The 144,179-nt window shown below is 47.0% G+C and overlaps 3 protein-coding genes across 5 annotated transcripts; 2 read left to right on the top strand and 1 right to left on the bottom strand.

The window, feature by feature from the left end:
* The first annotated feature begins 6,495 nt into the window (after positions 1-6,495).
* Positions 6,496-26,586, top strand: TSR2 (TSR2 ribosome maturation factor). Its single transcript, XM_040404950.1, has 5 exons — positions 6,496-6,631; positions 11,380-11,470; positions 11,911-12,002; positions 24,476-24,646; positions 25,792-26,586. Exons 1-5 carry the CDS (start codon positions 6,551-6,553, stop codon positions 25,927-25,929), a joined length of 573 nt encoding a protein of 190 aa, XP_040260884.1. The 5' UTR covers positions 6,496-6,550; the 3' UTR covers positions 25,930-26,586.
* An 8,193-nt stretch (positions 26,587-34,779) lies between these two features.
* On the bottom strand, positions 34,780-131,992 carry FGD1 (FYVE, RhoGEF and PH domain containing 1). Of its 3 annotated transcripts, XM_040404948.1 has the most exons (18): positions 131,285-131,983; positions 66,182-66,373; positions 65,120-65,297; positions 58,258-58,708; positions 52,370-52,459; positions 51,104-51,252; positions 50,667-50,823; positions 44,780-44,918; positions 43,259-43,317; positions 42,775-42,921; positions 42,540-42,632; positions 42,379-42,458; positions 41,792-41,822; positions 40,310-40,411; positions 40,100-40,225; positions 37,694-37,852; positions 35,967-36,110; positions 34,780-35,493 (listed from the first exon to the last, which is right to left on the bottom strand). In XM_040404948.1, the coding sequence occupies exons 1-18, from the start codon at positions 131,577-131,579 to the stop codon at positions 35,227-35,229; spliced, it is 2,859 nt and encodes a 952-aa protein (XP_040260882.1). In that variant the 5' UTR covers positions 131,580-131,983; the 3' UTR covers positions 34,780-35,226. The 3 variants fall into 3 exon arrangements, with proteins under 3 accessions (XP_040260882.1, XP_040260880.1, XP_040260883.1); XM_040404946.1 differs by having other exon boundaries at positions 40,100-40,411; positions 131,285-131,992; XM_040404949.1 differs by lacking the exon at positions 131,285-131,983 and adding an exon at positions 100,398-101,180 and having other exon boundaries at positions 40,100-40,411.
* LOC120977161 (integrin alpha-V-like) lies at positions 82,514-86,678 on the top strand. Its single transcript, XM_040404945.1, is given in 2 exon segments — positions 82,514-83,025; positions 83,027-86,678. Coding segments are annotated over 2 exon segments (3,123 nt in total). The 5' UTR covers positions 82,514-82,620; the 3' UTR covers positions 85,745-86,678.
* Positions 131,993-144,179: the final 12,187 nt, after the last annotated feature.

Below are 144,179 nucleotides of genomic sequence, written 5' to 3'. Positions count from 1 at the left end.
TTATGCCCTCCGGTATCTCCGCTCACTAAGTTATAGTAGGCGGAGATACCAGTCCCTAAGTTATGGTAGGCGGAGTCTGCCCTAGCGCTGGCCAATCGCAGCGCAGAGCTCACAGCCTGGGAGGTTATTTTCTCCCAGGCTGTGAGCTCTGCAATGCGATTGGCCAGCGCTAGGGCAGACTCCGCCTACCATAACTTAGGGAACGGAGATACCGGAGGGCATAGCAGGAGAACGGAGCGGCACCCGGGGATAATAGTAAGTGCAGAGAGATCCCCGGGCGCCGCTCCACATGTCTGTATACTTAGTTCATAGGGTAAGAATCGGTGAAAGGTCCTCTTTAAATGGATTCCTTATACTGATGCCATACAGTGGTATTCGTTCACCATAGAGTTCCACTGTAAAAAAAAAAAACGTATACTTTTTTTTACCATTATTATTATTATTTTTTTTACATGAAGTCGTTGAGTTGGGGACGCTGAGCCAGGGTCACCAGCATTATGACCAAGGAGCTAGCCAGACTACTGAGCAACAGACCCTGGGCCTGCAACCTTTGGCCAGGATACCAGCCTTCTGAGAGGGACAGCTAGCTCGGGCCTTTCCTCAGCATAAACCCTTCTACTGCCAGGGAGGAGACTGGAGAAGCTTAGTTAGTTAGTCTGTATTCTTTTGCACTTCAGTTCCTCCAGTAAAGAAGCACACCGGTTAACTACAGACCCTGACTCTCTGGACTTATTTTCCATTGTGGTGCACCATGCCTTACCATCTTTTACAGAGATCAGAAATGCGTGGTGCTCCTTGACATTGTACGGGGGACCAAATGTAGCCCTGGGGCCACCCCAAATCTGGCCACTGCACATAAGATGTCAGCCGAACCTGACAATTTCAGCAGGACAGACCAACCATCTAATGTATATGGAGGCCTCCTCGAGGGCAGGTATCAGGAGAGAAGGATCAGGGAGCTGTATTTCAACATACTGCTACTACAGGTGTCTGGGCGAGGCCTTCTCTCCCTACAGGACTCATACCATAGACCCTAGTAGCTGAAATGATCCTATGTTTTTTAATGGAATCCCATAAATACGTGTTACACCCTTGTGGACATTTGTTTACCCTCAGATAAGAAGTGTCGGATTGTCTGGCAGCCACTCATCTCCCCTTGCCTCGTAGAATTTACACATACCTTTCGATAATCAGTTATGGCATGTCTATGGCCAGCTTTATGAAGACTACGGACAGGAGAAGACTACGGACAGGAGAAGACTACGGACAGGAGAAGACTACAGACAGGAGAAGACTACAGACAGGAGAAGACTACGGACAGGAGAAGACTACAGACAGGAGAAGACTACGGACAGGAGAAGACTACAGACAGGAGAAGACTACAGGCAGGGGAAGACTACGGGCAGGGGAAGACTACGGGCAGGGGAAGACTACGGGCAGGGGAAGACTACAGGCAGGGGAAGACTACGGGCAGGGGAAGACTACGGACAGGAGAAGACTACGGACAGGAGAAGACTACGGACAGACCAACCATCTAATGTATATGGAGGCCTCCTCGAGGGCAGGTATCAGGAGAGAAGGATCAGGGAGCTGTATTTCAACATACTGCTACTACAGGTGTCTGGGCGAGGCCTTCTCTCCCTACAGGACTCATACCATAGACCCTAGTAGCTGAAATGATCCTATGTTTTTTAATGGAATCCCATAAATACGTGTTACACCCTTGTGGACATTTGTTTACCCTCAGATAAGAAGTGTCGGATTGTCTGGCAGCCACTCATCTCCCCTTGCCTCGTAGAATTTACACATACCTTTCGATAATCAGTTATGGCATGTCTATGGCCAGCTTTATGAAGACTACGGACAGGAGAAGACTACGGACAGGAGAAGACTACGGACAGGAGAAGACTACAGACAGGAGAAGACTACGGACAGGAGAAGACTACGGACAGGAGAAGACTACGGACAGGAGAAGACTACAGACAGGAGAAGACTACAGGCAGGGGAAGACTACGGGCAGGGGAAGACTACGGGCAGGGGAAGACTACGGGCAGGGGAAGACTACAGGCAGGGGAAGACTACGGGCAGGGGAAGACTACGGACAGGAGAAGACTACGGACAGGAGAAGACTACGGACAGACCAACCATCTAATGTATATGGAGGCCTCCTCGAGGGCAGGTATCAGGAGAGAAGGATCAGGGAGCTGTATTTCAACATACTGCTACTACAGGTGTCTGGGCGAGGCCTTCTCTCCCTACAGGACTCATACCATAGACCCTAGTAGCTGAAATGATCCTATGTTTTTTAATGGAATCCCATAATTACGTGTTACACCCTTGTGGACATTTGTTTACCCTCAGATAAGAAGTGTCGGATTGTCTGGCAGCCACTCATCTCCCCTTGCCTCGTAGAATTTACACATACCTTTCGATAATCAGTTATGGCATGTCTATGGCCAGCTTTATGAAGAGGCGGTAAGTTCCTTTATCCAGTGGGTACCTACCAAAGAGACAGATCATGCAAACGGGACCCTCACACTTGATCAGCTTGGCTGATCAGAGAGAGACTCCTGGGCCACCTCTTTGTTCCCAGAGACCACATCACTAGCACTATCTTGTACATTAACTTTAAAGGATCACTGAGCTGTCACAGGTCTTGATCGGTGGGGGTCTGAGCGCTGAGACCCCCACTGATGGCTAGAACAGGGAGAGAGAAGCACTCACATGTTGCACTCTCACCTTGCTGCAGGAGAAGACTGTGGGCAGAAGACTATAGGCAGGAGAAGTATATGGGCTTGAGAAGACTGTGGGCAGGAGATGGGACCACAGGCAGAAGAAGACTATGGGCAGGAGAAGACTGGGTAGGAGAAGTCTGTGGGCAGGAAAAGACTATGGGTAGGAGAAGTCTGTGGGCAGGAAAAGACTATGAGCAGGAGAAGACTATGGGCAGGAGAAGATTATGGGCAGGAGAAGATTATGGGCAGGAGAAGATTATGGGCAGGAGAAGTCTATGGGCAGGAGATGGACTACGGGCAGGAGAAGACTACGGACAGAAGAAGACTACGGACAGGAGAAGACTACGGACAGTAGAAGACTACGGACAGGAGAAGACTACGGACAGGAGAAGACTACAGACAGGAGAAGACTACGGACAGGAGAAGACTACAGACAGGAGAAGACTACGGACAGGAGAAGACTACAGACAGGAGAAGACTACAGGCAGGGGAAGACTACGGGCAGGGGAAGACTACGGGCAGGGGAAGACTACGGGCAGGGGAAGACTACGGACAGGAGAAGACTACGGACAGGAGAAGACTACGGACAGGAGAAGACTACAGACAGGAGAAGACTACGGACAGGAGAAGACTACAGACAGGAGAAGACTACGGACAGGAGAAGACTACAGACAGGAGAAGACTACGGGCAGGGGAAGACTACAGGCAGGGGAAGACTACGGGCAGGGGAAGACTACGGGCAGGGGAAGACTACGGGCAGGGGAAGACTACGGGCAGGGGAAGACTACGGGCAGGGGAAGACTATGGGCATGAGATGGACTACAGGCAGGAGAAGTCTATGGGCAGTAGAAAACTATGGGCAGGAGAAGACTATGGGTAGGGGAAGTCTCTGGGCAGGAAAAGACTATGGGCAGGAGAAGACTGTGGGCAGGAAAAGACTATGGGCAGGAGAAGTCTATGGGCAGGAGATGTACTATGGGAAGGAGAAGACTACGGGCAGGAGAAGACTACGGGCAGGAGGTAGACTACGGGCAGGAGAAGGCTACGGGCAGAGGAAAACTACGGGCAGGGGAAGACTACGGGCAGGAGAAAACTACAGGCAGAAGAAGTCTATGGGCAGGAAAAGACTATAGGCAGGAGATGGAGTATGGGCAGGAGAAGACTATGGGCAGGAGAAGGACTATGGGCAGGAGAAGACTACGTGCAGGAGAAAACTACGGGCAGGAAAAAACTACAGGCAGGAGAAGACTATGGGCAGGAGAAGACTACGGGCAGTAGAAGACTATGGTATGTCTTAAATCCATCTCCTGCAGCGAGGAGAGAGAGCACACTAGGTGGGCACTTCTCTCTCCCTGTTCTAGCTATCGGTGGGGCTCTCAGACCCCCACCAGTCAAAACATTTTGGTACAGTATGTCTCTGTGACATATCAAAAGAACTACATTATCATTTTTCCATAGGATAGGCTTGTGATGGCTAACCTCCGGCACTCCAGCTCTGGTAAAACTACGACTCCCAAGATGTACACTTGCTTGGCTGTTCTCAGAACTCCATGGAAATTAATGAAGCATGCTGGGAGTCATAGTTTCACCACAGCTGGAGTGCTGGAGGTTTAGGCGGTACATGTATGATCTCTTGGTCTGACCACTAGGATCCCAGGCCATCATGAGAATAGGGGTCCCCAGGTCCCCTCAGTTACTTCAATGGGATTGGAGAATTACCGAGCAAGGGAGCACAGTGTGCAGCACTATAAGGGGCAAAGTGTGCGGCACTATAAGGGGGCACAGTGTGCGGTACTATAAGGGAGCACAGTGTGCGGCACTATAAGGGAACACTGTCCGGCACTATAAGGGGGAATAGTATGCGGCACTATAAAGGGGCACAGTGTGCAGCACTATAAGAGGGAACACTGTCCGGCACTATAAGGGGAAATAGTATGCGGCACTATAAAGGGGCACAGTGTGCGGCACTATAAGGGGGAACAGTGTGCGGCACTATAAGGGGGAACAGTGTGCGGCACTCTAAGTGAGCACAGTGTAGAGTGCTATAAGGGGCACAGTGTGCAGCACTATAAAGGGGCACAGCATTTGGCACTATTAGGCCTCTTTCACACTGGCGTGTGCGGCCTGTTGCCGTATTGCGGCCCGCAAAATGCGGGCCGCAATACACAAGCACAGTCCGTGGGGCAGCCGCAGCGGATCGCAAAAAGATAGGACATGTTCTATCTTTTTGCGGAACGGAAGTACGGGACGAAACACCACGGAAGCACTCCGTAGTGCTACCGTAGGGTTCTGTTCCGCACCATTCCGCATCTCCGGATTTGCGGACCCATTCAAGTGAATGGGTCGCATCTGTAATGCGGAATGCCCACGGAATGGCACCCGTGTATTGCGGATCCGCAAATGCGGGCCGTAATACGGCAACGGGCCGCACACGCCAGTGTGAAAGAGGCCTTAAATAAGGGGGCACAGTGTGTGACATTATAAGGGGCACAGTGTGCGGCACTATAAGGAGGCACAGCATGTAGCACTATTAGGGGGCACAGTGTGTGGCATTATAAGAGGCAAGGCACATTGTGTGGCACTATAAGGGAACACAGTGTGCAGTATTATATGGGAGCACAGTTTGTGGTACTATAAAGAGACATAGCATGTGGCACTATAAGGAGCACAGTGTGCGGTACTGTAAGGAGGCACAGTGTGTGGCACTATTAGGGGGCACAGTGTGTGGCACTATAAGGGAGCACAGTATGTGGCACTATAAGGAATCACAGCATGTGGCACTATAAGGAGCACAGTGTGCGGTACTATAAGGGGGCACAGTGTGCAGAACTATAAGGGAGCACAGAGTGTGGCACTGGCACAATGTGTGGCACTATAAGGGGGCACAATGTATGGCACTATAAGGAGGCACAGGGTGTGACACAATAAGGGGGCACAGTGTGCGGCACTATAAGGGGGCACAATGTATGGCACTATAAGGAGGCACAGGGTGTGACACAATAAGGGGGCACAGTGTGCGGCACTATAAGGGGAACAGTGTGTGGCACTATAAGGGGGCATAGTGCGTGGCACTATAAGGGGGCGCAGTGTGCGGCACTATAATGGGGCGCAGTGTGTGACACTATAAGGGGGCGCAGTGTGTGACACTATAAGGGGGAACAGTGTGTGGCACTATAAGGGGGCACAGTGTGCGGCACTATAAGGGGGCACAGTGCGTGGCACTATAAGGGGGCACAGTGTGTGGCACTATAAGGGGGCGCAGTGTGTGGCACTATAAGGGGGCGCAGTGAGTGGTACTATAAGGGAGCACAGTGAGTGGCACTATTAGGAGGCACAATGTGTGGCACTAATAGGGGGCACAGTGTGCAGCACTATATGTGCCAGGGTGACTTTCTAGTCCCAGTCTGGCACCAGTAGCAGAGACACTAAGCAGGGCACACCTGGCAGAGGCACCTAGGGGGCCCTCTGTGGCTGGCACACACTGTTAGGGGCGGTTTAGTGCTGCAGAAATGAATCTGTCAGCGAGCAGCCATGATTCCTGTCCTCATGTACCAAGCTGTGGAAGGAGCCTTTTATTTTAGGAAAAGCTTCTTATTTTGCAAACCAAATGAGTAACTATATAAAAAAAAAAAAGTAGTCACGTTGTTTACTGGGGACGAGGAGACGGATTTGACTATTGGTGGCCGTGTCTCCATGGAAACAGCGCAGTCTACCGGCCACTCAGCCGATCGATGGGTCCGGCTTTCCACTGCGCGTCCTGTGCAGCCTCAGCCTGCGCTCGGCGATCTCCCTCGGTCACTGCGGCAGAAGGTGTCATGGCGGCGCGCAGCCTGGATTCACGTGGTGCATTTTACGAAGCGATCCAGGCGGTGCTGGGGAGCTGGCCGGTGCTACAGGTGACAACTCGAGAGCAAGTGACTCAGTGGTGAACGTTTAACCCTTAAAGTGCCCCTACACAGTCCTGTCAACCAGGGTCCAGTAAATACTCTGTACTAGTAGAGACCACCCCTAAATGTGTAGCCACACCTTGATACACTGATTCGTTGCAGCATTGGGCTGATTTTTATGATTATACTGGTCTATGCTGTTGCTAAAGGTAACCATGACTATTATTATTTGGGGTCCAGCAGGGGTAGGCAACCTCCAGCACTCCAGTTGTTGTGAAACTACAACTCCCAGCATGCATACCTGCTCTGCTCTAACCAGAACTCTCATAGAAATGAATGGAGCATGCTGGGAATTGTAGTTTCCCAACATCTGGAGTGCTGAAGGTTGCTGATCCCTGCAGACTGGACCGGATGAATGAATTGTAATAAGTTTCCGGTTGCGACCATCTGATGGGATGACAGCACGGTGACATCAGTGTTTTGTGCTCATTGCAAGGTCTTGATGTCTCCGATACAGAAACATTGAAGGTGCGATCATGATAATCCTGTAATTTTACTGGGACTCTTGGACATCTCCATGGAGATCAGTCATGCATTAAAGCAGGCATCCTCAAACTGCGGCCCTCCAGCTGTTGCAAAACTACAACTCCCAGCATGCCCGAACAGCCTACAGGTATCAGCCTACAGCAGGGCATTGTGGGAGTTGTAGTTTTACAACAGCTGGAGGGCCGCAGTTTGAGGATGCCTGCATTAAAGGGTTTGTCTCACTTCAGCAAATGGCATTTATCATGTAGGGTCTTGGAAATGTGGCCATAACACAGGCTGCTTTTCACGGGCCCCCTGTGAATGTGAAAAACATTAAATGGGTTATCCCCAAAAATATGCCCCACAATGCCTGGACCTCTCATATAGATTATACTTACCCCACTCCCCGGCACCTGCGTCATTCATGATCCGCGCTCAGCCGCCGCTGCATTTTCCCGGCGCACGGATCAAAACATCCGGCGACGGCGGGAGCAGCCAATAGCGGGCTGCGACAGGGACGAGCCTCCCTAGTGTCACCTGCGATGCTAGGAAGGCTCGTCCCCGTCCTTCCTATTCAAGTGTTTACTACAGAGCTGTCCCATAGAAGTGAATGGGACGGCTTGTAATTACACTGCTGCGATGTCGATGGCATGAAGCACGGCCTTCTCTTCAACCAGCTGATCAGTGGGGTGCAGGGTGTCGGTCGGACCCCCGCCGATCTGATATTGATGACCTATCATGAGGACAAATCATCAATATTTAAATCATGGAAAACCCCTTTAATGCAAAACACTTACTAATGTATTGTTATTATCCATATTGCCTCCTTTGCTTGCTGGATTCATTTTTCCATCACATTATACATTGCTCGTTTCCATGGTTACAGACCACCCTGCAATCCATCAGTGGTGGTCGCACTTGCATACTATAGGAAAAGGTGCCGGGACCTCGTATCTGTGCTGCAACGGTGATCATAACCCCAGGAAACGAGCAGTGTGTTATATGATGGGAAAACGAATCTAGCCGGCAAAGGAAGCAATATGGACAATCACGATACATTAGTAAGTGGCTTGTATTAACTTTGTCTACATCATAAATGGCACTAGCTGAAGTGACACCGCCTATTTAACGTTTTTCAAGCCTGTTCGGCTGCATTCGCACGCGGCCCGTGAAATGCAGTCTGTGTGATGGCCACATTTTCAGGATCGACTGCGGCTCCTTTGAGCCAAACTCGATGCATCCTAGTGATCTAGCCCGACTGTGGGTCCATTGTCCAGTATTCAAATGAAGCGGTGAGTACAGGACATTAGACCCATACTCACCGGAGTTGCAATAGGACCTGGAAATGTAGCCAGTACACAGACAGGGTGCAGCCTTAGGCTACTTTCACACTTGCGGCAGGACGGATCCGACAGGCTGTTCACCCTGTCAGATCCGCTATTTCGCCGGACCGCCGCTCCGTCTCCGTTGACTATAATGGGGACGGGGGTGGAGCTCCGGCGCAGCACGGCAGTGCACGGCGAAAGGCCGCCGGACTAAAAGTCCTGCATGTCCGACTTTTTAGTGCGACGGCCTCTCACCGCGAACTGCCGTACTGTGCCGGAGCTCCGCCCCCGTCCCCATTATAGTCAATGGGGACGGAGCGGCGGCACGGCGAAATAGCGGCAGGACGGATCCGACAGGGTGAACAGCATAAATGGCAGCAGACACTCGGTCGGGATCCTGATGCTGTCGCTTGCCTGAGCCCTTAGGCCTCTTTAACATGTCAGTGAATCACAGATGTGTTCTGTCCATGGTCTCCACAGACAGCACACGTATCCATTGACGTTAATGTGTGCATTCAAACATTGGTGGTTTTCGGTCATGAAGCGTGCAATATATTGGATTATGGACGAGACACGGGCCAAACACGGATACAGATCCCTCACTGATGAACCACTGACCATTCACCGTGGTGTGTGAAAGAGGCCTTAGGAGTAAATGGAAGGTTCTCACCATATGCTGGTGTCGAAGAGTTCTGATGCTTAGGACTTCCCATAGATTGGGGCAGCAGTGCCTGTATTCTAGCGTCTGTACTGCCCTGATATTCTAAAGTAGTTCAGGTAAAGCAGGTTATAATGTGAGCCCCAAACCTCATCTGGGGGTGGGGGGGGGGGGGGTCAGTAGGAAATTCAGATCATATTGCGCATGAACCAGCAGAATGGGTGGACCACCTGAGACCTGGTGCATCTTCTGCTCTATTGTAGTCAGGAGGCGGTAGACGCCAAAAATACCGAAATATAGAAACATTTGCAGTGTCAAAATACTGTGCATTAGTGTATATCACCCAGCCTCTGTGGACCACTTGCCATATGTATGCCCCTTTAGATCTGTGGGGATCCTACTGCTGGGACCCCCACCGATCACAAGGATGGGGACCAGCGTTGCCTGCGGCAGGTTGGGCATGTGCACTGCCGCTCCATTTATCTCTATCTGAGCGCTGTACTCCGCTATCTCTGAAGATGATAGGAGTGGCAGTGCGCATGCCTGACCTACCGCTCTTTAATTTCAGGGGGTCCTGAAGGGTACAGGGTCCCCGTCTTCGTGATTGGTGGGAGACTCAGCAGTGATCTAATAGATATTCCCTATCCTGTGGATAGGCGATCATTTGTCACAACTGGAATACCTCTTTAAAGGTTTTCCGGGCTCTCCTCAGGACAGGTCATCAGTATCTGAGCAGCAGGGGTCCGGGACCCCCGCCAATCAGCTGTATGAGGAGACTGCGCACGTGCCATCTCCCTTCTCTGATCCTGTCCGCTGTCGCATAGACATACAGCGGAGAGAACGTGCGAGTCTCCACAGACAGCTGATCGGCGTGGGTGCCGGGTGTCAGACCCCCGCCGATCTGATATTGATGACCTATTTTTAGGATAGGTCATCAATATAGAAAAAGCCTAGACAACCCCTTGTTGGCCCATCTGGGACATTGATAGCATCTCGCTAGGGTATGCTGCAATGTCAGATAGCTGCCGGTCTCACCTCTAGGGGCCGTTCAATGAAGGGGAGCACACTTTGCAGGTGATCGACTATTTTTGGGGTAAATTGACGTGTTTTGTCTAGTCACCCTGTACAGTGTTCATTACTGTTCAGAATGACTGGTTGATGTATCTTCGGTCCCCTGGTAATGGGCGGGTGCGCAGTCCCGGGAATATTTTTAGCCGTATGCCCTTTACAGTCTGCGGTGGTGCTGGAGACCAGGACGTGAGGTTCCGGGTGAGTCAGAACAATTATCTCTTGTAAGGTTGCGGCCTATAATTTTCTACTGTCTGCTGCTGATGCACAGAAAACTGCTGAAACTAATAATAAAAAAAAGCTTATTCTCTCACGTGGCTTTTTTTTATCCTGAAACCGCCTGACTTTTAGTGCAGTATGTTCTTGCTTCCTGTGGTCTGCAGGGGGCACCGAACAAGCCTGTGTAGTTGTCACGTTCGGGTGTCGGACATAGGAGGAAAAGGGGTGAGGGAATAAGGCCTGGAAACTAGGGAAAGGAGATGGACACCTCCTAGTAAAACCCTAATCAAAGTCCTGACTAGCTACCAGTATAAACAGAACCCAGAGGTAGGTGAGTTCATACACAGGAATACCTGTCCTAACTCACCCTATAGGACCCTGGTACTAATGTCAGGACTGAGACAACCTGTTCCTCCAAAAGGAAGGACGAACAGGAGTCTCCCTCAGGCCTTAATACAAATGACAGGGAAATGCAACCCACAAAATAACCCAACCAAAATACAAAAGGGAAAGAGAACACTTAACTTTCAAGTGGCTACGGCAGCACCAGGAACTCAGCCGAGATCCACACACCAGCTATCCACAACTCCAACAGAAGCTATAAACCGCACAGCATTGTGGGAGAAACAACAATAAATAGAGAAGGTTAAATGACCCTAATAGCCACACCTGGGGGAAGAAGAGGCGGCGAGCACCAGAAACAACACGGACGTCATTTGATCCAAACAGAAAAGATGTCAGATCAAACCACGTGTCGCCAGTCTCGCCGATCTCCTGCTACCTGTCGCGGGAATGTCCGTGACAGTAGTATGGAGGGGCACTGTTCTGTATAGCAATTAGAACTTTCTGTGGCCACCTCCATGGTTGGGGATAGTGGTCACTCAGCACTTGTACAGCTGCAGGGACAGGATCCGTAGGTGGGCGGCTAAATATGACGGAGACTTGTGCTTTTATGTTGACAGATTGCTGTAGAGCATGGATTCGGAGGGCCCCATGTGCAGGAGAAGGCACAGTGGATGGTGGGCGTGGTGCACGAGTATTTTCTCACTAATGGTAAGTCTACTTGTATGTACAAAGTACGTGTATATATATATATATTTCCATAATGTTGCTTTTTTAAAGGGGCACACCCTCTGGCACCACTGGGACTCCCACTGATCCAGAGGATGGGGTCTCTTATTTCTTGCAAAAGGAGGGTAAAAGCAAAAACACGCTTCTATGGATACAGCCAAGAATTTTTTTTGACTGTGAACAGGGTAAAGGAAAGTGCTGCCATGGAAAACAGGTATCCGGGGCAACATTATGCTGTGTTTGGGGTACTCTGGGCAGAAAAAATAAAATTCCTTATGGGAACGGAGAACCCCTTTAAGGACATTGAGGAGTCTTTTTTATTTTATTTTTTGTAAGTAAATTTCCCCACATTTGCTAGTTTATTAGGTTGGAGTATCTCTTTGCGGAGCATCTATTGCATAATTGCACCGTCTTATTTGCAGCGGACTTGGAGCAGTACGAGGTGGAGGAGACCCTGCAAGGCATGATGAATGATGAGTTTGATACCATGGTGGAGGATGGAAGTTTACCTGCGGTAAGGACATTTTTCTTCTCATTCACTTACAGTCTCGTATACTTACAGTCCCATAGGCACAGGCCATTACTGACACATCACTGCTGTGGCCATTGATTGGTGGCAGTGACGTGCACGTGGCTCTTGGTGGGGACAGGTAGCGGAGGAGACTAGAGGACCTGAAGGCTCAGGCAAGGTGAATAGTGTTTTTTCTTTTTTCTTTTTTTCAGCCCAGTCACAGCTTTTTTAGGTCTCTGACAACCCCTTTAAGGGACTAAAGGCAAGGTGAAGCTTTAAGGGGGTTCAGGTTTTATCTGCAGTAAATAAAGCTTCATTTTTTAATATCAAGATCTCCAACTTTCTGATCTAGTTTATGGTTCTACCCTTAAAGGGATTGTTCACCCTAGGGACGTTTTCTACAGACCCTCTGCAGTGGTAATAATCATACTTACCTGATCCCCGCCGGCTGTGCAGGTCCTGGGTCTTTCTGCATGTTGCCGCAGGGAGACCTGAGACCTGCAGAGCCGGCGGGGCAGCGATAGAGCAGGAACCCTGCAGCGAGGATTAGGTAAGTATTATTACCAATGGCCGGCCACTCTGGGGGGAGAGGGGTCTGTAGAAAAGATCCCCAGGGGTCAACAGCCCCTTTAATAAGTTTAATCATTTTGTTTGCCATCCCTGCTGTCCCCTAGGGGCTGAAATTCCACTCTGATTATAACCAGCTGACACAGGTTGCTCATTACAAGACAGAACACTGATAGAGCTAGTCATTGACAGCAAGCAGAGTTCTTGAAAAAGTGAGAATGTGCACCACAAGTGGTTAATTACACAACTATATATATATATATATATTTTTTTTTAATGTATCAGAATTTTTCCAAAGTTCTCTGGGGCACAGAAAGGTTACTCCAGGCTCTGGTCAGACCGGTTTGGGAGGATCTGCAGTCTCATACCGCCGGAGTCTTTCTGTTTCTATATTCGGCAGGGGACACGCCCCATAATTTCTGTCACTTGATGTTTACGACCATTTGCCACACTTGGAGGTGAACCTGCCGGGAGGATACTCAGATTTACCCCCTGTGTGAATGGACGCGTGCGTAGAGGAGGATACATAGTCTGGTGGGGTGGGAGCTGCAGCGTAGGCCACGTCCGTTGTCACACCGCTTTCCTAGGAAAAGACGTAAGAAAGAGACAGATGAGTTCTCATTCGTTGGAGAGATGAGAACAACAGCTGCTTGTCGCTATCAGGACATGCTGGGTGTTGTAGTTATGCAACGGCTAGAAAGAGACAGGTTAAAGACCTCTACCTTAAAGGGGTTTTCCCATGATCAATGTAAAAAAATGAAAATCAGACATCATATAGGACATGACCATCTCTTTCTAAAAAATCTAGAACCAGCCCCGGACCTCACATTGATCCAGAGATGGACCCAGTCATTGCTTGGCTAGATGTATTTCAGGCTGGTAGCTCAGGGGTGTGTCAGTTCTGCAGCAGCTCACTCCCTATCAGAGCTCAGGGGGCGTGTCCTTTTTCCAGGGCAGGGGTGTGTGTGTGTCCTTTCTGCTGAGATGTCTCCCTGTAACTGCCACAGATCCTTACAGAAGATATGGCCGGTGGCAGTTGAAGATTTAACCTGAGCGCGTGCGACCACCTCAGTGAGGCGGACATAGAAATAAGGAAAAGGGGGCGTGGCCTACCGCTGAGCAGCCAAGACGTGCCTCAGAGTGCTCTCTGATAAAACCTGCTTTATCCTTGGCCATCAGCGCAGATTTAGCTCGGATCTGACCCAAACTTGGTGGATTCTGACCCAGCCACAGTGTATTCCACCCCTGGGCCTTTATTGCGGCCTCCCCCGGACTGAAACCACGTGACTCCAGCCGAGGCCTACAGAGACGCGGAGCTCGTGCCGCCATTCCGCCATCTTACCACCTGGGCTCTCTAAGAAGCTGCAGAAGTTCTGCGTGTTCTTCAGAACCGACCAGGACGGAGAATAGTGCCGGGAGACCCGGTAAGAACAAACCTCCCGTGCGAGCCCTAGCCGCGACCTCGTGGGGTTGAGCGCCGAGGCCCGTCCGTCTCTCTCTGAATCCCCGGAACATAGGCCTAAAGGAAGCCCATATGTAAACCATCCGGGTTATGGGCCAGCGGTCCACACAATCATCTGGACCTTAACACTGCGAACCAGTAGCCATGACATTCCAGGACCTGCAGAGGTATTATCTATTACAGCCTAAGGTAGGCTTACAGGCCCAAACGTCACACCATCATAAACTGTCAGGCGCCTCATATCCCTGCTCTCTAGTGCTACCAAGCACTTCTCTTCTGCTCGGCTACTCCCCAGGGAAATAATACCCCAATTTTTCAGGACCGTTGCTGGGTATACCCATCTGCAATACAATTTTTATAGTGTAAGGACCTTGTCCTAATTTTTAGGTGGTTGCACCCCTTTAACCACTAACTTCATCCGCTACCTTCAGTCTTCAACACACTCCAAGCTACAGTCTCTAATGTAATCAGCATACGACGCATAAGAGACCCAACTACTTAATCGAAAAAATTACCGCCATGGTCAAAATAGGAAATTCCAACCCCAAAGATCCCTGCGTCACTCAAAAATCCAATTCTGCCCGAGGAGAAATGGATAAATATATGACTAAAAAGAACTCCAACCTCGTCATCTCCAAGATTAAATCGCCATCCAAAGAATCTCTCCCCATGGCACAAGAGGACACTGGAGAAGAGACGGACAGTGACGCTGATACCTCTATTCAGACCGAATCTCTCCCAATCTCCCGCTCCTTTTTGCCAAAATTCTTAGATCAAGCTCTTGCCAAAGCTTTAAGCCCCCTTTCCAGAGATCTACATGACCTAAAACAAGATGTGAAACAAATAGGGTCACGTGTGGAGCAACTGGAAAATGCAGCCATTTGTGAATATAGCACAGCAGTCACAGAAAACGTGTCCTCATGTCAGAAATACCTTAATGCTGCCTTTGACGCAATCGAAGACCAAGAAAACAGAGGCCGCAGAAATAACCTGAGAATAAAAGGTCTTCCTGAATCTGTTTTACCCGCGTCTTCACACTCTACCATCCAGCGAATTTTTTCAATCCATCCTTGGAGACTCTATTTCAGAAGATGTCATTATTAAACGTGTTCATAGGGCCTTGAGGAGGAAACCAAGAGACAATAAACCACCATGAGAGGTAATATACCGCCTCCTAAACTATAAAGTTAAGGAGGAAATCCTACGTCTCACCAGGTCTTCAACCCACATAGAATATGAAGATCTCTCACCCCAAACACTCCAGAAGAGAAGAACCCTTAAACCGCTAACAGACGCTCTCAAAACCAAGGACATTCAGTATGGCAGGTTCCCATTTGGCCTAATGTTCTCATCAGGAGGGAAGTGACTTCTTCTGATCCGTTCAGTAACAGATCTCCCTGAAGTCTACATGGCGCTAGATCTACCTGACCTCCAAATTCCGGTTTGGGCAGTAGTGAAAGACTTGGATAATTCTACTTCCTGGGAAGAGGTCCACTACAACTGCAGTGCAAAGCAAAAGAAAAGCAGGACGACTGACTCCTAGGAATGTTATCTCAGACAATACCTGAATTCATCCTCTTGGTAACAAAGAGACTGAGTGTTATGTTCAGCCAACCTTGAGGAGGTCTAAACCTCCTCTTACTCTTTGATGTTCTTTCTCAGAATATGTTGAACATGATGTTCTGTCCCAATCCTTTGACACTGAGTGTTTATAGTTCTTCTACTCCTCCTTCTTTCCCTCGACTTTCTTATTTTTCCGCTACTCTCTTGTAGTACTTTTTATTCTCTCTTCACTATCCTTCTATCCCCTTCTCACCTTTTCCTTCCATCTCCATCCTATCATCAATTTACCTGATGGAGGTATCCTTCATCCACTAGGTTCCTCCAATCAAACAGTCGTCTTTAACTATTGCTTTCTTTATTCTATTAGGTAGACACTGTTCCCTACCTCCATGATATCTCTAATCCTTAACTATCTCTAAATTTCTCTACACTCTCGTAGTGCTTTATTTCATGCTTCACTATCCTCTTACATACTCCCTTCCTTTTCCTCCTTTTACACTCTTATACCACGACTATACACTAGTTGGGTCTCCCACATAATGATGCCACATACTATATTCCCGTCTAAGAGGCTTTCTAATGGCTTCTGCCGTTATCCTTCACCATCAACCGTTTTAGATGGGGTATACCGGATTACCCTATTTTATGTTATTATATGTTATACTACATGTTACAATTTGTAATACTTGTGTTCTGAGCCCTCTCCTCTCCTTTCCCTCTGCCTTCCCTTCCCTCACCTTCCCCATACTATGGCTGTCATGCTTTAACATACCTATTTATGTATCCACACAGATCCAAGAATGACCCCCCCTTAATATTGTCTCTTATAATGTGAGAGGCCTCAACTCCCCATCCAAGAGAGGTCAGGTGATTTACTTCCTTAAAAAAATAATAAGGTCGACATATGCTTATTACAAGAAACTAATTTTAAGAAAACAAACATCCCTTCCATGAATAGACAGTATTTTTCCACTTGGTACCATTCGGGCTCAGACAGCGGTGCGTCGAAAAGCGTCAGTATCGGGATTAGAAAAAATGTCGCCTTCTCCGAGATGGAGTAATGTGTGGACTCCGAGGGTCGCTACCTCTTTATAAAAGGCAAAATAGGAAACTCCATGTTTACGCTAGGTAACCTTATACGCTCCTAACAAAGATCAGATCCCCTGGCTTCTCGAGGCCCTTAAAAAGCTTTCCAAGTCTTCAGAGGGTACTCTAGTTCTGCGTGGGGACTTTAATGTGGCTATGAACCCATTAATTGAGACATCTACCGGTAGATCCGCCTTACGATTTCAAGCCCTGGCAAAACAAAAAACGTCTTCTCTGCTCATTACAACTGACTGACGTCTGGAGGGCCCTACACCCATCCGATAAAGATTACGCACACTACTCCACACCTCATAACTCATATCAGAGAATTGAATATTTGTCCCTATCTCCCATATATCATTGCCTCTCCTCCTCCATTAAATCCCAGGCTCTTTCTGACCATTCTCCAGTAGAATTTATATACACAATTCCCTCCTCCCCCTCTACCTCCAGATGTTGGAGATTAAACAATATACTACTGAAAATCACCCATAATGTTGAAAAACGTAAGAAGCGACTAACAGAGTTCTTTGAGACTAATGACAAAGGTGAGGTTTCCATGCAGACACTCTGGGAAGCCCATAAAGCTCAAGTCAGAGGGGATTAATATCCCTTGCAGCATATGCCCATAAAGAGAAAAATAAGAAAATTTCTGACCTTCAACAGAAAATCTCGCGCCTAGCGTGTCTACACAAGAGATCTCTACTAGCTTCTCATCTTGCGGAGCTGCCGACTCTCCGAGAAGAACTTAAAAACACCCTTAATCTTAGATCAGCAAAAGCCTACCTTTTCGCAAAATACAAACATGCACATGGAGATAAACCGAGTAGATTTATGCTGTCGCAGATAAAAAAACAGGAAAGCTAAGTCATTTATTATTGGGCTTAAGGACTCTGCTGGTAATTTGCTTCATACAACAGAAGACATAGCTAAAGAATTTAGCACCTTTTACACTCGACTATATAACCTACAATAACATATAACCCCCAGGCAGATTCTGATCCTCAGGGACACACAAACCTAACATTAGACTTCCTTTCTTCCCTCTCCCTCCCACAACTAACCCCTACCCAATCTCAGAAGCTCTGCTCACCTATCTCAGATCAGGAGATTAAAGAGGCAATAAAATCTTCGCCAAAAAATAAATGTCCAGGTCCTGATGGCCTGTCCTCTTCCCACTTGTTTAGAAACCTTACTCCCATACCTTGGCAAACTTTATAATTCAGCTTTATCTGGAACCCCATTCCATAGACAAACACTTGGGGCACAGATCTCCATTAGTCATAAAGAAGGCAAAGACCCAATGTACTGCGGTAACTACAGGCCCATCTCTTTATTAAATGTAGACCTCAAGTTTTTTGCAAAGATTTTAGCCCAAAAACTACAAAACATTCTTCCTTTCCTTATCTCTCCAGACCAAGTGGGATTTGTGCCTGGTAGGGAAGGGAAAGATAATGTATATAGAGTCATACAGCTTACCACCTATGCAAAATCCGCGGCTAAACCTTTAATATTAAGCACAGACGCCGAAAAGGCATTCGACCGAGTGAACTGGCGTTATCTTAAAGCCTCACTAGCGGCCTTCGGAGTCCCGCACATATTCATAGACGCTATCTTCACAATTTACACAGACCCCACCACTAGAGTAATGGTCAATGATATGCTGTTCCCCATCTCGAATGGTGTCCGCTATCCCCTCTACTTTTCGTGCTCACAACGGAAACATTGTTACAAAAAATTTGACTAGATAAACGTATACAGGGTTTTCACTGTGGCGGAAGGGAACACAAGGCTGCGGCATATGCAGACGACCTTCTGTTGATGTTGACCAACCCTTCTGTCTCTCTCCCCGTCATAGGAAAACTTTTTCAAGAAATCGTCCAGATCTCAAACTTCAAAGTGAATATGAGTAAATCGCAAGTTCTTAACATCTCCCCTACCCAAACATGTTAGCGCTACTCTTTCCTCTAATCCCCCCTTTGATTGGTCCCAACCCACAATAAAATTCTTAGGGATTAAAATCTCCTCGGACCCTGCCCATCTATATAAAAATAACTTCCCTCCACTCTTACAGGAAATCACCAAAATCCTACCCCGTATATTTCATGGTTCGGATGTAAAAACATAGCTAAATGCCTAACCCTAACCCTAAAATAACATATCTTACAAGCTCTCCCCGTACATATACCCAAAGTCTTCTACTCTACGCTGAATAAGATCTTCTCTAAATACATTTGGGACCACAAGAAATCAAACATTGAACGCTCCAACTTCCATCTAAATTTGGAGGAATCGATTTACCCGCTCCGCAGACGTTTGTTAGAGCAGTTCACCTACACAGAATTGTAGACTGGATTAGGCGCCCACCTCACAAGCTCTGGGTTCACATAGAAGAGGAACTGGCAGGATACCCGCTCAGATCCTTTGTGTTCTCTGACCACCCCAGCTTTGTAACTATTAAAACTCAAAACTGAGACTAGACGAATCTGGAATCTCTGTGAGGTTCGTTTAAAATGTTCCCCCTTCACTTCTCCGTTACTTCAAGTCAGAGACTTACTGTTTGGTTCTGACCGAACCCACAATAATACCATTCCGATTGAAATCAAAAATGACATCTCGACTATCGACTCCTTAATCTCAGCTGGACTAATCCCTTCCCTAGATACACTCTCTAAACTACTTAAATGCACAGCACTTTCACAGCTACTGTATAATAAGTTCATTCACTCCTTCAAACAGATACTTTCATCGAAAGACACCTAAGAAAGTGGTCTCGACTTTATGCAAACTGCTTCTCTCCCCATCCTGAAATTGAGCATACTTTCATTAAAGCCTGGGAACGTGATCTTGAGAAGACATTCTCAAAAGATGATATAAAAAAAATATTCCTCATACCCAGGCAGACCTCTAGATGCGTGAGGATGCAGGATAGCGGTTATAAAACTCACCCCAGTACTACTGCACAAATATAATCCTAATTATGACCCTATCTGCTGGAGATGCAAACAACATCCAGGCACTTACTTTCACCTATGGTGGACTTGTCCCAGCATTATCCCATATTGGAGGTCTGTTCTATCTCAGATCAATTTAGTCACTGGCCTACATCTGCCTCTGACCCCAGAGTTCTGCCTATTACATTTATTCCCGAACAAAATCCCCAAATGTAAGCTAAAGCTTAGCTAGACACCACCTAGAATAATGCCCTACACATTCTGGAAGTCGGACTCTCCACCTACACTTCCACAGTAGACAGAGAAAGTTGACTCCTTATATCGTCTAGAAGAACTGGCAGGTTGGGAATCATGATCCCATGCCCTCTTTCAGATTACTTGGTCCCCCTGGGCAAAATATAGACATTTTGAATCCTAGAAGCTTCGATTGTATACAGTCGTGGCCAAAAGTTTTGAGAATTAGATAAATATTGGAAATTGGAAAAGTTGCTGCTTAAGTTTTTATAATAGCAATTTGCATTTACTCCAGAATGTTATGAAGAGTGATCAGATGAATTGCATAGTCCTTCTTTGCCATGAAAATTAACTTAATCCCAAAAAAACCTTTCCACTGCATTTCATTGCTGTCATTAAAGGACCTGCTGAGATCATTTCAGTAATCGTCTTGTTAACTCAGGTGAGAATGTTGACGAGCACAAGGCTGAAGATCATTATGTCAGGCTGATTGGGTTAAAATGGCAGACTTGACATGTTAAAAGGAGGGTGATGCTTAAAATCATTGTTCTTCCATTGTTAACCATGGTGACCTGCAAAGAAACGCGTGCAGCCATCATTGTGTTGCATAAAAATGGCTTCACAGGCAAGGATATTGTGGCTACTAAGATTGCACCTCAATCAACAATTTATAGGATCATCAAGAACTTCAAGGAAAGAGGTTCAATTCTTGTTAAGAAGGCTTCAGGGCGTCCAAGAAAGTCCAGCAAGCGCCAGGATCGTCTCCTAAAGAGGATTCAGCTGCGGGATCGGAGTGCCACCAGTGCAGAGCTTGCTCAGGAATGGCAGCAGGCAGGTGTGAGCGCATCTGCACGCACAGTGAGGCGAAGGTTTTTGGAAGATGGCCTGGTGTCAAGAAGGGCAGCAAAGAAGCCACTTCTCTCCAACAAAAACATCAGGGACAGATTGATCTTCTGCAGAAAGTATGGTAAATGGACTGCTGAGGACTGGGGCAAAGTCATATTCTCCGATGAAGCCTCTTTCCGATTGTTTGGGGCATCTGGAAAAAGGCTTGTCCGGAGAAGAAAAGGTGAGCGCTACCATCAGTCCTGTGTCATGCCAACAGTAAAGCATCCTGAGACCATTCATGTGTGGGGTTGCTTCTCATCCAAGGGAGTGGGCTCACTCACAATTTTGCCTAAAAACACAGCCATGAATAAAGAATGGTACCAAAACACCCTCCAACAGCAACTTCGTCCAACAATCCAACAACAGTTTGGTGAAGAACAATGCATTTTCCAGCACGATGGAGCACCGTGCCATAAGGCAAAAGTGATAACTAAGTGGCTCGGGGACCAAAACGTTGACATTTTGGGTCCATGGCCTGGAAACTCCCCAGATCTTAATCCCATTGAGAACTTGTGGTCAATCCTCAAGAGGCGGGTGGACAAACAAAAACCTACTAATTCTGACAAACTCCAAGAAGTGATTATGAAAGAATGGGTTGCTATCAGTCAGGAATTGGCCCAGAAGTTGATTGAGAGCATGCCCAGTCGAATTGCAGAGGTCCTGAAAAAGGAGGGCCAACACTGCAAATACTGACTCTTTGCATAAATGTCATGTAATTGTCGATAAAAGCCTTTGAAACGTATGAAGTGCGTGTAATTATATTTCACTACATCACAGAAACAACTGAAACAAAGATCTAAAAGCAGTTTAGCAGCAAACTTTGTGAAAACTAATATTTGTCATTCTCAAAACTTTTGGCCACGACTGTACACTTATAGGCATATATATGGGGTCCCGTCTTCTCATTTTGTTTTAATGTTTTGGCCCTCTCACGCTTACCTCTTAACTCCTGGTCCTTTATTAGACTACAAATCTAGTATTACCATAAATATGCTGCTATATTGAGATACTGACATGCCATTCCCCCCTCACCTTTTTTCCTAACTTACCCTATCCCTCTCTCCTATTACTGGGTTATGGTTACCGTTACAAGCTAAGTAGGCTATTGTCATCCTATTGTTTTTACTAGACCTATGCCTCATCCACCTAACTGGTCTTACTTACCTGCTATGTTATACAACAATTGATTGTTCTCATTTGGTGAAGTTCACTGTTTCCTTGGCCTAACTGTTATATGGCTAATTTCTCCTCTGTAGCTGCATATCTAATTTTTGGTAACCTGTATCTACTCAAGTTGTTTAAAACGATAATAAAAAGAACTTTGAAAAGAAATAAGGAAAAGAACAAACAGCAGATGGCGCTAGACAGATACATTATATTGAATACTAACTTTTTTAATTACCTGCAATTACAAAAGTATTCAGATCTAGGTGCTGGCTTGAAAAATGTAGAATATTTTTTGTGGCACAACCCCCTTTAAAGGAATGGTTTTGGTAAAAGTACAGAACCCGAGGGGGCGGAGAATGACACATTTGTTGTTTGTTCCTGTGTGTCATGCTCCAAGGATTTAAAGAACAGAAAAATAGAATCTCTGGATCCATGTGAGGTCCAGGGCTGATTCTAAGCTTTGTTAGAAAGAGGTTGTCATGTGCTATATTATGTCTGATTTTCATTTTTTATGGGAAAACCCCTTTAAATAAGGCAAAAAAATGGCAGATTGCGGCGCTCACCTGGCTGATAGCAGTAGAAGGAAGCACGGAAGGCGCTGGGAACCTAGCGCAAGACAGATACCAAAAAATGGAGACAAAAATCCAGCTTCCAAAAAATCGTGACAGCCTTTATTTAAAGAGTGCAGTAAAATCCGACATACAGTCCATGTCTACGCGTTTCGGATCACATAGTATCGATCCTTACTCATGACAAAGAAGTTACACACTAACCTGAATTTAAATAATTAAAAGCTACGGTATCGGGTGGCCACAATCAACCCGAGCCACAACTCCATACAGGTTTTTAAGATAAGACATTGATTTAAAATAAAACAATGACAAAAATATATCCTAAAAACTGAGAGAATAAGTAAGAATCAATAGTGTAATATTAGATGGTGCTTGCGATTTAAGCCCTTTGGAAAACAAGAGCCCACCATACGAAAAATCCAAAAGGATTCCCTGTTGAGAAGTTTTCTCCTGTGGTCTCCACCCCGACTGGGGACCCTGAACCTAAAAAAAACCCCAAAGTGTCTCCTCCATGAACAGCCGCATAATGTAAACTCAGCGCTGAAACCTTTCTGGTGTTAACATGTGGAATATCAGAGAGATGTTTACGGATTGTGACCTTCAAGTTGTTAGTGGTGCATCCAACATATTGGAGATGACACAAGGAGCAGGTTCTACAATACACCGCAAAGCTGGTGTTAGAGTTGATAAATTGTTTTAATTCATAAGATTGTTGGTTCGAAGTGGAAAAAATGCGACCACCCATCTGTAAAAACCTGTCCGATGTCCACATTTGTAACTGCCATTGTGTCTTCACCATGTGTACTGACCGCGATTTGCTATCCGAAAACATACTCGGACTGATTTATTTATTTTTTGTCCAAGAGTAGGCGCAGAGGCGGGCAACGCATTTCACCCCGGAGCGAGCAATGTCTGTCCACTGCTCATCATAGCAAATATTCCAAACTGTAATTAGTAACGAAAATCGGAACTGACTTGTCTCTTCTCCCGCACGTACCTTTTATTTTGTATTAAATTGGTTTCAGGAAAGACCAGATCGGCCCGAGATTTCTTGAGCGCGCGCACCTCTTGGCTTGTTCTAAAGACCAACGGGGATATTTTCGCTAAGAAAGTCCAGCTGGCAACGACATCCATCTCCCTCAGGAAGGCCTGGCTCGGATGAGCTCACCTTTTATAGGTATATTATAAACCACATGAGTGGGGTGGCATGAAGTAGCCAAAAGGGGGGTGGTGTTGCCAGCAGTTTCCTTTACGAAAAGTGTGGGCGACAACTGCAAAAACGCTGGTGTCGCCCACAAGAGAAAGATCCAAAAATGAAACGGTGGAGGCATCCTAGCCAACAGAAAATTTGAGACGACAATTATGTCCATTGAGGAATTCCGCAAAGAGGGGCACACGGCCGACCATAAAAAAGGAGGTCGTCAATATAACGACCGCACCGCACCAGACGTGGTCCCCCATGGATTGCTCTGTGAAAATAAATAGCGATGCTCCCACCATGCCATATAGATATTATAAGCGTTGGTTGAACGTGAACACGTTATGTTTTAATAGAAACGACACTACTTGTCAAGAGAAAATTCTGCATGAAAAATTTTCAAAAACCATTTCAAAGAAACCATAGGAATGACCGTGTATAGAGATGCAACATCTGCAGTGATCCAAGTATATTCTGGCTGCCATGTAAAATAAAAAAAATATAATAATAATAAAATGTATTTGTATAGCGCCACCATATTCCGCAGCGCTTTACAAATTCATAGGGTTCATGTACGAAACAGTAGAAAGCCAGGAGTGGACTGGACCAATGGCTGTAATAGACCGTCTACCCAAGCAGACCAATGCCTGCCACAACCGGACTTTAAATAGCCGTGCTTCTTCTACTGCCTCCTATACCAATGATTCCAGACTGTCGGGCGATGCCGGATTATGAGATGGTATCATTGTATGACTCTTGTGATGTGACGTCTCTGCCCTTCCCAGGTTGCCCAGCAGCTTTGCACGTTCTACTCCCAGTGTCAGCGTGGAGACCTCTCCAGCGTGAAGGAGAAGATCGCTCAGCTGTCCCAGAAGAAGTATAACGTTAAGGCGAATGTGCAGGAAGTGAGAGCCGAGGAGGAGGAGGAGGAGGGCAGTGATGAGGAGGACGATGAGGTAGGAATGGGGCTCCTGCACAATAATGATCTCTCTATTTTGGGGGGTGGGGTGGGCGAGGCAGGATGAGCCAAAAACAGCAAGTCTAGCATTATATATATTTTTATATATTATATATTTTAGTTTTTTTTGTTATATTTTACAATGTCCACCAAGTGGATTAAAAAAATGTAATTCTGTTCTACGTCTGGTCACTACGGATGCAGCCATACTAAATATGTCTACTTTCTAAAATTCCTTTTTTTTTTTTTTTTTTATAATGCAAAGCAATTTTAATAGAAATAAATGGCATTTTGGCATTTTTCCTTTTTTTTTTTCTTCATATTTTTAACATTTTAATTGTTAACTTTTTCTAGTCCCACCTGGGGGCTTAAACTTCTATAATACACTGCAGTACTTCTGTATTGCAGCGTATTATGCCTGTCAGCATAACACTGACAGGTGTTCAATTAAAGTGGCATTCCGGTTGTAACAAGTTTCCCCTATCCACACTGTTCGTTCATTGGGGGCCACAGTTCACTGCACTCTGCTGGCCCCCCCCCCCCCCGTCAAAATGAACGGAGTGGCAGAGCAGATAGAAGGGTCACCTGAAGCTAATTACAGAATGTCCGGCACCTGGGGGTCTCCAATGATCACCCGGTAACAAGTTGTCAGTTACGCTGCAGCGCCACCACAGGACAAATGAAGCTTTACACATTCCCTGTTGAAATCAATAGGTTGTCTGTGTAATGCCTGTGCTGGGTCCCCTAATAGATGGGGACACCGAACGAGGGTCCCCTTTTATTAATTCTGAATTCTCAAGAGGGAAAATACGTTTTTTTTTTTCTAACCCAGGCAAACCTTTAGTGTCATATAATCGCTAGGACATGCCACCAATGCATGATAGGTGTGGATGCCACCTCTGGGACCTGCACCCATCTCTAAAATGGAACCCGCAAAGTTAAGGAGAGCGGGACCGCACATGGGTGGCCACCCTCCATTCATTTCTATGGGACTGCGAAAATAGCCGAGCACTTCCAGTTGATTTCTATGGGGCTTCCGAAAATAGCCGAGCAGTCCCACAGAGATGAATGGAGGGTTGGCTGCGCATGCGCAGATAGGTGTGGGTCCCAGCGGACTACCTCTTATTTCTTATTCTGTTACAGGCAATGGACTGTGAGACGAGTACAACTACTGCTTCTACAGCACCTGGTACATCAGCGTCTGGGGGGCACGGTCAGAAATCCGAGGATGGGGAACCAGAGGCCGACGGCTGGACAGTGGTGCGCAGGAAGAAGAAATGATTTGCACGGTTTCACCAGAGCTTCCATAATGGCACAGCTAGGTGGCGCCATGTTACCAAGCACATGAGCTCTGCTCAGACTCAGGACACGATGAACCATCTGGGCATAATCCACCAGATTATGAGTTGCCCGGGGGCACAGCCGATCGGTTTTTCATTCTAGATGGGCCATTTCCCATATATAAATTGTTACCCACTAATATTCGTGTACCTCCCAAACCCAGAAGGGGGCGCCAGTTACCTGGAAATGGCTTGTTAGTCACAGCTGTACCATGCATCTGTCCTATAAAGATGGAGCGCGTGTATGACCGATCTCAGCGGGTGGCAAGGCTCTGCTCACTTTATTCCAGTCTACTGGATTTGAGACACATTTATTACATTTTGTGCTGGAAATTCTTCAAATTCATGAATCCCCCCCCCCCCCCCCAAAAAAAAAGTCTTGGGATAATGTTAATGTATTTTTGCAAATTTTACCTCCCAGCGGCATTCTTATCTATGGGCTGTGTCTGATACTACAGCTCATCCCCAATTCTGGTGAATTGAGTGAAGACGCAATACCAAACATAGCCTGTGGACTGAGGTGGCGCTGTCTCAGGATGGAAATGAGACTGTTTTTACCTAATACTGGACAACGCCTTTAAATACAGAATTCCCTTAAGTGTTGTATTGATCTGCTTGCTTTGGATTTCCGGTTTCTAACGTATGTCTGTGCTATACGGGTTGTATTTTCAGTACATTGGAAGGCGTCACTGATACCAGTGCTTTGCTGTGATTTACTAGAGCAGGATGCTTAAAGGGGTTGTGCCAAGTTCTAATGTTATCTCCTGTCCATCCTGAAAGCTTTGACCCCCACCGATCGCGAGAAGCGAGGTCTGGTTCCCCTGAATGAATGGAACGGTCAGGTCACCCGCCGCTGCCACTCCATTCAGTCCCTATGGAGATTGCTTCGTACAGGCCTCTGATATCTCTGGATCTCCCATAGAGATGAATGGAGCGGCTGCGATCATGCACAACCTAGCGCTCCATTCATTCGGGGGCTAAGGGCTCATTTACATTGGCAGATTTATGCCTGGTAATGATTGGCGATATAGGATGTTGATCGGCGCTCGTTACACAGAGCAATGACTGTATATTACTGATCTAGACGGTTGCATTATGGTCGATGCATTTTGCTGCATTCGCTCATTTGTCGCCCCCGATCGGTGGTATGATTGCACGTGGATGGCCTTAGTACTACAGGAGGCCATGGACCCTGCCACCCCTTATTATAGATGCTGACGCAGGTCCAGCGCCTCCAGCAGACTGTGTGTAATTGAATGGCGGGCAGAGTCATCAATAATGGATGTATCCGCCGTCTGGAACTGCACTGAGGGATATGCCCTGTGATATTCTGCATGTGCACTGGAAGGCTTTAATCTGTCCTAATAAACTTGAACGACATCCCCTTTAAAGGGCTTCTGTCAACCCCCAAAAATCATTTTTTATTTTTGGGCTAATTAAAATCCTTATAGTGCGATTATTCAATATATAGGGCTCTTACCTTTTTCTGTGGCTTAGTTTCTTTAAAAACCGCACTTTTATAATATGTTAATTACCTCGCTACCAGCAAGTAGGGCGGTTGCTTGCTGGTAGCCGCCGCATCCTCCTTTCAAAAAACCGCCCCCTCCTCCTGTTTATTGACAGGGCCAGCGAGCGCTCTCCTCCTCCGGCTGACCCTGTCAGCAATTCAAATCCTGCGCCTTACGTGTCTTCATTCGGCACAGGCGCTCTGAAAGAACGACGCTCGCTTCCTCAGCACTCCCTCAGTGCGCCTGCGCCGATGACGTCTTCTCTTTCGGGATTAGAGGTGACGTCATCGGCGCAGACGCACTGAGGAAGTGCTGAGGAAGCGAGCGTCGTTCTCTCAGTGCGCAGGCGCGGGATTTGAATTGCTGACAGGGCCAGCCGGAGGAGGAGAGCGCTCGCTGGCCCTGTCAATCAACAGGAGGAGGGGGCGTTTTTTTGAAAGGAGGATGCGGCGGCTACCAGCAAGCAACCGCCCTACTTGCTGGTAGCGAGGTAATTAACATATTATAAAAGTGCGTTTTTTAAAGAAACGAAGCCACAGAAAAAGGTAAGAGCCATATATATTGAATAATCGCACTATAAGGATTTTAATTAGCCCGAAAATGAAAAATGACTTTTGGGGGGGGGGGGGGGCTGGTATGTGACGGAAGCCCTTTAAACCCCCAAAATGTCATTGGGTGAAGCATTGTTTTGATCTTTTAAGGGGGTACTCCCGCTTCAGACCGTTTTCCATTTAAATACCTATAGACGTCAGTGAAGATCGCTGCTCAGATGCACGGCCACCTGTACAATCATTCCTATGTGCAATCACCTTATAGAAATGGGGCGTTCAGCTGCATGTTGCAGCATCTTTCATATATATATATATATAATCCATGTGACATTATGGGTTTAGGTTACTGATCCCTGTTTTTGCAGGCTCCATTGATTTCTGTCGGGAGAACCCAGTCGGGATATGGCATTGAATAGAGGCACTATATAAAGATATAGCTGCTGTAGGGTAACGTTGGCATCTCGTTCTGGATTTATTCATTGGGGAAAGAAATTCACTCCAGAATTTTTAAAGGGGCTTTGTCACTTCAGCAAATAGCGTTTATCATGTAGAGAAAGCGAATACAAGGCACTTACTAATGTATTGTGATTCTCCATATTGCTTCCTTCGCTGGCTGGATTCATTTTTCAATCACATTATACACTGGTCGTTTCCAGGGGTTATGACCACCGCTGCGCGGTGCAGATACAAGAGCTGCTGCGCAAGTGTGCTCCCACGGTCCCGGCCACCAGAGAGGAAATCGCTTTTTCTATAGTGTACAAGCACGACCACCACTGCTGGATTGCAGGGTGGTCGTAACCCCTGGAAACGAGCGCAAACAATACCTTACACCTTAGAATTTAATCACCTAAATTGAAGACCGTGTGAGAGAAGTTTCGTATCGGGAAATAAGGAGTCATAAATAGGGATGAGTGAACTTGTGTTTTCAAGTTCGGCATAAGTTATGGTCCGTGGTAGCAGAATCCATAACGGAATTCTTAGATAACCCGAGCCTGAACGGGACCCCCGCACCTATCCTAGTGATATACCCCCCTTGTCTGAGTTTGGAAAAAAACCTTTAAAATGTATTGGCTCCGTGAAGCCAAAGTTCTTTTTGCCCGAGACTTCGGTTAGTTCCTACTGTGTATGGAAAAACAATTTAAAATGGGAATCCGAAGTGGGCTTTTGGTACTGGCTAGTACCTCAGTACCAAAGCCCAGTTCAGATTGCCATTTTTTTTTAGTTTATTTTAGCCAATACATTTTAATGCTCTAGGGAAACCGCATTAAAGTGTAACTGCCATTCTTTTTTTTCTTTTTTTAATGTGTAGGGGCAGTGATGCGGACCATTTTTGTAATATGCTTTAATTACTGAAATTGTACATTTCTATTCGAAAAATAGCTCTAAAGTGGCCCATTTTGAGCCTTAGCAACGCTCCTCTGTCTTCTGTTTACATAACTGTGGAGACGCGCTCGACACTGACTGCGTTATGTAAACAGAAGACAGAGGAGCGTTGCTAAGGCTCAAAATGGGCCACTTTGGAGCTATTTTTCTAATAGAAATGTACAATTTTAGTAATTAAAGCATATTACAAAAATAATCAGCATCACTGCCCCGATACATTATAAAAAAATAAATAAAAAAAATGACTGTTACACTTTAAAAATAAAAAGTATTTGAACAAATCTATTTCGTATCTATGATCCGAAGGTTAATTCACTCAAGCAGCTGAATGCAGAGCTTGTGGATGTGCAATCCATATTTTTTCGAATTTCAGGACTAGGACATGTCCTGTCTTTTGTGGAACGGACATACAGATTCGGACAGTATCTTTGAAATGAACGGGTCCGCATCCCCTCCGCAAAAAAAATATATACTGTCGTGTGTATGGGACCTTATAGAGACAGATGATGAAATGATCACAATTTTTTTTTATGTAAAGAACTACCGGCAATCTGAATGTGCACGTAAGATCGCAGCTCGCAAGAAATTCTGCGCATTGAACACCGCAGAAAACGCGTCCTTGACGCTCGGATAAACTTTATTGAGGATACTTAAATAATATGGACAGAAATAACACAAGCAGAGACCAGTTGCAGTAAACAGACTGTATTGAACAGATAGAACGTATTTCCAGCACTGGGGGGGGGGGGGAGGGGGGCACGTTTCATACAAACATCCCCAGTGGCCTGCCACCAAATGTCACATCTGCACCCAACAGCTGACATAGATTGGGAGCAGAGAGGGGCAGAGAGACGGCAATACTGCAGACATCACAGTACGGAGGGGCATTCACTACGGTATAAAATACACATGTACAGAACGGTATTGTATAGACATGTCAGTATGAACACCAGAAACAGATAGGTTTGCTACATATCTGCTTTTTTTTTTCCCCCCCGAAATGTCACCCTTAAGCTGAAATCCGCCCTGATCATGTGACGTCCATGTGTATTCAGGTGGCATTTGGCACAATTCACAGGCGTAAATGTTATATATATATTTTTTGGCACATATCATCCCGAGGGTTGCGTGCACGCGGTCACAGCTGGTTTAGGTTCTCAGCGGAGGGGCTGCTCGGTGGTCGTGGCTTTGGGTTCATTGAGAGGAACAAAAAAAACTACAATTTTTATGCTGTTTTAGGAGCATGCACGGACATGGAGAGAGGAATATTTTGCTGTTCTATTGCTACCATCTTCATGTTCCCTGCAGCATCCCCCCTACAATTCCAGCAGAGCTTTTGGGGGGGCAAAACCCCTAAAATGTGGCCATGTTAACACTGATAAGTTGCGGGTCAGACACAGCATGTACATTGAATGGATTATTCTTCTAGTGTCACAGACATCTTTTTCTTTCCATTGGGGGGAGGGGGGGGGGGGGGAAGTGGCCCTAGTGGTGACCAGTAGCCGCTTGTCTCCATCCATCCCTTATACAGTCCTGATCAAAAGTTTAAGACCACTTGAAAAATGGCAAAAAATCCTATTTTACATGGCTGGATCTTAACGAGGTTCCCAGTAGAGCTTCAACATGCAACAAGAAGAGATGGGAGTGAGACAAAACATTTTTTGAGCATTCAATTAATTGAAAATAACGATTAAACTGAAACAGGCTGTTTTTCAGCTGATCCAAAGTTTAGGACTACATGCCTTTTAAAAGGCCAAATCTGTGCAAAGATGTGGATTCATTGTCATTTTCGGTCAGGTAGTCACACGTTGTGATGGCAAAGGTAAAAAAAACTCTCTTTTTGAACGTGGTTGGGTTGTTGGGTCTCTCACAGCGCGCCATCCCTGCTGAGGTGGGACGCAGTAAGACAGTCATTTGGAATTTCTTAAATGATCCTGAGGGTTATGGAACAAAAAAGTCAAGTGGAAGACCCAAAAAATGTCACCACCACTGAGCCGGAGGATCCAATTGGCTGTCCGTCAAGACACTGGACGATCCTCGACCCAAATTAGGGCCCTTACTGGTGCTCACTGCAGCCCCATAACCATCAGACGGCATCTGAGACTGAAGGGCTTCAAAAACAAAAAACGTCTTCAAAGACCTCGTCTCCTTGAACGCCACAGAACTGCTCGTTTGGACTTTGCAAGAGAGCACCAAACATGGGACATTCAAAGGTGGAAGAAAGTTTTATTCTCTGATGAGAAAAAAATGTAACCTTGATGGTCCTGATGGTCTCCAACGTTACTGGCCTGACAAGCAGATCCCACATGAGATGTTTTCTACGGTCCACAGTGGAGGGGGCGCCATAATGGTCTGGGGGGCTTTTTCCTTCAGTGGAACAATGGAGCTTCAGGAAGTGCAGGGGCGTCAAACGGCCGCTGGCTATGTCCAGATGTTGCAGAGAGCATTCCTCATGACGGAGGGTCCTCGTCTGTGTGGTAACGACTGGGTTTTTCAACAGGACAACGCTACAGTACACAATGCCCGCAGGACAAGGGACTTCTTCCAGGAGGATAACATCACTCTTTTGGCCCATCCTGCGTGTTCCCCTGATCTAAATCCAATTGAGAACCTTTGGGGATGGATGGCAAGGGAAGTTTACAAAAATGGACACCAGTTCCAGACAGTAGATGGCCTTCGTGCGGCCGTCTTCACCACTTGGAGAAATGTTCCTACTCACCTCATGGAAACGCTTGCATCAAGCATGCCGAAACAATAACGGCGGAGCTTCTCATTACTGAGCTCATGCCTGGAAGTTGGATTTCTGTTTTGGGGGGGTTTAGTTTTTTTTTTGGAGGTGTGATCCTAAACTTTGGATCAACTGAAAAATAGCCTGTTTCAGTTTATTCGTTGTTTTCATTAAATTGAATGCTCAAAAAATGTTTTGTCTCACTCCCATTTCTTCTTGTTGCATGTTGAAGCTCTACTTGGAACCTTGTTAAGATCCAGCCATGCTAAATAGGATTGTTTTGCCATTTTTCAAGTGGTCTTAAACTTTTGATCAGGACTGTATAGGATTATTGGTGGAGCCCATGATATCTTTTTGTTCCCTATAACCCACACAGCAAGATCTTGACAACAGAAATCGGTTTCAATGTGGAAATGGTTCTTATCATAGCATGAAAAGGAGCGGCTTGGGCAGCAAAGGGTACAAACGATACTATGGGCTTATGGCAGTAATACTACACAGTGCAATGTGCTGGGAATCCCCTATTCTGATGGCAGGAGGCTTCATTTTAGGTTACGTGTCCCTTCTTCATGCAGCGGTAACAATTCCCGTTTTCCTCTACTTTTCTGTAAAGGGCGCTAAGATAGTTTTGTTCAATATTTGAGGATATTCTTGGATGGGTAAAGACATTGGGATGTCTACTGGTGGGAGAAAGGGATCTTGCCTCAGGGTATAAGGGGGGCATTCTCTGCAGAATTGCCGCAGTAACTTAAGCATCGCAAAGGCTGGAAATCTGCACCGTAAATTGACCAACGGAGTGGATGAGATTTGATCAAATCTCATCCGCTTGGCGGCCACTGTAATACGCTGCAGATTCTCCGCTCACAGATCCACAGCATATAAACATGCCCTTAGCGGGTGGTTACAGGAACGCTCTGGGAAAACCAATACTGTTAAAGGGGTGTCTCATTTGGGACAATGATGAAATATCTCTATGATAGGCCACCAATGTCAGATAGGTACGGGTCCCACCTCTCCAGAATGGGCCCCCTGAAAGTGAAGGAGAGCACACTGCGCATGTGTGGCGTGATTTCCATCCATTTCTATGGGATTTTCGAGAATAGCCAAGCGAGCGTGCTTGGCTGTTTTTGGAAGTCCTATAGAAAGGAATGGGGACCGGCTGCGCAAGCATTGCCCCCACTCCATTCGGATGTAGCCGAGCCAGCGCTCTGCTATTTTTGGCAGTCCCATATAAAAGAATGGAGGGTGTCTGCACATGCGTGACTGCTCTCTGATCACTTTGGAGGTTCTGTTCTGGAGATAGTTGGGACCTGCACCTATTTGACATTGGTGGCGTATCCTAGCGTCTCAGGTGAGACGACCCCTTCAGGGTTTGAGGAAGCGGAGCATGACAGAAGTTTAAAGAACACCAAAGTGAGCATACTTGTGTTACGTTCCTCCCACTTCAGATCTTAATCTATATAGAACACAGGATACGTTTTCCCTGGAGGGTTCCTTTAAGGCCTAGTTCACACGAACGTATGGCTTTTATAGTTTTTTGCGGCCCGTTTTTCACGGATCCGTTGTTCCGTTTTTGAGTTCCGTTGTGTTTTCGTTTTTCCGTATGCCATGTACAGTATACAGTAATTACATAGAAAAAATTGGGCTGGGCATAACATTTTCAATAGATGGTTCAGCAAAAACGGAACGGATACGGAAGACATACGGATGCATTTCCGTATGTGTTCCGTTTTTTTTGCGGACCCATTGACTTGAATGGAGCCACGGAATGTGATTTGTGGCCAAATATAGGACATGTTCTATCTTTGAACGGAACGGAAAAAATTAAATACAGATACGGAATGCTTACGGAACACATTCCGTTTTTTAATGCGGAACCATTGAAATGAATGGGACCGTATACGGAACACAAAAAAAACGGCCCGTACACTCGAAAAAAAAAGGTTCGTGTGAACTAGGCCTAAGATGCTGTGTTCATGGCTCCATGTACCGTCTATGAAAGCAATTTCCACCATTTTGTAAAGCCTGAATTGGATTGATGCCCCTCGCACATTTAGGACCCCCTCCTACAAAAACAAAAAAAATTGGCTGGTAAAATCCACATGGGGAAATAAATTATTTGGAATGACAGAATCCCTCATTGTTGCTGGCATTGATAGGGCCGTCTACTGGTGCAGTACCTGGACCTCCTGTGGTTCCATGGTGATCTAAATTGGGTTCAGCAGAACCAGTGAGGGTGCGGGATGCTAAAATTGGGACTCTGTTTGTGGAATCGGGAAGAACATTTCTTCTCCTCGTACTGCTGGACATATTTACAGGAACTGAGGGACGCTCCCTATGATGTGATCTGTACAGGCTGAACTTGAATAGGGGCATGCTGTGGAAGCACTCGGGACAGGAATGGTGGCTTATATGACACTGTACACACATCTGTGCTCCGTTTTATGGCACTTTATTAGAAATCCCACCGACGGGAATCTACTGGCTTCGTGACTCTGCCCCTATTCCTGACGCAGGCTTGCGGGGGCGTGGAGTTTGGAATGACAATGATAGAAACTTTAAAACCGGAAGGAACCCAAGGTCCCAGAACAAGCAAAAGAACAATGTAAAAAAAAGTGTTGCTAAATATTATTAAAATAATTATAAGAACATATTTTTAAAAAAATAATAAAAAATAAAAAGAGAAAGTGCCGGTGATGGGTTTGAGTAAAAATGAGTTCAGAAGTGCGGAAGCATCTGGTGACCTAGGAAGGAAGTGTTAACGGGTCGATCCAGCCCTCCGACTCCTTCCTATGCAGGTGATGATGGGTTGATCCAGCCCCATCCTGGCCCAGAAGAGGTTCAGTTTGTCAGTGATCCTCTGGGACAGCATTTACTCCTCCTAAGGGGTCCTTTGCAGAACATGGAAGTACTATGGGTGAGTCCAGCCCTCCCCATGTGAAGCCAAGACAAAACTAATCTAGCCCCACGCTCATAATATTCCCCTGTTGACGATGAACGGATAAGTCTTATTTCCAACCTTATGAATCTACAAGAGGGAAGGGGGGAGGTCGGGGTGGATCCGATCCTCAAGTGTCCCCAAAAGGGTCCCCAGTCCCATCATTCTCTTCTTCAGCCTCAAGAAGTAGCTCTTTGCTGCTGTAATCTTCCCCTCGGCCGGCTCGGGACAATGCGTTTACCCAGCGGCGTTGCAGCTCCTCGGTTTCCGGGCTGAAGTAGAAGCTGAGCTGGCTCTGACTGATCTTGAACACGTGCTTGCGGTCAGAGCGCTCACACTGTTCTGCGGGGGTCACTTCAAAGCCGATCAAAGGGATGCTTCGCTGAGCCTTGACGTCCTGGTAGACAGATAATAGACTGTCAGTAACTTAAAGGGGGTTACGATATGTGTGAGACTTGCACCTATTGCTAATGCAGGTCCTGAATGTACAGGAGAGTACACCGCGCATGTGGCGCATGCTCTCCATTCATTTCTATGGGAGTTCCCAAAAAAGAAGTCCCATAGAAGTGAATGGAGAGTGCACTGCGCAAGCGCGGCCACCGCTCCATTCACTTCTATGGGACTACCGGAAAAAGCTGAGCCAGCGCTTGGCTATTTTCAGAGCTCCCAAGGAAATGAATGGAGGGCGGCCATGCAGGCTTATTTTAGAGGTCCCGTTCTTGAGATAGATGCAGGCTCCACATCTGGGACCCGCATCTATCTCAAGAACGGGACCTCTAAAATATGCAATATGCCACCAGAGTCTGAGATGAGACAGCCCCTTTTAACCCTAAATATCCACAGACATTGTGTGTTCTGCAATATCCTCACCTGGGGTGCACCATAGATGTAGAGGACCAGGGGCTCATTCTGCGGGATGACAAACCAGCCCTTGTGCCAGCTCTTGGCTCCCTTCTCCATGTAATGCATATAACTGCACATTACACTGTGCTCTGCCACCACCGATGCCTGTTTCTGTGGGGGGGGGGGAAAAATGACAGTGGATGGTCAATGTTTTATAATACTTGGCTTATGTACAGGACAATGTGCTGCCGACTAAGGCTACTTTCACACTAGCGTTCGGAGCGGATCCGTCTGATGTTTCATCAGACGGATCCGCTCCGATAATGCAGACGTTCGCATCCGTTCAGAACGGATGCGTCTGCATTAAAACTTAGAAAATTTTCTAAGTGTGAAAGTTGTCTGAGCGGATCCGTTCAGACTTTACATTGAAAGTCAATGGGGGACGGATCCGCTTAAAGATTGAGCCATATTGTGTCATCTTCAAGCGGATCCGTCCCCATTGACTTACATTGCAAGCAGCGTTCAGGTGTCCGCTCACTGAGCGGAGCGGAGGCTGAACGCTGGCAGGCGGATGCATTCTCAGTGGATCCGCCTCCACTGAGAATGCATTGGGGCCAGACGGATGCGTTCGGGGCCGCTCGTGAGCCCCTTCAAACGGTGCGCACGAGCGGACACCCGAACGCTAGTGTGAAAGTAGCCTAAGGCTGGGGCTACACGGTGACATGTTTTATGACAAAACTACACTGCGACACGTGTTGTGCGATATGTTTTGTAATGATAGTCAAGGGTGTGGCAACTGCGCTGTGACAGTCGCACAAAAATCCAACTTGGATGGATTTTTTGTGCGACTTTCGTGTCGCAGTACACCACCATTGACTATCGTTATAAAAAACATTGTGCGACTTTTCTGCGACACATGTCGCCGTGTAGCCCTAGCCTAATGGTAATGTTTTGTACTGTACATAGGACATCTTGCCGTTTTGTCGGAGCATTTACACAGGAGAATTATCAGCAATAAGCATTTACAGCTTCATGAGCCCTAACTCATCTCATACATTGGGGGGCATATCGCTAGGATATGCCCCCCAATGTCTGCTAGGTGTGGGTCCCTCCTCTGGGACCTGCACCTAACTCTAAAATGAAGCTGCAAAGTCAAAGAGAGACCCATGGAAGTGAATGGAGCGGTGGCCGTGCTTCCCATTCATTTCCATGGGACTTCCGAAAAGAGCTGAGCACGCCACTCAGCGATTCACTCCCGTAGAAGTGAATGGAGGGCTGCCGCACAGGTGTGGTCTGCTCTCCTTCTCTTTGCAAGATCCTTTTTAGAGATAGGTTCAGGTCCTGCACCTATCAGACAGATCGCGAGGATATGCCCCCAATGTATGACATGGGCCAACAACCCTTTTCCAGGATTTGTCCATATGACCTATTACCCTAGAAAGAGGAAGTCCTGAGGGGTGGGCCGTATTAGTAAGCACAGAATGCTGCCGCAAGTAGCGACTAATGCTCTAGAGGGCGCTTCCAATTATTCCATGGTTCTCTAGTCATGTGAATGGGCACCATATAATACTGCAGTGTACCCACCTGTGGCTTCCCCATAATAACTGATCTCTGGGGGGGTTTCGGCTGACAGACCAGACCCTCGGCGTGTCGATAGGACGACATTCTCAAATAAAGAATGTGGTCTTTTGAATATTTTAACACTGACGAAAGGGGCAACTCGGCACCCCCCAGCGTTTCTAGACCATGCATACCTCTAGGATGGACTTCCTCCGCTGCGGTGTATGGGAGTTGTACCCTGGGCTGGACCCAGAACCATGCAGGGTGCCGTAACAGTCGACACAGACACGATTTGTTCGGTTATTGTCATAGACGAGTCTGGCACGAAACTCTGAGCACTTCCCACAGACGACCTGTAGAATAAGCAGTGTTGGATGTGGCCGTGGAAAATAATGAACTGCAGTGTAAAGCAGGAATACACAAGGCAGAATGGCAACTAGAAGAGGATAGACACAAAGAGCTATGGTGTAGGAAGGAGGAGGGGTGTAGGTAATGAAGGCACTGGAACTGGAAAGTGACAAAGAAGGAAAGGTCACCATAGTAATTATTTGTTACAGAGCCCCTCATATATAATCTACGGTTTGCTGCTCAGTGGTCCAAATATACACAGTGGAGTCCCATTATTCTGACCAGCGTCACCGCCGTGGACGGGTAGGTTGTCACAGGTATCTGGAGCCATGCTGACTGCAGGGCATCCCACAGCTGCTGGAGGGGGAGCGGGGCGGGGGACGACCTATAGAGAGACCATGACCATCGAGGTGGTCCCGCAGATGCTCAATTGGGTTTAGATCTAAGGAATCGGGGGGGGGGGGGGGGGGGGCAGGGTGGTACTTGGAAGTCTTGGTTTTGCTCTTCCAACCAGTGTCGGACATTTCTAGCCGTGTGACATGTCGCATTGTTTTGCTGGAAGATCCCATCCGCCCCAGGAAAGACAATCATCATGTAGGGGTGTACGTGATCTGCAAGGATGGATTTATACTCAAATCGGTTGTGAGTGCCTTCCACAGAGATGAGTGGCCTGGAGAATGCCACGAAAACCTTCCCCAGTCCATAACGCTGCCCCCACCAGCTTGTGTTCTTCCAGCAATGGTTGCGGGGGGTTTGCTCTCTGATGTTTCTCTCCTGACACGCCAATGTCCATGAAGCAGAAAACGTGACTCATCGGAGAAGACAACCCTCTACCAATCAGCGGAGGTCCAATTCCGATACTGGCGTGAAAATTGAAGCCTTTTCTGCCGATGCAACTTCATTAGCAAAGGTGCAGAGACCGTCTGTCTGCTCCGGAGCCCCAAAAACAGTAGGGTTCGCCCAACTGTTGGTAGACACGTCTGGTGGCCCCCTGGTTCATGTTGGCGATGAGCTGCTCCCCTGTAGTATGATGGTCCACCATCGTGCACCTTCGTGCTTGACGTTCACCTCTTACATCAATGGCACGTGGTGCTTTCCATGTCACTTATTCACAATGGTGCCATTCTCCACTCACCGTACACTTTCACGAGAACAGTTCAGAAACTGGACAGTGTCAGAAATACTGCCAACCTCGGCCCAAAAGCCAATAATCATCCCTTTTTACAACTCTGATTAATCGCCCCTTTTACCCATGACAGCAACGAGGGATGTGTGCAGACACTTTATGTACCCACCGAGCCAGCTCAGCACACGTGACTTCTTTCATGAGCGACATGCTGTCAATGTTGAAAGTAGGAAGTGGTCATAATAATGGGACTCGACTGTGTATCTAGGACATAATACAAGCCGCCACATATGGAGATGGACCATGTGATGAGCGCAGTGACGTGAGGTCCTTTTTCTCCCAGGTCCTCAAAGAAGAAGAAAGAAGACAAGCCGGGCAGCGCGAAAAAAGTGGATGAGGTGAGTTTAATTTCTTATTGTACTATGCATTCTGTATTCAGAATGCTATTATTTTCCCTTATAACCAAGTTATAAGGGAAAATAATAAAATCTACACAACACCGATCCCCGAACTTCTGTGAAGAAGTTTGGGTCTGGGTACCAAACATGCCGATTTTTCTCACGCGCGTGCAAAACGCATAAAAACGCTTTGCACTCGCGCGGAAAAATCACGCATGTTCCCGCAACGCCCGTGTGAAACCAGCCTTACTCTCTGGGAAGAGTTTCCGGGGGCACTTAAAAGAAAGAGTTGTTTAAGGGTGTACGCAGGATTTTGTTAAAGCTGGGGTCATGGGTACGATTATATACCATGGGCACACATCCACGTGATAAAGTCAGCACACTGACTATCACCAGACAATGCGCAAAAACAATGATGCCATACTGTACACTTAAATAATGGTCCCATATACAGTGCTGTCAGAATATCCTCATTAATAGCCAGCAGTGACCCCCTGTACATAGCAGTGCCATCAGGTTGCCCCCTTATAAGCATTTCTAAATCTTTTATTCCTGCCTACAGCTGCCACTAGAGGGAGCTCACTGCACATGTTGTCAATGAGAGCTATATAACTGCATATGTGTTCGTCTCCCCCTAGTGGCAGCTGCTGGCAGAAACACTGTATAAGTGTCTTAAAGACTAAGGAGTGAAAAAATGGCAATGGTGGGCTACATAGAAGATAACTCACATGTCCGCATGCTTTGCAGTGATGCCTCCTTTTGGTTATGGAATTGAAAGCTTCTTGGCATTTCATGCACATTGTCACCTCCTTCTCCCGTATTGGGGTTGGGGCTCGCCTGCCCAAGTCTGTGTTCTGTACAACAAATGAGATTGGATTATATGATAGCCACCTGTATATCACTGGCCTATAACCTGCCGCCACCATGTCGATAGTTACCGGTGAGTTCGGAGGAGTCTCGTCATCTTCCCGATGGGTAGAGTTCAGCAGTTTGTAGGTCTCCATTGTCTGCTCGTGGCGACTCATGGTAGCTTCGATTGCCTACGAGATGTCAGGAACATTTCAAAATCTTCAACCCACAACAAATGAGATTACTGCATGGCCCAGGGTGTAAGCAGATGCCCCACTTGTCCTACCCCTGGTTGAAGGTGAAATGTGGCCCACGAAACACAAAACCGTCAGTACGCAAAAGATGGAATTGCTGCCGATTTTACCTGCGGATCTCCTCGAGTAAAATCCGTATTGGAATGCAACCCCTTTCGATGCAGCAGAGGTAAAATCCGCAGATTTTGCTGCAGGTTTATTAAAGCAGTTTCCAGAGATATTTTGACTGATGACCTATCCTTTGGTGGGGGTCCGACCCCCGAGACCCCTGCCGATCAGTGGTTTGAGAAGGCACCAGAGATCGCAGTAGAGCCTTGGCCTTCTCAAAGCTTTCCCTAGGCCAGTGACGTCATTGGCGCAGCTCAGCACTTGCTGAGCTGTGATACCAAGTACAGGCGCTATACAATGTACGGTGCTGTGCTTTGTGAGCTGAGAGAAGGCTGCCGCGCTGCGACCAGCGCCGGTCCCTTCCCGAGCAGCTGAATCGGCGGGCGCCCCCAGTGTCAGACCCCCAACAATCAGATTCCAGAGAATAGGTCATCAGTTAAAATATCTCAGAAAACCCCTTTAAAGCTTTGCCACAAAATCCCCTGTGTGTGAATCTACCCTTAAAGGGGTTCTGCACTTTCATTTAACTGATGATCTATCCTCTGGATAGATCATCAGCTTCTGATCGGCGGGGGTCCGACACCCGGGACCCCCGCCGATCAGCTGTTTCAGAAGGCAGTGGCGCTCCAGCAGCGGCGCGGCCTTCTCACTGTTTACCGCCGGCCCACTGACGTCACGACTAGTATCAACTAGCGTGGGCGCGGCTAAGCTCTGTTCACTTCAATGGATCTTAGCCCCGCCCACGCTAGTTGATACTAGTCGTGACGTCAGTGGGCCGGCAGTAAACAGTGAGAAGGCCGCGGCGCTGCTGGAGCGCCGCTGCCTTCTGAAACAGCTGATCGGCGGGGGTCCCGGGTGTCGGACCCCCGCCGATCAGAAGCTGATGATCTATCCAGAGGATAGATCATCAGTTAAATGAAAGTGCAGAACCCCTTTAAGGGGGCATTCATATGACTGTATGTATTTTGCAGCCAAGAATAGGACATGTTCTATCTTTTGCGGAACAGACGGATGCGGAAAGCACGCGGATATCTTCCCTTTGCCTTCTGTCTCCGCATGTCTGTGCAGACTGCGGACCCATTGAAGGCAATGGGTCTGCAAAAACGGTCGGTATTCATATTTTGCGGATCCGCATCTTGCAGACCTCAAAATACATAGGTCGTGTGAATGCCCCTTAATCCAGGGCTCTGGTAAAGAAGATATTCTTACCTGGATCCAATCTTTTTTCTCTTCTTCGGTTCTATAAAAAGGAGGGGGGGGGGGGGGGAATAAAAAATAAAATAATTTAATTTTTTTAAATAAAATGGCTGACAAAACTGTACAGTGCCAGGCCTGAGCAGTGAGTTACACCTGGGTTACCTGCATATGGGCCTAAACTCTACCCCCAGGTGATTTTAGTCTCTGTTCACATTTTATTTTAAAACAACCGACCCATTACAAGCCATCGGGCCCCACTGATCTAGTATGACGGAGAATGGGCACCCATTTTTTTGCACCTAGGTCGAGGTGATTGCTGGAGGGCATCCAGTGAATTTTTGGGGGCTCTCCCATGGGCATAGCTGTGTGGTAAGTATGGGATGGGGGCAAAGAGCAACTCAGCCTTGACCCCAGGGTATTTAATAGATGAAGAGTTATGGCAGTGAGTCTTTGCCCCAGTCCAGATTCTAACCCAAAGTTGCTGACCCCCTTTAATTTTTGGCTAGCACTGTGCCTGTAAAGAGCCCTCTGGGCCCCAATGCACAAAGTCTATTTCGATGTATTATTGCTTTCCGTCCCCACCTTATAATCTGTCATACCTGGCCTGTAGCTCCAGGGAACGCTGTTTTCCGGACACTAAGAACGTCCTGGTGAGGTTGGGGCTGCTGCTGTGCTTCAACTAAGGAGGAGACAAGAAGACACGTGAAGGGCGCTGTAGGCGTCCGAGCAATGCACCGCCATGTACGAATCATACACGTACCTCCATCCCCTCCACGTCGATCCTCGCTCTCACGCTGTATTTCTGACCAATGAGACGCAACTTTGGAACGCAGTACAGCAAGCGGTCATTGAACTGTGGACAGATTTAACAGGACAGAATTAGGATCCGGGCTTTAGTTATATCTGTGCCCTGCACAGATATGTTAGCTAGCGCATTTCTTTCTCTAAGGCAATGATGGTCCTCCATGGACCAGGCGTATATAGTGCGTGCTCACCAGTATGAGGTATCGGTCCTGGGTGGTCCCATTCTTTGCGGACAGTTTAAGTATATGCCCTTCCTTGATCAGCTCATTGGTGGGACTCACGATATCTTCCTCCCCGCCTAAGAGTTCATACACTTTCAAGAGCTTGTGCATCCTTTCCTGTGGGATGGAGCGAGAAGACATGACACGGTCTTAGATTTTGGAGATGGAGGGACATCTGAGGTCCTCCTGGCCTTCCTGCTTTGGGTCATGATGACCAAGAGGCCTGCACAGAGCCGTGTCCTGATCTGCCCTGTCCTAAAAACCTAGATACCATGAGATCATGACACCGTTCTGCGAAGGACCCTCACTTGTGATGATCCAGAAGGAGAAGACTTTAAGAGCCTCGCATCGCTGTAGCCTAGGTAACTCATCTGGGGCGAGGAACGAAAAAAAAAATATAATATTTCCATGTAGGACACGTAGGTGGCATCTTAAAATAATACGAATCACTCACCATTTTCCTTATAGCTGCATTCGAATGCTCAGCTGCTGTTGCAATAAGATCCAAGGATTCTGCAAGGAGAAAAACGGATTTAGCAGTGAAAATTCAATGTTGCTCCTCGTTAAATGGTAGTGGGTGAAGACAGGGGTGTCAGCCCCCAGCTGAGACATATTTTGGAAGCAGAAAGTTATTACATCAGAGGTTTGAGTTTCCCTTTAACATTTTATTAACATACACATACAGTGTGAAACCACACGAGGGCAGTATTGCGCCATTTAAATGCATCCATGCTAAGGAGCAGACAGGTTAAGGGCTAGAAGATAACTCTATATGCCTCCGAATGCTTAAAGGGGTCTTCCGGGAATAACTAACTTTTAAGTGATGCCCGCAGTCTGCCTCCGCTATTGAAAGATTCGCGCTGGCAGCTCAGGACCGGGCGCAGCGCATGTCCGTCTTGATAAATGTCTCCTTCGTGATCAGTACTCTAGCCCGGGAACGCAAATCAGTTGTTCACCATGAACTTTTTAACTAAAAAGTGTCCGAAAAGGATCGAAAAAATAAAATCCAACATGGCTGATCAACTTTTTTGACAGCTATCCCTCACTGGTTGTCGAGCTCGTTTATGTCAAGAAAAGGCGTCAATCTGTGGCAAAAAAAAATGCTTTAAAAAATGGCCTCCAAAAAGTCTAGTGTATGGGCAACTTCAGGAGGAGCAGCATTTAATAGCCACAGGATGTGGGACAAGTGTCTGATCAGTGTGGCTCCTCCGTCCCATTGACTTGACTTATAACTGCTCCTTCCCATTGAATTGCATACTCTCCCTAATTACATACGCTCGCTGCTCCAATGTCGACAGCGAGTGGGTAAACAGTTAAGGGAAAGCAGCGCTCGTACCAGCTGATTGGCGAGGGTGCTGATTTTAAGGGAAAGCAGCGCTCGTACCAGCTGATTGGCGAGGGCGCTGAGAGTCAGACTCCCGCCAATCTGATATTGATGACCTAACCTGAGGACAACCCCTTTAAAGGGGTTCTCCGAGCTTTCAATATTGGTGACCTATCCTCAGGATAGGTCATCAATATCAGATCGGTGGGGGATCAGCGGTATGAAGGGAAGGCGTGCACGTGCCGTCTCCCTTCCTGCTATATCTATGGCGAGCAGGAAGAGAGAAGGGAGACGGCAAGCGTGCACTGCGAGCGCCTTCCCTTCATACAGCTGTGGGTTCTGCGGCTGGAAGTCGCATGAAGATTAAAGGGGTTCTCCAGATAGGTCATCAATATCCTATCAACGGGGGTCCGACAACTGACACCCCGCCGATCTGATATTGATGATCTATGCGGAGAACCCCTTTAATCTTCATGTGACTTCCAGCCGCAGAACCCACAGCAGGGCGTAATAGGCTGTTGCTTATAAACTATGGTGTGGATATCCTAGCAGCGAATTTGCACGTGGATTTCCTACATGAAATCTGCGTGTGAACATATGGAATTTAGCGAAGACCCTCATCTCCTAGGAAGCCCCGCTCCTGTAACGTACTTTCCGCATCCCTCCGGTCTCTGGAATCCTCCGCCAGTTTCTGGAGATAATTCTTGAGGAGAAGCTCATAACGTGGAATCCTCTGGACAGGCCCCAGCATGTGGTGCTGTAATGTCAGGTTACCACAGGCCTCCTCCTTCTGAAACACAGGAGCAATGTCTACAGTGAATACAATGTCTACAAGGGCTGGAAGCAATAATCGCAGCGCTGCGCTCGCTATGCGTGGAGCCATCACCTGCGCAGGAGGCCGACAGGCTGCAGCCTGCCTTACAATAGTCCTGGCCCTATAGGTAACTTATAGATTGCCGTTTAGCTTTGTCGACAGGATTCAAGGGCAGCTGTGGGGATTTCCATTTACAGGCTCGTAAAATAATTTAATAAACGGCGGCACAAAATGTCGCTCTAAGGGGCGTGTGGAGTAGGCAGCTGTTTAGGGCGCCATAAAAGGGAGGGGCACAATCTATAGATTACAGGGGGGAAAAAAACAACATGGCTGCCATTTCTATCTACAACCAATTCTTTGTCTGTGCAGAACACTACGAGGGGGTGTGACGTGGGGCCCCATCCTAAAACCCCCTTTTCTTGGCTACCGAGAGGGCTTATTTTGATGACCTCCGGGCTTCTAATGTTGATGACCTGTCCTCAGGATAGGTCATCAATATCAGATCAAGTGGCAGATGTCATCATTGCTCACCTGGGAGTGATCCAAGATGGTCACCCATGGCCTTCAGCAGCTGTTGCTAGGCAACAGCCCAAACATACTCATAGGTTTATATGGGAGGCCGAAGGACTTCTTGGTGAATGATTGCAGATGTAAATTCACGTTTTTTTTTTCGGGAGGGTCTCGAGATCGATCCAGCCTACTTAACATGAACTTTGTGTGGAAAGGCGGTTAACAAGCCCTCGAATACATCGCTTTTTATATTTCAGCAAGAAATTCTAGTCCGCACGTTATTGTGGGTAAGACGGGGCCTGAGGAATTCGGCCTCACCCACCGTACGCACCGCAGACCGACTTCAAAATTCCTCCCTTTAATTACGTAAAAACACAGGTGACATTTAACTCATAAAAGTGACAGGGAAGAGTCACACAACAGGAGGCCGACTGATTCCAGAGCCTGTCCCCGGGACATAGGGGAAGGTCACAGGCTCCGAGTCTTCACACGGCAGCCAAAAATCCCTTCTCCCCCCTCCAATCTCTGCATCTGGTCATAAAATGGGAGGAAAAATCCCCAGAGCTCAGCCAGGGTCATTACTGCGCCCGGCATCTCATAGTGTGATATGGAGGATGATGGATCATCAGGACGGCGTGGCTGCAGAGGCCACGTATCGGCTTCAATACAGACCACAAAAAAAAAAATTGGGATTTTTTTTTTTTATTGTATGGAAAAATGCATCATAATTACAGGCAGCGGCCCCAGGAAACCCAGCGATCAGCGAACGTCTGCCTCCATGGAGACCCTCAGGAAGCTGAGATATGTCAAGTTGTTTGATGGGGTCCTCACACTGTAGGGCTGCTGCTGAGATATGTGGAGTTGTTTGATGGGGTCCTCACACCGTAGGGCTGCTGCTGAGATATGTGGAGTTGTTTGATGGGGTCCTCACACCGTAGGGCTGCTGCTGAGATATGTGGAGTTGTTTGATGGGGTCCTCACACTGTAGGGCTGCTGCTGAGATATGTGCAGTTGTTTGATGAGGTCCTCACACTGTAGGGCTGCTGCTGAGATATGTGGAGTTGTTTGATGGGGTCCTCACACTGTAGGGCAGCTGCTGAGATATGTGCAGTTGTTTGATGGGGTCCTCACACTGTAGGGCTGCTGCTGAGATATGTGGAGTTGTTTGATGGGGTCCTCACACTGTAAGGCTGCTGCTGAGATATGTGGAGTTGTTTGATGAGGTTCTCACACAATAGGGCAGCTGCTGAGATATGTGGAGTTGTTTGATGAGGTTCTCACACCGTAGGGCTGCTGCTGAGATATGTGGAGTTGTTTGATGGGGTCCTCACACCGTAGGGCTGCTGCTGAGATATGTGCAGTTGTTTGATGGGGTCCTCACACTGTAGGGCTGCTGCTGAGATATGTGGAGTTGTTTGATAGGGTCCTCACACTGTAGGGCTGCTGCTGAGATATGGAGAGTTGTTTGATGGGGCCCTCACACCATAGGGCTGCTGCTGAGATATGTGGAGTTGTTTGATGAGGTTCTCACACAATAGGGCTGCTGCTGAGATATGTGCAGTTGTTTGATGGGGTTCTCACACTGTAGGACTGCTGCTGAGATATGTGGAGTTGTTTGATGGGGTCCTCACACCGTAGGGCTGCTGCTGAGATATGTGGAGTTGTTTGATGGGGTTCTCACACCATAGGGCTGTTGCTGAGATATGGAGAGTTGTTTGATGGGGTCCTCACACCATAGGGCTGCTGCTGAGATATGTGGAGTTGTTTGATTAGGTTCTCACACCGTAGGGCTGCTGCTGAGATATGTGCAGTTGTTTGATGGGGTCCTCACACCGTAGGGCTGCTGCTGAGATATGTGGAGTTGTTTGATGGGGTCCTCACACAATAGGGCTGTTGCTGAGATATGGAGAGTTGTTTGATGGGGTCCTCACACCATAGGGCAGCTGCTGAGATATGTGCAGTTGTTTGATGGGGTTCTCACACAATAAGGCTGCTGCTGAGATATGTGGAGTTGTTTGATGAGGTTCTCACACAATAGGGCTGCTGCTGAGATATGTGGAGTTGTTTGATGAGGTTCTCACACAATAGGGCTGCTGCTGAGATATGTGCAGTTGTTTGATGGGGTTCTCACACCGTAGGACTGCTGCTGAGATATGTGGAGTTGTTTGATGGGGTTCTCACACAATAGGGCAGCTGCTGAGATATGGAGAGTTGTTTGATGGGGTCCTCACACCATAGGGCTGCTGCTGAGATATGTGGAGTTGTTTGATTAGGTTCTCACACTGTAGGGCTGCTGCTGAGATATGTGCAGTTGTTTGATGGGGTCCTCACACCGTAGGGCAGCTGCTGAGATATGTGGAGTTGTTTGATGGGGTCCTCACACAATAGGGCTGCTGCTGAGATATGGAGAGTTGTTTGATGGGGTCCTCACACCATAGGGCTGTTGCTGAGATATGGAGAGTTGTTTGATGGGGTCCTCACACCATAGGGCTGCTGCTGAGATATGTGGAGTTGTTTGATGAGGTTCTCACACAATAAGGCTGCTGCTGAGATATGTGCAGTTGTTTGATGAGGTTCTCACACAATAAGGCTGCTGCTGAGATATGTGGAGTTGTTTGATGAGGTTCTCACACAATAGGGCTGCTGCTGAGATATGTGGAGTTGTTTGATTAGGTTCTCACACCGTAGGGCTGCTGCTGAGATATGTGCAGTTGTTTGATAAGGTCCTCACACAATAGGGCAGCTGCTGAGATATGGAGAGTTGTTTGATGGGGTCCTCACACCATAGGGCAGCTGCTGAGATATGGAGAGTTGTTTAAAGGGGTCCTCACACCATAGGGCAGCTGCTGAGATATGTGCAGTTGTTTGATGGGGTCCTCACACCGTAGGGCTGCTGCTGAGATATGGAGAGTTGTTTGATGGGGTCCTCACACAATAGGGCTGCTGCTGAGATATGTGCAGTTGTTTGATGAGGTCCTTACACCATAGGGCTGCTGCTGAGATATGTGCAGTTTGATTGGGTCCTCATGCCTTAGGGCTGCTGCTGAGATATGGAGAGTTGTTTGATGGGGGTTTCACACCATAGGGCAGCTGCTGAGATATGTGCAGTTGTTTGATGGGGTCCTCACACCGTAGGGCTGCTGCTGAGATATGGAGAGTTGTTTGATGGGGTCCTCACACAATAGGGCTGCTGCTGAGATATGTGCAGTTGTTTGATGAGGTCCTTACACCATTGGGCTGCTGCTGAGATATGTGCAGTTTGATTAGGTCCTCATGCCTTAGGGCTGCTGCTGAGATATGGAGAGTTGTTTGATGGGGTTTTCACACCATAGGGCAGCTGCTGAGATATGTGCAGTTGTTTGATGGGGTCCTCACACCGTAGGGCTGCTGCTGAGATATGTGCAGTTGTTTGATGGGGTCCTCACACAATAGGGCTGCTGCTGAGATATGTGCAGTTTGATTAGGTCCTCATGCCTTAGGGCTGCTGCTGAGATATGGAGAGTTGTTTGATGGGGTTTTCACACCATAGGGCTGCTGCTGAGATATGTGCAGTTTGATTAGGTCCTCATGCCTTAGGGCTGCTGCTGAGATATGGAGAGTTGTTTGATGGGGTCCTCACACTGTAGGGCTGTTGCTGAGATATGTGCAGTTGTTTGATGGGGTCCTCACACTGTAGGGCTGCTGAGATATGTGGAGTTGTTTGATGAGGTTCTCACACAATAGGGCTGCTGCTGAGATATATGGAGTTGTTTGATGAGGTCCTCACACAATAGAGCAGCTGCTGAGATATGGAGAGTTGTTTGATGGGGTCCTCACACCATAGGGCTGTTGCTGAGATATGGAGAGTTGTTTGATGGGGTCCTCACACCATAGGGCTGTTGCTGAGATATGGAGAGTTGTTTGATGGGGTCCTCACACCATATGGCTGCTGCTGAGATATGTGCAGTTGTTTGATGGGGTCCTCACACCATATGGCTGCTGCTGAGATATGTGCAGTTGTTTGATGAGGTCCTTACACCATAGGGCTGCTGCTGAGATATGTGCAGTTTGATTAGGTCCTCATGCCTTAGGGCTGCTGCTGAGATATGGAGAGTTGTTTGATGGGGTTTTCACACCATAGGGCTGCTGCTGAGATATGTGCAGTTGTTTGATAAGGTTTTCACACCATAGGGCAGCTGCTGAGATATGGAGAGTTGTTTGATGGGGTCCTTACACCATAGGGCTGCTGCTGAGATATGTGCAGTTGTTTTGAGCACTTTCTCATTCATCGGCTGATTGATTATACAGGTCATTTATTGGGAACAAGCGATCGTATGTACATTTGCTAAAAATAATTAGCCCGAAAATCACGTGGTCTAATAGGGCCCTCAGTTTATTTGCACTTGAAGTATATTTGGGTCACAGTGCAAAATCCATACAGTAACTGGGCTCCCGCTTTTATAATATTGGCTATTCTTATCCTAGAATGGGGGGGGAGATCATGGGTAGGTGTGGTGACATGGACCAGCGACAGAAACCCAAATTAGATTTCTGGCTTGGGGCCCATTGACTTCTCTGTGCTAGAACTCATAGAGATTATATAATATATAGGGCAGGATTCATGGTCAATCACTACAAATAAAATACCTTTAAGGCCACATTTACACTGCCTGGCCCTAGCAATCAAAGTGCAGAGGGTGCAGCAGTTGCAGAGAGAGCAAAGCCTCTAGGTGTAATGGCGACGCCCCCGTTGCTCCTAGAGGCTCATTTGCATATATTTTAATTTCATCTTTCTCAGCAATGCGGGCACATATGAACACGGGACCAACACAGATGCCTTCAGCTGCCAAGCGCACAGGTACAAAACTGCTGACAGATGCCCTTTAGGCTCCATTCATACGTCCGCAAATGGGTCCGCATCCGTTCCGCAATTTTGCGGAATGGGTGCGGACCCATTCATTTTCTATGGGGACGGAATGGATGCGGACAGCACACAGTGTGCTGTCAGCATCTGCATTTGCGGAGCGCGGCCCCGATCTTCAGGTCCGCAGCTCCGCAAAAGATAGAACATGTCCTATTCTTGTCCGCAGCTTGCGGACAAGAATAGGTATTTCTATAGGGGTGCCGGGCGGGTGTGTTGCAGATCCGCAATTTGCGGGTCCGCAATACACCACGGACGTGTGAATGGAGCCTTAATGCAGAGTCCATTTCTCTGGAGAATGCCTGAACACTAACCTGCACTTCATGGATGATGCTTTTGAACTGGGATGAGCGCTCTGTCCAAGTGTTCAACAATTCCATGGCTCTGTCAAAGTTCTTAACGTACTCGCCATACATTTTAAGGAACGGAGCCAATTTCTGTAGAATGTCCCCAATCCGAGGGTTGCTGTCCCTAAATGGGGAAAAACATGGGAAAATCAGTCAGATAGACGCAAAATACGCAAAAGGCGGTGTTGCCCTAAAACAGTGAACTCCAACCCATGGATCTTCAGCTTGTAGGCTGTCAGGGCATGCTGGGCGTTGTAGTTGTGCAACCGTGGGAGAGCTGTTAATTGGACATCACCACCCTACAGAGTATAAGCTAAGGGGGGTGAAATCCATTGCTGTTGATGTAAATTGCCCCTGTGTGACTAGCACAAGAGCTTACAGTCCGTCCCCTCCTGATAACTCACCACTCCTGCATGCGTTTCTCCAGTTCGGGCAGCAGAAACTGTTGATGAAAGCAGTAGATGGAGCAGATATTGGAGAAAATGCCCATAACTACTTCACCAGGGAATGAGCCCTTTGTGGTAGCCTCCTCCATGAGCCGAGCGCAGAACATCTGCAATCAAAGGGACCAAGTCAAAAAAGGAGCAAATCTGAGCCAAGTCGATTGTGAAGGGAGAGGGGTTCTCCTTTAAAAGGTGACTCATTTTCCCATTATATGTGTGACAACACAGAAGGCCGGTCATATATTATTTCAGAATGGACTGGAGATAAGTGGCTTTCAAAAGCACTGGGCACCATTTATCCCAAAAAGCTACAATGGATCGCACAGGTTACAACCCAACCAGCTCAAGTCCTTCCTTCCTCTAACCATTAGACAAGCAGCATCGAAAAGAGATTTCTGTGGATCCTGCCAAAATTGGTGGCTTCCGCCAACACAAATCTGATGTCTATGACCCCTGACATTGGCAGCTTTCCCCAAAGAAGTCAGTGGAGAGGCGGCTGTTGCTTGTAAGCAGAAATCTCTCTATTAGGCCTCCTGCACACCAACGTGTACGTGGTCGTGCTGCGGCCCACAAAATGCAGGCCGCAATGCATGAGCACCGTCCGTGGGGCAGTCGCAGTGTATCGCGGACCCATTCACTTTAATGGGTCCGCGATCCGGCTGTTCCGCTAATAGGACATGTTCTATCTTTTTGCGGAACCAAACTCCGTAGTGCTCCCGTAGGGTTCCGTTCCGCACCATTCCGCATCTCCGGATTTGCGGACCCATTGAAGTGAATGGGTCCGCATCCATGATGCGGAACGGCCACGGTACGGTGCCCATGTATTGCGGATCCGTAATACGGCAACGGGAAGCACATGTTCGTGTGCAGGAGGCCTTAGGGTCTATGGGAGCTAAGGAAGGAGCCAAGAAAGCAACAGTCCAATTCAGATAAAAATATCCCTTTAATAAAATATCTGATTGAAAAAAAAAAGTTGACAACTTTAGGAGATGGTAAGGGGGCTTGGTGGGGGTAGAGCAGATCAAGTCATCCCTATTCCTGTTCCCTACACCTTAAAGAGATGATGGCCAAATGTTCTTGTGACTGTAAGCTCTTCCTCTTGACTTGTCTCTCCAAACATGCATCCTCGGCTTTGCCAAGCGTTACTGTGTTCCCAATAGGGAGAGAGGAATAAGCTGCTGCCAGACAGATCAGGTAAGATATCATGATTTAGAAGGTTTTCCTCACCTGGTCCAAGAGATGTAAGCGGGACACATAAGCCTTCTCCGTCTGAAGCAGCTCATTCGCGATGTTATAAACTTTCTGCCGGGCGGTGAACTGTAAGAAGGGAGATGGGGTTTAATAAGAGACATAAGTACGTATATCCTGCCATCCTACTCACGTCAGCCCCACCTGAAACTGGGAAAGCATGGGCAGATCTCCAATTTTTTAGGAAACACTTGATCAGCCAAACACAGCCGTCACCCACAGTGGCCCGTGGACCGTATACAGGCTGCCATAAACAGCCCCTTGCATTCTGATGATGACAATGCAGGGACAGAACGGGATTTTGGCCTTTAACTTACTGAAGACAAGCTATTTAGTCACTTTGGTTTAAGAGGTTGTCTCATCTGGGACGTTGGTGGCATATCGCTAGGATATGCCGACAAAGTCAGATAGTTGTGGGTCCCACACCTCTGGACATGGACCCATCTCCAGAATGGGCATGCACGGCCGCCCTTCATCAAAGGGGTTCTTCGGGCTTTAAATATTGATGACCTATCCTCAGGATAGGTGATCAATATCAGATCAGATGTAAGAGGAGACGTCACGCGCAGTACGCACGTACCGTCTCCTTTCTCACCACTGCTTTTGCCAGAGCAGGAAGATGGCACATGCGCGCTGCGTTTCCTCATACAGTTCATCGGCAGGGTGCCGGGCCCCTGCTGACCTGATTTTGAGGACCTATCCTGAGGATAGGTCATCAATATAGGAGAGCCCGGAGAACCCATTTAATTTCTACGGGAGTTACAAAAATAGCAGACTTGGCTATTTCGGGCAGTTCCATTTAAGTGAATGGAGCGGCGGCTGCGTCATTTCTATGGGACGTCCGAAAATAGCTTGCGTTTAGCTTTTTTTGGTACTCCCATAGAAATGAATATAGAGCAGCCGTTATCAGTAATCAGAAAAGTTCTCCTTTACTTTCGGGTGCCCGTTTTAGAGCTAGATATGGGTCTCAGAGGTGGGTCCCACACCTATCTGACGTTGGTGACATATCCTAACGATATGCTATCAAAGTCCAAGATGGCACAACCCCCTTTCCCCTTTAAGGAATTGCTCATTCCCTAATATACTAGGGTAGCGGCTGCTGAAAGGAATGGGAATAACTAACTGCAGAAGCTATAGGGCAGGGATCAGCTATCTCGAGCCGTTGTGGAAACTACCACTCCCAGCATGCTCTATTCACTTTTATGGGAGTTCCAGAAAGAGCCAAGCAAGTGTGCATGCTGGGAGTTGTAGTTTCGCAACAGCTGGAGTCCTGAAGGTTGCTGACCCTTGTCATAGGTGGTGCAAATATAGCCGTCCACCCTCACCTGGTGTATCAAGGGGTCCAAAGACGCCTCTGCCACATAAAAAGAAACTAGTATTATAATCCATCACCGATTTTGCATCTTCACAGAGACCAACAGTAAGCTAGTCTCCTCCGTCTGTGCGCTATTAGGGATGCACCCACATAGCATACTGACCCATTCGTCATGGACCAAACTACATCATGCATTGTTCTTCTTCTGAGACTAATTCATTCAAATGAATGGTTGCCCCGAGGCGCTGTACGGACGCCCCCCAATCTGTCCTAAAGGTATTGTAAAGGACATAAGACTGAGATAATAAGTAGGAATGTATGAAAGTAATCAATCGTTCCTGCAACGTCCCGGCACATGATTTTCGAACAAGCAGTCGCATCTATTGGTAATTTCCCATGAGTAACTCTCCATTCTCAGTGTATGACTTGACCTCTAGACACAACAGGCAGAGATAACACCGCCAGCTCAATCTGCTCAGTTAACAAGCTACAGCGTTGGCGTCAGAGTATCTGATAGAAGTCGAGTTCAGGCCTTCACCCAAGACAAATTGGCATCAGAGATCCTGAGCTGAAACAGCCCCCCCGGAATCAGAGATCCTGATGTCCAACAGCCCCCGGCATTAGAGATCCTCAGCTGAAACAGCCCCCCAGCATCAGAGATCCTGAGCTCAAACAGCCCCTGGCATCAGAGATCCTGACGTCCAACAGCCCCTGGCATCAGAGATCCTGAGCTCTAACAGCCCCCGGCATCAGAGATCCTGAGCTCAAAGAGCCCTTTGGCATCCTAGATCCTGAGCTGAAACAACCCCCCGGCATCATAGATCCTGAGCTCAACACCCACTCCCAGCATCCTAGTTCCTGAGCTCAAATAGCCCCCAGCATCCTAGATCCTGATCTCAAACAGCCCCCCGGCATCATAGATCCTGAGCTCAAACAGCCCCCCGGCATCATAGATCATGAGCTCAAACAGTCCCCCGGCATCATAGATCCTGAGCTCAAACAGTCCCCCGGCATCCTAGATCCTGAGCTCAAACAGTCCCCCGGCATCCTAGATCCTGAGCTCAAACAGTCCCCCGGCATCCTAGATCCTGAGCTCAACACCCACTCCCAGCATCCTAGCTCCTGAGCTCAAACAGCCCCCCGGCATCCTAGATCCTGAGCTCAAACAGTCCCCCGGCATCCTAGATCCTGAGCTCAAACAGTCCCCCGGCATCATAGATCCTGAGCTCAAACAGTCCCCCGGCATCCTAGATCCTGAGCTCAAACAGTCCCCCCGGCATCCTAGATCCTGAGCTCAAACAGCCCCCCGGCATCATAGATCATGAGCTCAAACAGTCCCCCCAGCATCATAGATCCTGAGCTCAAACAGCCCCCCGGCATCATAGATCCTGAGCTCAAACGGCCCCCCGGCATCCTAGATCCTGAGCTCAAACAGCCCCCCGGCATCCTAGATCCTGAGCTCAAACAGTCCCCCGGCATCATAGATCCTGAGCTCAAACGGCCCCCCGGCATCCTAGATCCTGAGCTCAAATAGCCCCCCGGCATCATAGATCCTGAGCTCAAACAGCCCCCCGGCATCATAGATCCTGAGCTCAAACGGCCCCCCGGCATCCTAGATCCTGAGCTCAAATAGCCCCCCGGCATAATCGATCCTGAGCCCAAACAGCCCCCCAGCATCATAGATCCTGAGCTCAAACAGTCCCCCCAGCATCCTAGATCCTGATCTCAAACAGTCCCCCCAGCATCATAGATCCTGAGCTCAAACGGCCCCCCGGCATCCTAGATCCTGAGCTCAAATAGCCCCCCGGCATCATAGATCCTGAGCCCAAACAGCCCCCCAGCATCATAGATCCTGAGCTCAAACAGCCCCCCGGCATCCTAGATCCTGATCTCAAACAGCCCCCCGGCATCATAGATCCTGAGCTCAAACAGCCCCCCGGCATCATAGATCATGAGCTCAAACAGTCCCCCCAGCATCATAGATCCTGAGCTCAAACAGCCCCCCGGCATCATAGATCCTGAGCTCAAACAGCCCCCAGCATCCTAGATCCTGAGCTCAAACAGCCCCCAGCATCCTAGATCCTGAGCCCAAACAGTCCCCCAGCATCATAGATCCTGAGCTCAAAGAGACCCCGGGCCAATTAAAGGAGTCATAATTTGGAAATGAAAAATGGATCAACCCAATGCATAGGAGTGTATAAACCAGATCTATTTCCTTCCCCCCCCATGACTAGGCTGTTATGTATGGTTCTGTAGACGTGCAATGTGGACGCCTCACCCACAATTACGTTAGTCATTTCTCCTCCACCTCTGCTATTGTTTTAAGTACGGATTAGTCACATATTTATATGCCCGCTAGGAGAGCTGCAGTAGGAGGTAACAGGCATGAATGGCCATGACCCTTGTGTCATACGGGCAGCACCGTGCCCTGGTATTCTGCCTGGTGCTTTCCGTCAGCATGCTCAGCCAGAAGCTGGTATGACGTGTCTGTATTAGCTGGCATTAAAGGGGCTGTATATAAATATATGATTTTTTTAGGGTCCAATCACCGGGATCCACACTGATCTTGAGAACAGGGGGTCCTGGACTCTTTTGTGCGAGCGCCTGTGTGACCCCCGCCCAATTTACTGTCCAGCATTACAGCATGGAGCAGGGAGTCACATGTACATATTACCGCTCCATTCACACAGAGGACTTGGGGACCCCTGCTTAGTGAGTGGTGGGGGTCCCCATCATCAGACCCCCCAGTGATCATACATTGTTCATTGGACGACCACCATGCCTGTAAGTAATCAGCATCTCGGAACTGCCGGGAACTTCCACATAGGAGGTAAATATTACCCGTCGGCTCTCCTAATGTCTGCCTCATGAAATAGATGTATTCCCCATGAAATAACTCATCTTTTATTAGCATGTTGCTAAAGGCATGGATTAATGGACTTCTCCCCTTCTCGATGTGTCCCTACACAGTCTGACGTCATCAGCACTTACTGGACAATGTCAGAGCGTGTAGTGACACACCGCTAATTAGTGATACCCCAATGTCAATTTATCCATGAATTTCCAGGAGGAGTAACATGGGAATGACAACGCAGAATTTTAGGAAAAGGTGCTAAAAAATTGTTATTGCATGGGGAATACAAATATGGTCTAAAACAAGTGGTATGCCAGGAGAGATGACGGGTCCTCTTTAAAGGGGTTGTCCTCAGGACAGTCCATTAATATTAGTGATGAGCGAAGCGAGCTCTGGATCCTATATCCGAAGTCGTTTCGCTCAAATCTTCCAGTTTACTGCTGTACAGAGATCCGTCGCCGTACAGCATTAAAATGTACGGCCTCCGATGAGGTGAAGTCAGTTATTCCCGAAGTCTTGAGAGACTTCGGTATTTGATTTTCAAACTGAAAAACCATTTGAACACTTTGAAGCCGAGTTCGGATCCAAGTTTTTTTTCTGTTTAATAAATCAAATACCGAAGTTATTCACCAAAGTCTCGCGAGACTTCGGGAATAACTGGCTTCGCCTCGTCGGAGGCCATACATTTTAATGCTGTACGGAGACGGATCTCCGTACAGCATTAAGCTGAAATCTTGAGTGAAGCGGCTTCGACTCTAGGACCCGAAGCTTGCTACGCTCATCCCTAATTAAAGGAGTGGACAATCCCTTTAAGCTGACCATAAGTTGTCCCATCTTGGTTCCACCTCTGGGACCAGCACCTATCTCTAGAAAGGAGTCTGCAAAGTGAAGGAGAGTGCAACGCGCATGTGCATTTATTTCTATGGGAACGCTGAAAATAGCTAAGCGGTGCGCTCAGCTATTTTCGGAAGTCTTATAGAAACTAATGGGAAGGGCACCCACAGCTCCATGCACTTCTATGGGGGTGACAGAGCCAGTGCCCGGCTATTTTCAGCAGTCCGATAGAAATGAATGAAGCGCGGCCGTGCATGCGCAGTCTGTTCACCTACACTTTGCGCGCTACGTTCTAAAGATAGGTGCGGGTCCCATCTCTGGGACCTGCAGCTATCAGTCATGGGTGGCATATCCTAGCGATATGCCCCCAATGTATAAGATGCGCCAACCCCTTTAAGATAAGGATTTCCAACGATCTGATGAGCATTATGATTTTATGTGACCAGCAAAGATGTTTTCCGACGATATGGAGGATTGCTCCCTGGGAAAACTATTTGCACTGTAAGAAACATAGTATTACGTGGAAGCCATTCCGATGCATGGCCACATGGACAGCTCAGGTCCTCCAGAGTCGCTCGCCACTCTGGCTCATAGAGAGTGGATGTCTATTTTCCCTAACGAGACGACCACTATGACCGGAGTGATCCCTTATGGTCCATGGGCAGTTCTGTCAGCTGTCGGATTTAAAAAATAATAATAATAATGAAAAGAGACTTCAAATTTTTTTCCAAAGTGGCTTCGTAGCTTGGAATGATAAGTGTGATAAGACGAATGCGTTCCAGTCCCGGTTGGATTGGACAGATCTTGTGTTCCTCAGACACATGCCGAGCAGCTGTGTGTACGAACACAATGACCCCGTCTTACCTCACATGGATCCAGTCTTGTAGGAGTCAGTTCTTCTTCTCCACCGCTACCGTCCTCCATGTCGCTGTCACCTTCCGAGTCTCGAGGTGAGCTGTGCTGTACTGTGATATGAGGGGGCTCCATCTCTTCTCTCCCACCCTCCTCCACCTCTCCGAGGAAGCACATCTCCTCGCTGGTGGATGGAGAACTGATACTGTCAATGCCGCTGTCCCTGTTGGCCAGTTTCCCCAAAGAGTCCTGCTCCCCCCTTTCCTCCGCATCTCCCCCTCCTGCGACAAGTCTACGTCTTCTCTCCAGGCTTGACTGTGACGTCTCCGGCTCCAGTAAATCGAGGAGTTTGTTTCCCAGATCTCCCATGGTGTAGCCAGGGTGCAAGGAAGGGGTGGTGCTGATTTCGGGGTCGGTGTCGTAGGTCGGACTGGTGCGTTCGGCAGGCAGGATGATTGGCTCCCTGGAAAAGTGGAGACACAACATTAATCGTCTGCATGTGCGAATAGATAGGACTGACTATTGCGTCTGCCCTGAACTGGCGGCTCTCTGGTTCCTACATCTTTAGGGCTCATTTACACGACTGTATGAATGAGTCCGCATCCGTTCCACAATTTTGTGGAACGGGTGTGGACCCATTCATTTCAATGGGGTCATAAAAGATGCGGACAGCACACTGTATGCTGTCGCATCTGTAACATTTTAATTAAAGCCAAAAAGGCTCTTAACCTAAGGCCTAGTTCACGCGAACGTATGGCTTTTATAGTTTTTTGCGGTCCGTTTTTCACGGATCTGTTGTTCCGTTTTTGAGTTCCGGTGTGTTTCCGTTTCCTTTCCGTTTTTCCGTTCCGTTTTTCCGTATGCCATATACAGTAATTACATAGAAAAAAATTGGGCTGGGCATAACATATTCAATAGATGGTTCAGCAAACACGGAACGGATACGGAAGACATACGGATGCATTTCCGTATGTGTCCCGTTTTTTTTGCGGACCCATTGACTTGAAAGGAGCCACGGAACGTGATTTGCGGGCAATAATAGGACATGTTCTATCTTTCAACAAAACGGAATGCTTACGGAACACATTCCGTTTTTAATGCTGAACGGACAGTATATGGAACACAAAAAAACGGCCCGTACACTCGCAAAAAAAACGATCGTGTGAACTAGGCCTAACCGGTCTGAAAGAAATGCGGTCCGAAAACAGCAGCCGGGGGCCTTCATCAGGCTGTTCTCAAAACTGCCTGCTCCCGGTGACCGCATTTGTTTCAGACCGGCCCTTACCTGTGCCTCGCCGGACTTGTGTGTCATTGTGTTCGTACACACAGCTGCTCGGCGAACTGGCCATCACTGTTTATCAATAGCTGTCAGACCTGCAATCCCTCGAATTTAAATCACACTGCACACACTCCTATGTGTAACTGCTGAATAGACTAACTGGCTGATTCTAACTTAAAATAGTGCCCTGGCTAATACTGTAATTCTACTGCAGATTCGCTGTCTCTGAATATTGAAATCTAGGTAGAATTCAATATTCAGAGACAGCGAATCTGCAGTAGGATTACATATTGACTGGGGTCATGGTTCTGTCTCAACCGCAAAGAGGAGAAAATTCCTCAACTTGCTGCAGGACCACTTTATGGGCCAGTCTGTAGAATCTCCCACTAGGGGCGATGCCCTGTTGGATCTGGTAAATTCTAATGATGCAGAGCTTGTTGGTAATGTTACTGTTCGAGAAACACTAGGTGATATAATTATATTCCCCCTAAACTATTAGAAGTAAGGCCTCTTTCACACTTGCGTTGTCCGGATCCGTCGTGTACTCCATTTACCGGAAGTGCCCGCCGGATCGGTAACACCGCAAGTGAACTGAAAGCATTTGAAGACGGATCCGTCTTCAAAATGCGTTCAGTGTTACTATGGCAGCCAGGACGCTATTAAAGTCCTGGTTGCCATAGTAGTAGTGGGGAGCGGGGGAGCAGTATACTTACAGTCCATGCGGCTCCCGGGGCGCTCCAGAATGACGTCAGAGCGCCCCATGCGATCACATCATCCATGCGCGTGGGGCGCCCTGACGTCACGCTGAAGCGCCCCGGGAGCCGCACGGACGGTAAGTATGCTGCTCCCCCGCTCCCCACTACACTTTACCATGGCAAACAGGACTTTAGCATCCTGGCAGCCATGGTAACCATTCAGAAAAAGCTAAACGTCGGATCCGGTAATGTGCCGAAACGACGTTTAGCTTAAGGCCGGATCCGGATTAATGCCTTTCAATGGGCATTAATTCCGGATCCGGCCTTGCGGCAAGTGTTCAGGATTTTTGACCGGAGCAAAAAGCGCAGCATGCTGCGGTATTTTCTCCGGCCAAAAAACGTTCCGGTCCGGAACTGAAGACATCCTGATGCATCCTGAACGGATTTCTCTCCATTCAGAATGCATGGGGATAATCCTGATCAGGATTCTTCCGGCATAGAGCCCCAACGACGGAACTCTATGCCGGAACAGAACAACGCAAGTGTGAAAGAGCCCTAAACTGTCAGGCAGAACAAAGACACTGAATTTAAAAAAGGCTAATTTCCCTGGGTTGAGGGCAGCATTTCAGGGCATAGACTGGGAGCAGCTACTGTCACAGATTAATACAGAGTATATATGGGAGAGCTTTAAATCCACATTGAGTAATTGCACTAAAAAATTTATCCCTTTAGGTAACAAGTATAAACGGCTAAAATTAAACCCCCCCCCATGTCTTACAGCTACTGTAAAAAGGGCAATAAAAGACAAAAAGAGAGCATTTAAAAAATACAAATCTGAGGGGTCAGCTGTAGCGTTTGAAGATTACAAAGGGCCTAATAAAATCTGCAAAAAGGAGATTAAATTAGCAAAGATACAAAATGAACAGCAAGTAGCAAAAGAAAGCAAAAAAAATCCCAAAAAGTTTTTTAGATATATAAATGCTAAAAAACCGAGGTCTGAGCAGGTAGGTTCCCTAAATAATGGTAAAGGGGGGTAGTCACTGAAGATAAGGAAAAGGCAGAGTTCCTAAATAGTTTTTTTAGCTCTGTATATACAAATGAAGAGAAAGGAGCTGATATCTGTGGTGCTGGGGCTGTTAGTACATCCAGTGATATATACGCAATTGGCTAACAGTAGATATGGTCCAAGAGAAGTTAAATAGGGTAAATGTGAACAAGGCTCCTGGTCCAGATGGATTACACCCAAGAGTGCTTAAAGAGTTCAGTTCAGTCATTACTGTGCTCCTGTTTATAATTTTTAAAGATTCTCTAGGTACTGGTACAGTGCCAAGTGATTGGTGCAAGGCAAATGTGGTGCCCATATTCAAAAAAGGATCAAGGTCCTCCACAAGTAATTATAGACCACTTAGTTTAGCTTCTGTTGTGGGAAAAATGTTTGAAGGAATCTTAAGGGACTAAATACAGGAGTATGTGACTGTAAATAATATACTAAGTGATAACCAGCGTGGGCTTACCAAGGACAGAAGTTGTCAGACCTGATTTGTTTTTATGAGGTGAGTAGTAGCCTGGACAGAGGGGCGGCTGTGGATGTAGTGAGGTGAGTAGTAGCCTGGACAGAGGGGCGGCTGTGGATGTAGTGAGGTGAGTAGTAGCCTGGACAGAGGGGCGGCTGTGGATGTAGTGAGGTGAGTAGTAGCCTGGACAGAGGGGCGGCTGTGGATGTAGTGAGGTGAGTAGAAGCCTGGACAGAGGGGCGGCTGTGGATGTAGTGAGGTGAGTAGTAGCCTGGACAGAGGGGCGGCTGTGGATGTAGTGAGGTGAGTAGTAGCCTGGACAGAGGGGCGGCTGTGGATGTAGTGAGGTGAGTAGTAGCCTGGACAGAGGGGCGGCTGTGGATGTAGTGAGGTGAGTAGAAGCCTGGACAGAGGGGCGGCTGTGGATGTAGTGAGGTGAGTAGAAGCCTGGACAGAGGGGCGGCTGTGGATGTAGTGAGGTGAGTAGAAGCCTGGACAGAGGGGCGGCTGTGGATGTAGTGAGGTGAGTAGTAGCCTGGACAGAGGGGCGGCTGTGGATGTAGTGAGGTGAGTAGTAGCCTGGACAGAGGGGCGGCTGTGGATATAGTGAGGTGAGTAGTAGCCTGGACAGAGGGGCGGCTGTGGATGTAGTGAGGTGAGTAGAAGCCTGGACAGAGGGGCGGCTGTGGATGTAGTGAGGTGAGTAGTAGCCTGGACAGAGGGGCGGCTGTGGATATAGTGAGGTGAGTAGTAGCCTGGACAGAGGGGCGGCTGTGGATGTAGTAAGGTGAGTAGAAGCCTGGACAGAGGGGCGGCTGTGGATGTAAGTGAGGTGAGTAGTAGCCTGGACAGAGGGGCGGCTGTGGATGTAGTGAGGTGAGTAGAAGCCTGGACAGAGGGGCGTCTGTGGATGTAGTGAGGTGAGTAGAAGCCTGGACAGAGGGGCGTCTGTGGATGTAGTGAGGTGAGTAGTAGCCTGGACAGAGGGGCGACTGTGGATGTAGTGAGGTGAGTAGTAGCCTGGACAGAGGGTCGGCTGTGGATGTAGTAAGGTGAGTAGAAGCCTGGACAGAGGGGCGGCTGTGGATGTAGTGAGGTGAGTAGTAGCCTGGACAGAGGGGCGGCTGTGGATGTAGTGAGGTGAATAGTAGCCTGGACAGAGGGGCGGCTGCGGATGTAGTGAGGTGAGTAGTAGCCTGGACAGAGGGGCGGCTGCGGATGTAGTGAGGTGAGTAGTAGCCTGGACAGAGGGGCGGCTGTGGATGTAGTGAGGGGAGTAGTAGCCTGGACAAAGGGGCGGCTGTGGATGTAGTGAGGTGAGTAGAAGCCTGGACAGAGGGGCGGCTGTGGATGTAGTGAGGTGAGTAGTAGCCTGGACAGAGGGGCGGCTGTGGATGTAGTGAGGTGAGTAGTAGCCTGGACAAAGGGGCGGCTGTGGATGTAGTGAGGTGAGTAGTAGCCTGGACAGAGGGGCGGCTGTGGATGTAGTGAGGTGAGTAGTAGCCTGGACAGAGGGGTGGCTGTGGATGTAGTGAAGTGAGTAGAAGCCTGGACAGAGGGGCGGCTGTGGATGTAGTGTTTCTGGATTTTGCTAAGGCTTTTGATACTGTCCCTCATAGACGCTTAATAGGTGACCCCAAGGTTCAGTGCTGGGCCCTCTATTATTTAATTTATTTATTGATATTGAGGACGGGATTAATAGCACCATATCTATTTTTGCAGATTACACTAAGCTGTGTAGAACTGTACGGTCTATGGAAGATTTCCATATACTACAAGCTGACTTGAACACTCTGAGTGATTGGGCATCAACTTGGCAAATGAGGTTCAACGTGGACAAATGTAAAGTTCTGCATCTTGGTAGTAATAATCTCTGTGCTTCATATGTCCTAGGGCAGTGGTGGCGAACCTTTTACAGACCGAGTGCCCAAACTGTAACCCAAAACCCACTTATTTATCACAAAGTGTCAACACTGCAATTTAATATGAACAGTGTCAGACTGGGGTACCTAGGGCCCACCAGTAAAATTTATTTTGGGGGCCCACCATACGGATCTATTCAAATATAATAAATAATCTAACAAGTTTTTTTTATATGCATCGGCTGGTTGAGGTGCTGTACATTGAATATATGTATGTAGTGCAGTAAGTCTACTGTGCTATGAGCCACTTGTGCAGGGGGTGGGAGACTAGGGGCCTACCTTGCTCAGGGGCCAACCGGGGCATTCACCTGTACCCCTGTGGGCCAGTCCGAGCCTGAATATGAATACCAATATAGTATATCTTCCATGTACTTTTATAATTTAGCTATAATATCCTGCCTACATTCAATGCACTGCCTGTGCTGTTCATAGTGCGCCCTGCGCTGATAAATGGCAGGAAAAGTCTATGGCATATTGGTACACCTTAGACTTTTTCCATGGTGCGGGTGCCCACAGAGAGGGTTCCGAGTGCCGCCTCTGGCACCAGTGCCATAGGTTCGCCACCACTGTCCTAGGGGATGTAGCACTGGGAGAGTCACTTATAGAGAAGGATTTGGGTGTCCTTGTAGATGGTAGATTAAATTACAGCACACAATGTCAATCAGCTGCTTCTAAGGCCACTAGGATATTGTCATGCATTAAACGAGGCATGGACTCGCGGGGCAGGGATGTAATATTACCACTTTACAAAGCGCTGGTGCGGCCTCATCTGGAATATGCAGTTCAGTTCTGGGCACCAGTCCATAGAAAGGATGCCCTGCAGCTGGAAAAAGTACAGAGGAGAGCGACTAAACTGATAAGGGGAATGGAGGGTCTTAGTTATGAAGAAAGATTAAAATAATGGAATTTATTTAGTCTTGAGAAGAGACGTCTAAGGGGGGACATGATTAACCTATACAAATATATAAATGGGCCATGCAAAAATTACGGTGAAAAGCTGTTCCATGTAAAATGCGCTCAAAAGACAACTGATCAGAGAGAGAAAAAGTTCAGTCTCCGGAAGCGTCAAAGCTTCTTTTCAGTAAGAACTGTGAAGCTGTGGAATAGACTTCCTCAGGACGTGGTCACAGCAGCAACAGTGGGCAGTTTCAAAAAGGGTTTAGACGAATTCTTAAAAATAAAAAACAATAATGCCAATGAAAACGTTTAGAAATTGGAGTCTCAATTCCTTTTGGGATTCGCGTCCCCACCGATCCCTTGGTTGAACTTGATGGACGTATGTCTTTTTTCAACTATGTAAGCTAGTGGAAGTCTGGCAGCGGCTATCTTCTATCTCCCACTCGCAGCACGTGCATGTGTATCGGGGGATCGGTAGAGATATCTTATGTTCAGCCGTTCATAGATTGCGTCATAGCACACCTGCAGCCGCTAACTAACTATCACATTAATATCGTTATCACTCACCTTTCAAATTTCTCAATCAGGGAGGTAACTGCAGAGGGTGTCCCATCCTTGTTCTCGTGGCGCAGGGACACCCTTGCAAGGCGAGGATCTGCAGGCAGTGGACGCGAAGGGGGTGGAGGAATGTGACCAGGAGGCCGGGGTCTTCTCACGCTCTGGAGGTGCGGGGGCTTTGGAGGAACTGCGCAGGAAACGGAGAGATGGAGGTAAGTAGCAGTAGACGTACAGAAAGTAATGAGCGACGGACACTACACAGAGGAGGCCACCACATGTGGCTGCCTTAGGACCCGGAGCCACAGCTCTACCCCATTCCCAATAAATGGTATTAGGCCTCATGCACACAACTGTGTCGCATCCGTATGTCTGCAAAAAGATAGATCATGTCCTATACTTGGCCGCAAAATGCGGATCACAGACCCATTGAAGTCAATGGGATCGCAAAAAAATTAAATTAAATAAAACAGATGCCACACGGACATTATCCATATTTTGTGGACGCACAAAACACATATGGTTGTGTGCATGAGGTCCCTGACATTTGCTGCTGTGTGAAACAAGAGTCAGATATGCTTGATTTTAGATAAGCGGCGCCGGAAGTGCCTGACAGCCGCTTATTCTTTCTCCCTATAGGTCTACATCCACGGAAAATAATCCCAGTCTCAAATCTCTGGAGCCTTCCCTAAAGGCACCAGAGGCGTCAGGATCAGCAGCAGGAAATCATCTCAAAACTAGGTTTCGGATTAATTTGTGAAATTTTCCCTTTGACTTGTCTGGGAATAATGATGTCAGAACCCAATAATCATACAGAGATGAGTGGCGCCAAGTGGGCGCCACTCATCTCTTCATTCCACAGCTGCTGCGGCTCCACCTGTGCCAACTACTCATCTTCTGACATGACGTTCTCCTCCCTCTTTTGAGCAGCTGCGGCACTGATTGCACTGCGCTGTGTCCCAGCTGCTGCAGAACATCATAACACGCGCTCTATTTCTGTCTCATGCGCTTGGACTGTGGTCACTCCGCGGTATTGCCGTTTTCACTTCCCTTCTATATTCATAGGGAGCTCACCTTCGGGTTTGGTCTGCGGGGGGCGCCGGGGAGCTGCTGGTTTGGGACTGGGTTGATCTTGGGGGATCCCATTGCAGTCAGCTGAGTTTCCGGGGTCAGATCGGAGACGCTGGGGTTTTTCTGGGGGCACCGAGATATGAGCTGGCTCCAAGGAGAGGCTCTTGACAAGCACCGGGTTCTTGGGCTGGAGCCCTGAAAAACAGAAAAATAAAAAAGGGAAGTGGTAAGAAACCTACGGCATGAGACGGACGGGTGATTCACAGACAGGGGAGCAGAAAGTTGCAGACAAATGTGCACTTCGAGACACGATATACTGTATACGGATCGGGGTGGGCGTTGGAATGGAAGGGATTGTTTGAAAACACTCTTCTTTCTGGCTATGGTCATCCCAGTCTTCCTGATTCATGAATAGAATGCTAGAAGTACAGTGAAGACTGACACTTAGCATGAAAACCTATAGAAGAGAGTTCATGTATACTATCTGCTTTAAAGCAGCCCTTCTTTATCACCCCAGTTTGGCTTCCACCTTTTATAATTAGAATAGGCCATTGGCTTGTTCTCTTTGGTCAAGGGCCTAATTATTATATGTGTATATGGGAAAGCTGGGTGACAACCAAGAAGTCCATCATCGCAGGTCACATAGAAGTTGTCACCCATCTTTCCTAGGCTCCTGATCATCCCTAACTCCCATACCGAGTATGTGATCACTGTACGCGGGCTGCCTGCCGGACGCACCAATGCAGACAGACCGGCGCCCTCTGTGGTGGTTCACATTTGTTAAAGGGGTTGTCCAGGATTAGAAAAGCAGCGCCACACCTGCCTATAAGTTGTGTGTGGTATTGCAGCTAAGCCCCATTCACTTCAATGGATGCTATACCAGACAAAACCTACAGACAGGTGTGGCGCTGTTTTTGGAAGATGGCAACCATGTTTTTCCTAATAATAATAGCGAACTGCCCCTTTAAATACAGGATTGGGCTATAATTGCTTGTGCTCGGGTTGTTTTTTGAAAAACGGCAGCCATGTCTTTTTCTAATAATAATAATAATAATAATAATAATAATAATAGTGAACTGCCCCTTTAAATACAGGACAGGGCTCCTATTGCTTGTGCTCAGGCTGTTTTTGAAAAATGACAGCCATGTTGTTTCCAATAAAAATAATAATAGTGAACTGCCCCTTTAAATACAGACTGTTGTGCTTAGGCTGTTTTTGGAAAATGGCAGCCATGTTTTTTTCTAATAATATTAATAATAGCAGTGAACTGCCCCTTTAAGTACAGGATGGGGCTCTAATCACTTGAGCTCAGGCTGTTTTTGGAAAAAGGCAGCCATGTTTTTTCTAATAATAATAATAATAATAATAATAATAATAGTGAACTGCCCCTTTAAATACAAGACAGGGCACTTATCGCTTGGGCTAAGACAGGCTGTTTTTGACTCCCATATGAATTCTATCGTAAATACGGAGAGACTATCCTCCCTCGTTTATTGAAGGTGTTTTCAGGATCATTTGAGGAGGGTAGCCTTCCAGAATCAATGACAAAGGCTGTAATAATATTAATATTGAAAAAGGGCGAGAGATGCCCTTGATATGGGCTCATATAGGCCGATTTCTTTACTGAATACAGATATTAAGCTTCTCTCAAGAATTCTGGCTACAAGCCTATCCAATGTCATTACATCAATTATACACCCGGATGAAAATGGCTTTAATCCTAACAAGGGTTTCACTTCCCGAAATTATTCAAATAGGTAAAAGGTTTGTCCGGGTTCAGAGCTGAATCCGGACATACCCATAATTTCACCCAGGCAGCCCCTCTGACAAGAGCATTGGAGCATTTCATGCTCCGATGCTCTCCCTTTATTATTTATAATAACACACTGCCGGGTGGAGGCTTCCAACCGGCGGTGTGTTCAGTGACGTCACCGGCTCTGATGGGCCGGCTTTAGCGCTGCCCTAGCCGTTTTACAGGCTAGGGCAGCGCTAAAGCCCGCCCATCAGTGCCGGTGACGTCACAGGGCTCACTGCTAGGCAGAAGCCTCCGCCTGGCAGCCCCATGGAGAGCCCGGATCGTCACCGGAACTCCTGAATATGTCTTTTCCCTGCGCGATTAAGCCCGGGGCAATGGAGAGTATCAGAGCATGAACTGCTCCGATGTTCAAGTCAGGGGGGCTGCCGGGGTGAAAATGGGGATATGTCCAGGTTCAGCTCTAGACCCGGACAACCCCTTTAACGCTTTTGGTGCAGTCTCGGGCTTTGATATCAATTGACCAAAGACAACGGTTATGCCTGTGGATAGACCTGAATATTCTATTGAGGGGCCCTTGAGTTCACTTAGGATTTCTGATTCATTTGAATATCTGGGCATGACTATATCCCCTAAAGTCGAAGATTTTTTACAATAATCTGATTCCTTTGATAAGTAAGCTGAGGTCAGGATTGACGGTATGGCTTCGACTTCCCTTATCTAGAGCTGACAGAATATCCCTGGTTAAAGGGAGTCTGTCACCTACCTGACCGGTTTCAAACAGGGACATTGTTCAGTGGGGCACAAAGACATGACACAGATGTTACCCGTGTTTAGTTCCTCAGATGCTTCAAATCGCCCAAAAAAGTAGTTTATATCATATGGCTGGCCTGAGCTTACTGAGGGGCGGAGTTAGGCGCGAGTGAGGCGGGAGAACTTGGGCACTTTCGGAAAACTCTCCGCCCCTGGGCACTTGCGACGGCTCATTAACATATGATAAAAACTACTTTTTGGGCGATTTGAAGCATCTGAGGAACTAAACACGGGTAACATCTGTGTCATGTCTTTGTGCCCCACTGAACAATGTCACCTGTTTGAAACCGGTCAGGTAGGTGACAGACTCCCTTTAAGATGGTGATATTATCCCAACTCCTCTATATTCTTAGGAATTCCCCGTTTTGGATTGAGGATACATTTTTTTTAGTTAGGCCTCTTTCACACTGGCGTGTGCGGCCCGTTGCCATATTGCGGGCACAGTCCGTGGGGCAACCGCAGCGGATTGCGGACCCATTCACTTGAATGAGTCCGCGATCTGGCAGTTCCGCAAAAAGATTGGACATGTTCTATCTTTTTGCGGAACGGAAGTACTCCGTAGTGCTTCCGTAGGGTTCCGTTCCGCACCATTCCGCATCTCCGGATTTGCGGACCCATTCAAGTGAGTGGTTCCGCATCCGTGATGCGGAATGCCCACGGAACGGCACCCGTGTATTGCGGATCCGCAATACGGCAACGGGGCGCACACGCCAGTGTGAAAGAGGCCTTAATAGAGAGAATTATTAATGTTCTGCTGTGGGGAAGAAAGCGGGTGAGACTCAAAGTGGAGTATCTTTATAAGCCGATGGAACAGGGAGGGCCGAACCTTCCCCATTTTAAGGGCTATTTTATAGCCTCACAGCTATGGCTTTGTAACCACTGGGAGGAAGGTCCACTTTGTAGGAATTTGTTGAGTAGATCTACATATAATAATATGTTTACATTATTAGAATCCGGGTTATTATCTAGAGTTCATCAGGATTATAGGGAATCTAGAAAGTTATTTATTAAGACGTGGATCACTACTAGAGGTTGGTTGGGAATAAGGGGATCTCTCCGCTGTACACCTCTTTGGCACAATTACTATTTTTACAGAAGCTGGACGATCTAGCTGAAGATAAATACTGGCAAAAAACTATATTCTGTATGTTGCACAAGTGGTGAGTAATGGAGGTATACTTCCTTTTTTGGAGTTCTCACAAAGAGAGCACATAGTTAATGTATCTTGGTTTAGATATTTACAGATACGTTCGGCACTGTTTAGTGTAAAGGGGAAATTTTTGTTACAGATAGATTCTTTTACACCTTTGAATGATTTGATGGGAAATTTGGGGCAGGAGTTTAAAATTTCTCAACTCTATAAAGTGCTTCTTGAAGCACTATTTAATAATATGCGTTCCCCCGGACAAAAGGTTTGGGGATCTGCTTTAAGGATCCAGCCAGATGATTGGGGGAAAATAATGACTAATTGTGATAACTATAAAAGAATTCTTTTGATTAAAATACTTTTTTGGGCGAGACTTTTAATTACGCGAGATTGGTTTTCACGAAATATTCCTAGCGTTTATATATGGTTAATAAGATTAAGGGCTCATTCACATTGCGGATCCGCAATACACGGGCACCATTCCGTGTGCATTCCGCATCGCGGATGCGGACCCATTGACTTGAATGGGTCCGCAAATCCAGAGATGCAGAACGGAAGCACGGAACGGAACACTTCAAGAAGCACTACGGAGTGCTTCTGTGGTGTTCCGTTCCGTACTTCCGTTGCTCTATATTTTTGCGGATCGGACGGATTGCGGACCCCATTCAAGTGAATGGGTCTGCAATCCGCATGCGGCTGCCCCGCGGTCAGTGCCCGTGCATTGCGGACGTTCGTGTGAATGAGCCCTAAGAGATATGAAAAAATCTTATACAAAGAAATATTGAGGAGAAATGGAATAAGATATGGGGGATTTGGAAGTCTTGAGTCTTCCTGCTTTCACCCCACCGTCATCCCTTCTACGTCTTGGACATCGGAAGGGATAGGAGACACGTTGCAAGGAGGTTTTGGGGTAAAAATAAGAAATTTAATGATGTTAAAGATCAAGTTGTATGAAAAATTATTTAGTATTTTTCTTTGCTAATAAATAAATTTGGGGGACAAAAAGAAAAAAGGCAGCCATGTTTTTTTCTAATAATGATAGTGAACTGTCCCTTTAAATACAGATAGGGGATCTTATTGCTTGTGCTCAGGCTGTTTTAATAAAATGACAGCCATGTTTTTTTCTAATAATATTAACCACTTCACATCCGCCCATAGGATATAAACGTCCTATGGGTGGATGTTTATCTCTGAAATGGACGTTCTGGAACGTCCATTCAGAGATGGCAGCTGCACGCTAATCATGCAGCTGCCGAGTGGGTTGCCCGCTGTCAGTAATTGCAGGCCACCCCAGAGAGGATACCTGGGAACTGTCCCTGCCTTCTAGATAGCTGTATACACAGTGCTCAGCGAGCGCTGTGTATACATATCAGAAAGCGCATAGTCCGGCACAGTGGTCATGTGACCGCCGGCCCCGGGAGAGTGCAGGAGCTGTCGGGTCTTCCACAGACCACGATCAGCCCTGCACTGAGGCTGTACAGCGGTGTAGACCGCTGTGCAGCCTCTCTGGGGGCTGTATTTCCACTGTAACTGGGGCTACTATGTCGGCCCCAGTTACAGGAGAAATCAAGAGTGAAAATAATTAAATAAATGAAGTTAAATGTCCCCCACAGGTCTTGTATGACCTTATGGGGGACGCAAAGTGTAAAATAAAAAAAATAAAAAAGGTTTCACATGTAAAAAGTAAATAAATCCCCAATTAAAAGTAATTGGTAAAGTAATTTAAAAAAAATGTTAAAAATAGAAAGAATAAAATAAAATAGACATATTTGGTATTGCCGCATCCGTAACGACTGGCTCTATAAATATATCACATGATCCACCCCGTCTGATAGACACCATAAAAAATAAAAACAGTGCCAAAAAAAGCAATTTTTTGTCACCTAACATCACATAAAGTGCAACACCAAGCGATCAAAAAGGCGTATGCCCCCCCAAAATAGTACCAATCAAACCGTCACCTCATCCTGCAAAAAATTAGATCCTCACTAAGACAATCAGCCAAAAAATAAAAAAGCTATGGCTCTCAGACTATGGCGACACTAAAACATTATTTTCTTGGTTTCAAAAATGCTATTATTGTGTAAAACTTAAAGAAATAAGAAAAAAGTATACATATTAGGTATTGCCACGTCCGTAACAATCTGTTCTATAAAAGTGTCACATGACCTAACCCCTCAGGTGAACGCTGTAAAAATAAATAAAAACTGTGCTAAAACAACCAATTTTTTGGTCACCTTGTCTCAAAGTGTAATAATGAATGATCAAAAAATCATATGTACCCAAAAATGGTACCAATAAAAACGTCAACTCTTTCTGCAAGAAAAAAGCCCCTGCATAAGACGATCGGCTGAGAAATAGAAAAAAATATGGCGTTCAGAAAATTGAGACACAAAAACATTTTTCTTTTTCAAAAATGCTTTATTATGTAAAACTGAAATAAACAAAGAAAGTAGACATATTTGATATAATTGCGTCCGTAACAACCTGCTCTAGAAAAATAGCACATGATCTACCCTGATGAATGTTGTAAAAAATAAAAACAGTGCCAAAACAGAACTTTTTTTGTTACCTTGCCTCACAAAAACATAATATAAAGCAATTAAAAATCATATGTACCCTAAAATAGTACCAATAAAACTTGCCCCTTTTCCTCTAGCTTCCAAAATGGGGTCACTTTTTGGGAGTTTCACTGTAAGGGTGCATCAGGGGGGCTTAAAATGGGACATGGTGTCTAAAAACCAGTCGAGCACAATATCTGCCTTCCAAAAACCATATGGCGTTCCTTCCCTTCTGCGCCCTGCCGTGTGCCCTTACATCAGTTTACGACCACATGTGGGGTGTTTATGTAAACCGCAGAATCAGGGTAATAAATATTGAGTTTTGTTTGGCTGTTAACCCTCGATGTGTTAAAGAAAAAAATGGATTAAAGTGGAAAATCTGCCAAAAAAGTGAAATTTCCTTTAATTCTTGTGGAACACCTAAAGGGTTAACAAAGCTTGTAAAATCAGTTTTGAGGGGTGTAGTTTCTACAATGTGGTCATTTATGGGGGGCTTCCACTATGTAAGCCCCACAAAGTCACTTCAGACCTGAACTGGTCCTTAAAAAGTGGGTTTTGGAAATTTTCGTAAAAATTTTAAGAATTGCTTCTAAAATTCTAAGCCTTCTAATGTCCCAAAAATATAAAATGACATTTACAAAATAATGCCAACATAAAATAGACATATGGGGAATGTTAAGTAATACATATTTTATGAGGTATCACTTTCTGTTTTAAAAGCAGAAAAATAGACATTTTGAAAATTGCTAATTTTTCTAAATTTTTGGTAAATTTTGGATTATTTTATAAATAAAGGTGAAATATATTAACTAAAATTTAACACTGTCATGTAGTACAATGTGTCATGAGAAAACAATCTCAGAATGGCTTGGATAAGTATATTACCCAATAAAATGACACATGTCAGATTTACAAAATTAGGCCTGGTCAGGAAGGGGGTAAATGCCCCAGATGTGAAGTGGTTAATAACAGTAGTGAACTGCCCCTTTAAATACAGGACGGTGCTCTTATTACTTCTGCTCAGGCTGTTTTTAGAAAATGCAGTCATGTTTTTTCCCACTAATGTTAATAATAATGGTGAACTGCCCATTTAAATACAGGACGGGGCTCTTATTGCTTGTACTCAGACAGGCTTAATGAGATTTGCAATCGGTTTCAAGGGTCACATCATTTTGGTCGTCGGCCATCCTGCTACCGTCACGCGCAAAGCACATTTTTCGCCATCCAACACCGGCTTAAAGTTTTTTTTTTTTCAGGAATAGAAGAAAATGGCTGCTTTATTCCAAAAAAAACAGCCCCACACTTGTCCACGGGTTGTGAAGTGAATGGAGCCGAGCTGTACTACCACACACAACCTGTGGACAGGGGGGGGTACTGTTTATGGAAGAAATCAGCCATCTTTTTTTCTAGCCCTGGACAACCCCTTTAGTCCTCCTGATATTTTTAGAAGAATTTCCTGGTATCTCCGGCATGTTTGCTACTGCATTTTCTTCTTTACGTACCACGAACTCCACCTATAACGTGTAAGTGCAAGTCACATAAAGGCAAGTATTAACCCCTCGTTTCGCCGGGCGACCTGCAATGCTGTCGCTGTACGACCTAGCTCCAAACCAATCACACGATACAAGCGGCATACGTGTTTGGATGCGAACCTTAAAGTCGGCATTGTAGGTACTCAATACCGGTGGGATAAAGTAGTGATCATGGGGGTCAGGGACAGTCAACACTTCCTGTCAATCCGTCCTAGAACATGTAGGTCATCCGGGCTGATAACAGGAATAACAGAGGACCATCAATTACATAGAGCTACGAGAGAAGACTGATTTTAGGGTCAGGGCCGACAAACGGCATATACGGCATGCATAGATAATTGGTTTACACAGGGTGATTTTCATGATCGCGTGATCCTGGTGTATGGGGGGATCACGTCTTCCTATTATTATTCCATTAGTAGATTTTTCCTATGACAAATTTGTTCCTGATTCTTACAATGACAATTATTTCCTATTCAGTTTTTTTTGCAATTTTATGGCGGCTTGAGGCAGAATTCAGGCTGCTGTTATCAGCGACCTATATCCTAGTCGATAGACTTATACCGCCCAGGCACACCTGAACCATACCGTAAAGCTCGTCCGATCAGATACATAACGGGCAACTGCCATTTAAGCAATTTCCTGATATTCACCCATAATCGAATTTGAGGTGCGTAACCCGTTCCCCTACATTGGCCCTAAAAAAAAATCTAACCAGGGTGGCCCAGCAGTTACTCGCCTTACGAGTTTAGGGCTCGTAAGGTGAAATGAGACACAAACTACTGAATTTCGGTCTAACCCAATCCCCCGCCGCCGCTCATACCTGTCGCCTTGCCATACACCTGGAGTCTCCAAGCAGCGCTTTCCTCAGCAGCTGTTTCTGGCAAGCACTAGAAGAGGGAGTGGCGGGAAGGCAGGAGGTTGTGAGTGACAGTGCGGGAGGGGGGGGTTGTAGTCCATATCATGTATGAGCTGAGTGGTTGGGAGATGACAGAGAACAAGCACACAAGCGGTGACACGAGGAAGCGGAGCCACCCCTGTGCTACGTACCTGCCTGGCCTTCACTGATTGATATGTGCACTCCCTCCCTCCACCAGATAGGCGAGGGACATTTATCATCTCCGCTGTGCCCAAAAAAATCGTAAACTTTGGCAAAAGCTGCTGTTCGGCAACGTATTTTCACTTTTTGGGGGTTTTACTCACCGCTCACTGCTTTTCAAAGTGGCCGGATTAAGCAGCGGTACATCACATGTATTACAAGCTAGAGTAGATTACAGCGTGCAACAAACCCGGTCTAGATCTCCGCTTTGTCGCACGGACCTGCGGACATTAAGTGGAGCTAGACTGCGGCATCTAAAATGAACAACCGCAGCGGTTTCTGCGGTGGAATACGTGGCGGACACTCTCATAATCTGCGGTGTGAACATACCCTTAGGTTACGTGCGCATGGTAGTGTCGTTTTGTAGTTGCGGATTTCCTTGTAGATTTTTTAAAAAATTGCTGCATTTCGCTGTGTTTGTATTTAGTGTTGAGCGGACTTCTGTTTTCAAGTTGGGCGTGCAAGTTTCGGGTCATCTAAGAATTCTGTTATATATTCCATAACGGAATTCTTAGATAACCCAAACCCGAACCATGTACGCCGAACTTGAAAACAGAAGTTCGCTCATCACTACTTATATTACTCGCTGACTTTTTCACAGATACAGACGCGGATTTGCATTGCAAAGGGTGAAATCTGCACTGAAAATCCGTGGAAAACCCGACATTCCGTGGATTTCAAAATCCACACGGGTTACTTTCCATGCAGAACATGACATTTTCCAACTCTCATATTCTCAAACTACCAGCTTAGCTGGTAGTGTATTATTAGGGCTCATTCACACGGCCGTGGTTTTGTTGCCTTTTTTTGCAGATCGGTTGTGGACCCATTAGTTTCTATGGGGCTGCAAAACATGCGGACAGCTCACCGCGTGCAGTCCGCACCCACATGTCCGTTCCGCGGACCCGCAAACAAATAGAATATATCCTATTCCTGTCCGTGCGGACATGAATAGGACATTTCTAGAGGAGTGGGGGGAAAAATGGAAGCATGCACTCGGCTGGGACCACCTTAGGTTGGCGTCAGTTTATTTCTGGCATTTTCTGGTTTTTGGTGTATGTTTAAAAAAAAAAATCCGGATTTTGCATAAAAAACTATAGGAGATTGGAGTTGTATGAAGAGAAGCCCTGGTGAGCGCTGTAGTCTCGTCACAGCTTTCCAAGCACAGCGCCATCCATTGTATAGTGGCTGTGCTTGGTATTGCGATGTACGGTGACGTCAGTGGCCTAGGAACACAACAGAGCGCTCATGGAGCGCTGTGGCCTCTTCGAAAAGCTGATCGTCGGGGGTCCCAGGAGTCGGACCCCTGCCAATCTGATATTGATGACCTACCCTGAGGATAAGCCATCAATATCAAGTTCCCGGATAACCCTTTAAGTGGAAAATGTCGCACATAGGCTTCCACGTACTTTTTTCCTCATGGGAGTCCATGGGCAAAGAATGTCACTGTATACGCGACCTACAGTATACCATCAACGTATTCTGCAAACCCCAGTGTGAACAGAGCCTAAACTACATCTTTTTGGTTGACCCTCAAGTGACTGGGGCTGAGCTGCGTAACCAAATACACCCCATGGACAAGAGCGGCGCTGTTTCTGTCACAAAGAAGTCATATTTTTCTAATCTCATACAACCCCTTACTTCATACAAAATCCCAGCAACTTCTGCTGTACAGACTGGGTGTCTATGACACGATTGTGAGTTTTATCGGGGGAGGTGTGTGTTGTACAGTCCTGATCAAAAGTTTAAGACCACTTAAAAAATGCAAAAAATCCTATTTTACATGGTTGGATCTTAACGAGGTTCCAAGTAGAGCTTCAACATGGAACAAGAAGAAATGAGAGTGAGACAAAACATTTTTTGAGCATTCAATTAATTGAAAATAACGATTAAACTGAAACAGGCTGTTTTTCAGCTGATCCAAAGTTTAGGACCACATGCCTTTAAAAGGCCAAATCTGTGCAAAGTTGTGGATTCATTGTCATTTTCTGTCAGGTAGTCACACGTTGTGATGGCAAAGGCAAAAAAACTCTCCCTTTTTGAACGTGGTCGGGTTGTTGAACTGCATAAGCAGGGTCTCTCACAGCGCGCCATCGCTGCTGAGGTGGGACGCAGTAAGACAGTCATTTGGAATTTCTTAAATGATCCTGAGGGTTATGGAACAAAAAAGTCAAGTGGAAGACCCAAAAAAATGTCATCAGCGCTGAGCCGGAGGATCCAATTGGCTGTCCGTCAAGACACTGGACGATCCTCGACCCAAATTAAGGCCCTTACTGGTGCTGACTGCAGCCCCATAACCATCAGACGGCATCTGAGACTGAAGGGCTTCAAAAACAAAAAACGTCTTCAAAGACCTCGTCTCCTTGAACGCCACAGAACTGCTCGTTTGGAGAGCAAGAGAGCACCAAACATGGGACATTCAAAGGTGGGAGAAAGTTTTATTCTCTAATGAGAAAAAATGTAACCTTGATGGTCCTGATGGTTTCCAACGTTACTGGCCTGACAAGCAGATCCCACCTGAGATGTTTCCTACGCGCCACAGTGGAGGGGGCGCCATAATGGTCTGGGGGGCTTTTTCCTTCAGTGGAACAATGGAGCTTCAGGAAGTGCAGGGGCGTCAAACGGCCGCTGGCTATGTCCAGATGTTGCAGAGAGCGTTCCTCATGACTGAGGGCCCTCGTCTGTGTGGTAACGACTGGGTTTTCCAACAGGACAACGCTACAGTACACAATGCCCGCAGGACAAGGGACTTCTTCCAGGAGAAGAACATCACTCTTTTGGCCCATCCTGCGTGTTCCCCTGATCTAAATCCAATTGAGAACCTTTGGGGATGGATGGCAAGGGAAGTTTACAAAAATGGACAACAGTTCCAGACAGTAGATGGCCTTCGTGCGGCCGTCTTCACCACTTGGAGAAATGTTCCTACTCACCTCACGGAAACGCTTGCATCAAGCATGCCGAAACAATAACGGCGGAGCTACTCCTTACTGAGTCCATGTCTGGAAGTTGGATTTCTGTTTTGGGGGGGGGATTAGTTTTTTTTTGGAGGTGCGGTCCTAAACTTTTGATCAGCTGAAAAACAGCCTGTTTCAGTTTATTCGTTTTTTTCATTAAATTGAATGCTCAATTTTTTTTTTGTCTCACTTCTATTTCTTCTTGTTGCATGTTGAAGCTCTACTTGGAACCTTGTTAAGATCCAGCCATGCTAAATAGGATTTTTTGCCATTTTTCAAGTGGTCTTAAACTTTTGATCAGGACTGTATCTGTCATGAATGTGTCACATAGGAGTAAGGAAAGGCTGGGAGTGATGAGCAAAAACACTAGGCCTCGTGACTAGAGCAGAAAGAGACATTGCCCAGAGCAACCAATCACATTCCATGTTTCATTTTTCCAATACAGGTTAGAAGATAGAAGAAGGGATCTGATTGGCTGCTGTATTCTGCCATAGTGTTGGCGGCCATTACATTACACATGATTCTTAGCCATCCAAGTTCGAAGGCAGTGGTCGCAGACCAGTGACTCTCTAGCTGTTGTGAGACTACAACTCCAAGCATGCCCTGACAGGAGGAGAGTTGTAGTTTGGCAACAGCTAGAAAGCAATGGGTTGGGATTTATCAAGACTGGGGTTTCTAATGCCAGCAAAAGTGATGAGTGCGGAAAATGGTGCATTTTCGCACAGATCAGGTCTGGGGCAAAAACTTGCCACTTTTCCATGCCAGAAATCTGCCATTAAATCCTTAATACATTCATTTCTCTGGTGTTTTTTTGCCATTAAAAATATGCTAGATAAAGCACGTGTTTTTTTTGGCAACCTGCACTTTTTGCAAACAGAGGGGGGGGATTCGCAAAACTGGCTTAGTTGCCCCTAGCAACCAGATTCCACCTTTCATTTTCCAAAGGAGCTCTGAAAAATAAAAGGTGGAATCTGATTGGTTGCTACGGGCAACTAGGCCACTTTCCCTTCGCACCAGTTTTGATAAATCTCCCCCAGTATGTTCGCCCACTACCGTTTTCTTCATGGAACATTTCCCCACCATAGAGACGGTGATGTGAACGCCAGAAAAAAAACACCAAAAGCTGCATTCTTGAAATGATGCCAGAAAGACAAAAAAAAAAACTCCAGGAGAAAAATGAAAAAAGCACAGAAAAACAACAGCAAAAACCGATGTGCGCAATAACCAAATGGTGGTTATTGTACTGTCCATATGGCGCATCATCACTTTTAGTGGTAACCTATGAGGGGGCGCATGAAATCGCGTGTACATTCTGATATATGGGGGGGGGAATCACAAAAAAAACAAATCTATGAATATTCGTTTTTTTTAACCGTAAAAATGCTGTAAATGGAAAAAACTAAAGCTACAACTGCTCAATGTGCAATTCCCTTCTATAAGGGCCCTTTTACTGGGCAGATTTTTATGCGGTTTCTGCCGCAGTTGTTAGATACCGCGGACCTGCTTGCGGCTAAGGCTACTTTCACTCTGGCGTTTCTGGGTCCGCCTGTGAGATCCGTTTTCAGGGCTCTCGCAAGCGGCCCAAAACGGATCAGTTCAGCCCCAATGCATTCTGAATGGATAAGGATCCGTTCAGAATGCATCAACTTGGCTGCGTTTGGTCTCCGTTGCGTTTTTTAGGCGCGTCACTAAATCGCAGCTTGCAGGAGCCAATCGGATCCGTCCTGGCTTACAATGTAAGTCAACAAGGACGGATCCGTTTTTCACTGACACAATATGGTGCAATTGAAAACGGATCCGTCCCCCATTGACTTTCAATGTAAGTCAAGACGGATCCGTTTCGACTTAGACTTTTTTTTGAATGAATAATGTAAAAAAGGATCCGTTATTAACGGATACAAGCTTTTGCGTTATCGGGGCGGATCCGTCTGTGCAGATACAAGACGGATCCGCAACCTAACGCAGGTGTGAAAGTAGTAGCCTTAGCTCCATTGAATGATGCCAAGCTGTGAACAGACACCCCCGCCACAACTTTAAGCGGTGTCCGTGCGCGAACGCGGCTTTATACAAACGGCACCCAAACTGGCGCCAAAGTTCCGGGGCTCTAAAAGTGGATTCACGCTTAATTCTTCTTTTTGCAAAATCGCATCCGTTTTAGCGGTGCCTTTTTTTTCCAGCTATGTCAAATGCCACAGCTAGGTAGCTGTAACTCAATGGGGAAAATTTGAAGGGGGATTTGCGAGGGGGTCGCAGCTATAAAATGGTGGGGGCTGAAGAGTCAGCTGTCTGCTAATACGCATGCAAAATAACAGAGAAGCGGGAAAGGGAGGGACGGCCGTGCATTCCTGGCCCATTACCTGTCACTGAGATCTAGACGGCTGCCTGTGACGCATGTTTTCCTCACCCCGGACACCTGAGACGTTGCGACTATCCCTCCCTCCTCCACACCTGGCTGCATTAACCTTTACCTTACAGCCAGATGCCTGTACTGATATCACGGAGCTGTTGTCCTTGTGCGAGATCAGGAAAAACGCGGTTTCTTCTTACAACAGCGCCACTCTTGTCCACAGGCTGTGCCTGGTATTACAACTAGAATTGAGCGAATCGATTCCAACAAGCCAACTTCATTTGGTTGGTCAAAAAAAAAACTCCCTTGATTGACAGGGCCTGACTATTCCTGTCAATCTGGCGCCTGCGCCGTTTCTCTAGGCATCGGCACCAGCGCAGAGGATCTGCTGCTGCTGCCGCTACCTGAGCCGCAGAGTTTCTGGCCTGAGCTTGCCCTGCTGATCTCTCTGTACATCTGGAATCGCAGAGGCAGAAGCCGCTGCCGCCGACACTTCTGGGTGTCGTCGGCGGTGCATGCGCAGTCAGTATCTGCGCTGCTCAATGCAAAATCGATATGTTAGAATCCATTCGCTCCGTTGAAGTGAATGAGTCAGAACTGCAATACCAAGCACATCCTATGGACAGGAGTGGCACTGTTTCTGAACCAAAAAAAGCCAAAAAAACATAAACCTTTGAGGCGGCAAAACATGTGATTTTCTAAGTGCAAGCTGTCACAAGTAAAGGCATGCGAGCAGTAAAATTCACCTGCGCTATTGTATGTATAGCCCCCGGCTGAGTGCAAGGTTTCTCTGAGAACAATAGGATTGGACATGCTGAAAGCCAGCATGTCCAATCCTTTCTCCCCCCCCCCCCCCCCCCCCCCCCCCGACATCTGCCTGTTCGGCCTCTGCTATACTCAAATCGGTCAAATTATTAAAGTGCCATTCCAGCAGTATCTAGATTTTCCTTTATCTCCATTTGTCTGCTTCTTGGAAAGCTGAGTGACGATAACATATCCACAGCCGTATGGGAGAAGTAGATGTGTCCCTGCAGACAGATGCCATGCAGGGGGCTGAAAGTCGGTGGGGTCGTGCGGGCTGTCACCCAGCTTTCCTAGAAGCGGATATGACTAATACATAAGTGTCAGCTCTGCAGGCCAGGAGCTGGAAGTGCCTGGACCGCAGGCCATCTCCATTATCAGGGAGGCTCCTTATAAGGAGACTGGAGGAGCCAATGTTTACTGCAGAGAATGCAGGCCGGGCAACCAGTGCAGACAGGCAGCGGCTCCTTAACCCCTCCCGCGCTGCAGGACATGGCTTCCTAATGAGAGACATGTGTGTAATAGCAGTGTCATGGGGGGTGATGTCAGCGGTGGGGGGAGGAAGAGGAGGAGACCCCCACCCCCCATCTCCAGGCTCAGAATTTAATCAGGATCAATAGAATTAGGCTGAATGGCACAACACGGTCATGTGCTAATAGGATGGACACTGGCACTGCCCCCACTTAACCCCCTGCTCGTACCCCTGGCACTGCCTGATTTAACCCCCTGCAGCCCCTCTTCCTGCTCACCTCCTGGCACTGTCCCATTTAACCCCTTCAGCCCCCCCCGGCTCATATCCCTTGTACTGCCCCATTTAACCCCATCCCCCTGGCACTGCCCCCAATTTAACCCTTTGCAGCCCCCTTTTCCTGCTCATATGCCCTGGTACTGCCCCGTTTAACCCCATCAGCCTATCCCTGGCACTGCCCCATTTAACCCCCTGCTTATAACCACTGCCTGATTTAACCCCTTCGGCCCCCTCTGCATGCTCAAACCCTTGCAACACTAGGTTCATACCCCCTGGCAGTCACTGCTTGATTTTTAACCTGTTGCGGCCCCCATTCCCTGCTCATAAGCCCTGGCACTGCCTGATTTAACCCTTTGCAGTCACACATTCCCTGATTTAACCCTTGGCAATGCCTGGTTTAACCCTTTGCCCTACACTCCCCCTGCGGTGTTAACCCTGTTCCTGCCGAACGTCCGATTTTTACCCCTAGACCCTTGCACTGCCGGGCGCAGAGTTCCCTTTTAACCCTCTCCCGCCACCAGCACCGCAGACCGCCGGCCGTCACGATTCCACGCCCTCCCGGGGATGACTCGTCTCCAGGCCCGGCCTCCCTGCCTGCCCCTCCAGCCCCGTCTGCTCGGAAAACAAGGAAAGTCCCCGGGATCGGCGGAAGTTTCTCCACTGCTCACACTGGGCTCGGCCATCCTGATGGGAAGAGCGTATCCCCCCGCACGCGCCATGGCCGCCGCCTGCCTCCTGCTGCTGTGGCTGCTGCTGCCCCCGTCCTCCTGCTTCAACCTGGACTCCGAGCAACCCCTGGTGCACTCCGGCCCGGAGGGCAGCTACTTCGGCTTCGCTGTGGACTTCTTCCTGCCAGACCCCAGCTCTTCGTTCCTGCTCATTGGCGCCCCCAAAGCCAACACCTCGCAGCCAGACATCAGCCAGGGGGGCGACGTGCAGAAGTGCGACTGGAGGAATGCCAAGTGCCAGTCCATTGTCTTCGACTCCACCGGTAACCGCCTGTACAGTGCTGATGACCCCATTGAATTCAAGTCCAACCAGTGGTTCGGGGCTTCCCTGAGGGCCAAAGATGACAAAATCCTGGCCTGTGCCCCCCCTGTACCACTGGCGGACCCAGCAGAGGAAGCAGGAGAGGGAACCGGTCGGGACTTGTTATTTGAAATCCGGGGAAAAGATCGTAGAGTATGCGCCCTGCAGGTCCAACGCCAGACACGATGCCCAGGAGCAAGGCTTCTGCCAGGGCGGATTCAGTGTGGACTTCACCAATGCCAACCGGGTACTGCTAGGAGGTCCTGGAAGCTTCTACTGGCAAGGGCAAATTATTTCCGACACTGTGGACGATATCGTGAGCAGCTACAACCCCAACAGCTACAGCATTACCTACACCAAACAGTTGGCCACACGTGCCGCCAGCCCCCAGTATGACGATAGCTATTTGGGTTACTCTGTGGCGGTCGGGGACTTTAACGGAGATGCCATTGAGGACTTTGTTTCCGGCGTGCCCAGAGCTGCCCAGACACTAGGCATGGTGTCCATTTACGATGGCCAGAACATGGCGTCGCTCCACAATTTCACCGGCGAGCAGATGGCGGCCTACTTTGGCTATTGCGTGGCCGCCACGGATGTCAATGGAGATGGCCTGATGGACTTGTTTGTTGGCGCCCCACTTTTTATGGACCGTGGTTCGGATGGGAAGCTTCAAGAAGTCGGCCAGGTGACTGTTTTCGCTCAGCAGAGCAAACCCGGCCTACAGGTGTTGACCAAATTGAACGGGTTTGATCTGTTTTCGAGATTCGGCAGCTCTATTGCCCCCCTGGGTGACTTGGATCAAGATGGCTTCAATGACATCGCCATTGGGGCGCCTTACGCAGGAGAAAACAAAAGGGGCCTTGTCTATATCTACAATGGCAGGAGCTCTGGAATCGGCACCACACCATCTCAGGTTCTTGAAGGACAGTGGGCATCTAAAACCATGCCGGCAAGCTTTGGCTACTCGCTGAAAGGAGCCACCGATGTGGATGAGAACGGTTACCCAGACCTTGTGGTTGGAGCCTTTGGGGCTGATAAGGCCATATTGTACCGTTCTAGACCCGTTATAACCGTCAGTGCGGTACTGGAAGTCAACCCGTCGCTCCTAAATCCCGATAATAAGACTTGTAACCTTACTGATACAGTGAAAGTCTCCTGCTTTGATGTAAAATTCTGCCTGAAAGCCAGTAGCAAAGGCAAAGTACCCCCAAACCTATCATTTAAGGTAGAACTCGTACTTGATAAGCTGAAGCAGAAGGGCGCGGTGAGGCGGGCGCTGTTTCTCCACAACAAGCAGCCCACCTATTCCAAGGACATGACAGTGAGAAATGGTGGCACCTTACGTTGCGAAGAATTACAGGCGTATTTGCGGGATGAGAGTGAGTTTCGAGACAAACTTACACCTATCACCGTCTTCATGGATTACCAAATGGACTACAAGGCGGCCACTGACTCATCCGGACTAATGCCCATTTTAAATCAGTTCACCCCCGCCAACCTAACCAAACAGGCCCACATATTGCTGGACTGCGGTGAAGACAATATCTGCAAGCCAAACTTGATTCTGTCAGTAGAAAGTGAGCCAAAACAGCTGTATATCGGAGATGACAGCCCTCTGACGCTGCTGGTGGATGCCCAGAACCAAGGCGAAGGGGCCTATGAGGCTGAACTCATTGTCAACATCCCACCCCAAGCTGACTTCATCGGGGTGGTCCGAAAAAATGAAACTCTGTCGAGGTTATCCTGTGCGTTCAAGACGGAGAATCAGACAAGACTCGTCGTCTGCGATCTCGGAAACCCCATGAAGGCCAGAACAAGGTTGTTGGCAGCCCTGCTCTTTAGTGTCCATCAGCTGAACGAGATGGATGACACAGTCAACTTTGACATGCAGATACAAAGCTCGAACCAATATGACAATACCAGCCCCAAAAGATCGCTGCAGATAGCACTGGCCGTGATGGCAGCAGTTGAAATTAGAGGAGTTTCTACTCCAACCGAGGTTTTCCTGCCAATTGCCAACTGGGAACCCAAAGAACACCCAACCACAGAAGATGAAGTTGGCCCACTTATCCAACATATCTTTGAGCTTCGAAACAACGGACCCAGCACGTTCAGCAAAGCAATCCTCAATGTCCAGTGGCCTTACAGGTACCAAAGCAAAACCTTATTGTACATTATGCAATATGAAATTGATGGCCCCATGAACTGTACTTCCGATGTTGTAATCAACAACCTCAACCTTGCGCCCTCCAGTTCCCAGGGAGATGATATAAAGAATGTCACTCGTAATGAACGCAATCGTCGTGATCTTTTGGAGGTGGAAGGAGACTTGCAGACCCTTAGATGTGGAACTGCGCAATGTCTCAAGATTGAGTGTCATGTGGAACGTGTGGAAAAAGGAAAAAGTGCAATTTTATATATTCGATCAAGACTGTGGACACCAACCTTCATGAATAGCGAGAACCAGAATCATTCCTACTCTCTGAAGTCCTCTGCCACATTCCATGTCTTGGAATTCCCGTATAAAACCATGAAACTTCCTGATATAAACAATTCTACAGAGGTCACCACTAATATTCTATGGGTTAACCAGTCATCCGGGGCCCCAGTGCCCCTCTGGGTCATAGTACTTGCAGTATTATCAGGTTTGCTTCTTTTGGCTCTGATGGTCTTCATAATGTATAAGCTTGGGTTCTTCAAACGTGTACGTCCTCCCCAGGAGGAAGCCGAGAGGGAGCAGCTTCAGCCTCAAGAAAATGGTGAGGTAGCCACTGATGCTTGAGTCCTTTATTCCTTTTTTCCAGGAATGACAAATCATATTTTTTATTTTTTTTGGACAGACCAACGTAGCATTTCATTGAGAACATTGAGTGGTAGGGTACTCATGTTATGGTGGTGGAACAATAGGCTCCATTCTGATGAATATTGTCTCATCATGGCTGACACTGCTACATGTAGGACACGGTGAAGTACAGGTGGTACATTGACACAAGAGCATCTATAGGTAGATACATCCCCATTACTTGGCAGGAAATCCTACATTTCTCAGTGAATCCAGGTGTCTAACCAAAAAGTTTTCAGGTGATGGAAACTTTTGTAAATTCTGATATGAGTAGGAACTTTTTAGCTTCTTCAAATGTTGTGGATGCTCCTAACTTGGTCCACTTCTACCTGCATGGCTGAACGTATATTGTAGATGCTCCTACCTTGGTCCACTTCTACCTTCATGACTGAACATTTATTGTAGATGTTCCTACCTTGGTCCATGTGGACCCTAATTTGACCAAGGTAACCTGGTCTACCTTGGGAATGTAGGGATGTGGTCATGTATTATTATTTTTTTATCTGTTGAACGTATAGGAGACCAGGTAGCTTAACTTCAGGCATGTGGGTGTAAGCGGACAGAGGTGAACATCTTGCTTGGAGAACTATTATGGAAACTAGGATCTTTAAGTTAACTTTCCCAGGCGCCAGCAACATTGGGATGCATTTTTGAAATACTCTGAATAGTTTCTATTCGTGGGTGTGATCTGTAGCCGTGTCAATCCAAACCATTGACCTCAAAAGTAATTTCTTAATCAGTTTTAGTAGCAAAAATTATAAAAATGGCTTATTTGTGTATTTTTGTAGAATTAGGCCTCATGCACACGACCGTATGTATTTTGCGGTCTGCAAAAAACGGATCTGCAAAAAATACGGATGATATCTGTGTGCATTCCATATTTTGCGGAATGGAACAGCTGTCCCCTAAAAGAACAGTCCTATCCTTGTCTGTAATGCGGACCGGAAATATGGACACATGGAAACGGAATGCACACGGAGTACCTTCCAGTTTTTTGTTTTTTTTTGCAAATCCGCAAAATGGCAAAAGCATGAGGCCATTTCTTCCTTCTTCTTGTAGAAAAGGGAAGTATTTCCCCCCCCCCCCCCCCTTCATGAGAACTTCATAGGAGCTACCCTGAAACAGCTGATCTGCTGGGTACCCCTTTGAGTTTTTAGGAACAAAATTACACTCCACTGTTTCAAAAACTGTAGCTCTGAGGCTCCTGCACATGGCGTAATACGGCACCCATTTTTAGCCCCTACTGTACCTTCATCTGCCTCCAGTTTCATATGGAGGCACATGAACGCACTGTTTCAATAGGTGGAGATATCTCCATCTTGGGTGGCACATGGAGGCCTACAGCTCAGTAGTAGTGACCTGAGTGTGCTGCGGTACATGCTCCGCGAGCACAGCTGACCATGTGCACGCGGCCTAAATGTGTTAAAGTACGTCGGAGTCCATGTGTTCTAGAACCGCCATTGATATACATTTCAGATCCTTCCCCTTTAAATACAGACAGTCATTAGTCATACCCTACTTAGTAATAGGATTTTTTATATTGCTTGACAATGCCAACAGTTTTAACAGAATACAAAAAATATATATATATGTAAAAAAAAAAAAACGAGTACTGGGAGAACACCTGAAAATATTAATATGTAAGTGCACTTTTTTTTTTATTTCCTTATTATTTTTATTTTTTTTAACTAGTGGATATTTTTCTGATGACTTTATTGAGCATTTGTGTTACTGGCTTCTCACTGCCAAAAGCCGTTAAAAAGGGGAGAGGTATCCGCTAATAAAATAAAAATCATGTATTTATAGTGTTTTTGTAATAAGATTTTTAACATATGGCTACTATACAGCATGTCAGAATGTTAGCAGAAATTTGTGGTGAAGAGGGTTAGTGGGTGCTTTCTTTTATAGGGTCCTGTAGCGCCACTCTTGTCCATGGGCTGTATGTGGTATTACAGCTCAGCCTTTTTCTCTAAAAGAGGTCGTCTGGGAATCTTGATGTTGATGGCCTATCCTCATTATAGGTCATCGATATCTGATCAGTGAGGGTCCAACTTCGGTATCCCCAGCCGATCAGCTGTTTGAAGAGCAGCGCTGCGGCCTCCGAGCACAGTGCCGTGCACTGTATAGTGGCTGTGTTTGGTATTGCAGCTCAGGTCCATTTACTAGGTCATGTGACTAATGCACGTGACATCACTGCCCTAGGAAGAGGTTACAGCGCTCACCGTAGTACTGCAGCCTCCTCAAACAGCTAATTGGTGGGGGTGCTGGGGGTCAGACCCCCAACGATCAGATACTGATGACTTATCCTGGAGTATAGACCATCAATATCAAATTCTGAGAAAACCCCTTTAAAGGCCACATGGCAGCGTTGTTTATGTGGGTTTTCCGCAAGGACTGGTACCGCACTACACCTGCGGATTCTCCATACGTAATACGCAACATGTGCATATACCCATATGGGGCTGAGATGCAAGAGTGAAACTGTTTCTTAAAAAAAGCCACCATCTTTTCCCAGTACGACTCCTTTAACAACAAAGACCCAGGACAGAAAAAGTATCCCCTGTGTGTACTATGACATGCTCTGAGAAACCTAAACCCTACACAAATGTACTTTAATCTGTATTTTAGTGATGAGTGGAGTTTCCTTTTAAGACTTTGTGGTGTGTTTCTGAGGTAAATTTTTTCAGTACAGAGTATGGAAATAAACATCAATGGTCACCTAAGTCCTCCATTTTCATGTGGTTTGGGCCTCGTGTATAAAAACGACTACACTCACAAACTGGTGGAGCTGCCCATAGCGACCAATCAGATCCCTGCTCTCATTTTTCCAGTGAAGTTTACAGAATGATACAAGTCTTCTGATTGGTTGCTAGGGGCAACTGCTCCATTTGCTGTTAGGCCCGGTTTTACACGGGGGGTAATTAGGCCCGTGGTTCTGCAGAACCCATCTTAGACTACCTTACAGAGGTCTACGTTGGAGTCAGTAGATCCCAGGGGTATTGGAGCCACATGCTGGCCGTCTAAAACCGCACTAAGTTGTTTTACGGCTTGACCTCCATTACCGCAACATGTCTGCCTTGCAAAAGTCTGAAGGAAACTGCAAATGTCATCAGTGTGTCTTGGTTTTGCAATGTGCTATGTATAGAAGCCGAAGGCGTAACCTTCACAAAAATTTTGTATTTTCTTTTTATATGACGGTACTTTTTCTATAAAAAACAAAAAATTCTCCAATCCATCACGGCTGATTGCAGTATTGAGCGGCAGACAGCAGTACTGGTCATGGATGTGGCCATTATTGGAGATATAACGGTTGGCCGACTATTATTATCCGACCTGGCCATTGAATTGTGAATGATAAGTGTTGGTCAGGCACTGCTTATCTCCCACTAAAACAAAAAGTCTGACAGGAACCATCCAATCCTTGATTCATCTGACAGTCGTCCGGGCTCCATAGAAAGATGGTTGAAATTGGTGGGACTCCCAAAAATTCACACAAAGTCCATGCTTGCCAACATTGTAGTTGGTAAATTCAGGGCATGTGAGCTCTACCCTGGGAATGCCCCCTACACTCCTAGGACCACCTACTTACGGGTGATTCTTACATAAGTCCCGTCCATTTTTGCTCTGGTATAGTCTGAATTTGACGGGACTGCCTCTGAAAATTAGGGTCGCGTAGCAGTTAAGCACAGCCATATTTAGTCAGTGGCCCTGATGGCCTATAGGGTCACGTCCTTAGAGCTACTGGGAATATTACCTCTGCACTACCCCCCTGCTGGGCCCAAAGTAAATACAACTTCATGAACCCTACCTTAAAAAAAACCTGGGTGACCACTTTTTTCGGAGCCTTGCTGTTAAAAAACAAGGAAGTATTTTCTGCTTGTTTTTTTACGAGATCTCACAGCTAATTCCTTCCAGATCCCTTAGGCGATATTTAACAATGGCCGATTCTTGCTTAAAGGAGTATCTTAGAATCAAGTCTGTCTGAAGGGACTATTGACAAGGACTCTGTCTTAGCGGACAGCAAAAAGACAATAGACCCTTCAGCGGTTGTTGTTTTTGGACTGTAGGCATATGCCATGACTCTTCTTTTTGGTGGCATGATAGTCGGGAAGTTTTGGATGGAGTATCTTGAGATGCCAGTAACTACATCACGTGTGGGATTTTTATATGGTTACCCCCCATCCATCCATCATGGGCCATGAGAACCATAGCCATCCTTCAAGGGATTCTCCATAAGCACAGGTGCCGGCTGTGTCTCCCTGGGATACTAACCTTTTCACTCCCTATGTCCAGAATACCTACCACTACCAACATTGCAGATGGTAAATACCCCCAGAGCAGAACCACCCATTTATGGGCAAAGCCACCCAATTTTGGCTAAATTTACAGGGACTGTCTCTGAAAATCAGGGACTGTTGGCAACAGAGAAAACCAATGCAGGGCGACAAAAATAAAATCAAAGACTACAAAAAGTTGCCAAAGTGACAGGAAAAATGTAAGTGTAAAGCTTTTCATGCATGGGACGAATTTTAGTAAAATAAATCGAAGGCTTCCATAAGTGCCTACTATTACTCAGAGATAAGGGCCCTGATGGAAGGATAGTTAGGTAACTTATCTTTTAGACAAAGCAGAATTAAAGGGCGTCTTTCTCTTTGGAGGACCCAACACATATATGCGTTACATGGACAGACCATTGGAAGCTGTGTAATGCTTCATTTCTCCGGTGGTGGAGCTGCAGGGAAGCTGAACACCTGCTGCTGGTTTCCACCATAGATTACGGATGATCGCTGGGGGATTATGATCCGTTTATTGTCGTGAGACCCTTGAAACAAAAAGTGGACAACCCCTTTAAGGGCCAAAAACAGATCTTGAAGGACATATAATAACAAGTAGAAGCACTAGTGGGGAAGTTACTAATGGGATAGGACTTATTTTTCTACTCAGTAGGTGAGATTATTTAGATAAGGTAGGTATGTCTAGATGTGACGGAATATGATAAAATGTCCCCTAAAAATGGCGGAGATTCCATTGTAAATTTCATAAAAATTGTGCCAAGAACAATGTCCTAAAACTTATCCTCTGCCTAATTTATAATTGATCACTTTTTTTATATGAAGCAATATTTTAATTATGGTACAACACTAGGAGGCGGCCATTTTGGGGGCAGAACTACTACTGATATGTGATGCTAAGGGAATACTGTAAACAGCAGTGGGCCTGAAGGGGGGGAGCATGACACAGAATTTCAAGGAACACCAAAGTGAAAATTTTTCTCATGCTCCGCCCCCCACAGGCCATGGACTGTGCATCAGTTTCTTGGAGTGTTCCTTTTGGCGTGCGAACACACCCTAAAACGCATGCGGATCTTCCCAATTAAATTCAATGGGGAATCCGCATGTTAATTCAAACATTGCCTCCTTTTTCCGCTTGCGGTTTTAAAAACTGCACCGCGGAAAGAAGACGTGTCCTGTCCATTCTTGACGCAGATTTTGCGTGCCATAGAAAATGGGCAGGAATGATACAGTGTCGGGAAAAAAAATACTTCGAAGAAACCTGCGGATTCTGCCTCAGGTTTTTTTCAGCGCAGAAAATACTCTGTGTGAACATACCCTTAGCATCAATCGCATGCAAATCAGTGTTGCAAGACTGTTATTCAGGAGCCAGTATAACATCACGCCCTGGCGTCTTCATTTTTCACAAAGGTTGGTTTTGCTTACAAAATGGCCGCCGTGTGCGCACTGACTAGAAAGGCTGTTTTGTCGCTATAAGCCTCCTACATGCTAATATACGTTTCTACAACATTCAGCCGCTCAGTACTGACCCCTTATATTTGTAAAACTAGCGCAAAGAAAGTCCCCCATGACAACCAATAAGAATCCGGCTCTCATTTTTCTAACGCAGGTTGGAGGATGAAAGAAGTCACTTGATTGGTTGCTATGGGCAACCACTCCACTTTTTTTTTTTTTTGGTCAATGTACTGTGCAGTTACTACTTTTATAGGCCTCGTTTTCTAGACTTTCTGTTTTTCACTTATTTCTCTGAATTTTGCACTGATTTTTATATTTTCTCTTGATCAACATGTTTTCTAGCAGCTTTGGATGATAGTTACATTCCCTGTGATGCTTGACTGTTTGTAAAAAGAAAACATTTCAATAAAACTTACACAAAAAAAAAAAAAAAAAGTTGTGACGTGTCTTTGGCCTCCATTTTGTTTTACATATTAATGTGAAGTTTCTCTAGAGATATTAGGGGATTGTATACAGGACTCCTGCACTATAATGACTGGTTGCCCTTGGAAACAGACGACAGGAGATATCCTCTCTGTCGTCAGTCATGTGACCTAACTGCTTAGCTGGCCATATACCTTAGATAGCTGTTGGCCTGGCCAAATGCTTGTCCGGCTGACAGCTATTCCTCTCATCCCCTGCATACACACTCAGGTTGGCCAAGTGTGCATGTGTACACAACAGAGAGAGCGGAATAGGCCCGCGCCTGATACCTCTGGCGGCAGCTTATCTTGCCCTGAGAAGAAAGTATCGGGGATGTTGAAATCCATCATCTGTTATTTGTTTACAAAGAGCCCACATGGGATGCGAATCTAACCCATACCTGGCCATACATAGTAATTTTGGACTGGCCGACCATATTATGGGTTATGGGGGTGTCCCAACTGTCCCCTGTCAACAGAAGGGTCAGGCATGTTGTATTTCTACCTGCCTGACCCTTTAGTTTTAGTTCAGACATGCTGCCACTAGAGGAGCCTGGCACTTGCGATTTAAAACACAGACATGCTCAGCCAAGTTGAGCATGCATGTGTATGGGGGGGGAGGTCGCGAGGAATGGCTGTGGGGCCCGACGCTCAACTGTGTCTCTTATCTGGGTTCCCACAATCCTCTGCTCTCTTGTAATGGGAGACTAGTAGAACCTTGAACATAGCTTGATGTGGGAACAGGGAATAAATATATTATTTTTTTAACAGCCATTCAAGACCCGCCAAGTGGACATGAGGAACAGACATGACATCTGCCAGGGGCGTGGGTATTAGGAGTAGCAGTTGTGCCTGGACTCTGGTGCTCCAAGACCTCACTATTATAAAGGACACATTGGGGGGGGGGGGGGGCAGAGCTTCATGTGACCTCTGACAGCGGCCCTGACTTCTGGAGTCCATTCATTGGGATAAGTGAAGCTGAGGACCTGCACTGCACCACAATACTGCCCCCTAGGGACCTGGATAAGTGAAGCTGAGAACGTGACTGCACCACAATACTGCCCCCTACGGTCCTGGATAAGTGAAGCTGAGGTCCTGCACTACACCACAATACTGCCCCCTAGGGACCAGGATAAGTGAAGCTGAGAACCTGGACTATACTACAATACTGCCCCCTACGGTCCTGGATAAGTAAAGCTGAGGACCTGGACTATACTACAATACTGCCCCCTACGGTCCTGGATAAGTAAAGCTGAGGACCTGCACTGCACCAATACTGCTGAGGACCTGCACTACACCACAATACTGCCCCCTAGGGACCAGGATAAGTGAAGCTGAGAACCTGGACTGCCCCACAATACTGCCCCCTACGGTCCTGGATAAGTGAAGCTGAGGACCTGCCCTACACTACAATACTGCCCCCTATGGTTCTGGATAAGTGAAGCTGAGAACCTGCACTACACCACAATACTGCCCCCTAGGGACACGAGTATATAATACAATGAATAAACATAGCACTATAGAGGAGCCTTCCCTGGCAGGGGTCCTCTGTGCTGGCCCTTAGGCATCATCCGGTGACACTATGGCTATTAGCAGGCAGCAGGGTCGTTACAGTGTGTGCTAATGACTGTCTTCCCACATGACTCACTAGAAATTGCCGTATTTAGCAGTACAATCATTGGAAGCAATTTCCAGGGATGAATTGCTCCGGGCCAGATGTCTACAAAGAATTATCCTCGCTCCACGCTAATCCTCTCAATAGAAGTGGGAAAAAAAAAACCAGACAATTGCTAGTTATGGATTTTATAAGATTATAAATGTGTGATCGGGGAGGTCGCCTTCACAGCAGCACCACCACAGCATTGCACTCCACGTGGCTGAACCTGGTACTGCACCTCAGCTTATATTCTTGAAAGGGTGGAACTGCAGCACCAGACACAGCCGCATGTATATGGACTGAGTTTGGGTTCTGTAGGGTTATTAAAAAAAAATGTCCACCCAGCGTTTCCTAGCAACGGTAAAAATGGCGTCTGTAGGCGTCAGTATACTGGGTCAGTGTTCGGTCCGACAGCATTGTTGCCAGCAGTCCTGAATTTGCAGGGACTGTCCTTAATTTTCAGAGACAGCCCTGGCAAATTTGGGAATGGGTGGGGCTTAGGTAAGCCCTGCCCACCAGTGGGTCGGGTTGTGTTCAGGGGGTTGGGGCTTTTATGCCTAGAATTTTGGCAAGTATGAACATTGCTCATCTGAATGAGGCCTCTTGTTTTTTTTAAAACCTGCATATGTGACGTAACGTAATCTACGGTGCAAATCCATCACCAAATAGAACGGACCTTTAAAAATCCCACCCGCAGGTCAATTGGGGCGCAGAAATTTTCTGCAGCGTGTGGATGAGATTTGTTAAAATCCCCATCTGCTGCACCTATATATATATATATATATAATATATTGCAGCCCTCATTCCACCAGGTGGCGCTGTTTTATAGGCAGGACATATAGACCGCAGGTAAACCGCTTGACTTGCATTGTTCTGTAGGGGGAGATTCCGCTGGAGACCTAGGAAATGAAGTGTTCTGTCTCCATATTCATCACCTGAGCTGCTGCAGCACCTCTTTTTTTTAAAGAAGAGGTTGCTGTCCACATTGACCTTGACCATCCTCGTTCTTTTACAAACAGGGTCTGCAGCAGGGCTGGCCAACCTGCGGCTCTCCAGCTGTTGCAAAACTACAACTCCCAGCATGCCCAGACTGTCTACAGTTATCGGCCTACAGCAGGGCATGGTGGGAATCGTGGAGCCGCAGCTTGGCCATCCCTGGTCTACAGCATCTGAAGTGTGTATAAAGATGTTCTGCAGCAGCTGGAGCATAGAACTGTCAATGTTAAATCCCCTCCCCACTCAAAAACTGACCATAAATCCTAAATTGTGCTGTATAATCCACACTGCAGCTGCTGAAGAACCTCTTCTTAGAGAGGGAGCATGACATGTCGATAATAAGTGACTAGGACAGGAAGAGATAAGCAGCGCCGCTCATCTCTGTATAATCTTCAGCTTCTGAGTATTGATCTCAGGGGGCCGGGGATATGCGAGGGCGGTGGAATATGCCGATGACCAAGATGTCAGACATGTTTACCTACGTCTTGCCCAAGGACGTAAAACCATATTCTTTACCAAAGCTCATTCTCTTACCCCCAATCCACATGATAGGGGACAAGTGATTGCTAGGGGTCCAATTGGTGGGACCCCCAGTGATCATGAGAACAAGGGTCTGCAAGTGCCACCGAACCGCCCCATAAGAATGGAGCGGTGGTGCGCGGCCCCATTCAGATCTATGGGGTTACTAGGTACCCCTGGTCACGATCACGATCACTAGGGTTGCCAGCGGTCGGACCCCATCGATCAAACATTTACCCCCTATCCTGTGGACAGTCAAAGATCTTCCATGGAGATTAGCTGCAATACCAGACACAAACCAAGGACAAGGGGGGGCGCCGTTTCTGGAAAAAATAAAGAAGCAAATACCCTTTGGCTTGTAGGCCTGAGCACATGACGTGTTGTGTTATTTCCCCTCCTCGGAGAACCCCTTTAAATAAATCTTGTCATTAGGCTACCTCCACAATGCTGCTGACATCACTGATCTCGGTGACAACCACGATGACCTCTTCGCAAAGACGTCAGCAGTAGTCAGCACAATGCAAGCACTATTTCTGGCCCAAGGTAGTCTATATCTGTGGTCAATATGGACGGGGTGGAGCAGCTGCCACACGGATCAGTGATCTTTGTGAAAAGCGGTTATTGGCAGGGGGCCTCTTTACTGTGATCTGAACCCCCTACAGACCAGCTGATCGAAGCCCCCCCTCCGAGCCTTGTGCTTGGGATACACAATAGAGCTCTATGTCCTCCCTGTATTATATTAAACTGTAATTCAATACAGAGTCAATAGTGTGCCACGTGAAGCCCTGTCATCATCTTGCACCTGTGTAGCAGGGCCGAGTTTGTCGTTTGCGCAACGCAAAGTTGCTTCTCAATGGATTTATATGTGATATAATTCTGTTATCTGGGTTCCCTTTAAAAACGAATTGTTAATAGAGGGTAGCAGCCTCGGGGAAATTACATTTCTTTACAGAGGATGTCAACAGGAAAAAAAGAAAAAAAAGCTGACCACAACACAGTTCAAATCCATATGGCGTATTAAAGGGGTATTCCGCCCAGAAGCATGTTTTTAATTAGCATTTATCACATCTTCACTGGATAGGTTATAAATTCTAGATTGTTGGGTGGGTCAACTGCTGGGACCCCCTGGCGCAAGACTAGGTGGGGCCTGAATGGAGCGAAGGTCAAACATGTGACTTGCTGCCGCTCCATCCAAAGTCTATGGCACTGACGGAAACAGCCAGGCGCCGATCTACCCTTCGGACAGGTAACAAATGCTCCTGGTTGGAATCTACCCTTTAAAGGGGTCGATCCACCTGTCAGTCCCGTAGAGAATGAATGGAGCAGCAGCAGACATGCACGACCTGCCGCTCCATTCATACCAGGGCATGGGACCCCCTCCCATTCTCGTTATCAGCGGAGGTAGCATCCCTACCAATCAGATACTTACCTATCCTGTGAAACAATGTGTATAGCTTGTCTAAAGAATACGGTAGCATTGTACGAGTGTCCCTTTAAAGGGGCTATTAAAGGGATTGTGTAAACCCTGGACAAAAGTGGATCTGTTTTTGGGGGGAAAAAATGTAGATGCTGTTTCCTTTCTCCCAGGACCCACTTTCCATAAACATGCACACTTGGATTGGCTGAGCATGCAAGTTTAGTGCCATAGAGAATGGGTAACAGGCTGCCACTGCCAGACACTTAGGCCTCATGCACACGACTTTATCCATTTTGCGGTTCCGCCAAATACGCATACGGTCCATGTGTCGTCTGCGTTTTTTTGCTGGCCCGTTGACTCTAATGGGTACGGGGTCTGCCTTTTGCGGACATGTTGTACCCTAGGAATGATTCCTGTGCCTTCTGCATCCATATGTCCGTTCCGCAAAAAGATAGCACTTGTCTTAGGGTGCATTTACACGACCGTAAGTGTTTTGCGGTCCGCAAATTGTGGATCCGCAAAACACGGATACCGGCTGTGTGCATTCCGCATTTTGCAGACCGCACATAGCCGGCGCTATACAGAGAATGCCCATTCTTGTCCGGACAAGAATAGGACATGCTCCATCATTTTTGCGGGGCCGCGTAATGGAACAACGGATGCGGACAGCACACGGTGTGCTGTCCGCATCTTTTGCGGCCCCATTGAAATGAATGGGTCCGGATCCATTTATACGGTCGTGTGAATGCGTGTCCCCGAAATGCGGACCACGGAGCCACCGAAGTTAATGGGTCACAGCCAAAAATGCGGATGCAACACAGATGGTAACCGTTTTTTTGAGATTGGCAAATTTGCAGACCGCAAAATCCATACGGTCGTGTGCATCAGGCCTTAGACGTTAGATCAGGGGTCAGCAACCTCCGTCACGCCAGCCGTTGAGAAACTACATTTCCCAGCATGCACCCTTGCTCGGCTCTTCTCAAAACTCCCACAGGAATGAGTGGAGCATGCTGGGAGCTGTAGTTTCACTAGAGCTGGAGTTTGCTGACTCCCGCGTTGGATTCTCAGGATCCACCAACAGGAGGTGGCAGGGTCCGCTGGTGTCATAGGCATCAGTGGCGACTGTGGGGGAAGCGGAGGGATCATGGCGGGGGATCCTGTGAGAAATGACGCATTCAGCTCTGCAGGTCACTGGTGTATGCAAAAAGGACTCACAGGACAAAAAACGTAAAATGCTGTGCAGGTGAAAGGAAGTAAAAATGACACGGGCTGAAAAAAATATGACATTTAAAAAAATATATATGTCATCCATTGTTTCCGTGCTCACATGCCCATCCCGCCATGTAAGGAAGCCTGCAGTGTCTGCTCCCTGACACCAGACGTCCTTTATCTCCAGCGCTGTGCCCTCATGTCTGCTTCCTCTCTGGAAGATGCTGCAGCTGCACAAACCTGACAGGGTCATGTATTTTCTACGGGCAGAGCGGATGAAAGCAATCAACAAACGTTGCAACGGGGCTGGCACCGACAAAACATCGGGAAGACAATGCCAGGGGGCAGCCCACAGGTGGCATTGGTGGGGTTCCCACTTGTAAAGCAGCTGAAACCCTATTGGTGCTAGTAGAAGATTCCCGTCACTGGTGCAATTGACGGGTCTCCATGTGGGGTGTCTGAGACCAACATATTGATGACCTATCCATAGCATAGGTCACCCATATGAGATTGGTGGGGGGTCCGACACCCTCGCCGATCAGCTTTTAGCAACAGCCGTGGTTCCAGAGGGTGGAATCCCCCTTGAAACGAGACGTACTGAATGCCGCACTGACCCCTGTGATTGGTGGGGCATCTCCTGCTCGCGCTGGCAACACCAGCAGGATAGTGGTCCTACAAGGGGAACCTCTAAAAAGTTGAAAGAAATTGCCTGTATAATGCTTTGTATGGACACTAAATAGTCCCCCCATCATGCTCATAGACGTATTGCAGCTCCATGGATGTTCCATGGATGAATCAGCCATAGTACGGCTCAGTGCAGAAGCCATATGGTAGTGCTACGGGCGAGATCTCATCCTGATATCAGAATTTAATCCCATCCTTGGCACCATGTATGGTTCCTGCACAGAGCTGTGATAGGTTGCTACATATATGTTGCCATAATACGGCAATGTGCATGAACCACAAGGCCTCATGTATGGTTCCTGCACAGAGCTGTGATAGGCCGCTACATATATGGAGCCATAATACGGCAATGTGCATGAACCACAAGGCCTCATGAGTGTAACAAAGCTGTGGCCCGTGCTGTAGGACACAGAGTCCCTATCGTTCCGTCTTAAGTTGGCCATACAGGTATATCAACATGCCCCATCATTTTGTTCTTTGGGAGATAAACCACCACCAAAGGTGTCTGATGGGCTGAATCCATTCTTCTCGTTCAGAACACGAGCATGTGTATGGGTGGGTGGGCATTTCAGAAGGCCAATTGGCTGATGGCCAACCTTAGAGAGCCATGTGGTGCAGTACAGTACTTCTATACGTCATCTAACACCGCCATACAGCACCTAGAAGCTATGCTTCTAACTGGAGACATACAGAAGTACGGTATGAGCCTATAGACATGCGTGTTGCCATGTGCATGAGCATTATGTGTGGTTGGGTAGACATAAAATATGAAAACCCTAAATATCTAAATAATGTTACTGTAGATCCAGGACCTTCTGAGATTTGCTAATGAAGCCCTGCAGACATAACTAATAGACGTATCAACTGCACCCGGGGGACATTGTTTGGGGAGGACCAGTGAGGACTCACAGGAGGTGAGGAGTGGCGGTTTTAATATTTTGGTTGCACACCACTAGCTGCTGATCATCCTCCAGGCTTAGGATTCAGCAGCTGTGCCGCCAATTAATTATTTACTGCTATCTTAATTATTAATCAGGTGACGAGTAATTTTCAGAGATCAGGCAGCCGAGCGAGACGTCTACAGCTTATTTAAACCTGCTTCACCTCGGCGCCATGTGCTTCGCGGTAATTGATGGTCTAGGTAAGGATGGGTATATGGCGCAAATTAGTCGGATTACTTCTCTGTAATTGAAATAAAAGAGCTTACTCCAAAAACAAGACCGTCGTAATGAGAGAGGTGGACATGTCAGGTCCGGGGGCTCCTGTACGGCTGCCTGGGTCCAACTGGCCAACTGGAGAACCTTAGACTCTGACATGATAATGGGGCCCTACAGAAGATCAGAGCACAGCCACGATGCCATTGAAATGAATGGGAGTGTTGGAAACCAATGAAGATACACAAGTCAAAAGATAGGTCAGAGTGAATGGACTTGACATCAACGGGGGTCCAAATGATGTCATCTATTCATACATCAGCTGGAGAACCCTTTTAGTCTGACGATAGACACAATGACTTTATCCTTGCACATACATACACCAGTGCCTTACTATGACCTACCATCTTGTCATCTGTAAAACCAGTAAGACTAAATATTGGCACAGTCCCATATGGGAAATTCTCACCGATTGTACGTGATGTCTAAATGGATAGTCCCAAAATGAGGTTTCCTGAACTAGTGGCATTCAGGGAAATCCAATTCTAGCTACATACTTAGGATTTTCCTTGACTTCAGAGTCCAGACTACAGAAGAATACATTTCAGACACATGTAGACACTATGCAGGAAATCCTTCAAGGATACAGGACATGCGGTGCGTGCTTTGGGTTTGATACCTTTTTTTGTTAGGACCTTGACTGGTAAAGATCTACCCACCTGAACCCAACATTCCCCGAATTTGCTTACCTTTCAGGTTGCTCTTGTCCATATACATGCCCAGTTATGTGCAACACGAGTCAATGCAACAGGTACAATCTCTAAGCTCCAAGCTACCCCTAGAAGTTTCCAACCATCTCTGTAGGTGGATGCTTGAGGACACATATAGATTTAGCCATTGAACTCCAACACCCCTAGGTTCTTCTTCCTTGTGTCAAAGACACCCAATGACGGCGGCAAAGCTAATTTCTCCCATGAGCAAAAAGCAAACCACATTCCTCCAAAGAGTGACCATGGACAGACCACCACTTCAGGGTTTCTCCTCCAGGATTTAACTCAATTGATAAAAATCACCCAAGTACCATGTTCTTGACAGCTGCATGGTTCCATCAAAGATCTCCATGGTCAAGGTTCTCCAAAGCTGATGTCTTCAGAGCTTTAGCTTAGATCCTTAAAAAAAATATACTTCCCTCGCGTCTTCTGGCGTAAATCTTCTTAGTTCCTTTCATTTAATCCTGGAACTAAGGAGGTTGAGATACCCTCAAAAAGGATCTGGGTAGGATTCAAGCATGTGATCCAGGACAATCTTCCATCCAAAAAAGTCAGCGACCGTACTGCAGGTTCCTTGACAGCTCTGCAGGCTTTCCGTCTAGCTGGTCGGTTGTTAGGAATCTGACAGGGACGGGATATGGGGACAATGGCATGTGTCCCAAAATCTTCCCAAGAATCCTCGGTAGTGCTGGGAAGCCAGGAACTCAGTCAGAGAGCTTCCTTCTCCTCCTCTTCTGGCAGGGCTCAGCCCCTCTTACAGATTTTTTGCTCATTTTTTTTTTTTTTTAACCCACTGTAATTTTAGCTGTCTTTAACCCTCCCCGGGCTCCACCCCTCCCCATTCAAAAAGCATTGCCATGGCTACTAATTGAGGCCTATAGGACTGGTGTTAACGAATGAGGGAGCTGCAAGTCTGAAAGGCGGAATCACATCTATATGAGGAGGGGGCGAAGAGAGGAGAAGACAGAGGCAAAGAGGAGGGCTGGAGGAGGAGACAGGGGAGTGGGATGGAAAACACACATGAAAATACAAAAGACGGGAGCCAGAAAAAAAAACAAAAAGGCAAAAGAGGAAAAAAAAACTATCAGATTTTTAACCCTTGAGCGTCACGTTTAACCCTTTAAGAGATGGTAATGAGTTCAAGGATAAATAAAAGTAACCTGAATGAACGGGAAGGGGGGGGGGGGGGGGGGGGGGGGTGACAAGTAAGCAAATGTGACTCAGAAAATTGCAAATGACTACAACCGGCCTCGTGCGGGCGGCTTGTCAGACCTGTTCGTCCCCTGGTGCAGCCGGCGCGGGGTTTGCAATCTACATGTAAATCAGATCTTGTATGTACACTAACAAACCATGTGCAAATTGGAGATTATGTCTGCAATTATCAGTATGTGCACATTGCTGATGTAGTGCTGAGTGCGGCGGATGTCACTCACCTAACTAGGTCACTTACCTGGATAAGGTGAGCTACCTGGCGCTGAATCAGCAAAAAAGACCTAATAAGGGTCCATTCACACGTCCGTAATTTGGGTCCGCATGCGTTCCGCAATTTGCGGACCCATTCACTTTCAATGGGGCTGGAACGGATGCAAATCCACATTTCCTGGATCCGCATCCGTTTTTTCGGGATCCGCAATTTCGTTCCTGTAAAAAATAGAACATGTCCTATTCTTGTCCGCAATTGCGGACCAGAAAAGGCATTTTCTATTATAGTGTCTGTGATGCGCGGATCCGCAAATTGCGGATCGCACATTGCAGGTGTCCGTGTTTTGCGGATCCGCAATTTGCGGATCCGCAAAACACTTCCAGACGTGTGAATGGACCCTTAATGCACACGACCGTATGTGTTTTGCGGTCTGCAAATTGCGGATCCGCAAAAAAAAAAAGAAACGGATGACATCTGTATGCCATCTGTTTTTTTGTTTTTTTTTTGCGGATCCATTGTAACAATGCCTAAAACGGACAAGAATAGGACATGTTCTATTTTTTTTTGCGGGGCTACGGAATGGACATACTGATGCGGACAGCACACGGTGTGCTGTCTGCATTTTTTGCGGACCCATTGAAATGAATGGGTCCACATCCTATCCGCAAAAAAAAACAAAAAACGGAACGGACACGGAAGCAAAGAACGTTCGTGTGCATGTAGCCTAAGGATTGCAATAATTATGTAAGGACGTGGAGCATGTCGGTGGACCTGGCTGGCGGCCATTAGTAGTATTTGAGGGGAGTAACTCCTCCGGTACACCACTAGAGCAGGTAGTACATTCATTTAAAGGGGTAGTTTACCCCCAATGATCTCTAAAATATGGGTCCCTCCTTAGGCCTCATGCACACGACTGTTCCATTTTCAAACCGCAGATCCACAAAAAACGGAAGCCGCCCGTGTGCCTTACGCAATTTGCAGAACGGAACGGGCGGCCCATTGTAGAAATGCCTATTCTTGTCCGCAAAACGGACAAGAATAGGACAGATTATATTTTTTTTGCGGGGCTACGGAACGGAGCATTGGATGCGTACAGCACAGTGCTGTCCGCATCTTTTGCGGCCCCATTGAAGTGAATGGGTCCGCACCCGAGCCGCAAAAACTGCGGTTCGGATGCGGACCAGAACATTGGTCGTGTGCCTGAGACCTTACCAGAATATCTGCGGGGAAAAGTTATATGGAGCGGTGGCCAAGCATGCACTTCAGTCCCATAATACTCTACTACTCTAGACCTCCAATGCAAACTTCTAGCAGTTCATTCATAACTTCTAGCAGGAATAACAGAGGAGTCGTAATTGTTATTACATGGGGGATGCAAGTAGTTATGTCAGGAGACGCCATCGTCCTGGGACTAAAACGTAGTGCCTATAATGTGTCTGATTGCTGGGGGTCCCACTGATAGGACCCCCTCCGATCAAGCGAAAAAGGGGTCTTGCATCCCTTGTTTGAATGGAGTCATGGTCGAGCGTGCGTGCCGCTATCCGTTCAAAAGCTATAGTAGGACTGCCAAAGAGAAGACAAGGACAGCCGTCAGCCATCTCCGACAGTCCCATAAAGTTTGAATGGAACAGCAGCGCACAATCTTGGGGCGCTGTTCCATTGAAATGGGGGATGCAGGACCCCCACTCTTGTGATCAGAGGTCGTCTCAGCAGTGGGACCCCCAGTGATAAGATCTTGGACAATAGATCTTGGAATAAGTCAGAAAAGTTTTTTTTTTAAATTGTCGCGGAATAGCTGGAACACCCCTTTAATTTTCAGATTACGTGGCCTTATTGGGGCAAATCCCGAATTGTCCATATCCAGTCTCTAAATCCGATAGATCTTAAAGGGTTTCCATTGGTTACATCCACCATTACTTTCCGGTATCAGTCTTTACTGTGGTCCTGGCATTATATTCATGAAACAGAGTTTCCCTAGGCGAGGTGGCTGTTTCAAATTATTAAATAATTATTATGCAGATTTCACATGGATGAAATTTGCTGATACTATAAATGCTGCAGATTTTTTGACATCTTGTGGATGAAATGTAAAATTTTAGAAAAATCTGATTAATAAAGCAGCCCTTCAGCTGTGGATTTAAAATGCGTACAGCAAAAAAATTTTTTATTTTTTATTTTTTAAACAGCCCATGGATGAGATTTGCTGCTACTATAAATGCTGCAGATTTTCCGCCTGCAGTTCCGTATATATATGCCCTGCGCGAACGCGCCCTAATGGCGACTTCTCTCCCATTTCCTAGTAATACCCCTTCTGGTGAACACTGACGGGAATTCAGTTGTTAGAATTTCTATTGTTCATTAATTCCTATCTGCGCCTGGGGGGCCCATGATGCTCCAGGGCTAATTAGCCGGGCGCTTGATTATAAACTCGGGGTGTAATGTGGCTTTGTCTTATCGTTCGACGAATGACATCTTAGGTTTGAACCCTAATCTGCGCGCCCTCGAGCGCTCTGAGACCGCGGGAGTTAATAGTCATCCTGCTGACTACTCCCTCTAGGATCAACAGGGCCTCGTGAAAGGGGACAAAGTCCGCAATTTACTAAGGCCATCAATTTATCATATCGACCTACTCTCGACAACACAGGGGTTGTCACCAAGCTCCTCCACCCTCCTGAATGGCAAAAGCTGCCTATCCCCAGCGGCCATATTGCTGCAAGTCTTGCCCGTTGAGCTATTGTCTCCTGTTATCAGCCATAGTCCAATCCTGCAGCTCGGTATAGTGAGGACAGATTGGTCTGCCCATGTCACATTAGATAATGGCCTACAGTGAGACAGCAGCCGCCATCTGCTACCGGGCAGCTGTGCACGAGACAATGACTAATGTCAGCGCCGCCAGTCGTCATAATGGATGCCAATGGCATTTTACATTTCCTTGCTCTTTCTACTGCTGCTCTCTCAACTGTCAGTGTTTACTGAAGCTCTAGTATTCTATTCATGGACCGGGAAATTTGACACTACTGAAGTATTAGAAAGTTTATATACATTAAACAGGAAGAAAAAGAGAATCTATATAAGGCCTCATGCGCACGACCGTATCCGTTATGCGCTGTGCAAATCGCGGATCCGCAAAATAAAGAGGCAGTCCGTCCTGCTGCGTCCGCATTTTTTGGTGGATAAGTACAGCACGTGTTCTATCCACTTGTAGAACGGACACACGGATGCGGAAAGCACGCGGGTCATCTAACATGCGGTCCACAAATACAATGGGTCCACAAATAAAAGGCGGACAGCATCCGTATTTTGCAGGTCCGCCATTTGTGGCCTGCAAAACGGATACGGTCGTGTGCATGAAATGATGTGACATCCGAGACCCATAATAATTAGGTCCACGCCCCCAGGACACCAAGCTGTTCATTTATAGTCAGGGCACAGTTAATGTATTCGGACGGCCATATGCCACAGTCCTGCCTGGGATCTGAGGAGTCTGACCTAATATGAACGGAGTAGAGCCAAACAGGGGGTCTACACAGCCAGAGAAGTGTTTTTAAATTTTACCCCAAGTCCACTTACAGCAGGAAAGTTATGAATAACCACCAAAAAGTGACTGAAATAGGGACAACTTTTTATCTACTTCTTCCTCTGAGTAGACAGGAAGGAAGCATGAGGATCCGTTATAAAAAGGCTGAATTCTGGGTAATGCTTCATCTCTCCTCTGGGGGTGCTGCAGGGAAACTAAACACTTGCAGCTGGGCTCCACCAAAGATTGAAGCTCAGCGTTGAAGGTCCCAGCAGCAGGACACCATCTGATCAGCAGATGTTTTGAGGACACTTCTAATGAGGACTGTAAAAAGCGACAACCCCTTTAAACACCTGATATATCAGTAAAGCTAAATTGAACCACCAGAGGATAGAGGACACCAGTGGGACCACGGTTTGAACTAATAATGTGACCACGTGGACAACCACACTTCTTCACTTGCTGCTGGAGGTTATCCTTAAACGGGTTGTCCCATTACAACTCATAATCAAAGGATGGTGATACATTTCTGATTGGTAGCGGTCCATAAGCTGGGGCCCCCAACTGATCGTGGAATGGGGGCCCATGTTTCCCCTATTTGAATAGGGTGGCGCACATGCATGTACTCTATAGGGGTGTGGAGAACACGGGCCCCTATTCTCATGATCAGTTGGGGTCCCAGCAGTCAGACCTCCACCGATTAGACACTTATCCCCCCCATCTTAAGGTCCCAACCAGTAGTCCAGGTAATAACTGACTATCATCTATGAACCAGCACCTTATCGAGGCTGGCCATACGCTCTAGACAGCTATCCCTCCCATACATGTGCCCTATGGCGGCTTATCTCCTCGTAAAACAAGAGGATTGTGAATGTTGAAATACATCTGCCCAATCCTTCTTTTCCCCAACATCTGCCATCAGGGGAAAGTAAGGACACCTATGCAGGCTAGATGGCCACCGATCCAACCAAAATCAGCGAGTTCAGCCGACATTCATGGGGTTTCCTGGGAATTAAATACTGATGGCCTATCCTCAGGATAGGTCAGCAATATCTGACTGGTGGGGGGTCTGACTCCTGCCAGGATCAGGCACAGCGCCGTACATTGTATAGTGGCTGTGCTTGGTATTGCAGCTCAATCCCATTCACAAAGGCCACATGGTCAAGGGATGTGACATCACAGGCCTTCTGCCTGAGCGTCGCAGCCTCTTTAAACAGCTGATCGTCAGGGGTGCCAGAAGTCGGACCCCCACTGATTTGATATTGATGACCTATTTAAATCTCAGAGAACCGCTTTAACTCTTCATGACCCAAATCTATGAGGCATGAATGACTGTTTCCACCGTCATTACCACCGGGCCCAATCCAGTAAACACAACAATCGGCGGCGCTCATTCCCAAAGCTCGTGCTTCATTATTGAGCGGACTTGTTAATGACTCCGACTAAATGCGCTAGCACCCGGCGTCCTCCAGACGTCTATGAGCTCACTCTGCGGTTAGAACAACAGAACCGTCAGATGTTTAATGCGCCATTACCTTTAATTGAATCAGCCCACGAAAAGTAAATGCCGCCGTCATGGGACTCACAACTCCAGGGCTAATTTGCTGAGCGAATGTACAAAAAAGGTCACACTGATTGTGCTGATAAGAGTCTGGGAAAAGGTGTTGCCAATGCCCCCCCCCCCCCATAGGACTTCCTTCCCCCATAAACAAAGCCCTGTTCCTCTCCCTCGCCTCAGGCCTGTCATTTCAAAGCATTGTTCCTTATCGGCCTGATCATCAAGGCCTAGATGTGGCCGAGGCAGGGGATGGATTGGGCCCACCACAAAGGAGGTTTCTTTATTTTTGTAGCTGAAGGGAAACTAGGCTTTATTTTTGTTGAACTTTTATTGGAGTCCTGATGGTCCAAAACAACCACCGTGACCGCCACCGCCACACCTACCTGCACGATACAGGAGAATAGTCCACTTGTCCTGGGAAATGACGGGCACACATGCTGAGGCCAAGATTCTATCAACCTGGGATACAACTAAGCAACCGTGTCCAGTCTAGAAGAGGATGGCGGGATCTTCTGACCAACTTCTTTCAGGTCAGTCAAAAGTTTCAGGAGGCAATACAGACAGTCTAAAAGGGTTTGACATCCTGGAAGGGACATACCATCACTTTAAGATCCCTAAGACCCCCTATTTTGTGAAAGAAGGGGCTATGGTGCTGCAGATCCCAGCATAGCAGATGGCGCCTGTGTGCAGAAAAAACTGCTACAAACTAAACCAGCGATATCGCCCCTTAGAGGGCATCTGTCAGCAGTTTTGTACCTATGACACCGGCTGACCTGTTACATGTACTTGGCAGCTGAAGGCATCTGTGTTGGTCCCATGTTCATATGTGCCCGCATCGCTGAGAAAAATGAAGTTTTAATATATGCAAATGAGCCTCTAGGAGCAACGGGGGCGTTGCCGTTACACCTGCACCCTCTACAATTTCACAGACAGGCAGTGCAAATGTCATCACACCTGGTCCTGTCATTCAAATTGCACGGCAGTTGCAGAGAGAGCAGAGCCTCTAGGTGTAATGGTGACGCCCCCGTTGCTCCTACAGGCTCATCTGCATATATTGAAACATAATTTTTCCCAGCAATGCGGGCACATAGGAACATGGGACCAACACAGATGCCTTCAGCTGCCAAGTGCACATGTAACAGGTCAGCCAGTGTCATAGGTGCAAAGATAGGGCATGTTGAAATCTATCAGCGTGATCGATCTTTTCTCTGACATCTGCTGTTGGGAGAGAGTTGGGAGACCCCCCGCCATATACATTAGCTGGTCAGCCCATCCTGCTGGAATAGTCAGGCGTATGGCCACCTAAAAGAGGTTGTCTCACCTGGAACATTAGGATATGCCACCAATATCTAATAGGTGCGGGTCCCACCTATCTCTAGAACAAAGCTTCCAAAGATAACAAGAGCACACTGCGCATGTGCAGCCGCCCTCTAAAAATATCTACGAGAGTGCTGAAAATAGCCAAGCCCTGGCTCGGCTTTTTCTGGCAGTTCTATAGAAGTGAATAGAGCGGTGGCCGCGCTTGCGCGGTGCCCTGTCTATTCATTTCTATAGGGCTTCCAAAAATAGCCGAGTGTGCTGCTCAGCTATTTTCAACACTCCCATAGAAATGAATAGAGGTGTAATGCGTTCTCCTCAACTTTCGGCACTCCATTCTAGAGATAGGTGCACCCAGCGGTGGGACCCTCATCTATCTCACATTGGTGGTATACCCTAGCGACATGCCAATGTTTCAGGTGACACAACCCCTTTAAAGCAGTTTTCCAGTTTCAGCATATTGATGGCTTAACCCTCAGGATGGGCCATCAATACAAGACTGGTTGGACCCCTGACGATGAGCGGCTTGAAGGGGCGCGTAAACTGTGGGTGCTGCAGCTTCTCCCTTGTTGATGTCTACCTGTAGGCTATCTACTTAGTAGCAGCGGTGCAGAGAAGAAGTGTTGACATTTTGGCTTCTCGGACTACAATTACCAGACGTTCTAGGTCATAGGAAGCAATGGAAAAAGGGAACGGTCAGCAAATCTGGTAGAGACGACTTATCATCATAATATCGTCTGATGAAGAAGGAAGATCACTTTGCTCGCAACGATCCAAAATGACACCACAAATCAAGTGCAGAGGAAAAAACACAATGTCCTCTTCACGGTCCATTAAACCTCCATATAATTTAAGGAGGGGTAGGTGGGAAGACACTTGGGGATGTGGATATGCCATCTAGGCAGGGAATATGACGCAGATGCCATAGAGATGATTTTAATTACTTTTGGTATATATAGAACAAGCATTCCACTATCCCTCACTTCCCCTGACGAAGCCGTCTGGCGAAACGCGTTGGGTAAGTGAGGGACACTGGTATGGGAGATTGCTTCCTCTGCAATTTTTTGGCTCTCCTCTACAATACTACTTGTGATTTCACAACAATAGACTAGATATATGACATTTTTATTATTACATGACTACTTGTGATTTCACAACAATAGACTGGATTCCACTTTATGTGGAGACCCGCCACCCCTTGTGCCCTTTTCTTCCTCCTTTCTTTTGGATTAAGCACTTTAATTATGTAATTTGCATGTGACTTGTTGGAAAAAACTTTTGCTATTCTTACCCTTTTATACGTAGAACTATTCAGCCTCATCCCAGTTGTCCCTCTTTTATGTATTTCTGTCCCACTGAAGGGTGAGGACTCCATTGTATATGGTTTTTATGTATGTGTATTAAATAAAGACTTTTTTTTGCTTATAAGATGGTTGTTTGTAGTCTAATAATCTGGCTATATACTATGTCTATGTAGGTATTGTATAATTCCGTGTGGCCCTAATAGGTCGTTATATAGTTTTTTTTTTTCCTCCATATAATTTGCCGAAAGATCGGACGTGATACAAGGGTGTTCGGTGCCCCAGTAGCAATCCATAACTAGTTAGATGTCTCTATGAAAACTAGTCTACCTGACCTCCCCTTTCACTGAAGCCTCCTATGAAAACTCTAAGACCTCTTTCACACGGGCGTCACGTGTGTGAGGGCCGGATAGGATGCGGGTGCGTCGCGGGAAAATCGTGCGATTTTGCCTGCGAGTGGGGTGAGTTTTATATGCGGTTGCGTTGCGTTCTTCAGTTTTTTCCGCGCGAGTGCAATGCATTTTGCACGCGCGTGAGAAAAAACTGAATGTGTTACCCAGACCCGAACCCGGACTTTGGGTTAGGTATTCTGTAGATTTTAATATTTTCCCTTATAACATGGTTATAAGGGAAAATAATAGCATTCTGAATACAGAATGCTAAGTAAATTAGGGATGGAGGGGTTAAAAAATATAAAAATAATAATTAAACTCACTTGTTCGCGTTGCCAGGCTCGTCTTCTTTGAGGACCTGGGAGGAAAAGGACCTTTGGTGACGTCACTGCGCTCATCACATGGTCCATCACCAGGGTGATGGACGATGTGATTAGCGCAGTGACGTCACCAAAGGTCCTTTTCTCCAAGGTCCTCAAAGAAGAAGAAAGAAGACGAGCCGGGCAACGCGAACAAGTGGATGAGGTGAGTTTAATTATTTTTTAACCCCTCCATCCCTAATTTACTAAGCATTCTGTATTCAGAATGCTATTATTTTCCCTTATAACCATGTTATAAGGGAAAATAATAATGATCGGGTCCCCATCCTGATCGTCTCCTAGCAACCGTGCGTGAAAATCGCCCCGCATCCGCACTTGCTTGCGATTTTCACGCAGCCCCATTCACTTCTATGCGGCCTGCGTTGCGTGAAAACGCAGAATATAGACCCTGCTGCGATTTTCACGCAACGCATAAGTGAAAAAAAAAAGTGAAAAATCGCTCATGTGCACAGCCCCATAGAAATGAATGGATCCGGATTCAGTGCGGGTGCAATGCGTTCACCTCACGCATTGCACTCACGTTGAAAACTCGCCCGTGTGAAAGGGGCCTAAGACCCGAACCCGGACTTCTTCACTGAAGTACGGGTTTGGGTTAGGTATTCTGTAGATTTTATTATTTTCCCTTATAACATGGTTATAAGGGAAAACAATAGAATTCTTAATACAGAATGCTAAGTATAATGTCAATTGAGGGTTAAAAAATTATAAAAACATAACTCACCTCAACCACTTCGCGCAGCCGGCATCATCTTCTTTCAGGACCTGCAAAAGGACCTTTGATGACGTAATCGGGTGACGTCAACGCAGGTCCTGCTGAATGAAGATAGAAGGTTCTTCTATCTTCATTCAGCAGGACCTGCGCTGACGTCACCACGTGGTGAGCGCGATTACGTCATCAAAGGTCCTTTTGCAGGTCCTAAAAAACTAAGAAAGAAGACGATGCCGGCTGCGCGAACAAGAGGATGAGGTGAGTTAATTTTTTTTTTATTTCTTAACCCTTCAAGGCACCTTTTACGAAGCGATCTGTATTAAGGATGCTATTATTTTCCCTTATAACAATGTTATTAGGGAAAATAGTACAGTGAATAGACTTTAATGGAGTCCGGGGTTGCTCATTCCTATCATCTCCTAGCAACCATGCGTGAAAATCGCACCACATCTGCACTTGGTTGCGATTTTCACACAGCCCTATTCATTTCTATGGGGCCTGCGTTGCGTGAAAAATGCTGAATATAGAACATGCTGCGATTTTCACGTAAACGCACAAGTGATGCGTGAAAATCACCACTCATCTGCACAGCCCCATTGAAGTGAATGGGTCCGGATTCAGTGCGGGTGCAATGCGTTCACCTCACGCATTGCCCCCGCGCAGAATTCTCGCCCGTGTGAAAGGGGCCTTAAGAGATGGAGTTTGCATCCCTACCAGCCATGGTGAATGTAGGCTGCCATATGGCCTTAGTGTAGACGGTACCTACCTCTTGTGTACTAATTTTGAGGTTGATGAGGGCATAGGGAAGTGTCCTTGTGAAAGCCAGCCAAGATCGTCTGGCCCAATCCTTCTTTCTCTCGACATCTGCCATCGGAGGAGAGTTGGGTGGACCTCATGCACAAATTGGCGGATTCGACTGACAGCCACTTAATGTGGATGACCACCATAACATACATGAGGCATACGGACAGACGGAAAGGATAAAGGAGTGGTGAAAGCATAGAGCATTTTTCTATAGAAGTATGTGTCTTCTGTGACCAGATGACCAAAGACAACCCTCTGTAGTCACCAAAATGGCCGACCATGGTTGCAGCTAGCTGTATCCAGTACAGTAAGTCTATGGTCACATCTTCCATCATAGGAACCAAAAATAAAATGCAGGCAGTGATGGATCCGTCACAGATGGACTCCACTGACTATAACGGGGACTGTCCATGGTGTCCATCATTTTAACACAAAAATAAAAAGTACCGCCTTCAACGCAGACATGAAAACCACCAAACAGAAGCAGTTTTATGGGACATGCAAAAAGTCATCCTGGCCATGGAATTTCTGCTGCAGATTTCATCGAGATCTGTGAACTATCACACATCTGTGGTGGCCATCAGGCTGTCCAGAGGACAACAGGGATTAGGCAGATGGATTTCAATCAGTCTGATCTTGTGGTTTTCCCCCTGGGAACATTGGATGGCTGCTCATCTCCACAAGCACATGTGGACGCTTCATAATTTTGATGGACAGCCGTGGCATCGTGATTACTGGATGCATTAAGGCCTGTGGTGCTGCCGACATTCACATTTATCACTGCGAATATGCAGAGAAATTTTTTTTTTTTGCACGCCCGCCCGTAAATGAAAGCAAATGTGAAATTGTCAGCGTGATAGATAAAGCTCTGAATTCTGCCTGGGTGACTGCATTAATCTGCCAAATAACATCAGCACCGGCAAGGCCTGCCAGAGGGCCAGACGGGTCACGCTGGTTCATGGTGAAGCATTGCAAACGTCTTCTCAAAAGCAAAATAAATGCGTCTGAGGAGACCTAGGAGAGAAGCTTTGTGTGTATTACACTCGCTCCAAGTGTCTGCTCCCCCTACCCCATTTCCTGTCAGGTCCCTCCTCACATTCTTATATTGAGACCTCCTCTGCAGCCTGTTTCTATAATTAACTGGAGTTGCCTATGCTGCTACAGTCACAACTTGCCTGTATCAGGACCTCGTTCCACCCAGGACCAGATTTTGCAGCTACGGGACTCAACACATTAAATAATAAAGCCGTCTCGGAGAAATCCCTGGAGCCAGGTGGCTAATGCGATTTGAAGCTGACACCCAACGCTTTGCTGGGCTACTAAAAAGTCCAGTTGGCTCCCGAAGTGGCCTAACTGCCCCCTAAGGTCTACAGTAATTTGCCCACACCTCATCTGGCATCACTAATGATACTATCAAGTTATATAAGGTCCTAATTAACAGAGTAGATGTTATGATGGAGGATCCAGGAAATTGAAGTCAACTTTGTGTAATTTTGTCATGGTCCATGACTAGAAGCAGTGAGGGGTCACTGTGATAGAAGATGTGCATAGTGATAAGTTAAGGCCATGGCGTACCTTTAGGGGGTATATAAGAAGACCCCACCATGCTAAATAGAACATGGTTGGTTTGGGCCTCTGTTGTAGGTTTCCCATTGGAGCGTTAGAGCTTCACATTTCTGATCAATAATAATCCTCAACTTTTTGACACCTTGAGACAGCTCTTGCCATTGGGGTCTTAAACTCAACGCTTGACCCAGATCCACGCAACACCAATTGCAAATGGCTGGTTTGGGCCTCTGTTGTAGGTTTCCCATTGGAGCGTTAGATCTTCGCATTTCTGATCAATAATGATCCTCAACTTTTTGACACCTTGAGACAGCTCTTGCTATTGGGGTCTTAAACTCAACGCTTGACCCAGATCCACGCAACACCAATTGCAAATGGCTGGTTTGGGCCTCCGTTATAAGTTTTCCATTGAAGTTCTAGATCTTCGCATTTCTGATAAATAGTGATCCTCAACTTTTTGACACCTTGAAACAGCTCTTGCCATTGGGGTCTTAAACTGAACGCTTGACCCAGATCCACGCAACACCAATTGCACATGGCTGGTTTGGGCCTTCGTTATAGGTTTTCCTTGACTAGAAGCAGTGAGGGGTCACTGTGATAGAAGATTTGCATAGTCATGAGTTAAGGCCATGGTGTAACTATAGGGGGTGTATAAGAAGACCCCACCATGCTAAATAGAACATGGTTGGTTTGGGCCTCTGTTGTAGGTTTCCCATTGGAGCGTTAGATCTTCGCATTTCTGATCAATAACGATCCTCAACTTTTTTCGGCACCTTGTAACAGCTCTTGCCATTGCGGTCTTAAACTGAACCCTTGACCCAGATCCACGCAACACTGAGGGACTATGGGCCCCTAACTGAAAAACACTAATCTCCTGAAGACAGCCCCTATATAACTGGATGCTGGCTTCTCCAACCCTATGTGATCAGCTGCCATCACCAGGCTAACATATTACATGGCAGTCATTCAGGTGAACGTCCATCCATGTAATGGATGGATGGGCCAGATTTATCAGAGTGCTCCATTCTGGCTCGTAGAGAGGTGTTTGGCATAGGGGACCTCCCTCTGTAACATCCAAATGCCATAACTGAAGCTACAGACAGGCGTCGTCATAAATTCCAAAAAGGTGGCCTAGAATTTGGCAGGCCAGAACAACAATTGGGAATTATCCCCTGTTCTTCTCCTACTCTATACTAACAGTTCTATATTCCCCAAAATGCTACTGTACGCATCTACCAACCGTGCAATTTGTGTACAGAACCTAATTCCAAGCTGTTTTAGTGAAATATGGACATGTCCTTCGCTAAAATCAGCAATGCATTGTAGGGCGAGAAAAATGACCTCCATCATCTTTTATGTTCCTAGTCTTCTAATTCAGTCCCTGCTGTCTCTGACCCCAGTAAAAATAGCAGCTTAAGAATATAGCTGACTCCTTTTGCTAACGAAGACTTCACTGACATGGCCATATTAAACCAAATGGCTGCTCCACAGTCAGCTAAAGGGTCACCAGGCCTCATCAACTGCATGTAGTTGTAGGCAAAGAGAGCTTGAAGGGTACCTATCATTATAAAAAACCTTTAGTGACATGTAAGATTTAAATGGTGGGGGTTCTGGTGCTAAAACCCCCATACTTGCTAAAACAAAGGGGTGGAAGTTCTCACATGAGCGTTGAGGTCCTTCATTTCTGATTCACTCTGCATGGCTCTCCTCGTACAGCAGAGCAAGTGGAGTATAGACTGTTCGTGACCCCCTACACCCCTCACTCCATTCTCCAGTCATGAGGGGGCTCTTGACACCTGGACCCCAACCAATCAAAGGTGTGTTTAAAATGATAGGTATCCTTTCTGCTGATGGCAGCAAAAGCCTAGATGCCTCAAAGAGCTACTTCCATAACAGGGGCAAAAGCAAGATTGCATTGGAAGGGGGTTCTCGAGTGCCACGGAGAGAGGCAGCAAAATTTGCCTCTTTCCTCCACTATCCCTGTTTGCCAAGTTTCTCCATGGACTACATTACACATTTTTATGGGGAGGAGAGTTGGTGATTCACCTTAGTGCCTATAGTGATTAAGCAGTTATTACCTAATTTCAGTGGTGGTCCTGGGTGATGAAGGGGTTAATATGGATCCACTCTCCATGGTGGTCTAGGATGGTTAAGGTAAATACTTAGGTGGCTTACAGAGGTGGGGGGAAAACTCTTTAAAAAGGGGGGATAATAAAAAATAAAAGATCCCCCACCGCTCCCGTTCCAACCCTTACCGGGTCCTCCACTGGTGTCTACTTCCTTGTCCCAACTCAACACACAGGAAATGCCTAGAGATTCCTGCCCAGCCAATCACTAATAGTAGCAGTAGCCCGCCTCTTCCAGTGATTGGCTGAGCAGGTTTTGATGTCATCATTACCGCAACTCAAACGCTAAGTGTGAATATACCATAAGGTGTGGTTAAAAACACATTTTTATTTTTTTTTGCAACCGGTTGAGGCTGTGGTTTTTCTAGGTGAAACATGTGAAATGTAAAACCTGCAACCACATCAAAAAATACTGCAAAAACAACAGATGTGGTTTTTACCGCACCTCAACCGCTACTTGGGATCATACTCTGATAACGTACAAGGAGTATCAAAATATCTCATGGTATGTTTAGGGGAGTAGCTTTAGGGGGTGCAGAAGTAAAAGTCAGATCTGGCCATGGTGCATGGGGGGCCCTTCTGCCACTTAAGAAGATGGCAGTATTATGGCACAACGTGGTAAGTGTTCCTTTTTATCATTATTTTTACTTTTTGCATTGGGGCCTCGGAGCTTCAGATTATGTCTTTGGGTACGACAGTCTTTGACATCCTGGATGAATGCACGCTACTAGCTGTAGCATTTCATGCTTTTCCAGTCAACATTTTAGTGACCTGGAAAAAATTGCTTACATGATCAAATCCTGCCCGTAGAGGTTACCTTGCTGAAAGAAAACTAATGGCGACCTTGGTGCCGGAGATAATGCTGCAGGTCAGTGGTGCCTATGTGCTTGGCTGCTCTCTACTATCTGCTTAGAACCCGGCCTTATCTCTGCTGTTGCTAGGATACCGTCTAATCATGGAAGTCATGAGAAGAGCTGGTAGACGGGCCTAGCAGTAACCTTATATAAATAGGCCCTGATAAAATACTGTGACGTGACCTGAAGAAGCAGGGGGCATATCTAAAAAAGCTTCATTTAGCATCTGTTTCATCGTTCTCAACATGGACTGATCTTCGGCAGGGGTACTGGCTCTCCTTAAAGAGACCAGCTGTGTATGGAGACTTATAGGCAATGCTCCATGGGAAAATATTATGTAAAGAGGTATTTTCTAGGGAAGGAGAACCATCTCGCTATCGTCACCTTGTGGAAATCCTTTTTTTTTTTTTTTGCAAGCCTTGGGACAGGACAAAGGAAAAGGGGCAATGTCATGCCCTGCTCAGGCTATGTGTGGAGGTCTGCCAGATTGGCAGCACGTGTCTAGCCTTTTGTTTTGGAGTCAAGCTAGATCCGCCTCCCTTCAGGTGCACTGGGCGGGGTCGTTGGTTTCAGTTTAAATCACACCCACTCCCAGTGTTCCGTGCGGGTTATAGCTTCTGTCTGGCTCTGTGTATGCAACGAAGGAAGGATTGGCTGTTCCTGCTCAAAAGATAAGTTGGTTTTTGTTCTCTTTTGGTTTTGCTGTCTAGGCTGTTAGAGAGACACCTGCCCATCCAGGTTCTGAGGGAGCAGGCTGCCTCTATTCCCCTATCACCATCTTAGGGATTTTAGGGTATTTTCAGCCCAGGCATGAGGACACGGTATTCCCACCTTAAGGGTCTGATCGTGGGCATAGCAGTATAGGGAGAGGGATATGTTAGGAGGTGACCTTTATCCCCAGCTTCTCGCCTAGAAACTTGTTTGTTTATTTTTCTGTGTATCTTATATCCTGTCCGCCGTGACAGGCAAACCACCTAAAACAGTAGTTTACGGATGGATCTCTGTCTTTGCTATATTCCCTTGTCCTATCCCAAGGCTTATTAAAAAGTCGGCTTTTGACTTACAGAGAGCTACTTTCACAAGGTGGCACTTAGCAAGATGGTTCTCTTTCCTCGGGAGATACCAGTCCAAAGCTGATGGTCACCCATCTTTGCTTACCTAGACAGACAGACATTCCATCCTAGAGCCTCATAAGCCCTTGTGGGATCTGTAATGATGGCTATCTTGGTGGTCACCCAGCAAAATTTTTGGTCAATCTGAATGAAGGACCTACAGTATATTAGCCAGTGGAGTAGTCTTCAGTCACTAGTAACGTATGCTGTGGTGCCTCCATCGACCATCTCATGTGGATTTGTCAGTGGTCATGAAAGTAGTAATAAACCTCAGTAATAAGTATAAAGATTTTAATAGAAGCCTGTAGGACATAAATGTGTGCTGCCTCTATGGTTAATGTGTCTGCAAATGCCATTACACACTCATATAGGTATCTGTGGCCTCAGTACCAGGACAAGGAGAGCGACCTTTGCTGCCAGCTCTGCATTGCTCTATCCAATAATTTCTTATTTCCCTTCATTTCCCAGTGTGACATATGGAAAGTATTACCGGAGCGGCCGCAAGAAGAAAGAAGAGCTACTTGTGAGCACATTTAGATTCTTGTGTTAAAAAGCTGAGGGAAGCAGTTTTGCAGTTACAGGCAGGAGAACACCTTCACATTCACAATCCTCTTTAGGTTCCTTTCATTTGTGAAGTGCTCAGGACAGTAACAAAAGACATGGTTTAGGATTATGGGTTGACCAAAGGGCTTTAACTATTTCCATCACTTGCTGCCCATCAGGCTATGCGCTGGTTGAATGTAGAAGTCACGCGAACACATGGCATACACATGTAAAAGGTATGTGATTACTGACAGATGTGTAAGTCACTGGCAGGAGCTCAGCAAAGTGCACCTTGTGAGCAGGCCATCTTCAATCCCTGTTATTTAGACAAATCTACCTCTTGATCAGTAAAATGCATAGAAGATAGGAAGCCGTACAGTAGAGATCAAAAAGCCCACCATTACGGTGCTGGGTTTTGCCACCCAGAGGAAGGCCCTAGTGGTACTTTTCACCTCCATATCCATTCCTTGGCTCTTGAGACAACTTCTCAACCCTTGTTTAGAGTACTACAGCGGCAAAGTGAAGGCCTCAACTAGGACTGGTTCTCTCCAAGGGTACTTTGGAAGCCCTTGCTTCATAGATATTCCAATCTATGCCCCGTTACTAAGTAGACCTTAATCCATGATGGTCATGGCTTTTAATAAAAGTTTTAATGGGTCATTTCATAATTAGTGCCAGTTCATTCAAGCAATACCCACCATCCCGTCACATTAGGGTCTAGTTTTTGTTGTCTCCTTGCCCTCATTCCTTGTAGGAAAGAAAAGTATCATGACCTTGAAGACAGCTGTGACCTTTAATAGCTTTGGAACCCTGGGTGACCATACTAAAAATAATAAAATGGCTTTTGCTTAGAGATACAGTATATCTCAGTGGTATCTTAGGCTATATTCACATTTACGTTGGAGGCTCCATCAGATTTGGCAGAAGAATTAGCACTGGTTTCAGTGTTATTCTTCAAGTCAAAACGACAGACACCACAACAGAAGCCAGATAGACCTCACTGTAAATTAATGGGGTCCATCACACACCAGATCCATCGTATGACAGATCTGAAAAAGTGTCATGACTTCCGTTATAATCTGAAGCAACAACACAGATGTGAACCGAGCTTTACCCTGTGAACAAGAGAAATAAATACAGATGAGAATGTCCACCACCTGGAGTTGCCATCACCAGCTAAATGACCACAGCTTGTAGAGTTATAATCAAGTTTTTCCTTCCAAAAGTTAGACAGGAAATGACTGTCGGGGGATCTGTAGGTTTGGACCACCAATCGTAGCACGCTACAGAGGATGCCATTAATAGAATCATCAGACTCATGGTTCAAGACTGACCATCAAAGTTTACTGATGCATGTGCAATGTCCTTGAAAAGAGATGGGGTATGTTCAAACCATGGAAAGTCCTGTTCCCTCTCTACTACTACTTTAAACTACCCTAGAGCCTGTAATATCATAAAGTTGCACAACTTACATGGAAAACATTACAAGATTTACAAACAGACGAACTATTTCAAGAAGTTGTTGCAATATGTACATTTGAACCGAGGTTGTATTCAAGGGTGTAAATGAGGTGATGGTAGAAGATGTTGGTCGTAAAAGAGGCCGAAACAAACTCCAGGCAGATGTAGTTTGTGATAAACACCCGCTCGTATTAAGAATAAATATTAAAAAAGTAAAAATGGACAGACTACACTGCAAAGATTCCTCTTCTTCAACGGCTGTCCAACTGGCGGCACACCAAACGTTTCCTGTATCTTCTGGCCTCCATGAAAGCAAAAGAGATCATATTGGGTGACATGCATTTCTGACCTTGTTTTACTCCTGTAGCTATAAAAACGAGATAAGGAGCAATGTTGACTGTATAAGGAAGGGCCCAATTGGGAATCTGAAAGCAGTGTCTGAGCTCCAAAAAGTTGCTATCTACCACACTGAAGTCAATGATTGCTTGGTAATTTTTTAAAGCCCGAGGTACGTGCTTTCCACACATGTGCAACAAAATCGTGCAGTGTGCCACACAAAAAACGTGCACTAGGTTGTGGTCTATCGCAGACCTTCTCAGTAAGAGAAGGACCCTCTATAAACCTTTCCCGGTCCCTCTGGTCCAGAAGTCTCCTGCAAGGGTTGAGGACATATGGTTAACCCTCAGCTGAATCCGAGGATACGCTGGTGGCTAACCCTCAGCCGAGGTTACACCAGTCTTGGCTCCGTCTTCCACCTGGGCTGCCACCCAAGGTGTCGGTGTGGAGCCCAAAATACTAGGTCTGGACTCCTTTTGGAAGCAGCCAGTTTGAGTCTTGTAGGCCATGCAATGCTATGTAAATTACCTCTCACCCAGGAAGAAGAAATGTGCCTTTTTAGGGGCACCTGTGGCGGTAGCTATCCTATAGGTCAATGTCCAACTGGCAGGAGGACCTCTCATTGTGATTTTTTTTTTTTTTACCCCCATGGAACTATAAAGGGATTGCTTAAAATGGATGATCCCTCTAAGCTCATCTCCTGAAGGCGCCATCAACACAGAGATTTCCTGTCGTAACAGTCTAGATGGCTGCCCCATGATGATCCTTATTCCCATCCCCATTCCTGAATCCAGCTGATCTTCCCTAAAACAATGTAGAGACGGCTCATTTTTCGTTCCAAAAGTAGCTTTGGTAGAACCTGTTGCAAAAGGAGTCTCCACTACTAACCTTGAAGCAACAAGATGTTTGTCCCTTGGTTGTCTTTTGGTGGAAGAGCTGGGGGTAAAGATCTCCGTCCTCCTTTAAGGAGGATCTAAGAAGCTGCATCTTCCATTGTGCATGTTCATTTCTGTAAAACAAACTCCTACTCCAGCTCTTTCAGGGGTCATTGCACCTGGAGACATGATGCTATGAGTCATCTCTTTAGCTCTGGGGTCACTAGGACAATGTCAGTGATGTGGAAAGTCAGATGAGGGTCTTTGGTAGAGATCATGGGAAATCTAGACAACCCTGTAACATGAACCACACTGAACGCATCTGATGTCAAATGTCTATAATCCATGGCAATATCTCTGACGGCTTCCAAGATTAATGACAACTGACCTAGTGTAAAACCATATAAACTGTTATATATAGACTTACCACCAAAGTAGTCACCAATATTAACTCACTCACAGATCCTCTCAGCTAATACATTTCTTTAGTCTTTACCATCAGAATCCTCTGGTATAAGGTTTTTCCCAACTAATTCTACATAGTGGAGGCACCATAGGAAAGTTGGAACGTCTAACCAAGCAGCATCCTGAGGAAAGCGACTATTACTATTGGGGGGACATACCTGTGGCAGGGACTAGAGAGAGGAACTAGGGTAGAGGAACCTATAGTAGAACACCTGTGGCTGAGGCACTTATGTGGGAACACACCTGTGGCTGAGGCACTTGGTAAAGCAAACTTATGGATAAGGTAGTAATGGAGGCACACCTGAAATACTTATAGAGGCACATCTGTGGAGAAGGCAATTGTGGGCGCTCACCTGTGTCTGAGGCGCTTCTGGGAGCACACCTATTGATGAGGTAGTTATGGGAGCTCACCTGTGCCTGATGTACTTATGGGGGCACATCTACTGATTAAGCAGATATGGGGGCTCACCTGTGCCTGAAGCATTTTTTGGGGCACATCTACTGATGAGGTAGATATGGGGACTCACCTGTGCCTGAAACACTTATGGGGCACATCTAGTGATGAGGCAAATATGGGGGCTCAATTGTAGCTAAGGCACTTAAGGGATCAATCACACCTATGCACGAGGCAGTGGCCTATCTACATTTGAAGTGCTTATAGGATCACACTTATTGATGAGATAGATATGGGGGCTTATCAGTGGCTGAAGCACTTATGAGGCAGATATGGCAGGTATCCTGTAGCTGAGGCACTTATTGGGTCATACCTATGAATGAGGTAGCGGTTTATCTGTGGCTTAAGTGCTTATAGGATCACACCTATGGATGAAGCAGTTATGGGGCTCACTTGTGACTTAGGCACATCTATTGATGAGGCAGATATGGGGGCTCACCTGTGGGTGAAGCAGTTATGGGGTCACATCTTTGGACAAGACAGGGGCTTATATATGGTTAAAGTTCTTATAGGTTCACACCTATGGATGTGGCAGTTATGAGGCTCACCTGTTGACTGAGGCACGTATGGCGACACATCTACTGATGAGGCAGATATGGGGGCTCACCTGTGGGTGAAGCAGTTATGGGGTCACATCTTTGGACAAGACAGGGGCTTATATATGGTTAAAGTTCTTATAGGTTCACACCTATGGATGTGGCAGTTATGAGGCTCACCTGTTGACTGAGGCACGTATGGCGACACATCTACTGATGAGGCAGATATGGGGGCTCACCTGTGACTGAGGTGAGACACTTGGGGTCACACCTATGGATGAGGCAGAGGCATATCTGTAGTCGAAGTGCTAATAGGGTCACACCTATGGATGAGGCAGCTATGGGGCTTACCTGCTACTGAGGCACCTATGGGGGCACATCTACTGATGAGGCAAGTATGGGGGCTCACCTGTGACTGAGGCACATGTACCGATGAGACAGGTATGGTGGCTCACCTGTGACTGAGGCACTTATGGAGACACATCTACTGATGAGACAGGTATGGGGGCTCACATGTGACTGAAGCACATGTACTGATGAGGCAGGTATGGTGGATTACCTGCTACTGAGGCACCTATGGGGGCACAACTACTGATGAGGCACATGTTCTGATGAGACAGATATGGGGGCTCACCTGTGACTGAGGCATTTATGGTGTTTACAGTTCTGGATGAGACCGTTATGGGGGTCAAACCTGTGGGAAAACTAGCAATATGATCGCTACTGCAGCTCCAGAAGGGATCACCCAGCTTTCCCAGTCCCTGATGCGGTAGTACCCCCTCTCCTATCTGCCATATACAGTTGTTCACAGGTTCTATTCTGAGCTTAACTTGCTTCATCACCTCCAATCTTTGCAGAAGTTTCTGCTGTGGTTTCCAGCACAGAAGTAGTTAAATCCCAGTGCATCTGCTCGGCTGAGCTCTGCTTGCTTTAATCTGTCAGAGGCAACTGCTGCATTGTCTTTTATCTGGAGATAAAGCAAACTGTAAAATACTGTAGTGAGCAGTATCTGGCGGGATGGGATTTCTATACGGCCCATACATGGCTCTACAAGCTCAGCCTTATCTGATCATCAGATACACCGCCAGATTTCACTGTTTTGTTAAACTGTGGGAAAGTGAAGTCTGCAATATAATAACGCCTACATATAGACCGCCAAATACCTGTGTGCACCGCCACGGAGTAACTTCTCTCCCTGCACTGCATTACCATTAGATAGGAGGGGGTCCTAAGTATCACCTTGTTTGCGTCACTTTTATAGAAAATGGGATGGGACTGTGGCCAACAAGCAGCGAGGGGCGTCCGCTCCCCAGATTTACATGTATATAGATATAGAGAAGACAATACTGCTAAATAGTGCATAAATAGTACCGCCACAGTATCCAAGTATTACCATATAGTGCCCATGTTTACCATATAGTACTGACTATATATTACCATATAGTGCCCATTTTACTATATAGTACTCACTATGATATTACAATAAAGTGCCCATGTCTTCCATATAGTGCCTACGATAATATTACCATATAGTGCCCATTTTACTATATAGTACTGACTATATATTACTATATAGTGCTCATGTCTTCCATATAGTGCCTACGATAATATTACCATATAGTGCCCATGTTTACCATATCATTCCCATTTTCATCATATAGTACCAAAAATATATTATCATATAATGCCCGTATCTTCCATATAGTACCTATCATATAATATTGCCATATAACGCCCATATCTCTCATACAGTACCTGCTATTTAATATTACCAGACAGTGCCCATGCCTTCCATGTAGTATGCACTATGTAATATTACCAAATAGTACTGACTATGTAACATTACCATATATAGTGCCCATGTCTTCCATATAGTATCTACCGTATAATATTGCCATATAATACCCATATCTTCCATACAGTATCTGCTATGTACGATTACCATATAGTACTGACAATGTAACATTACCATATACAGTGCCTATTATCACCTTATGGTTCCCATTATTACCATGTAGTACCTACTATATAACATTACCATATATCGCTCACATAGTATTTGCCATGGTTCACATCAATACAGCCCAAATAAAAGTGACATTCATTGTCCATATGATACCGCCATACAGTGACTAAATAACATTCCTATATTGTTTCACAACAATACTGCATATATATACCCACATAATACCGTCCTAAAGAGGCAAAGTAGTACTTCCATGCAAAGCCCATCAATATTATGAAGTATCCAAACAAAAATCCCATAAAGAGTCCATATAGTGCTGACATATAGTTCCTGCATAATACTGCACTTTTAGGCAATTTTCCTAGTCTGTATGGCGGTACTATACACAATTGTGTGCGGGCTCCATTTCTGACCTAGAGCAATGTCCTTCTCATAGGGACTGTATTCCCGCTCACCGATGACATTCTCCATGACGTCCAATAAATCCTAAAGGCAGATATTTGGAATCGCAGCCTTTAGTCGAGCTCGCTCCTCAGTTACCATGGAAACCATCGTAAGTAAATGATAGTGCGAGCGCTTGCTGGGTTTACACACGTCTCCTAGAAATCTAATGAGCATCCTTCAACGCTTACCTGCTACGTGGATACACTGCGTAAATGCCCTAGGGCCTAGACTGACCAAATACAGCTGCAATCAGAAGCTTTATATGGCGGATTTTTAAGAAAAATGTAAAAGAATGGTTATGGGTGGCACAGATGGTTACCAGGAATGGCGGTCACTTTTCTTTTAGCATCTCCCCAAACAGGTAGGGGAGACTCCTTTAAGTAGAGGTGGATATAGCGTTCCACATATGCTCCTCTTGTCTTAGGCTACATTCACACGACCGTATGAAGGAGTCCGCATCCGTTCCGCAATTTTGTTTCTGGGTTTTGTTTCTCTCTCCAACCCCTTCCCATGACCCTTGGGCCAATTCCCCATCAGCTTGTTTGCAAGCACTGCAGTTCCTCATGGGCGGGGCTTCCTGCACTGCAGTTCTTCATGGGCGGGGCTTCACACACAGATCAGACCAATCGCAATTGGATCTCTCTTTCCAAGGCAAATGCATGGGCTGCCTCGTGGTAAGTTCAGAGCCATAGCTACCCCTGACCCAGAGGAAACAATCAGCATGCTGCCTCCACCCCTGTATCTAAACACCCTGGCCAAGTCAAAATGGGTAATCGGTACTCCTCATGGCACTAGTTATGCTCCCGGTTGAGCAACTGTTGACACTTTATAGGATAATGTACCAAGACCATAATTCAGGAAGGAAACAGGAAGATACACTTTTTATGCAAATAAGGTTTTTCGGTGCCTCATGGGCGGAGCCACAACATCCACTCTGCTATTAACACCACCCAGGCACCTCCCTCTGTTTGACTGACAGTCTCTGAAATCTCAGAACCAAGAAGGATTGACGCAGGGCGACCCTGGTGCACCCGACGGAGCTACTCTGCCCACAGGGCACCGAATACCTTACTTGGCATTTCTCGGGATTAGGGCACTAGATTTTCACAAGAAAGGTTATGGTTATGTTTCGGGGCACCTACCCTATGTGACGGTATACTGATTTTGGCGGTGACAGACCCCCTTTAAAAATAAAATCGCACAGCTAGTGTTCGCGCGAAGTCAGCACTGCTTCATCACTGCTTCATCATGCAAGTTGTACAGTTAAGACTTCTGCTTTGATAGAACCGCTGCCGAGGCTTTAAAATCAAAGCAAATAAATAAAAGCGAAGTCGTCTCCCTGGGGGAAGCATTCGTTCCCGAAATAGTAGGCGAAAATTACAGGGCAGCTCATGTTAGCGTCAGCGGGCGCACTACACACAACCGCCCCCCGCCCCCTCTCTGCCTGTGCCAGCGCGTGCTGCTTTCAATGGAGGGTTCACCGCGGCGGTGGGCTATCTATGTTGCATAATAAGCCGAGGAGAGGTACGAGACTGAAACGCGTGGAGTCACGTTATCTAATTATGGTGAAATGAGGTCTGAGCAGACGTAAGGCCTCGTGCACACTACCGTATTACAGCTCCGTACAGCCTCCCACCATGATATAGACTTCTATAGGCCCCTACTAGACCTCAGCTATGGGACCGCTGAGGACAAGAGCAGTAATCCCATAGAGAAGAATAGAGCATCGCCGCACATGCGTGACCATTGCTCCATTTGCTTGCGGGACTCGGCGACCCCCGTGCTTGTGATGAGCAGTCGGACCCCCACCAATCAGATAGGCATAGGTAATAAGTGGTTATGGTGGGACAACCCCTTTCTGTCCCACGTATACCTGAATATAGTGCTGTATTATGGAGGCACTCTACCCTAGAAGCGGCCCATAGTGCCTAATAGAGACCTAACTGAAAGCTCCAGGGGCCTCAATGCAAAATCTGTAACTGGTTCCCTACCCTAACTTCTGTCATCTAATGTGGTAGAGGGGCCTTGGGGGGGGGGGCGTCCCTGCGCGCATTGGGGGTGAGGTTTAAAATGGGGGGGGGGGGGGGGGGGGTTGGCAGCAGGGGCGGTGACTAGAATCCATGGGGTCCATAGCAGAATTAAAGTGATGGATGACGGCGCAGTGTATCAGAGAACCCACATGGTGGTGCGAGATAGCAAAAAAACACCAGCTTGCTGTTCCTTATAGAAATGAACACCTGAGTGGCCCCCGATACCTCTGGGCCCCATAGCGACCTGCTACGGCTAGATATTGATATTCTGACATGGAAGATGCTATAGGTGCCCATACATGATGAGATATATATTGTAAGTGCTTGCGAGAGATTGCTGTCAGTGAATAGGAACATTCTTCATTACACCCAGAGGCTGAAAATCTCCTAATACTTCTCACAGCTGAAGATATGCTACAGTTTGTACCCAGTCTACACAATCCAGCCAAGTCCCTGTCCTGTCCAGGGACGGACATACACTGGACCGGTGAAATTTGGTACTGTACTGTGCATGCGCCAAACAGTGTAGTGAACCAACGTTCATACGTAGTAGTACATCTTCACTGCCTGGCTGTGTCAGTGAAATCATCATGGGGTGCAGCCAGGAAGTAAAAGGAGAGGAGCCTCGGGTGCACGGTGCAAACGGCAATGCCCTAGTTGCACCCGGGAGCTAATCAGCATAAAATAAAAAGGCCAATTTCCCCACAATGGGGGCCTCAGATGGAAATAGGACAAACACCATAAGAAGGGTATCGAGAAGTGGACATCTAACATGTAATATAATTTCACAGCGAGCTATGTGGTGACACATTCCCTTTTAAAGGGTGTGCAGTTTAGAACCCCATTTTCCTACACTCTATTAGGAAATTCTGGGTTAATAGGGAGGGGGTCCTCTCTTCAGGATCCTCATGTCTTGGCCGGAGTAGAGAATCTCTTATTCTGGAGGACCTGTCAAGTCCTACATTACACAGAAAACCTATTGATGTGAATGGGTGCTGTAATGCTTCATTGTCCTGTGGTGGCGCTGCAGGGAAACTGGACACTTATTACCAGGTTTCAGAAAGATGATTGCTGGATCGATGATTGGGACCCTTCTAACAAATATGATCGTCGGGGTCTAAGCGCTTGGACCAGGGTGGTGCTCCATTCACGCTATATGACTGCCGAGGACAGTGCCTAACTATCTCCTTCCATCCCATAGAAGTGAATAGGAGCAGTGGCGACGCCAGTGCATGAGGGGACCTCGTGATCAATGGGTGTCCCTGTGGTCAGACGCCCAGTGATCATACATTCGCTGCCAGAATGAAGAACGGTAGAGCTCTTGCTCCCGAAAAAACATATGTTACATGGACGCCCATTCATTTGGCTGGTGATAGCAGCTGATCGCCGGGGGGGGGGTTAAAGGGGTTCTCTCTCATGTAGAGAAAGTAAATACAAGGCACTTACTAATGTATTGTGATTGTCCATATTGCCTCCTTCGCTGGCTGGATTCATTTTCCAACACAATATACACTGCTCGTTTCATGGTTACGACCACCCTGCAATCCATCAGTGGTGGTCGTTGCTTGCACGCTATAGAAAAAAATAAATAAATCAGCCTCTCTGGGGGCCGGGGACCGTAGGAGCTCACGTACGGCTAGTGCTTTTCCCTATAGTGTGCAAGCACGACCACCGCTGCTGGATTGCAGAGTGGTCGTAACCATGGAAACAATGTGATCACAATACATTAGTAAGTGACTTGTATTCGCTTTCTCTCCATGATAAATTCTATTTGCTGAAGGGAGACGACCCCTTTAAAGAAGCGGGACCCGGAAATCGGTTGATGGCTTGTCTTATGAGACGTGTACAGAAACGGCCTTATTTCTGGCGTCAAAATCCTAAAAGTTGCTGAAGGAGGCGTCTCACCCACAGGCCGGCTGAGTGGAGAGCTGCCACATCTCCTGGGCCTGGCGCAGACCACAAGAGCCCAGAAATCCTTACTCCAGCGGCTTTGCTGACTCCTTGTCCAGATGTTTCCAGCCCACGCTATGTAAACACAGGGCCGGCCTGAACAATGCAGCTCTGAACGCGGAGCGTCGCCTCGACGAATCTCTGCTCAAATTTCCAGCAGAAGCTACAACGCTCCCATGGATATCATTACTAGCATGCACACAGATGGACGAGAGGGCAGTAGGAATAACCCCCCCCCCCCCCCTCCAATGTAGAGGATAGCTGATGAGACGTGCGGAATTGATCAGTCGCTGGATCGGTCTCGTGCGAAAATCCCTGAGATAACGGAATCGTGAGAGGAGTGATGTCACCCAACTATCAAAAATACAAGAAGACACCAAGTCCTAATATGACACCAGCAGTAGAGTAGGATTGAATGGGGTCAACCGCCAGCCATTCCGTTCTTGTGGCCCGCTCCTGGGCCCTTGCGCCTGAGGGGGCCAATGGCCCTTCTGCAGCAATGAGAGGACTCATGCTACTCAGATCATGACCAGGCAAAGTTTTGGATCACATGGCTTACGTCGCAAATCCGGCTCCATACAAACCACTTGGGTAGTGATTTCATGGATCTATTGGAGACTTAAAGGGGTACTCCGGTTACCTGAGGTTAGGGGATTACTATTAGATCGGTGGGAGTCCTGCCGCTGGGAACTCCACTGATCACAATCACAGGAACCCCCGTACCCGTAGAACCTTCCCCTAATGAACGGCGTGGCAGGTCGGGCATGCAGCCGCAGCTACCTTCATTGCCCAAGCTAGCCGAGCGCTGTCTCTGGAACTCCCATAAAAATGTCTGTCGAGATCCCCCCATTTTTGTGAACAGTGGGGTTACCCAGGACCTCCACGATCTAATAGTTCACATAACTGGAATACCCCTTTTAAGTGCATACGTTAGGTGCACCATCCTTCTGGCAACTACTAGGAAAGGGCCGAGGTCTTGACAAACTGAAAGAGAGATCCATCGGTTCAATTTAACATTTTGAAGGTCATTCCCAACAGTACAAAGGGGCTTCCAGTTTAAGAAAACCCATCTCGATACATCCTGTTGGTGAATCCAGGGTTAATCGAGAGGGGGTCCCCTCTGTTCAGGATCCTCATCTCTTGGCCAAAGTGGAGAGCGGATACAAAGAGCGTCTCTGGCTCTGGAGGACCCGTCCTGTCCTGCATTACACAGACCATTGATGTGTATGGACGCCGTGTAATGCTTAATTCCTCCTGTGGTGGCGCTGCAGGGAAACTGAGCACTTAGATTTCTTCATAGACTACAGGGGGACACGTTGTGGCCTGCTGACGGTCACCCCTTGTGCCGCTGATTGACTGGGTGACAACCAATATGACCACCATTACGGCTCCAACATGGGTTGTCATTCGGCCTCCTGAACAACACATCTGCCTTGCTATATCTGCTTCCAGGAAAGCTGAGTGACAACCCCAGCATGGTCACCCTTATGGCTCCCACATGAGTTGTCAACCAGCTTCATCGGTCTAGTTATCCTACAAGGAGTCTAGGAAAGTTTGGTGACAACCCATGTAAGATCTGCTACAGCGGCCATATTGGATATCTCCCGGCTTTCCCGGGTGCAGATAATATTTTCTTTTCGGCTTTTTATCTTGCTTTTCCATGTCCTATCGCTAATTCCCTAATAAAACAATCTTTTCCAGCCCCAAGCAAATTCGGGGTCCCTGGTGCTGGAAAATATAACGGACTTGCTGGAAACATTTCCTCTGCAGATGGTCGCCACTATTTACATTGGAACGGGCAGAAGGTACTTGGCCCAGGCGGGCAATGCAGGTGTTCTGCACCCAAAATGACGGCGCGGAGAAGACACTATTGAGTGGAACCTATAGGATAAGGCCTACAGACTGGGAAATTCTGCGGGGTGGTCCACACAGACCACTCCGTGGGTGGCCACTATTATTAGGATATGATCCTGGACCGGGGGTGGTTGTGGTATAATCGGCCCGATGGCATGTGCAGTCTGGAATGCGACCGTGTCCGGAAATGTCGGCAGACAACTCGCCTGCCTGTTACGTCCACATATCCGAGGTCATGCACCAATAGCATTAGATGGTCTCTGGGAAGCACCCGTTACCCTACTGGCATCGAGGGCACCTATCAGGTAAAATAGGAGAGTTCCCAAATGCTTTGATAGATGTATAATATAGGCATATCCGTTCGGACCACCCCATAGAATGAAGTGCGGCAATGAAATGAGTGAGGCAATTCGACGGTAGTGTCTCTATTCGGAAAAGCCCGTGGGCAAATCATCTCAAGTCACTTACTCGTATAAGTGTACCCCTCGCAACAGGAATTAAAGTAATAGGATGGATCAATCCTACCCAATTTGTATGCAACATAGAGGTACCGGAGCTAGAGGGGGAAGGGATGCCACCCATACCGCATCTGTGTCCGGATCTTCCATATAGTAATAGCTCTGACAACCGGGGTTCACTGCTTAGTCACCATAGTCATACATTACAACCTATAACATAATTAATAACGCAGATTAACCCAATCCTAAAAAGTGCACAGTATTAGCATTTTTTTTTTAAATCTGGATGCAGTACCACCAATGACCAGTATTGCGGTGTTTGTGAGCAAGGGAAATAATAAAAATGCAAAATATTTGACACCTTCTATTGGTTTCAGTTACGACTGTCCTGCTATGACATAGGCAGAGAGGATGCAGTATAGGTGGTTCACTCACCATCATGCTGAGGTGCCTGGGTACCAGCGCCAGGTGCAGCCCCCCCAATGTTGATAGGAGAAGCGCCTGGTTTGAAGCTTGGCGTAGGACCCTGGTTCCTCTCTCTGGTGCTGATGGTGGGTAGGTGTATGCCGTGCTCCGGGGTCGGTTCACCTGCATGTCTGCAGGGTACAGGGGCAGGCCTGCGTCCTTGGATTGCCAGCTCACCCCCTCTCCCTTGGACCATATGGGAAGCCAGGAGAGGTGTCTGGCCGCAACAGACATAAGGAGGCTCCAGGCATTGGTGGGAGAACATGGACGAGGGGGTAGGAGCACCCTGTTGCACAAGATCGAAGCCCTGCCAGATGATGAAATCTGGGTCTAAATATCCATAGGTCTCAGCTTTCCGCCTCCCTCCCGCAGGGGTGTTTTTTTTTTTTTTTGATAATCCAAGGTGCTGTATCAGCAGGGCACTGCGGTACGCCTGCAGTCTCCTAGAATCCCAGATTGCAGGACGGTGCTCTGTCCATCCTCCCTCCGGATCCTTCGGCTTCCTAATCCATCCCTCCTGCTGTTCCTTGCCTGAAGGAAGGTACAGCTCTGCTCCAATTCCTGCCTTGTCCTGAAATCCCCCCCAAAAAAACACAAAACAAACCACCCCCAACAACACAGCAGTTATCGCCTAAAGGAGGTGCGTCTGTCTCCTCTACCTCTAGGCACCCTTGGGTGCTCCCTCCTCGCCTCCCCCTGCACACCTCACGGTGTCATTTCTTTTGTTCTCCCTGTAGCTGCCTCGGCTGCTAGTGATGCTTTTGGCTTCCACCTCCTGCCTTCAGTTTTTTCTTCCTTTTTTCCGCACCCCCCTCTGCGTTCGTGAAATCTGACTCTCTTTCCTTGCCGTTGGATTTCACGTCAGATGTCTTTAAAATCTGGTCTGGATTTTCCCCCACATAGTTTACCCGCCCCCCCCCCCCCCCTCTCACTGGAATACCGTCCCTTTGCTTTTTTTTTTTTCGCTTTTCATGACTTACAGCATCCTGTCTTATAGGCGTATTAACCCCTTAGCGACGGTGCTCCTGGGTCCCCGTCCAGGTGCGGTAGGATCGGGTGCAGACGACCACAGAAAGAGTCATCCCGCCGGCGAACCATCCGCAACGTGGTGATATAAGGGGTTAACATCTGCTTTCAATTCATTGATCAGCTGACAACCACAGGGGGTTAATTTATATTTTCCAGCTGGTGCACTGGACTGTCTTAGTGGTCCCCATCGTCTCTCTTAAAAGCACAGGGATGCTCAACCTACAAAACTACAACTCCCAGCACGCGCGGACAGCCTACAGCAGGGCATGATGGGAGTTGTAGTTTTACAACAGCTGGAGGGCCGCAGGTTGAGCATCCGTGCCGTAGCAGGTGACACCTTGAAGTTAAATCTATAGGGGCGTATTCACATTGTAGGTCTTGACCGCACCGCGTGACTATAAGCCCATGGGCTGAGTTCGTTGATGTCATAGTTAGGGAGCGTCTTCCGCCATGATGGTTTCTCCTTCCCATTGACACTGGGGCAAGAACGTCAACGCCGATTCCTGGTAACAGCGGACCCGGGTCATTGGGTCCATTTCGGGGGGGGGGGGGGGGGGGGAAACATTAGAAAGACTGGTGCTGGTTACTTTGACGCTGCACGATTAAAGGGACAGGTTCATGCACTAGGGTTTCATTATGGAGACCACCAGCACCTTCGCAGTAAAGTATGGAGAGATGGTCTACTGAGCATGATCTGGAGAGAGGAGAGTACCTGGAGATGTAGAGGTGAACTGGTCTGGTCCATCAGTATCCACTTGTGGCCTCTTGCACATGACCGTATGTATTTTGCGGTCCGCAACAAATACGGATGACGTCCGTGTGCATTCCGCATTTTGCGGAACTAAACATCTGGCCCCTAATAGAACAGTACCATCCTTGTCCGTAATGCGAACAATAATGGGACATGTTCTATTTTTTTGCACGCGGAGTACCTTCCGTTTTTTTTTTGTGGACCCATTGAAATGAATGGTTCCGTATACGGTCCGCAAAAAAAAAAAAAACAGAACGGAAAAGGAATGAAAATACGTTCGTGTGCAAGAGGCCTAAGGGTCCATTCACACGTCCGCATGTGTTTGGCGGATCGGCAAAACACAGACACCGGCAATGTCCCTTCCGCATTTTGTGGACCGCACATGGCCGGCACTCTCATAGAAAATGCCTTTTCTTGTCCGCAATTTTTTGGCGGAACGGAAGTGCGGATGCGGACAGCACATTCCGGCCCCATTGAAAATGAATGGGTCCGCACCTGTTCCGCAAAATTGCGGACCCATTTTGCGAACGTGTGAATGGACCCTAAAGGGGAGCAGGACCCCAAAAATTGTGGGGGAAGGTTGGAAATGCTATAAAAAATATAAAAAATAATAATAAACATAAAAAAAAAGAAACCAAACTCACCTGCAGCAGTCTTTCTGCAGATTACATCCCAAAATACTGGCTGTGACCACTGAGACCAATGACTGGCTGCAGTAGTCAGACACGTCATGGCTGCAGCAGTTGAAGTATAGACCAATGGGAGCACTGGAGAGGTGGCATTGGAATGGCGTTGATTGAGCTGGTGAGGCTTTTTATTTTTATTTTATACCGTTCCCTCCTTTCACCAAAACTTTTGGGGCCCCAGAAAACCCCTTTAATGGTATCTCTGATTGCCAGAGATGGCACCAAACACAAAGAGCAGGGTCCTCTTTTCACATGATTTTCCCTACACTTCACTACGGTGATCAAGATACTGAAGCGGCAGTGGAGTCCTTCTGATTCGTGAAGAAGGTGACCAGACACAGGTGACGCATGTCTTAAAGGGACATATTCTACATTTTTCACACCAGCACCTGGATCGGAATATTTTTATGTATTTTTCATTGTAATTACATGTAATTAAAAATTTCATATAGCCAGTGAGTTATTCAATAAAATGTATCTGTATAGCGCCACCTGCTGCTTGGTCTTTTCCTTATTTTTTTGTCCGTCTCACTGAGGTGGTCACACATGCTCAGTTTAAATCAGCCGGAGTGCCGGAGGTTAGCCATCACAGGCCTAGCCTTGGATAGTTGTTTAATGTGGAATGTGGGAGTACCCCTTAAAGGGGTTGTCTGGTGGCATATCGCTAGTATCTGACACCAATGTCCAATAGGTGCAGGTCCCGCCTCTGGGACTCGCTCCTATCTCCATAAGTGAAGAAAGGCGCACTGCGCAAGCGCAAGCGCGGCCACCATCCATTCACTGTTATGGGAGTTCTGAAAATAGGCAAGCTCCGGCTCGGCTATTTCAGGCAGTCCCGTAAAGGTGGATGGAGAGTGTGCGCGTTCTGGAGATAGGTGCAGGTCCCAGAAGTGATCTGACATCGGTGGCCTATCCTAGCGATATGCTGTCAATGTCTGAGATGTGCCAACCCCTTGGATTAAAAAAACAAAAGCGGCTGCTTTCTGCCAGAAACAGCGCCACGCAAGTCCACTGGCGGTGTCTGGTATTGCAATCCAGCTTTACTGAAAAGGGTTCTCTGGGCTACAGATACTGAGGATAGGGGATAACTATTAGATCTGTGGGTACCCTCACCAATTACAAGAATGCGGACCCTGTACACCTCGGGGTCCCCGAAATGAAAGGTGCGGCAGGTCGGGCAGGTGAACTGCGGCTCCATTCATCTCTATGGGAGTTCTGTACTTGGCTGTCTCTGGAACTCCCATAGAGACAGAGCGGTAGTTCCCATGCTCGACCTGCCTCCGAGGGGTAAGGGGTCCCCGTTCTTGTGATCAGTGGGAGGGGGGCCCCCAACCGTGTATCCTACAACCAGAGGAATACCCCTTTAAGGCATCTTGCAGGAGTAGATGCCATGTGCACCCAATGAATGGTCATGCTCATAGCCCGTATGACTGGCACATGATTTCCCTCAGAATCACATGACGCACAAGCCCCTGTAAGATATGGCTGCGACTACACGTGCGCCAATCTGGATGAGAGGTGGCACATAATCTAATATGGTGGCAGCAGTCTTCTGGCTTCTGATCTTCCGCCCAGAGTGCCAATAACTCTCCCACTCCACAGACTGGCACGTGTATAGACCTGTAAGTAAATGTATATACCATATGCAGCTAGCGGGGTGACTCCGCTGTGAACTGTGTTGGTGCCATGTGTCGGCCGCACTTTTCCAGCTAGAAAAACACCACTAAGGGGAAGCGCTCTGTCCTGTCCCACAGGGGCCATTATACGCTGTCCATCATGGGTACAACACTGGTCAAACTCTTATGGGGTGGTCTGGCATGGACCACCCTCTATCAGACTAAGGACCCATGCCAGAGGTCTTACAGTAGCACCTACGGCTGTGTACTACAACATGTGCCACCGTGTGGTGCCCTCCAGAAGGCGCTATATTCTTCTTACCTCAATGCCAAGATTATTTTTCGTGCCGCTATATAAAACCGGAAAGGTGCTGTGGTCTATATTCAAACATGGCAGATCTGTTGCAAGGAAATTCTGCAAGAAATCTGCTGCGTGTGAATTCAGCCTAACACACTAATTACTAATGAGCCATGGACCCTAAGGGGGGGGGGGCCCCTTTCACACGGGCGAGTATTCGCGCGGGTGCGATGCGTGAGGTGAACGCATTGCACCCGCACTGAATCCGGACCCATTCATTTCTATGGGGCTGTGCACACGAGCGGTGATTTTCACACCATCACTTGTGCGTTGCGGTGAAAATCGCAGCGTGCTCCCTTTGTGCGTTTTTCATCCACGCAACGCAGCCCCATAGAAGTGAATGGGGTTGCGTGAAAATCGCAAGCATCCGCAAGCAAGTGCGGATGCGGTGCGATTTTCACGCACCGGTTGCTAGGAGACGATCGGGATGGAGACCCGATCATTATTATTTTCCCTTATAACATGGTTATAAGGGAAAATAATAGCATTCTGAATACAGAATGCATAGTAAAACCAGCGCTGGAGGGGTTAAAAAAAAATAAAAACTAATTTTAACTCACCTTAGTCCACTTGATCGCGATGCCCGGCATCTCCTTCTGTCTCCTTTACTGAACAGGACCTGTGGTGAGCATTAATTATAGGTCAAGGACCCTGTGGGGACGCTCACTCCGGTCATCACATGATCCATCACATGACCTTTTAACCATGGTGATGGATCATGTGATGACCGAGTGACGTCACCCAGGTCCTTGACCTGTAATGAATGCTCACCACTGGTCCTGTTCAGTAAAGGAGACAGAAGGAGATGCCGGGCATCGCGATCAAGTGGACTAAGGCTCTTTCACACTTGCGTTGTCCCGGATCCGGCGTGTACTCCACTTGCCGAATTACACGCCGGATCCGGAATAACGCAAGTGAACTGAAAGCATTTGAAGACGGAGCCGTCTTCAAAATGCTTTCAGTGTTACTAATGGCAGCCAGGACGCTATTAAAGTCCTGGTTGCCATAGTAGGAGCGGGGGAGCAGTATACTTACAGTCCGTGCGGCTCCCGGGCGCTCCAGAATGACGTCAGAGCGCCCCATGCGCATGGATGACCGTGATCCATGTGATCACGTGATCCATGCGCTTGGGGCGCCCCTGACCTCACTCTGGAGCGCCCGGAGAGCCGCACAGACGGTAAGTATACTGCTCCCCCGCTCCCCCACTGACACTTTACCATGGCTGCCAGGACTTTAGCGTCCCGGCAGCCATGGTAACTATTCAGAAAAAGCTAAACGTCGGGTCCGTTAATGCGCCGAAACGACGTTTAGCTTAAGGCCGGATCCGGGATCAATGCCTTTCAATGGGGCATTAATTACGGATCCGGCCTTGCGGCAAGTGTTCAGGATTTTTGGGCCGGAGCAAAAAGCGCAGCATGCTGCGGTATTTTCTCCGGCCAAAAAACGTTCCGTTCCGGAACTGAAGACATCCTGAACGGATTTCTCTCCATTCAGAATGCATTAGGATAATCCTGATCAGGATTCTTCCGGCATAGAGCCCCGACGACGGAACTCTATGCCGAAAGAAAAGAACGCAAGTGTGAAAGAGCCCTAAGGTAAGTTAAATATTTTATTATTTGTTTTTAACCCTCCAGCGCTGTTTTACTAAGCATTCCTTATTCGGAATGCTATTATTTTCCCTTATAACTATGTTATAAGGGGAAATAATACAATCTACAGAACACCGATCCAAGCCCGAACTTCTGTGAAGAAGTTTCGGGTTTGGGTACCAAACATGCGTGATTTTTCTCACGCGAGTGCAAAAACGCATTACAATTTTTGCACTCGCGCGGAAAAATCGTGGGTGTTCCCGTAACGTACCCGCACATTTTCCCGCAACGCCCGTGTGAAAGAGGGCCTAAAGGTCTCCTCATAGAAGGGATAACTTGAGATCTGGCTGATTGTAGAAGGGCATATTCACAATAATTCACTATGATCATTTTGCCTGCAGCGCCTCCAGAGGAGAACTAAAGCATAGCAACGGATCCATAAAAAAAAAAATCAAAGACCTGACCCTGAAGTCCTCCAGAGTCGACAGATTATCAAGTGGGAGGCAGGGACTAAAAAAGGAGATGAGACAGCGCTTACCAGCAAGATGCAGAACCCGAAGACATGACAGCTGTGGATCACCGGGGCCCGATAATGTGGGTGCCACAGGCGTATCACCATGAAATGGCGCGACTCGCACTCTACAGGCACACCTTTCAAGGGCAGCGTGCAGAGCTGAAATACAAGAGAAGAAAGACTTGAATGCATGCCACAAAAATGTCATATTAAAGAGCAGAACCCCTTCCTGATATTTATATAGGGCCCTCTCCCTTTAAGAGGAGCGTGCAGCACAGTGAGCTAGGGGTTGGCACTGTTGCCCGCCATAGTACTGTCTGCATGGAGGTTGTATGCCCTCGGCTTACCAGGGTTTTGTGTAGTTTTCTCAATTTCATCAAACCAAGTGCTATGGGGCCCTTGAGGAGGGGGCCCAGCCTGCTTCCATCCTTTTTGCAATTGAGTGGCTGTACCTGTGCAGGACCCCCCTCTTTAAAGGGCATCTGTCAGCAGTTTGCACCTATGACACTGGCTGACCTGTTACATGTGCGCTTGGCAGCTGACGACCATCTGTGTTGGTCCCATGTCCATATGTGCCCGCATTGCTGAGAAATATGATGTTTTGTATATGCAAATGAGCTCTAGGAGCAACGGGGGCGTTGCCGTTACACCTAGAGGCTCTGCTCTCTCTGCAACTGCTGCCCCCCTCTCCACTTTGATTGACAGGGCCAGACAGCGAAAACGTCAGCACATCTGGCCCTGTCAATCTGCCAAGTGCACATGCAACAGGTCAGTCATAGGTACAAAACTGCTGACAGATGCCCTTTAAAGGGGTTGTCCAGGATGGCTGCTCTCTTCCAAAAAACAGCTCCACGCCTGTCCACAGGTTGTGTGAAGTAAATGCAACTCATGGGCGAGGGGCATGTTTTTCTTATCCTGGACAACCCTTTAAAAAAAAAATACTGTGTAAGGGCTCATGCACACGACCGTATGTATTTTGCAGTCCGCAAAAAATACGGGTGACATCCCTGTGCATTCCGTATTTATGAGGAACGGAACAGCTGGACCCTAACAGAACAGTATTATCCTTGTCCGTAATGCGGACAATAATAGGACATGTTCTATTTTTTGGCGGAACAGAAATACGGACATACGGAAACGGAATACACACAGAGCAACTTCCGTTTTTTTGCAGACCCATTGAAAATGAATGGTTCCGCATACGGTCCACAAAAAAAAACGGACAGACACAGAAAGAAAATACGTTTGTGTGCATGAGCCCTTAAAGAGGGGACGTGGCCCAGGTTCATGGCCTAATTTCTTCCGGGGGGTGGGGGGGTGTGCTCCAATTTGGATATCAACTGTCTTTCCAAATCAGGCGTTTGGCCTACTATGGCAGCATCTATGGGGTTAAAATCACCCCCGCCTTCCAGATGATACTCTCCTAATAAGAGATGATGGTAAATGGGGCGGAAGGGAAGTGTCCTGACAGCTCCTGACGGACCCGTGTGTGCGGGTCGTGTTCGGCTCAGATATCTATCCCATTGCTCAGACATATCCAGGCCATGGAGAGTCATATTTAAAGGACAATGCACCCCTAAATTGTAATTTGTACAGCTGAGACCTCCCATTGCTCCGACAATTTTTATAGGTGTCGATTTGTGGACAAGATGGGGGTTTCATTTGACGACTGTCAAATAGCATCATGAGCCCGACTCACACTTAAAGGGGGTTGTCCAAGATTAGAAAAACATGGCTGCTTTCTTCCAAAAACAGCACCCCCTGAGCTGTGTCCTGGTATTTCAACTCAGCCCCGTCAGAGTCAATAGGGCAGAGCTGCAATACCGCACACAACCTGTGGACAGGGGTGGCAATGTTTTTTTGGAAGAAAGCAGCCATGTTTTTTTAATCATGGACAACCCCTTTTAAAGACACAGCGACCCCATATGACAAGCTGGGTGCTGAGCTCCCAGGTTGCTGCCTGGTTGGGCTTCGCTGGTTGGCACAGCGCCACCCTGTGGCCTCATGAACCTCCATCTTTGTGTGTGTCTGGAGGGCCCTCATCCTGACATACAACCCCCAGTAGGCAGAAAGGAAGTGAATCTAGCAAATCAGCAGGATTGATTTTTTTCCTGCCGGTGCGCCCCCTAGTGCTCACTAACAATAACCCCTTGCTGACGTTTGGGCGTCAGTCGCCTTCCGACTAAAAGCCTGCCATTATCTGCAACAGGACAGCGGGAAGCACGTGCCAGGACTAACGAACAGACCCTTAACCCTTAGCTGTATGAGGGCTTATTTTTTTGCGGGATAGGTTGTACTTTCTAAGGCCCACCATTAATTATGGCATAAAATGTAGTGGGAAGCGGTAAAAAAATTCCAAATGGGGTGGAATTGAAAACAAAAAAAATAATAATTCCTTCACCGTTTTACGGGTTTTGTTCCCACGCCATTTCGTTTACGGCAAAACCCTTGCCCTTCATTCTCTGGGTCAGTACGATTACAACGATACCCCATATGTGTAGGTTTATTATGTTTAAATCGTGGTAAAAAAAAATTTAAACTTTGATTAAAAAAAAGTTTTTTACATCACCATATTCTGACCCCCATAACTTTTTTATAATTATGTCTACTGAGATGTTAGGGGGTCATTTTTTTTTTCGGAACAATCTGTAGTTTTTATTGATACCATTTATGGAGTGTGCGTGACTTTTTGGTCACATTTTATTACATTTTTTAGAGTAAGAGAAGCAATGAAAAAATGGCAAATTGGCCATTTTGATCCGTTTTTCGTTACGCCATTCGCCGTATTGGAATATTTTATTTTTTTATATTTTAATAGTATGGGCGTTTTCGGTCGCGATGATACCCATGATGTTTATATTTATTGTTATTTAAGTATTTATTTTTTAATTATATGGAAAGGAGGGTGATTTAAACTTTTATATTTTTAAATTTTTTAATATATTTTTTTAAACTGTTTATTTTTGTGATAAATGAATTTTGAAGCTCATATATGAGCCTATAAATAATGTCTTTTTAATTTTTAATTTTGTTCTATCAGGGATTTTTAAAATGACATTTAAAGGGCTTCTGTCTTCTCTTTCGGTGATGTCATCGGCGCAGGCGCACTGAGGGAGTGCTGGAGGAGGCGAGCCTCCTTATCTCAGAGCGCCTGCGCCGAATCAACACAGGCGCAGCGATTTTTGAAATGCTGACAGGGCCTGGCCGGAGGAGGAGGATCGCGGCTGGCCCTGTCAATCACAGAAGGAGGGGGCGGTTTTCTGCGGCTGCTACCCGCAAGTAGACGCCCTACTTGCTGCTAGAAAGGTAATTAGCATATCATAAAAGTACGTTTTTTGCTAAATCTACTGAACGAAAATTATTAATAACATAATATTACATGTATGAAACAGCAGAGACATGCCGGCCATGGTCTGTCCGCTGCACGTGCGAGTGGGCGCCATGTTTACACATCGCTCCAGCGCTGTACATGTAGGTGGCGGGTAGCGAACGGGTTAAAGGGGGTTGTCGCACTAATAACAAGGCCTCATACACACGAACGTATTTTCTTTCCGTGGGGTTTTTTTGTGGTCCCGTATGCGGAACCATTCATTTCAATTGGTCCGCAAAAAAACGGAAGGTACACTGTGTGCATTCCGTTTCCATATGTCAGTTACGCAAAAGAATAGAACATGTCGTATTATTGTTCGCAAGGATAGGACTGTTTATTAGGAGCCGGCTGTTCCATACATAGAATCCACATGGACGTCATCCGTATCGGTGGACCGTAAAATACATACGGTCGTGTGCATGAGCCCTAAGGGATAAGTGTTGGATTGTGGGGGGGGGGGGGGGGGGTCTGACCAACGGGACCTCCAGAAAGCATGGGAATGGAGGAAGGTGGGGGGAACGGCCCCTAGGACACACCCCATGAGATGCCAGGCTGAAGATAATCTAGCAGAGCGATTGGACCAGTGGATCCGTGTGAGGGGCAGGGCTGGTTCTAGCTTTGTTCGTATAGTACAATCTATGTCTGATTTTCATTTTGTACATCAATCATGGGAGAACCCCTTTAAAAGGTGTTAGAATAACATGGCCGCTTTCTTGCAAAAACAGCGCCACCCCTATCCACAGGTTGCATGTGGTATTGCAGCTCATCCCTATTTACTTCAATGCAACTGGGCTGCAATACCATATGTAACCTCAAGGCAGGTGTGGCGCTATTTCTGGTAGAAGACACCAGCCACGTTTTTCTAAGACCCCCGATCTCGCTGTATTTTGTCGAGTCCTTTGCCAAAAATAATAAAAGAGCTCCGCAGATAATTATTTTCTTAGTCCTCAGATGTGTGCTGCGCGTGGCAGGCGATCCTTAGTGCTGCCAGGGTGACCTCTACGCCAAGTGACAGCGGGGACTGGCGGGTGATAGAGATGGGATTGTGCTCCTTGAAATCCGGAAATTACAAAACCTGGATGTATTATTGCGACACTGTGGCGGCGTCTTACGCAATATGTCCTGTTCCGTCTCCTCTCCGGTGTCAGGGGGACTACTACTGCTACGCTGCCCCCCTATTGTGAACACAGGGAAAGTCCTCCCAGGACCGGTCATCTTACAGGAACTACTAAGTATTTACAGTAATACGAAGTACTACCACCCCCATGATCATAGGGATAGGTCAGGGCTTTGGAAGTACATTGCTTCGGAAAGATGCATTGTGCCAAGTGACAAACTCAACTCTGCTTTTCATCCATAAGCAGCGCTAGTCCTGCTGCTCTGGTAGGTTATATCAGGGCTCTGGAAAGATGCATTGTGCCAAGTGACAAACTTAACACTGCTGCATCTATAAGCAATGCTAGCCCTGGGGTTCTGGTAGGATATGTCAGGACTCTGGAAAGATACGTTGTGCCAGGTGACAAACTCAACTCAGCTTCATCTATAAGCAATGCTAGCCCTAGGGTTCTGGTAGGATATGTCAGGAGTCTGGAAAGATGCGTTGTGCCAGGTGACAAACTCAACTCAGCTTCATCTATAAGCAATGCTAGCCCTGGGGTTCTGGTAGGATATGTCAGGACTCTGGAAAGATGCGTTGTGCCAGGTGACAAACTCAACTCAGCTTCATCTATAAGCAATGCTAGCCCTGGGGTTCTGGTAGGATATGTCAGGACTCTGGAAAGATACGTTGTGCCAAGTCGCAAACTCAACTCCACTTCATCTATAAGCAACGCTAGTCCTAAAGGCTCTGGAAAGATGCATTGTGCCAAGTGACAAATTCAATGTCGCTGCATGTATAAGCGGCGCTAGTCCTGGTGGTCTGGTAGGATAGGTTAGAGCTTTTACAGTAGGTTGCACCGGATAGATGCATTGTGCCAAGTGACAAACTCAACACTGCTGCATCTATAAGCAGCACTAATACTGGTGCTCATTAGGATACGTCAGACCTTTTGCGGTAGGTTGCCCCAGAAACATTTACTGAGCCAAGTGACAAAGTCCACGTCACTGCATCTAATACCCTGTGCTAGTCCTGGTGCTCTGGTAGGATGTGTCAGGGCTCCGGAAAGATGCTTTGTGCCAAGTGACAAACTCCACACTACTGCATACATAAGAAACGCTAGTCCTGGTGCTCTGGTAGGAAAAGTCAGGGCTTTTGCAGTATGTTGCTTCTGAAAGTTCCGTTGTGCCAAATGACAAACTCAACACCACTGCATCTATAACCCAGTGCTAGTCCTGGTGCTCTGGTAGCATACGTCAGGGCTTTTGCAGTGGATTGCTCCAGAAAGATGCATTGTGCCAAGTGACAAACTCAGCCCTGCTGCATCTATAAGCAGTGCTAGTCCTGCTGCTCTGGTAGGATATGTCAGGTCTCCAGTAAGATGCATTGTGCCAAGTGACAAACACAACACTGCTGCATCTCTAAGCAGTGCTAGTCCTGCTGCTCTGGAAGGATATGTCAGGTCTCCAGTAAGATGCATTGTGCCAAGTGACAAACACAACACTGCTGCATCTATGAGCAGTGCTAGTCCTGCTGCTCTGGAAGGATATGTCAGGTCTCCAGTAAGATGCATTGTGCCAAGTGACAAACACAACACTGCTGCATCTATGAGCAGTGCTAGTCCTGCTGCTCTGGAAGGATACATCAGGTCTCCAGTAAGATGCATTGTGCCAAGTGACAAACACAACACTGCTGCATCTATGAGCAGTGCTAGTCCTGCTGCTCTGGAAGGATACATCAGGTCTCCAGTAAGATGCATTGTGCCAAGTGACAAACACAACACTGCTGCATCTATGAGCAGTGCTAGTCCTGCTGCTCTGGTAGGATATGTCAGGTCTCCAGTAAGATGCATTGTG

Source organism: Bufo bufo, chromosome 8, assembly GCF_905171765.1.
Source record: "Bufo bufo chromosome 8, aBufBuf1.1, whole genome shotgun sequence".
Lineage (NCBI taxonomy): Eukaryota > Metazoa > Chordata > Amphibia > Anura > Bufonidae > Bufo > Bufo bufo.
The sequence above is the reverse complement of the archived record's forward strand: the minus strand, read 5'-3'. Positions and strand labels throughout refer to the sequence as shown.

What these genes read in the sequence shown, in the direction of transcription:
- FGD1 (XM_040404946.1), bottom strand. Translation starts at nt 131,579, where the DNA reads ATGTTCTCCCACCAATGCCTGGAGCCTCCTTATGTCTGTTGCGGCCAG. An exon ending in GCATCATCCATGAAGTGCAG is followed by an intron (nt 44,919 to 50,666) that starts GTTAGTGTTCAG and finishes CCTGTGTTTCAG; the next exon opens with AAGGAGGAGGCCTGTGGTAA. An exon ending in GGAGGAAGTCCATCCTAGAG is followed by an intron (nt 36,111 to 37,693) that starts GTATGCATGGTC and finishes CCCCCCCCACAG; the next exon opens with AAACAGGCATCGGTGGTGGC.
- TSR2 (XM_040404950.1), top strand. Translation starts at nt 6,551, where the DNA reads ATGGCGGCGCGCAGCCTGGATTCACGTGGTGCATTTTACGAAGCGATC. An exon ending in AGGATGGAAGTTTACCTGCG is followed by an intron (nt 12,003 to 24,475) that starts GTAAGGACATTT and finishes TGCCCTTCCCAG; the next exon opens with GTTGCCCAGCAGCTTTGCAC. An exon ending in GTGATGAGGAGGACGATGAG is followed by an intron (nt 24,647 to 25,791) that starts GTAGGAATGGGG and finishes ATTCTGTTACAG; the next exon opens with GCAATGGACTGTGAGACGAG.